This window comes from Xyrauchen texanus, chromosome 35 (genome assembly GCF_025860055.1).
Source record: "Xyrauchen texanus isolate HMW12.3.18 chromosome 35, RBS_HiC_50CHRs, whole genome shotgun sequence".
NCBI lineage: Eukaryota > Metazoa > Chordata > Actinopteri > Cypriniformes > Catostomidae > Xyrauchen > Xyrauchen texanus.
Genome location: NC_068310.1, coordinates 33499135 through 33643313, shown reverse-complemented (window position 1 = coordinate 33643313; position 144179 = coordinate 33499135). Strand labels below are relative to the sequence as shown.

The 144179-nt window shown below is 39.4% G+C and overlaps 1 protein-coding gene across 1 annotated transcript; it reads left to right on the top strand.

Moving 5' to 3' along the window:
• Positions 1 to 37973: 37973 nt before the first annotated feature.
• Positions 37974 to 112216, top strand: LOC127629254 (teashirt homolog 2-like). Its single transcript, XM_052106402.1, has 2 exons — positions 37974 to 38510; positions 108423 to 112216. The coding sequence occupies exons 1-2, from the start codon at positions 38471 to 38473 to the stop codon at positions 111440 to 111442; spliced, it is 3060 nt and encodes a 1019-aa protein (XP_051962362.1). The 5' UTR covers positions 37974 to 38470; the 3' UTR covers positions 111443 to 112216.
• The last annotated feature ends 31963 nt before the right edge of the window (positions 112217 to 144179 follow it).

Below are 144179 nucleotides of genomic sequence, written 5' to 3'. Positions count from 1 at the left end.
TACTGTATCTAAACCAGAGAGAACGATGGAAAATGAGACTGCGCTATAGACTACTAGATTTATACATTTGTTCAAATCCCTAACCCTTAAGTGTGAGCAATAGTAAGTATGCTTGCCTTAGCAAAGCCCACTAATTACATGTAGTTGTCATCCACACCTGCTCATTGTGTTTCTATGAAAAATTAGCTTTTACCTCATTATATGAAACTATAACATCATTATATACCAGTTAGTTTCCTCAAGGCGTCACAACATCAGAAATGATCTGAGATAGAGCACTTTACCTGCAAAGAAGAGATCTTTTATTGAATAAATAAACCCTAAATTCATCCATCTTCAAGGCTAAATCTAAACTTGACCTTCCTGTGCCCTCAATTCAATAGATCTGAGAAGCCCGGCCCCCTTTTTCATATTCAAATGACTAAATTACAACCACAGGATACGATATAATTGTATTTTGTATCTGTTGACTAAACACAGCTTCCAGAGGGAAAAAAAGAAAAGCTCGCTTCAACTATTTATTGCGCATTGCTTGTGTTCCACTACAGCCCAAAAGGCTTCAAATCATGGGGGAGATTGTTAAGCTTGTGTGGAAATTACGGAAATGCGGAGGGAAATGGACGAGCAGCACTTCATAACAATTAATCAGGGGCTGCTGATTAATAAAGTTCATTTTTTATTCTCGATGATTCAGGGTATTATCAAAAGGACACCGTCCCTGTCATTTTGATTAACACACCCATTCTCCATTTGCGATGGGATGCGGCGAAGAGAGACGCTCTCTTGTGCCCATAAAATAAATATTGAATGAGAATATTAACTCGTTAACCTTGACAACTATTTGTAATTTTCATAAGGGCTAAACTCGCAAATTCAGCACAAAAATAAATAAAAAATTAAATAAAACCTGCTGTGGGGGTTGAAGAATGGAAGGGGCAATAACAACACACAACAAATTAGAGCGAATGAAGAATGGTACTGCATGAATCCTGTCATTTTTATGGGCTGCAGTGATTAATTTGTTTGTTCAAATTCTCAATTAAGCCGAGGGTAGGAGAATTAGAAAGCCGAGGAGATGCAGTGTGCCGTTGTATCGCCTTTGCCTGCAGCATCAGGGGAGAATCAGTGCTTGCACCTGCGGTATCATACAGGATCTGGATCACACTACTCATAGACGGCCCCCAAAGTTAAACAGTGAGATTTATAGTTTTCAATATCAATTCCCAGACTGTTTCAATATGTTTAGTCACAGCCCCTAATACTAACTATTACATTTCAGCAGGTTTCTCATCCCGCACCTTTTGTGCTACGGACATGAATCATACCTCAAATCATGCGGCTTGTTGAGGAGAGGAGTGCTTCTACTTTTCTAAGTGTTCTGAATTATGGTTTTCGCCTGGTGGACTTTCTTGGTGGACGAGAGCCATATCTAGGGACCCGAATATCATAGAGACTTCAGGGTGGGCTCTTTTTTTGGCCAATAAGCAACTACTTAGTAACTAGTGCTGGGTGGTGTGGCTACAAAACAAATATATCTTGATATTTTTCCGTCTGTTGATGATTAATATTTTAATATTTATGTATTTGCTCTGAAATAGTTTTTTTTTAGTTAGTGGAACCAGAATTCACATCATTCTATACTCTATACTACCAGATTCTTTATAACTTTGAATATATATATATATATATATATATATATATATATATATATATATATATATATATAACTGAAATATCACATTGACAATAGTAATCAGACCCTTAACTCAGTACTTAGTTGAAGCACCTTTGGCAGCGATTGCTGCCTCAAGTCTTTTGGGGTATGATGCGACAAGTTTTGCACACCTGGATTTGGGGATTTTCTGCCATTCATCTCTGCAGATCCTCTCAAGCTCTGGCAGGTTGGATGGGGACTGTCGGTCGACCATTTTCAGGTCGCTCCAGAGATGTTCGATTGGGTTCAAATCCGAGCTCTGGCTGGGCAACTCAAAGACATTCACATATTTGTCCCTAAGCCATACTTGCATTATCTTGGCTGTGTGCTTTGTGTCACTGTCCTATTGGAAGTTGAACCTTCAGCCCATTCTGGGGTCCCAAGTGCTCTGGACCAGGTTCTCATTAAGGATATCTTTGGGATATTTTGCTGCGTTCAGCTTTCCTTCAACCCTGACCAGTCCCCAAGTCCCTGCTGCTGAAAAACACCCTGTGGCATGGAGGAGGGCGGGGCCGTGATGACGCATGCCCTGCCCCTAATCAGGCTAATCAAGCCGACGAAAGGGATGAAGTCCGCCGGAGGCGACACTTCGGGAGAGAGCTACAGGCAGCTGCCCTGTATATGTTTATGTTTGTGTTTGTTTCTTTAATTAAATATTACTTGATGCTTGGTCCGGTTCTCGCCTCCTCCTTTCCCTTTTACCCCATTACACACCCACACAGAATAATGCTACCACCACCACGCTTTACCTTTGGGATGGTATTGCACAGGTGATGAGTGGTGCCTGGTTTCTTCTCGACATGACACTTCGAATTGAGGCCAAACAGTTTAATCTTCAGTTCATCAGATCAGAGAATCTTGTTTCTCACAGTCTGAGAGTCCTTAAAGTGCTTTTTTAGTGTCTTGCACTGAGGAGAGGCTTCCGTCTGGCCACTCTGCCATACTGTCCAGATCGGTGGAGTGTTACAGTGCTAGTTGTTCTTCTGCAAGTTTTTCACATCTCCACACATGATCTCTGGAGCTCAACCCAGAGTGACCATCAGGTTCTTGGTCACCTCTCTTACCAAGGCCCTTCACTCACGATTGCTCAGTTTGGCCAGGTGGCAAGCTCTAGGAAGAGTCCTGGTTGTTCCAAACTTCTTCCATTTAAGAATTATGGAGGACACTGTGCTCTTGGGAACCTGCAATGTAGCTGATTTTTTATTTATTTTTGCCTTCACCAAATCTGTGCCTCTACAAGATCCTGTCTCTGAGCTCTGCAGGCAGTTCCTTTGTCCTCATGGTTTGGTTTTTGCTCTGATATGCATTTTCAGCTGTGGGACCATATATACACAGTTGTGTGCCTTTCCAAATCATGCCCAGTCAATTGAATTTGCCACAGGTGGACTACAATCAAAGTGTAGAATTACCTCAAAGATGATCCAGAGAAATGAGATGCACCTGAGCTAAATTTGAAGTGTCATAGCAAAGGCTCTGAATACTAATGTCAATGTGATATTCCATTTTTTTCTTTTTAATACATTTGCAAAGTTATCAAAAATCTGGTTTTTGCTTTGTCATTATAGGGTATGGAGTGTAGATTGATTTGAAAAAATATATAATTTAAAGCACTTTAGCATAAGGCATTACAGCGTTATTGCATTGCATGTAAACACCTATGTGCAAACAAATTGTGTGGTTGCCTATTCATGGTTTGATGTTAAAAGTGGAGAATTACACAATTATTTAAAATATCATGTAAATGCTTTGTCTTGTTTTTTTAAAGCTGTATTGGTGTGCATGTAAATGTGCTCAATATCAGTTCCCAGATTGTTAGTCATAGTTTTCCTTTGTAGTGTAATTATATGGACACCAGAACTGTGTTTTGAAACATGACCATGTACCATCTAAACGGCGCAAATCATGTGTGTCCTCTTAGCTTAGCAGTCACACAGAGGATGATGTATGGGGCTCTCTGCTCATTCTCTCATTCGGGGCCCCCTGCTTTTATTGTGTGCCGGAGTGACAGATGTTTCTCAAATGACCATGTCCCTCATGCGCTTTGCACCTTACAAAACCCCATCTTATATGACATGAATGGAATCGCTCCCTTACTGCACACCACTATTATAGACTCCTGAAATTCTGAAAGGCATTTGTCAAAGACTCAGAGAGCATGTCTGTGGATGACCGATACTGCCAGTTCAGGACAATAATTATTGTACTTTCTGTAGAAGTATAGAAAGTGTGTTTTGCCATTCACTCTGAAATAAACATGCCAGTCCAGTTACACCAAAATGTGATCTTTAATTTATCTTAAAATACCTGTAAGCTGTGTATTTCCAGAAAGACTACTAAAATAATTGGTGTTAGCCTGTGTAAAACTCACCACCATTATGTTGGATATGGTATGACAAGTTCTCCAGTATTAAGTTGTTATGAAGTAGTTTTTAAGGCATTGGTAACATGTGTTGGGTGGTTACTATGCGGTTGTTAAGGGTTACCTTCACTTCAAGTCAATGTTGTTGTGTTTTTTACGGCTGTTACATTGTCTACCAGGTTTGTTTAGATCTTTAACCCTAAGTATTAGCGATAACAGTTGTGTTGCTTTACTTAGCAAGCACTACTAATCTATTCTGATATCTGTAATTAAATATAATGAAGGTGGTAAGGAATGGAAATTACAAACTTGCCCTTTAAAGAATTAGATAATTTCTCCAGTAAACCTCTGGTGCATTTAACAGATGTGTCACTTTATTTAATGGTTTCCACTGGTGTCCCGTGAACAAGGTGTCCTTTACAATCTCAGGACAACATTGACTGGGGCCTGTGCTTGTGTAGTGTAAATGCTTATTAGTCAAACAATCCCCATCGGAATAATGCCTCCATCAGCCTGTGGTGAAGGATAACCATAACGGTGACAGTCCAGAGCTTGGGTCCTTCTGGAGATCAGATACGAGGAAGAATGCACTTTGTGAGTCTGTGATGCTGTGTTGACATCCAAGTAGATGGAAAACAAGTATTATTTTAATAATAACAACAGAAGTATTGCTCATACTTCTGTTGAGTGATTTGAACAAACCCCTAATATCAAGTATTCAACTATGGTGCATAACTTGTTTCATAGGTGTGTTGTAACTTTAAGAGAGTGGTTTTGTGATTATTGCCTGCCAGATGACAGAACATGTGAAAAATCCAATATTGATTGAGAGGCCACAGCCATTTCTTGGGACCAGAATATTTTTGAAACATTTGGGTGGGCACTGTTATTTGGGCCTGTAAGCAACCACCATGAAACCACCCAGAACATCCAAGCATCCATACTACAATGCCCTAGCAACCAAACAGAATACCCTCGCAACCACCCAGAATAACCTAGCAATGACCCAGAACACCCTAGCAACAATGAGGCAAAGCCCTTGCAACCAACCAGAACAACATAGCAACCAGCCAGCAGTGCCTTAGCACCCATCCAGAACACCCTAGCAATCAGACAGCATGCCCTAAGGAAACACCTAGTAATGCCCTAGCAACCATCTAGAACACCTTAGCTGCCACCTAGTATACCCTAGCAACCAGCAAGAATGCCATAGAAACCACACAGCAATGCCCAAGCAAACACCCGTAACACCCTAGCAACCACCCAGAATACCCTATCAACTGTCCAGAAATGCCCTGGCAACCACCCACCAATGCCCTAGCAACCACCCAGAAATTCCCATGCAATCATTCAGAACACCATATCAACTACCCAGTAATTCCCTAGCAACCACATTGAACACCCTAGCAAATACAGAGAACACCCTAGCAACCACTCAGAATATCATAGCATCTTTCCAGCAATGCCCTAACAAACAAACAAACAGCAATTCCCAAGCAACCATCCAGAACACCCTGGCAACCACCCATCAATATCCTAGCAACCACCCATAATAACCTAGCAGCACCACAGCACTGCTCTAAAACCCAACAAGAACATACTAGCAACAACCCAGCAAAGCCTTAGCACCCATCTAGAACACCCTAGAAACCAGCCAGAACATCCTAGCAACCACCCAGCAATGCCCTAGCAACCACCCAGAACACCCTACCAACCACCCAAGATATCTTAGCAACCACCCAATAATGCCCTAGAAACCACCCAGAACACTCTAGCAACCACCCATCAATAGCCCAGAAATCACCCAGCAATTCCCTAGCAACCAACCAGAACAACCTAGCAACCACCCAGACAGGGCTGGTGTAACGAACTCTGATCCTCAAGTTCACCCCGCCCCCTCTAGCTCTCACGCTCGCTCCCAATCACCAGAGTATTAGTTTCACCCGCACTCGCTCCCATCACTAGATTATTAGTTTCACCTGCACTGTTCGTTTTCCCCTATATATACGCTGCCCTTTCTCTCCACACTTGTTGGTTATTGTTTAGTTTACCCCTTCGCTTTGCCAGCTCTAGTGTTCCCCTAGCTTCCCCTGTCTTTTCAACTTGCTTGTTACGTCCATATATATATATATTCTGATTCCCCGGCTTCGACCTTACGCTCCCCTTGACTACTCTTCTGTGGATTTGCCCCTTTGACATACCCTGATTCCCCGGCTTCGACCTTACGCTCCCCTTGACTACTCTTCTCTGGATTAGCCCTTTTGTACTTTTTCCATCTCTGCAAATAAAAGCAGTTTTATTCGACATTGTGACTGTCTCTTCTTGTGCAGGTTACAGCTGGACTGGTAATCTGGCATACTGGGCATTTTCCCGGTGGGCCCACGAACTTTGGGGCTGATCAAGAGCAGACTGGCCATTGGGAGAACCGAGCTGGCCGGTCGGTCGGCCGCAATAAGATAAAATGAGCCACTGCGTTATGCAGAATGGACCACAAAACGGCGCCGTGATATGCAGAAAAGGAACGCTCAAAAACTTTTGGGCCAGTTGTTATGTAAAATCCCGGGCCGATTTCTCATCCCAGTCCAGCCATGCATGCAGGGTACCCTAGTAACCACCTGACAATGCCCTAGAAACCACCCAGAACACCCTAGCAACCACAAAGCAAAGTTCTTGCAAGCAACCAGAATGCCCTAGCATCTTTTGAAACACAAATTAAGAATACGTGTTTGTTCTGATTGTGAACATGAATATATGTCGTTTTAGAATTCAACATCTAAATGAAGGGCTGTTATTGATGCTCCTGTATCCACTCTTGGCACAATGTGTATTGCACAATAACACACAACAGGCATGTCCTGAAATTAGAGACTAATTTAAAGCAAGGAAGTTGCCCTCTCATACCAATTTCTTGAGCAGAATTCCAGCTTATTTTCCGAGGCCCATTCTGTTGTCTGGATATGACTGATGGATGGTTAATGATAAAAACATTTCCATACCTGGCCTTCGTGGCCTCATTGTTCACACGAAACTGTAACATCCTGCCCTGTCTAGTACAATCACACAGTGTGCAGCTGAAGAGCTCACTGTATCTGGCAGCTGCACGCTGTGACATGTGGAAATATGGGCCACAAACTGTCAGCCAACCTTGTGGCAATCTTGTGGTTAATCGTACCATATGCGCCACTGCGCATCCCATTGTGCGTTATATTTAAGATGAATATAAAGGACTAGTTTTCATTTATCTTATGTTATGTAAATTTCAGGTTGATGTCATTAGGATACATAGGCCTTTATATGCAAAGTATAACTTTATTTATATATAATGTACAGGTGAAACTCGAAAAATTAGAATATCGTGCAAAAGTTCATTCATTTCAGTAATTCAACTTAAAAGGTGAAACTAATATATTATATAGACTCATTACAAGCAAAGTAAGATATTTCAAGCCTTTATTTGATATAATTTTGATGATTATGGCTTACAGCTTATGAAAACCCCAAATTCAGAATCTCAGAAAATTAGAATATTACATGAAATCAATAAAAAAAGGATTTTAAATACAGAAATGTCAGCCCTCTGAAAAGTATAATCATGCATATGTACTCAGTACTTGGCTTGGGCCCCTTTTGCATTAATTACTGCCTCAATGCGGCGTGGCATGGATGCTATCAGCCTGTGGCACTGCTGAGGTGTTATGGAAGACCAAGATGCTTCAATAGCGGCCTTCAGCTCTTCTGCATTGTTTGGTCTCATGTCTCTCATCTTTCTCTTGGCAATGCCCCATAGATTCTCTATGGGGTTCAGGTCAAGCGAGTTTGCTGGCCAATCAAGCACAGTAATACCATGGTCATTGAACCAGGTTTTGGTACTTTTGGCAGTGTGGGCAGGTGCCAAGTCCTGCTGGAAAATGAAGTCAGCATCTCCATAAAGCTTGTCTGCTGAAGGAAGCATGAAGTGCTCTAAAATGTCCCGGTAGACGGCTGCGTTGACTCTGGACTTAATAAAGCACAGTGGACCAACACCAGCCGATGACATGGCTCCCCAAACCAACACAGACTGTGGAAACTTCACACTGGACTTCAAGCATCTTGGATTGTGTGCCTCTCCATTCTTCCTCCAGACTCTGGGACCTTGGTTTCCAAATGAGATGCAAAATTTGCTCTCATCAGAAAAGAGGACTTTGGACCACTGAGCAACAGACCAGTTCTTTTTTCTTTAGCCCAGGTAAGGCGTTTGACATTTGAAGCCCATGTCCAGGACCCGTCTGTGTGTGGTGGCTCTTGATGCAGTAACTCCAGCCTCAGTCCACTCCTTGTGAAGCTCCCCACACATTTGAATGGCCTTTTCCTGACAATCCTCTCCAGGCTACGGTCATCCCTGCTGCTTGTGCACCTTTTTCTTCCACACTTTTCCCTTCCACTTAACTTTCTATTAATGTGCTTTGATACAGCACTTTGAGAACATCCAACTTCTTTTGCAATTACCTTTTGAGGCTTTCCCTCCTTGTGGAGGGTGTCAATGATGGTTTTCTGCACAACTGTCAGGTCAGCAGTCTTCCCCATGATTGTGAATTCAACTGAACCAGACTGAGAGACCATTTAAAGGCTCAGGAACCCTTTGCAGGTGTTTAGCTGATTAGAGTGTGACACTTTGAGCCTACAATACTGAACCTTTTCACAATATTCTAATTTTCTGAGATTCTGAATTTGGGGTTTTCATAAGCTGTAAGCCATAATCATCAAAATTATATCAAATAAAGGCTTGAAATATCTTACTTTGCTTGTAATGAGTCTATATAATATATTAGTTTCACCTTTTAAGTTGAATTACTGAAATTAATGAACTTTTGCCCGATATTCTAATTTTTCGAGTTTCACCTGTACATGTATATTACATTTGGACGGACACTGAAACATAGAACGATGTTATTATGCCTCTATTTTTTATGCTAAACGATTTTTACGTGGCTCGTTGAACATATCACAGCAGTTTCCTGGTGAAATGAACACACACACAGAAAATGAGTTTAGGTTTATGGTTTAGGGTAAAGAGAGAATTAAAGGGATAGTACACAGAAAACTTAAAATTCTCTCATCATTTCCTCACCCTCATGCCATCCCAGATGTGTATTTCTTTCTTATGCTGAACACAAACAAAGATTTTTTTAGAAGAATATTTCAGCTCTGTAGGTCCATATAATGGAAGTGTGTGGTGACCAAAACTTTGAAGCTCCAAAAAGCACATAAAGGCAGCATAAATGTAATCAATACAACTCCAGTAGTTAAATCCATATCTTTAGAAGCAATATGATAAGTGTGGATGAGAAACAGATCAATATTTAAGTCATTGTTTTGACTATATATCTCCACCTTTGACCAGCAGGTGGTGATATGCAAGAAGAATGTGAAAAAAATACAATAAAATGTGAGTAAATTATGAGAGAATTTTCATTTTTGTGTAAACTATTCCTTTAAATACGTAAAAAGCACATTACGTAAAATGTTTATATTTCCTGAACTTTTGATAACGTACATATATATCCATAAGTAAATAATGATGCACTAGGCTAATCAATTAGCATGTCTCTGGCTGCCTCAAAATATGAATTGATATGTTTTCATACAATCCTACTATTCAGAAACGGGGTCAAAATATAACTGGCAAAGGCTGTTAAAAGGCGAGGACGATCTTAACGCTGCTCTTTGAGCCAACGCCAGCAGCCTTGAGTTTCCTGTTTCCTGGGAAAGGGTTAACTGCTGGGCTGCTTAATTGCATCTGACATGTGTTGGATTGTGACAGATGATGAAGACAGGGACGAAGAGGGCGTAATCTGTCCCTCGGAGCGGTGTCTTCTCCTTCTGATAAAAAGCGCCTCCCTCATGAAGGCCTGGAGGTAGTAATGAACAGCTCGTCTCTCCGGCGAGCACTCGTGCCTCACAGAGATCCTGCCCAAATCAGAGAGACTCAAAAGTATTTAGCAGACCCCTAAACCAGAGGAGATCACAAACTGATTCAGGATTGGAAAGACAGATTGAAAATGACAGCAAACAACTTGACATTGGATGAATAAAACCCTCAAACAATGCAGTTCAGTCTCTTGTAGCCAGACCTTTGAGTAAACAGCATAAGGTCTGGTCCAAATTCTAACCTAGTCATGGCCATGAAACGCCCTCTTTGACAGGAAGAGACCACCGGACAGACAGGCATTATGTTTGTACATGTAGTTTAGGGTCAGCTTTATCTGGAAAGAATACAACTGGGATAAAAACTATTTGTCACTGCAAACGATTGCACAATTTTTTTTTTTTTAAATAAAATGGAAACATAGCTAAAATTAGATTTTAGGGAGTTTCTTCCATTTTGCATGATCTTTGATTGATTTATTTTTTTATTCAAATGAGCAGATTTCAAATTTTCAGTTTTTGTTATATGAAAATCTTATTAAAACTAACTTAGAAACTTTTAACCAGGCCTCCAGCAATTATGTTGGTACTTTTGAAATGCTTTTAATGTACAGATATGACTGTTTTAGCCATTTCCCAGACCCAGACATTTAATAGTAAACTATATAAAATCCATGATAAAAATACAAATTATTACAACTGATAATCAAACTGATACTATGAACAAATAGTCCACTCAGTTTGTTTTAAGATTCATGCATTTCAATTTCATAACAAAATACCATACAATTAAATTGATATTTATCTTAAAAATAATAATAATAACAATAAAATATTTTACGTGGTATTAATTCAAAGTCAGTTAAACATTACACCATTCAATTTGATGGGATTCTGTTATGAAACAAAAATAGGGTAATATATTATTTTTTGAGTATGAATAAACAAACAATTTCAATATATATTATGTAAATAATTATACTTTTTTTGCCCCAATAATGTTTTTCAAAAGTGGGTGTATTGTTTTCATGTCAACAAATGTGCCAGCGAAGAGCATGCTTAAAAATGAGTGGTTTTAATAAAAAAAAACAAAAAAAACATCAAGAGTATTTTTATTGACTTTCATTTCCACTGTAATTTTGTGAAATTATGCAAAAAGTGTGAAAATATTAGTTAATTGTGTGTATTTAGAATACATAAAATTTTTAACTATGAAATTAGCCTCAGTTTCAAAAACGTAAAAAATAAAACAAAATTTGAGATGTGCTGGAAATGACAACTGTTGTAAGAATTGTCATGTCTTTCAAAAAAAATGACCAAAATATCATAAATCCCCTGTTATAAATGTACATCCACTGCTGCACATTGTTAGCTCAGTAGACAAAATAACGAGAGAAAAGCGAGACTTTATTTAGACTGTATTAGACCACAGTGCTAAAAGAAACATCTTACAATTTCTGCCTGTCCAAAATTAACAGGTCTATGTCACAGAACTCAGAAGACAAAGGGGAACGTAAAGTTGTGTTATGGTTATTGCAATTATTTGCAACTAAGTACATTAAACAAACTCTGAATATCTCTATAAAACTGATACAACTACAATTTGATGCTAACAAACTTCAGCAATTCACTTTGAGTTCAATAAGGTTAAACTACAGTATGCATGATTATGGCATTTTAATATCTGTCCGCAACTTGATCAGAACAGACTTGTGATCCATTATTATGTTGCAACCCTCAAAGTGAGAATCACTCGTCTAGCCTATCATAATTCTGATAAATGATAAGATATCCGTTCCCTTTAAAACAAAGCCTTTGTGTTTATTTAGAAGGGAGAAAACCTACCAAAGAATAAAAAAAGATTTACATTAAGTACTTTATTATTTTATACTGGAAAGAAATGTCATGCATGAGTGAAATCAGTTTAAAACAATAGGAACAGTCTTACCAAGGTCTTGATGAAGAGCACAACTGTATATTTGTCTTGAGGAACTGATTTACAGTCCTGTTGATAAAGATCAAACTTCCTGGAATCTTTTCAGATGTTTTGAGAAGCTTATGAGACAGCTGTCAAAGAGATTTGAAAATGGCTGATTTAGCAATGGCTGATCTGTAGACAGTATTAGTCTAGAAATAGCACAATGTGTCTTTGAACGCAGTTTGTACACTGTCTCTCCATTGTCACAGCGATGAGTTATGAAACTCAGCTGCTTAAGGAAACAGCCAGGTGGAAAAAACAAAACCATGGTAGAAACCCTCTAGAGGGGCATTTGTGTGTGTGTGTGTGATACATATTTGCTCTAGCATTCCTTTCGTTGTTCGCTGGAATATTACAGTTCAAATGCAATGGCCGCTTGCATCAGTTCCAGTCAATGAATCGTTACACTTCTGCTTTTTTTATATCTGTGCAATAAAAACATCTGTACATATCACAGAAGTTTTGAGTAACACAGTTCAGATTTCAGGAAGCTTGTTTTTCCCTGCTTAGACTAGATGGAATCAAATCCACACTCCTATTGCATTTATAGGCCACAATAATGTCAAGACCACCCCAAAATGAAAAGATTGTCATAATTTACGAACCCTCAAATTGTTCCAAGCCCGTATTACTTTCTTTCCTCAGTGGAACACAATTGCAGATGTTAGGCAGAATGTCCGAGCTATTCTTTTCCATACACTGTAAGTGGAAGGTAATTTGAACTGAAAGCTCCAAGAAGGATTCAAAATCACTATAAAACGAATCAATAAATCACATGCTGAAAACATCTATATATTAGCATTTAATGAGTTGTGTTTTTTCAGGCCTGGAATAGTCATGGAAATGTATATAGTTTATTCAGTTATGCACAGCTGTGAAATATTTAATAGGCTTAATATTGCTTTTGAGTAGAGTAACTATGAATTGTTCAAACAGGTTCACAAACTGTTCTGGGCCTTGTTTCCCAAAGCATCATAAGCTTTAGTAGATTGTAGAATCCATCTTACGATTCATCTTATTTTGCAGCCTGTTTCTATAATGCATCATAACTTAAGTAGTACTTGAAAATGCTTGTCGATTAATAAGTGGTCTGGAGTACTTTTACAGCACTAAGAGCATCGTATAAGCACACAGACACAGCACACTACAGATGTTAACAGTCCTGCTCGCCCCGCTCTGAACGGGATTCGAACCGACGTTTCCGGCGTGCGCTAACAAGGAGGCTAAAGGCTACAGCCTCTTGTGTCAGTCGCTAGTGCACCTCTTGAGGTCAGGAGAGTGAGGTTTACACACTGAACAGCTATCTACCAGCTGGAATCCGTTACACTAACCCCCCTAAACCACACTCCCATCCGGGTCACGGCACCATTGTAACCGGTCCTATTCACCCCGCTCCGAACGGGACTCGAATCGACGTCTCCGGCGTGGGAAGCGGGTGCACTAACAAGGAGGCTAAAGGCTACAGCCTCTAGCGTCAGTCGCTAGTGCACGTCTTGAGGTCAGGAGAGTGAGGTTTACAAACTGCACAGCTATCTACCAGCTGGCTCCCATTACACAGGATAAACGCAGAATTATACCTGATACAATTAAATACCTATAACCGCAGCGAGTCAAACTAGGTTTTTAAGGTGAATATTAGATGGGAGTGAAACCTAACCTAAGAATTTGACCTAAAAACGTAACCAATAGTGTCCTAAAACCAAATGAGAGGTGAACAAAACAGACATCCTTACCCTAACCCAACACCTAAACCTAACCGATAGTGTCCAAAAGCAAAATGTGAAATGAAAAGCACATTTTCTGAAGCAACCACGTCATTTCGTGTCGCTTTCTTGCATGTTTGGCTGGGCTCGAACCGCCAACTTCCAAGATCAAAGTCCAACACTAAATTAGGTATGCTACCGCCAGAGCTACATTGTCAAAATAAGGGTGTAAATGTAGATGGGTCTGTAATACAAGTATTAGAATGTATAATTTTTCAAATGATGCTTTAGTAAAAGTGTTTTGATATCATAACATAGAGGTTTGTGAAAAAAAAAAAGTGCTAAAAATATGTGTTTGTTAAGTCATAATCAGCCTTTTTGTGAAAGTGAATAAAGCGCACAGTTATTGAAACGTAGAACATGGCACGTAAAAGTCAGTTTGCGAAAATCTCGTTCTATGAGACTAGGTTGACACTATATGACTTCAGAAGACTTCAAATATAGTGCATGAGTAGAATGGGCCATTTTTATCATAATTTTATGATGCTTTTGTGGAGCTTGGCATAATAAATCACCATCCACTTTGCTTGAATGGACAAAAGCAGCTCGGACATTCGACCTAGCATCGACCTTACTTAGTGTTCAATGGAAGAAATGAAAGACTATAAGGTTGGAACGCCATGAGGGTGAGTAAATAATGAAAGTTTTGAGGGTAAACTATTATTTTAAAAAGTCATTGACTTTGATTTATGGGCCAGAAAGTGACTTCAAGGTGCTAGCGTCATATATTTGCGTGATTTAGGTGGATTTATTTGTATTTGGCTACACCCTCATGGATCCACATCAGGACAAATCGATAGCAAATGCAACTGATGGACCCATCAAATAATCCATTTTACGTAAAACTGTTATAAAACTGTGTTTGCTACTCAGAATCACCCTGCGTTTGACTTAAATAGCCTACCATTTTTTTGGCCAAGTTAATAAAAGGAGCTATGTCCCATCGCCGCATATTTATGGGGAACATTTGCAGGGTACAGAGAGAGAGAATCAATTTCCCGCTCTCCCATGATAATTTATGGCTTTTCTGAGGGTGCTTTAGCCGGGAAAATGACACGTCAGGTCTATCATATTTGGAGCAGCAGTAAACCTGCCAAAGTGTAATCTCTTCAAGGCTTCTGACCCTCCAAGCAACCCGAGTCTGCCATCATTAATAAATGAGCCCTGGAATCCCTCCAAAATGTCAATATTATTATGACAGATTTTAATATTATTATGTCTGTCTTTAATATCACTTAATCTTACAGTATCTGTATTGAGCCATCCTGGCTGTCCAGTTCTAACTGGCTTTGGGACATCATGATTTTACAAAATATGGCTTTAGACAGAGTCAGACATTGGGGGTGATGAAGGCCTAGATTGAATTGGCAGATTTCTTGTAGCATTTTGGGGGGAAATCTGTGGAATTCTGCAGAATGAATCTAGGATTCACACGTTTTTATAATTTTTGACCAGTGAATTTCCATCATCAACATTTTTGAGTCTGACTTGGTTGCTTGAAAATACATTTTTAAAATGACTCATATTCAGACTGATTTGCAAATGAATATAGTACGTATACAGTATATATATATATATATTTTTTTTTTTTTTTTTTTTTTTTACACAAAAATCATAATGGCTTGCAAGAAAATTTTACTCTACATAAAAGTAATATTTAGCTTCTGAAATATTTTATTGCAGAGCTAGAAAACCTTTTTTCACCTAGAAATGTCCATAATTTTTTAAAAGTTACATTTCTTTTAATATGGCACAAATTTGTAAAAACGCCTGCTCAAGGCACGAGATGCTCAAAAAGCAGTACTCAAGGCCGTTTTTCTAGCACGTCAACAGTGCAGATGGATGCAAAAATGTGTTGAACGGCCCCTTATCCTACAGAAATCCATGTGGGTGTGGCTATGTCTTATACGTAAACATAAAAAAAGTAGTTAGTGAGCTGAAATCAAGGTAGAGATACGACAGTGTCTGACATCTTTGTGGTCTGGATCCATCAGAATCTAATACTTCCACTGCCTTAAAGTCTGACCTTGAGTTGTATCAAATCCAGTCTCCCCCAGCAACGTGAAATGTGTCCGTCCAGATGGTTTTCTGCAGCATCATCTTGCTAATTGCTTGTGATGCCATCAAAGGGATGTAGTCGACCTGACAACCCGGCAGATGAATCGAGAAACGAGCATGACGGAGACATGATGGACCACAAGGACAAGTTAAGCTCAATCGACAGCATTTGTTGCATAATTTTGATTACCACAGAAGATGTATATCAACTTGTCCCTCCTTTTCTTAAAATTTTTTTTTTTTAAATTGCTGTTACAGTAAGGCACAATGGAAGTGAATGAGGCCAATCCTTAAACATTCAAATACTCACTAGTTCAAAAATATAGCCACAAGACATAAAAAAAATACACATGTTAGCATGATTGTAGTGTGATAAAATTGCTTAATAACCTTTTCTGTGCAAAGTTATAGCCATGATGAAGACATACTGTAATGCCATTGCAATTAAAAGCCTAAAATGACAGTAAAAAAGACAATTTAACCAACTTAACATTTCAAATGAAAAACATGTATCAAAGTGTCAACAGAAGAATTCATGTAAGTGCATTTTCTACATTTAAACTCTCCAAAAAAATCATCCCCCATTCACTTCCATTGTACGTGTCTCACTGTAACCTCCAATTTAGCTTTTTTTAAAGAAATGGTTCGCTATTGAAGTTTAACTGGCTATAGTTCACTTCAGAGTTCCAAACTCGGAAATGTGAAAATGGGTCCACTAAGACATCATCATCACCATCTTCATCATTGCAATAATTTCACAATCATCTTCTTCATCATGTTTCTAAAGCAACCACAACTCCCTGTTAGGAACTTAGACTGCAGATACAGCCATATGTCTGTGTAATCTAGTATCTAGAGTCATTTAAGGTTAAAAGCCACAAAATGTCACTCTCAGAACGTTAGCAGAGCTTCCTGCGAGGGTTGAGGCGTGAAGAGACTCCCCGTCTGGTCTCTGCATCTGAATTCAGTGCAAGATCCAACACATGACACGAACAGCGTCGCCGAGCCGCGAGTGGCATGTGCTAAAGCGCATTATGTTTATTGCCGGAATAAAGGTCACATTGTTGCGTGTTATAAACGTGAAGGGACAGCTCTGGCAGTCGTGCGGTGTCAAGTTTGAGTTGCAATGAAGGAAAATCCCAGCAGATCTCTCAGGACATGCAGAACTTGTCTCATTTCTGCTGATTAGTACATGCTTCATCATCAGACGCGCATGTCTCTTTATCAGATAATACAGCGTGATGGGCTCTGAGTGAAATGTGAAACCAATGAACAGGAATGCTTGTTTATAATGGAAGTTATGAAAGGATAGTTCACTTATGTCATCATTTACTCACCTTCATGTTGTTCCAAACCCATATGACTTTCTGTCGTCTTTGAAACACAAAAGGAGATGTTGAGCAGAGTGTTAGCTAACAATCTAATCCATTCCTAATGGATAAAATCAAGTCTCAACATATTTTCTCGTATCCTGATTCAAATGGAAATATGTCACAATGCGTTTCAAACACAGTTTCAAGTAGACTTTCAAAAATTCTGCTTGTGTTTGTGGCCTATTGTCCTGTTCATTGTTAGAAATTTCTTGTACTGTCCTGTACTTTTTGCACATGTTTGCACGTGCACTTTATATAGGTATATACTTATATAGATATTTTTTTTTGTTGTGTAGTCTCATGTGGTCCTGTGTTTGTCCTATGTTGTATTTATGTAGCACCATGGTCCTGGAGGAACGTTGTCTCGTTTCGCTGTGTACTGTACTAACTGTATATGGTTGAAACGACAATCAAAACCACTTGACTTGACTTGACTTGACTTGGAAGCTTATCGACAATAACAAAGTAAAGATTGTAGATTTCTTGTCTTTTGCTGTGTTTTATAAAAAGACACTTCGATGAACGTCTCGGCCAATATAACTTCTAAAATATAGTTTCTACTGTCTAGACCTGACATAAAATATCCATTCTGGAAAGGCCTCAAATCATCTAAAAAAAACAAAAAACAGATTGGAGCCAAGTCTAATATACCGTACACTGGTATGAATTACAAAGAACAGCGACTTTGAATGTAAGCTTCTGAATTCAATGAATCATTAATGTGGGTTTACAGTATTTGACCACAGCCAATTTAAAGTGCCTCAACAAATTCAGTGACGGAAATGTGCTTTCTATAATGTGAAAAAGGAAGATAGTTATCTTGCTTTGTCAGTCTTTATGTAGGGTGGCCAGACATCCTGTATTTAAGTACTTTTTCTAGTGTCCAGACTTGTCTGGACATGTATTGTCCCGTATTTCCCCTCTCCTAAAATGCCTCTATCGCCTATGTGGCTTTCTCAGCCACGTGAATATTCTAATCAATGGTAGCCAAGAGTACCGCTTGTAAAACCAATGAAATCACACCGTGTTATTTGAAGTACATGATTGGATTAAACTATCCAGTCACCATCCCCTATTAATGGATGTCCAGTTAGTGAACTGATTGAAGAGTGAAAGCAACGTGAAATGTGTCCGTCCAGATGGTTTTGTGCAGCATCATCTTGTGTAGCTCGTTTTTTCCATTGCCCATGGAGGCCGCACCAACATCAAGCAGCATGTTCATACAAAAAAGCATGTGGATGCTGCTAAAAGCCGGTCAAGTGTGCCACACCAAGACTTTTTGCGTATCATTCTGTTGTGAACGGCCATAGTTTTCAGTCAGTGACTGCACTGTTCAAGAAACTGTGTGAGCCGAAATTTTCTTCTGCCTGCACCAAATCTGAAGTTGTCATAGGCAACGCACTCACATTTGTGCAGCTGGACTATCAGACATTACTGCAGCATGGCAACACACATTTCCTCTCTCTTGGTCCAGCTCTTGAAAGAATACTACACATTTTCAATGGTCTGCGTTCATACTTTCTTTCTCAAGAAAAATGGCCAATGTTTCTAACAGACATTTTCAGCACTCCTTGCACTAAACTTTAGATTGGCTTCTCACTCAAGCAAACAGCCACTTTTAACCATGCACTGGAGATTGTAGAGCAAGACCACATATCAGCCACAGAAGTGGCTTTGCACATTCATGACCTGAGAAAAGTCTTGCAGGCCAGGCTGGAAGAATCATTCATACCCTCTTACATTAAAAGGCAGTTGGATGCCCTGGTTGAAGCTGGTGACATGTGAGAGCGGATGATTTCTCTGTGCAGTGAGAAACTTTTATTCAGCATCAGTGGATTACCTCCAAAATTGGAGCCACTCATTGGAGAACACAGAAAAACTTGAGTGGGCCCTACTGAGAGACATCCCAGAGTGGAAAGACATTCAGAGCAGCTTCGAAAATTCTACTCCAGAATCCCGCTCTCAGTTTGATTGACGAAACTACACTCTTTGATGACTGGGCTTGCATGATAAACATTGTTCCTCGTTGCATCGCTGAGTGGATCATTGGACACTGGATAAATCTCAACTCAGTGTAACAGTCATGAAGGCAATGCTTTTCGTACGTCTTAATTTTGGACTGGACTGCTCTGCAGTCTACAAACGCACACTGAGAAACATTCCTGCCAGCGAAAAGTACAAAGTGACAACAGTTACAGATGTGGATGCACCCTCTACTTCGCATTGATCTGCGCCTAGGTAAGGATACGTCAATTTCATTTTGCTGGGTGAGGGCTGTCCTGTTTTCCACAAGCAGGAATCTGGTCAACCTATCTTTGTGCAGAGCCAGTTGTTACACATCTCAATAATGCAGTTTTTGTAATTATGAACAATTATGACCATCTCACCCATGCAATTGTGCAATGCACCAAAATTACATTTAAATATCTCAGGATCACATATTGAATGGAAACTTATTTGACATATTTGGAGCATACTTAAAGTTCACCATTCACCAAAGGATTATTTTTATTATTATTATTATTACAAAAATTATTGTTCAGTTACTCTGTGGAAACCAATGTAGTGCGTACTCCAGGTAGGGAAGGAGGTATTGCCCCAAGTGAAGGAGTTCAAGTACCTCGGGGTCTTGTTCACGAGTGAGGGGACAATGGAGCGGGAGGTTGGCCGGAGAATCGGGGCAGCGGGGGCGGTATTGCACTCGCTCTATCGCACCATTGTCACGAAAAGAGAGCTGAGCCGGAAGGCAAAGCTCTCGATCTACCGGTCAATTTTGTTCCTACCCTCACCTATGGTCATGAAGGCTGGGTCATGACCGAAAGAACTAGGTCACCGAGTACAAGCGGCTGAAATGGGCTTCCTCAGAAGGGTGGCGGGCTTCTCCCTTAGAGATAGGGTGAGGAGCTCAGTCATCCGTGAGGAGCTCGGAGTAGAGCCGCTGCTCCTTTGCGTCGAAAGGAGTCAGTTGAGGTGGTTTGGGCATCTGGTAAGGATGCCCCATGGCCGCCTCCCTAGGGAGGTGTTTCAGGCACGTCCAGCTGGGAGGAGGCCTTGGGGAAGACCCAGGATTAGGTGGAGAGATTACATCTCCACACTGGCCTGGGAACGCCTCGGGGTCCCCCAGTCAGAGCTGGTTAATGTGGCTCGGGATAGGGAAGTTTGGGGCCCTCTGCTGGAGCAGCTGCCCCCGTGACCCAACTTCGGATAAGCGGTTGAAGATGGATGGATGGATGGATGGATACTCTGTGTTCTCTAAAACCACTTCTGTTCAAATTTAACTCTTGCACTGATTACATAAATTGAAAACAGTTCATTTAAGCACATATAATAAATCGGTGTGTTTTTGTACATGTGGAGAGGTGAGGACTTATCTGAGAACGCATGTTGTAAAGGCAAAACTGTGTGTTTCAAAACAGTAACACCTGTATTGCTTATACTGGTTAAGCATTGGAATAAGATTTTGTGCAATACGCATAACCAAATGCTGGAATAATGAGCCATCTGCATGTGTGGTCCCCTCCTCGGAGATGCCAAGAACAGCACCATCTGTGATATAGCTACCAGCTGTTTTCTTTCTTATTACATGTTTATTAAAAGCCAGAGTTGTCCTCTTAAAAAAAGAGGAAAAGAGACTCCGAATATGGGTGGCAATCTACTCCATCGCCTTTCAAAGGAAGTGGCTTAAAGACTGTTTCCAACCCCGGTCGAATTAACATGTGTAATCATTACATAAACAACAGACTATGAAACTAAAACACTTGAAAAACATTTTTTATTTATCTTATTTGGAGATTAAATGTCTATAAAACAGATACAATCAGAATGAGTAAAAATGAATCGAGTGTTTTGACATATCACCACAAAAACTATTAGTTTACCCCCAAATAAAATTTCTATCATCCTTTATATGTTGTTCCAAAGCAAAAGGAGAGCAAAATGTTCGGTCTCGGTCTCCATTCACTTTCATTATATGAAAACAGATGCAATGAAAATGAATGGTGATTGAGGCTAATATTCTGTAGAATCACCTTTTGTGTTAAAGTTAAGTTCAATCAACAATATTTGCGGCATGATGTTGACTACAACAAAAATAATTCCGACTTGCCCCTTATGAAAATAAAAAAATCTCAGTTACATTAAGGAATTGAATGGGGTCAGTCCATAAACATTAAAATACACATTTTTTCAAAAGTATTTGTACCAAATGTAAATATTATATGTGTTAACATGATTTTAAAATGCTTATCTTATCTGTGTAAAGTTTGATTTAATATAGGTTTGTGGCTATACTTTGAAACAGCGTGTATTGAATGTTTTTGGTCTGGCCCCATTCACTTCCATTGTAAGTGCCTTACAGTAGTTGTGAGTTTTGCTTTTGTAAGAGGCGAACTTTACACACACTAGGTTGATAAGTTATTTTATCCCACTAAAATAAAGGTAACATATACTGTATAATGTTTACATCATACTTATAACAGTGTGCTTTTTAAAGTTTATGGACTGGCCCTTTTCACTTTCATAGTAAAGGTCTTACTGTTCCTGCAAATTTAGCCTATTTTAACTAAACAATGGTCAAACTTAACACAGAAAGGACTAGTAACAAATTTTTGTCAAACTAAAATTGTGCTAACCCATATACTGTAACGTGTATTTCTATCGGGAAGACACGCAGGCTTGAGTGAGGTTTAAGATGACATTTATTTGATGAATGTAAAACAGAAAAGTAATGTCTCTCTTTGGCGTAGGCCCCGTCTGGCAGTCCGAGGGAGTTGTACTCGGAACCATCATATCCTGCCGGAGATAGGAGGCAGGGGCGAGGAGCCTACCCCCATGCGGGATGGGGCTCAACTGGTGATGGTGGGGTGGTGGAGGTTGCCGTGTTAGCACACTGAAACAGCAATGTGATAGATTGTGAGCAGACTTATAAAGCATTGGCTTACATGCGATTGGCTAGGAATTACCCAGCTAATGATGTGATGATGTACAGCTGCTAGTCTTCCCGATAGAACTACGCTGCGCTTCCATGTCTTGTGAATATACTTTTGAAAAGTATGTATTTTAGCGTTTATGAACTGGCCCCATTCACTTCCATTGTAGTATAACCATGATTTTTTCAGCTTTCTTTCTTTCTTTCTTTCTTTCTTTCTTTCTTTCTTTCTTTCTTATAAACTAGGGGCAAATCTAAATAATTTTTGTTGTAATCAACATTATGCCACAAATACTGTGAATTGAGCTTAACTTGTATTGAACCCTTAACATTCCTTTACCATAAGTGGATCTGTAAGAAGCTTTGCTTTCAGCCAAATTGCAAAACTGTAATCGGCATGCAATCGACTGATCACAAACTGACCCTCTTTGCTCAGCAAGAGTTCTGAAGGCTTTCTGTCAGATCAGAACCCTCCTGATCCGGTTTGGCAGCACTGCAGACCACCCTCTGTAGCTGTCAACAAATTTCAAAAGCTCCGACTCAGAAGTGGCAGTGACACATTCAAGCTTTTGATGGACACAGAGGAACAGTTCTGGAAACATCCATCAGCATTCACATCCACACACGGAAGCTGACAGGTCAAGTTTGGACAGACACTGACAATCCTGGGTTGGACATGCTGTCGCCCTGGACTATGGCTGTGCCAGGGAGGAAATGACAGGGCTTGGGCCTTACCTTACTTCAAGGACCAAAAGTCAAATGTGTTTGTGTGTGTGTGTGTGTCCACATTCAAATGAATACACAAACAAGTATCTATCATTCTTAGATGATGAGCAGTCAAACGTGGCAAATCTTGGTGGCCCATTATGACAGGAGCAAAGACCCTTATCTGAATGTCTTCTGTTTTCAATCCAACACACTGGGCTTGACTGACATCAGACACTTGGTGTTGCTCGGCCCCGATCATATTTGATTTGTCAAAACATTGCAAGACATCTCAATGTCTTTATGAGGGGACAATCTGTATTGATGCCATTGTGTTGAAAGAGGCCAGAGAGTTTGTTGTAGAATAAAGGTTATGTAATTTTCTGATGTTAAAGAGGTCATGAAATGCTTGTATATATATATATATATATATATATATATATATATCATTTTCTTATCTTCCATGAAGTCCACTGATAATGTCAGTTAAGTTTTTTTGCACCAAAACTGTCATAGTTTAACAATAAATTACAATTTCCCACCCTGTTTCTGGCCCTCTGACTGAAAAGCTCAGTTTTGGCTTCAGTCTCCTTTAAACTTCAATGTAAACGCCCACTGTTCTGATTGGCCAACATCATGCAGCCCATCAAATTCAACCGTATTTGAAACTCCATCGGAAGACAATAAACAAGCTCTCCACAAGATTCTAAGCCTACATTTCAGGATTTACACATAACGCACATCCAACATATTGCATCTGAATATGTTGTTTGGTGTTCAAGAATGGCTGGTCAAACTAGGCCTATCTCTCTCCTTCTCTGTTTACGATGCTGAACTGAACGCCAATGGGTGGGGCCAAGGGTGCGATGACACATGTTGTGAGGTGTGTAAACACTGAGCAATGTCTCGTGACGTCACGAACACACCTTTTAAAAATGAGACATTTCAGTAGGATGGGAGCTACTGTATAAATGCTCTTTTAAGACTGTGGTGGAAGTTTTTGAGTTCTGAATGGTACAGTTACCTCTTACTTTGCAGAGTCAACTATAAGTAAGCCATTTGTAGTTTGATTTGACCTAATATAGACTAGCAGGATTATCTGTTAGCTTACATTCACCAATGCAAGATTTACTGAGAAAACTGTGCAAATATGTTGGATGCACAGTGCAAATCAGATTAATACCTGCCTTTCGTATTAATTTGCTCTCGCAGTTTCTGTTTCTGAATTTACTTTTAGGCTTGGTACATCACTTTGCGGGTGCAATTTGATTCATTTGGATGGACACCGCCCTATATTTTGCAGATTTAGAGGCAGGCCTCTAAATTGCACAATCATTTCGGGGGAATCTTCTGGGGAAAATTGCGAAGACATACTATTTTGCTCATGAGAAAGATGCAATACTAAGAAGATACTTTAGTAGATCAGCTGTGACCTTTTTTTACATCTGCTATAAAGTTTACACATGTTTTTATACATGCAAGCCTTTAGTAAATCAGGGCCTTAGTGTGCTGTGTCTTTTTAGTCTCTAGTTTGAGAAATAGATGCCTCACATGTCCTCCGCTGACAGCTTCATTGAATTCTACCCGCTCAACATCAGTTTCATGTACAACAGTAAAGAGAAGACTCAGGGGTGCAGGTCTTATGGGAAGAATTACAAAGAAAAAGACACTTTTGAATCAGAAAAGAAAAGGTCAGAGTGGGCAAAGAAACACAGACATTAAACAACAGATAATTGGAAAAGAGTGTTACGGATCTTAACCCCATTGAGCTTTTGTGGGATCAGCTAGACTGTAAGGTGCGTGAGAAGTGCCCGACAAGACAGCACATGGCAAGTTCTACAGGAAGTGTGGGGTGAAATGTCACCTGAGAATCAGAAAAAACTGAAAGCTAGAATAACAAGGATTTGCAAAACTGTCATTGCTGCACATGGAGGATTCTTTTGGTGAGAACTCTTTGAAGTAGTTTAAAAAATTCTGATTTTTGTTTTTCAAATTGTAATAATAATTGTTCATGTTATGAATGTCCTGACTGTACACTGCGATCCATTGAATGCCACATCGTTGAATAAAAGAACCGATTTCTTTCGATAAGAGCAAAATCTGTACATTATTCCAAACTTTTGGCCGCCAGTGTATGTGCTTGTGAGTGAGTGGCATTTACGCAGACTACAGGGTGAATGCAGCAGGGGTTGTGTTGGTAAACAGGCCCCCATCCTAACGCCCGCACAGTATGTGTGCTTGTACGAATGCCGTCGCATGTGTCAGTCCTCCCGTTGAGCTATGTTGCTTAAGCGCCATACTTTGAAATCAAGCAGGGGCACAGATTCTCAATATTTATACCATGATCAATGGAAACATGGGTAAATGCTTAACGTTGCAATCCCCCGATGTTCAAGCCAAATCTACGCCCTTGAAATCAAGCATGAATAATTCATTCATCTCACAAGGCTGCTTTAACGATACATTACATGACAGGAAATAGGTCAAGTGTTAGCGTTGGAAACATCACCAGCATGGATCCTTATTAGGTTTATGTTGTGTCATAGAAGCAACTTTGACACTGCCCCCAACCAGCAACAGCTGTTAAATGTTAAATTATTATTATTATCATCATTATTATCTTTCCTAACTTAAGATACTATGATGAAATGGTGCTTGGTGGAAACCACCAAATCAAAATCTGTCTGTATTATTAGAAAGCACAAAATGTTCTCTATAGTGTTTAGAGCTTAGTAAGTTAGGAAAAACTCTTTTTGTTTTGTTCCTTTTTTATAGGGTGTGTATTTACATGTACAACAAAACCAAATAAAAATCAAAAAGTAACTCGGTATTAAAAGCTGTTTTAAGGGTTTATATGCAAATAACTAAACTGAAAATGCAAAAAAAAAAAAAAAAAAAAAGAAAAGTAAATTAAATTAAATTATATAACAATCAGGTTCTTTTTTTTTCGTTCTTGACATTGAAACGGTTACTGTCAAGATTCACTGTTGTCTGCCCTGTGTTTCTCCCTTGTCATCTGTCCCGGACTACACTTCCCATAATTCCCTGCCCTCATCACTGCCAGCTTTATTGTTCTCACCAGTGTTTCATTTAATCATTATCCTTTGTGTATTTAAGCCCTGTTGTTTGTTCATTCGTGGTCAGTTGTTCTGTAATGAGGCAGACGAGGAGTGGGATCTAAATGCAGTTTTAATGGAAAAACAAAAGATGAATAGGGTAACTCGGTGAAACAAAACACAGGGAAGAAATAAAACATCTACGATGGGAAACCAAAATATAAACAAGAGAAAACATCCACGAAGGGCACGGGCAGGAACACATTCAAGAACATACATTACATTTAACAACTGACCACGAATGAACAAACAACAGGGCTTAAATACACAAAGGATAATGATTAAATGAAACATAGGTGAGAACAATGAAGAGGGCAGGGTTTTATGGGAAGTGTAGTCCGGGACAGATGACAAGGGAGAAACACAGGGCAGACAACAGTGAATCGTGACAGTTAAAAAGTCAGACAGCACATTCAATAACCCAAATCGAAAAAAGTGTAACAGACAAAAAAATCAATGTGGTGCAATATCTATTTTTTTTTTTTTTTGGAATAGTTCACTCAAAGATACTGTCATTATTTACTAACCCACATGTAATTCTAAACATAATAAAATGTTGCTAGATTTTCAGTGGAATAAAAAAAGGGAGATTTTTGATAATCGATCATTTTTCATATTTTCATTTTAACTGAATGTACAGAAACTGAATGTAAGAGAATGAGATTAGAGGGGAAGATTTTCTGTGAATAATGACTTAAATTTCAGAAAGAAAAAAAAAGCTATCGTATGGATTCACAAGATTAGGTTTAGGCTTCAGGTTAAGGGTAGGAAGGTTGGTTTCGTTGATTTGAATCTTTAGAGTATTCACTTTAAAAACCTTTTCTATCGGGAAGACACGCAGGCTTGAGTGAGGTTTAAGATGCCATTTATTTGATGCATGTAAAACAGAAATGTAATGTCTCTCTTTGGCGTAGGCCCCGTCTGGAAGTCCGAGGGAGTTGTACTCGGAACCATCATATCCTGCCGGAGATAGGAGGCAGGGGCGAGGAGCCTACCCCCGTGCAGGGACGGGACTCAACTGGTGGTGGTGGGGAGGTGGAGGTTGCAGTGTTAGCACACTGAAACAGCAATGTGACTTATAAAGCAATGGCTTACATGTGATTGGCTAGGAATTACCCAGCTAATGATGTGATGATGTACAACTGCTAGTCTTTCCGCTAGAACTACACTTTTAATCTAACTCGCTTTTAGCGCCACACAGTGGACATTTCACCTCATATCTGCCACAATACTGGTCATTTAAGGAACCGTGTAACACAATTTTACAAACTTTTCCACAGTCATCTAATTCTCATCAGACTGAAGCGCTGTGCTAAGATTGTTTACACAATTGAACATATCATTGTTCTTAAGAATGAAGCCCCCATCATTCTGTTTAGCTGGTTTTCTCTTCATCTGAAGGCAGGAAAAACTTTGAATCTATCCTCTGCTGCTGGAAATGTGATTGTTCACCCTCAGCATTCAGCTAATTCAACATCCTGTGAAAACACACATCTTTGCATACACAAATGATATGTTTGCATATGCACAGGAAAAGGTCACTGTTCTCGGCTATGCGGCGTTGACAAGTGGAGGCCTATTAGTTTATCACAAAGAGCAGTTACAGGCTCCGTTTGTGGTATTTTACCTGTCCTACATTTCATAAAATATTTTTCCATTGTCCTTCCTTGCTATGTGACTTGAGATCTTCATTAAAGGGGTAGTTCACCCAAAATGAAAATTCACTCCTCAATTACTCACCCTCATGCCATCCCAGATGTGTATGACTTTTTCTTTTGTTGAACACAAATGAAGATTTTTAGAAGAATATTTCAGCTCTGTAGATCCTTAGAATGCAAGTGAATAGTGGTCAGAACTTGTAAGCTCTAAAAAGCACATAAAGGCAGCATAAAAGTAATCCATGTGTTCTGAAGGGACATGATAGGTGTGGATGTCCTTTTTTACTATACTGAACATCTCCACCTTTGACCAGCCCCGACAGTTAGGTGGTGACATGCGCGAAAAATGTGAATCAACAAAAAGCAAAAGAAGAAGAATATGGAAGTGAAAGTGAAAGTGGAGATATATAGTGCTTTATGTGCTTTTTGGAGCTTTAAAGTTCTGGCCACCATTCACTCACATTGTATGGACCTACAGAGCTGATTTGTGTTCTGCAGAAAAAAGAAAGCCATACACATCTGAGAAAAGAACCATTCATTCACGAATCGGATATCGCTTCTTTTTAAGCTTGGGCGAATTTCAAGATTTTCAGTGAACATCTGCTTAAACTTCTGTTCTCATACAAAAAGGCAATAGTATGGCTTCAGAAGACTTAAAATATAGCACAAAAAGTGTGTGGGCCTTTTATGGAGCGTGTGTGTGTGTGTTATTTTGGAGCTTAACAGTTTTACTCTTCACTTTCATTATATGGAAAAGAGTGACTAGAATATAGAATTTAATTCAGGTTTGGAACTATAAGGGTGAATAAATATGACAGAATTTACGTTTATGGATGAACTATTTCATTAAAACGGCACAATTCATCAAAACATAGAGAAATGCAGAACATGACACAATCAATTTCCATCATATGTGTGATAGCAGGTGTTAATTACTGTGTGAACATATTGATTACCTTAAATAAATATCACGCAAAACATTCTTTTCTTGAAAGACTTGTCTTGCAAGGTTTAAACCAACACGGCAGCCTATTTAATTTCACTTGTGGTTTTTTGCCTCGTCTTTTAATTGGGTTATATGCATTGGATTTTCAAATTAAGCATCTGCTGTTAACAGTATGCATATGTTGTTGTTCTACTTTGAAAATTACAGCTCTCAAGACTTCAATCACCGCCTGTCCATATCACATGAAATTTGGGCTTTGAATCAGAAGCAGGTTCAGATTCCCCAGGCTTTGAGTCTTTCATCATGGGGAGTGCGTTTTAATTAGCTCGCCTCAGCTCTCCGCAGAACTGACGATTTGCACAAGGGTTGTGGAACAAAACACCAAAAACCCCTACCATGCAAATTAACACTGGGTTGCTTTCATTGACAACAGTCGCAAATATTTTGCCATGTCAGGCAGCTCTAAAACTGCAGTATTTCACAAGTTTACAAAGTGTTATTATGAAAAGCTCATATCCTAATTTGACCATACATGTCTACAGTGTCAACACTTCTAGATATTAGTGTCAAGATCTCAAATTTCTTTATTTGCATGAAGATTATGAGCTGTTACTCTTTCAATCTACTCTCAATTAAACATAGTCAGCTGTTTATGTACAGTATATTTAAGTAAATGAAGTAAATGTGATTTGTATTTACCTGTACAGCACTCACAGTCACTATTCTAGGGTGTTGCTATGATTGTTTAGTGGGCAAAAATGTATCTATGACATTCTTGTCCCTATGTTTCAGCCTACTTTGGTGTCAGTATACAAGATTTTTATTTTTCTTCATGTTTTTTCATTTGCCAGGCAAACCGTTATGGCATGATTTACGGTATCATTCATGTCTGTAAAACAAACAGGGCAGGAAGAGTGATGCACAGAAACTGAATACTTAGGAGTTAGGAGGTTATTAAAATCCCTAACCCATTGAGCAATACTTACTGTATGTACAACAGAGATGACATGTTTTAAATCAAACATAAAAGGGTACTAAAAGTGATGAACAGTTAGATTACTATAACACACCTGTGGACTGTAATCTAAATGTAATACCAACCAACTGACATAACAAAATACCCCTATATTACTGCTTATAAAAACATGGGATTTCTAAAGCTGAAGCTTTTTTTTTTTTAAATAGTTTCTCCTATCCCAGCTTGATGTCTATAGGCAACTATAAGTAATCAATTTGAATACTGATTTCCCCAAAAAGTGTATACTCTGTGACGCTAGTGGCAAATTAGGGACCATTCAAACAGGAAGCATTCAGTGTTAATCTTATAGTGGCGAAAATAAATGTTGACAAATGTTTTTTTGATTTTGTTAACGATAACAAAGACAAGATGAAAAAGAAGCATAAAGACCATTATTAAACAATTTTAAATCGAACATAATGTCGATGTCAATACGATATGAAAAAAAATCTTGCAAGATATTAAAAATGCACTAACTATGTTTTTTTAAAGACAATTATTTAAAGAAACGTCTTGAAAGAATTGATTCAAGTCATCCACTCATAGTATGTTAGGGATTTCCCAGCTTGAAACTGAAACAGGCTGAACTGAATTGGTCTTAAATATCTATGTCAATATATACAATATATATATATATATATATATATATATATATATATATATATATATATATACAGTATATATACGTACAGTATATATACACACACACACACACTCACTGACCACTTTATTAGGTATACCTGTACACCTACTGATTCATATGCTTATCTAATCAGCCAATCGTATGGCAGCAGTGCAGTGAATAAAATCATTCAGATACAGGTCAGGAGCTACAGTTAATGTTCATATCAACCATCGTAATGGGGAAAAATTTGATCTCAGTGATTTCGACCATGGCATGATTGTTAGAGCCAGACAGGCTGGTTTGAGTATTTCTGTAATTGCTGATCTTCTGGGATTTACACACAAAACAGTCTCTCTAGAATTTACTCAGAATGGTGCCATTCGCTTGTTTTTAATTATTTTTGTCATAAACCGGTGAGATTCGATACACCCTACGGTTTGGATGGTGCGGCAGGAAAAATTCAACGGCAACTGTCCAACATGTCTGCAATGTTGACGAAGGTTGTTGCCGACTTGGAGGATCTTGCTGTAATATGTCGACCGATTACGGCGATTGAAACAAAATTGGTTATGTCGGGGCCGTCAAGAATTGTTACAACATTTTCTTGTCCAAAGACTTTGAGAATTCGACAAGAGTGAAATGTGATCGATTCAAATAATGTAATAAACTCCCACATCAACCGAAGATCGCATTTGCACTGATGTTTCCGGCAAAATTGATAATAGATACTTAGGATGGCCGCAAAGTATTTACATGCCCAAAGCAAGCATTGTCTTTCATAGAGACAATGGGGTGGTGAGTAAGCCATTTGGTGATTTTCATGTTGCCCCTAAGTGAGCTTGTCTCTCTTGACCATCTGAGGAAGCTGGGCGCCTTTCTTGTTTCTTTTTGTGCTGGTTCCGGCAGGAGTTTGTTTTGTGGAAAAACACTTCTTCTGGACAGTTGTGGATGAATCTGCTCTTTGTGCTTATACCTCCTATTTGCTGGAGTTTGTATTGTGGAGTATTTTTTGCAGGACATTGGAAGAATTAGGTCATCTGCTGCACTCATGAACAGCTGACTCACTGAACATTCGTTTGACTGTCCGCTAGCGGCTATAGTTTGTTTTGTGGAGGGATACACCTTCGATACAATTTTGTGAATTAATCTATAAATTCTTTGTGTTTTTTTCTGCCAATTGGATGGAGTTTATTTTGTAGATTATTTTCTGTTATGTAATTCTATCTCTCAAAAGTGCTAGAACTTGACTCACCTGACTTGAGCAATCTGACAGAAAAGTTGTTGAGAGGGCTCTCATAGGCATACATGGACTGTTTGAGTTTAGAGGGATGGACGCTGGTAAATCTTCTTTTTTGCTGGGAATTTTGGGGTTTGATTATTACACTAATGTTGGAATGTGGTCTTTATAATATTTTTTTTTTTTATACAACATCTATTTTTTTCTAATATGTCAAAATGTCAAATGTTAATATGAGTGGATTGTCTCTCTCCACATAAAATGTTAATGGGTTGGGGCACCACATAAAAAGATGGAAGGTTATTTATTTTCTTAAACGTAAGAAATATGATATAGTGTTTCTTCAAGAAATGCATCTTTCCCTGCAGGAAGCTGAAGAATTTGGGAAGATATTGGGTAGACATGTTTACTTTAGTGCTGGGTCAAGTAAGAGCAGTGGTGTCATTACATTGATAAATCAGCATTTACAATTCAAATGTCTCAAACAGATTAAAGATAAATTAAGAAGTCATTATTGTTTTAGCATAAATTCAGGGGCAAAGGTTGATTTTGGCTAATATTTACACACCTAATGCTGATGATCAGGGCTTTTTATAGATCTTAAAGGGATGTTGCAAGCTGCTGGCACCCCTCATGATATAATATTGGGAGGAGACTTAAATCTATTGATGGACTCAATCCTTGATCATAGTGAAGTGTGTGTAAAAATCTTGGTCTTACAGATATTTGAAGACTTTTGAATCCATCTGGTAGGGACTATACATTTTTTCATCAGTCCATAAGATTTATTTTAGAATAGATTTTTTTTAAAATATCTAAGTCCCTCATTTCATCTGTTGTGGATTGCTCAATTGGAAACATCTTATTCTCAGATCATGCCTTGGTGAATTTAGAGGTGTTGCCATATACGGAGAAAAATAAATCAAATAGTTTCTTTAATGTATCCCTTTTGCAAAATCCTGAATTCCAACAAATGTTAAAGGCTGAAATCAATGTTTATATGGGGACCAACTGGTCCTCAGTATCCTATGTGGGCGTGGCTTGGGAGGCATTTAAGGTGGTTCTTAGGGGCCGGATCATACAGGATGCCTCATTCAACAAAAAATCCAAAGCACGAGAACTTGTGGAGTTAGAAGGGAATATTAAATGTGCCAAAGCAAAGATGAAGCACCAAATGTTGTCTGATGGCCTCAGAGAATTGACCCGATTGAAATACAGATATAATTCTATTTTGTCACAGAAGGTGGAGTTTTGGCTATTCAGGGCAAGACTTTGAGTTGGGGGATAAAGCAGGGAAGCTTTTGGATAGATATTTAAAGACGAGAGAGTTTTCTTCTACCATTCCCTCAGTGAAAACTGCTAGTGGTTAAACATTTACCTCGGTCATTGATATTAATAATGCGTTTCAAGAATTCTCTCTTGATCTTTATAGTTCCACATCTTCGTCTACTGATGAAGATATTAGAAACTCTGTTGAACCATTAGAACTTCCTAAACTGACGACTGAGCAAAACAATTCTCTTGATGAAGGTAATTAAGGCTTTACCTACAGGCAAAGCTCAGGGGCCAGACGGCTTTGCCGCTGAATTTTTTAGATCTTATGCTACAGAACTGGCTCCACTTTTGTTAGAAGATTATATGGAATCATTAAAGAAAGGAAAGCTTCTGCCAATCATGACACAAGCCTGGATCAGTCTGATACTTAAAAAGGACAAAGAGCCAAGCGAGCGTAAGAGTTACTGTCCAATTTCCCTCATTCAGCTAGACTTTGAAATTTTGTCCAAAATTCTGTCTAATAGATTAAGTAAAGTTATAACATATTTTATACATATAGATCAGATGGGGCTTATTCTGGGTCGAAGCTCTTCTGATACCATTAGGTGTTTCATCAATATCATGTGGTCAGTGGCAAATGATCAGACTCAGGTCGCTGCCATCTCACTTGACGCCAAAAAGGTAGAATGGGATTATCTTTTTAAGATTTCGGAAATATACGTTTGTAAATACTTTTATTGAATGGTTTAAGTTACTTTATAGTCACCCAGTTGCGGCGGTATAAACAAATGGATTAATTTCAGATGATTTTACTCAGGGTAGTAGCACCCGACAGGGTTGCCCTCTTCCCCATTATTGTTCTATCTTGCTCTGGAACCATTAGCAGCTGTGATAAGAAAGGAGGATGATTATCCAGGGGTGATGGCGACAGGGGTGGCGCATTAGCTTTTGCATTATGCAGATGATATTTTGTTATTCGTCTCCGACCCCACTAGATCTATGCCTTGCCCACACAGGATTATTAATTCCTTCTCTAAATTCTCAGGATACAGAGTCAATTGGTCTAAATCCAAAGCTTTGGCTCTGACAGTGTACTGCCCGGTAGTGGCTTTTCAACCAGGCAACTTCCAGTGGCCCAAAAAGGGCATTAAGTATATGGGCATTTTATTCCCAGCAAATTTGTCTGATTTAGTTACGAGTTCATTTTGAGGAGCGGGACGAGTAGGATCGATTACAGTGGTGCCATGACTGGGAAGGGAGTGAGGTTTAGGGGGTTGAGTGTAATGGGAGCCAGCTATTAGGTAGCTGTGCAGTATGTAAACCTCACTCCCTTGGCCTCAAGAGGCGCATTAGCAACTGATGCTAGAGGCTATAGCCTTTAGCCTCCTCGTTAGCACACCCGCCTCCCATGCCAGAGACGCCGGTTCAAATCCTGCTTGGAGCGGGTAAAGCAGGACTGGTTACAGTGGTGCTGTGACCCGGATGGGAGTGAGGATTAGGGGTGAGTATAATAGTAGCCAGCTGGTAGGTAGCTGTGCAGTGTGTAAACCTCACTCCTCTGGCCTCGAAAGACGCACAAACGACTGACGCTAGAGGCTTTAGCCTCCTCGTTTGCACACCCGTCTCCCAAGCCGGAGACACCGGTTTGAATCCAGTTTGGAGCGGGTCAATTTTGGGTGAACTGTCCCTTTAATAATACAGCACAGATGGATGAAAGAGCATGGTCTGTGTGAACGCACCCTTGCACACTTTGTTTTAAACTCACAATCACATAGTGAAAGACGCATACAATTATAAAGGGAGTCAAAATAGTTGTCAATCCATAGGCAAAGTTTTTAGGTGCCAGTGGTATGGAACTTATAGGTAGACATAAAGTGACAGGCACCTCTGTATGTGTGTGTATACAGTATTTGTATTTAACACAGGGTGTTAAAAGCTGTCAGTCAGGTGTGGTCAAAGTGGAAGCTCAACACTGATTGATCGCCTGATTTCATGTCAAGTTCACAGGGGGTCTCTGCCATCATCGTGTGGTTACTGGCATCTGCACATCAGCTCAGAGAGAGGGAGAAACATGGGGTGAGAGAACAGGAATATCAAGTAACGTCAGCATATAACAGATTAACAAAGGCAGCATCATCTCTCTGTATGACAGCGGGATCATTTATCACACAGGGATGATGGGAGGGGGCGTGTGCGCTGAGGTCATCTGTAGTCTGTGAGTAATGGCCACTCATTTGTTTATCAGTGACCTCAATAATCAGAGATGGTGAGAGGTTGGGACACAAAAGGTGAGACACTGGAGAGCTTTTGAGACAGGCAAACTGTGGCTTTCTTTTCACCTTGTGAGATTACAGTTACACTGTAATGAAGCTGCTCTGAACAATGTGTGGTTACTCTGATTGTGTGCCTGCCGTTCATTGTTACTGTTACTATGACGTCATAAATATTTTCAATTCAATGGTTTAAGTCCATTCACACTGTACAAAGTAAAAGGAGATATTCCTTATATATATATTTTTCCCACTGATATGACCCTCAAAAATTTGTTTTAGTTATATTGAGTAATATTATTGACTTTAATGAAACCATTTAATTTTATGTAACCAGACTGTAATGTTTAAGTGTGTTTTTGTTCATGTTTTGTTTTCATGTCTTTTACTTGGAAATTAGTTTACCTCCTGTGTCTGGTCATGTGTCTAAGTTATGTAGTTTCCTATGGTTTCAATGGTTCATGATTATTAGTCTTGTTATCTTGTTTATCAGTTCAGATCTCTCATTGGTCCCTATGTTATTAGTTCAGACTTGTCATTGGAGGTTATGTTATCTTGTTAACCCTAGTCTATGTATTTAAGCCCTTATGTTTCCCTTTGTCCTTTGTTGAGTATTGTGATTGTTTCATCTGAAAATGTTGTCCTTAATTCTTGTTCTTTGTTTGTTCTTTTATAGTCACACCAAGTCATAGTTAAGTCAAGTCTAGGTTCTTGTTTTGTATCTTTGGTTTTGTTGGCACTGTACAATAAACTGCACTTGGGTTCTCTCTACATCATCGTCTTCGCTTGCTCCTGTCTGCCTGCCCCAACGTTACAGAATACTCGAGCTACAAAATGAACCCAGCAGTTAAACTTTTGTGGTAACGCCAGGGGAATCATTCCATCAAGGAATATGTGGAGGAGTTCTGTGACCTCAGCTATCAAGTGGACTTTAATGGTATTGCCCTCAAAGACATTTTTCGTGCAGGCTTAAATGAGCTAGTCTGCTCCAGGATGCCTGGAGGTAGAGTCAATTGGACTCTTTCAAATGTATATTGACTTTGCCCTGTTAATGAATGGTTCGGCCTTTACTGTTGGAGTAGTGGATGAGGAACTCGGCACTCCTACACTGGCTGCCACGCCTGCCCCGGTCAACGAGCCAAAGGCCATGCCTGCCACAGACAACTAGCCAACCGCCATGACTGCCATGGTCCATGAGCCAATGCCCACAGTCAACGAGCTAGTTCCTGAAGCCTCATCCATCCCAGAGCCAGCTTTCATTGCCAGCTCCAGCCCTAGAGGAATTTTCTAGGGGGGCCACTATGACTCCAGTGGTGTCTCTGAGCTCACAACCATGGAGGCCGCTCCTGTCCCTGCCGGTGCTCACGACCACGGAGGCCGCTCCCCTGTCCCTGCCGGTGCTCACGGCCACGGAGGTCGTTCCCCTGTCCCTGCCGGTGCTCACGGCCACGGAGGTCATTTCCCCTGTCACTGCCACTGCTCACGACCATGGAGGCCGCTCCCCTGTCCCTGCCGGTGCTCACGGCCACGGAGGTCATTTCCCCTGTCACTGCCACTGCTCACGACCATGGAGGCCGCTCCCCTGTCCCTGCCGGTGCTCACGATCACAGAGGCTGTTCCCCTGTCACTACCTGTGTCCATGATCACAGATCGTTCCCCTGTCCCTTCCTGTACTCGCAGCCACAAAGACTGTTCCCCCTTCCACGGCGTTACTCCCTGAGACTTCCATGTTCCAGATACAGTATGTAATGTTTAAATGTCTTTTTTTTTTTTTTTCTCCTCAAGGTTTTCATGTCTTATTTTGACATTAATTTACTGTGTCTGGTCATGTGTTTTAGTCATGTGGTTTCCTTTTTACCTCATGTTTTATGTGTCTTGTTCTTATTGGTTCTTGGTTTATTAGTCTTGTCTTTTCATTGGTTCATGTTTATTAGTCTTGTTATCCTGTTTATCAGTTCTGTCACTGGTCCCTATGTTATTAGTTCAGTATGTTATCTTGTTAACCCTAATCTTTGTATTGAAGCCCTCATGTTTGTCTCTGTCTTTTTGAGTATTGTGATTTGTTTAATCCGGTAACGTTGTCCTTTAATTCTTGTTCTTTTTTTGTTATCTTATGGTCACATCATGTCAAGTCAGTAAAGTCTAGTTTCTTGTTTTGTATCTGTTATTTCATTGGCACTGTATAATAAACTGCACTTTTGTTCCCTCTACATCATCTTTGCTTACCTCTGCAATCCCAAACATTACACGCATGAAGCACATCTTTAGATTACCTGATAAATTTAACCGTGCAGTTGCTTCTGTTGAGATGCTCGCAAATGTTTGTTGGTATTATTATTTATAATGTAAAATATATATAACATGGTCACAGTACTGTGAAGTGTTACCAAAAACAATAAAAATATGCAATTATAAGATGTAAAATAAGTGTATATTTTTCTTCTCTAGAACACAAGCTTTTAGAAGAATAACAGTGCAAGTCAACAGGGTCTAAAACTTTGAAGCTAAAAAAGCACAAAGGTCTAAGTAATCCATAACTTAAAGTAATTAGTAATGTGATTCGTTTTTTGGATCAAATAATAAGAATGCTGATTACGATTATGATAAATAATTAGTCATTTGTAGTGGATTGCTTTTTTAAAGTGCCTTACCCAACACTGATAATTACACATATAGAAAATAATAATGCATCATTTCTAGCACAGCAACTAAACTTGCATACTCCGCAAGTTGTACATTGTAATGCCTGGTTTTCTGCCTTTATAAAAGCATGCATGGAAATATAGAACTGTACAGTAGGCTATATGCAACAGAGCTATTTACAGTGACCAATTTACATATATTACAAGTCATATGGCAAAAGCTATATACATATATGTATTATTTTACATCTTTTGAAACTACAGCCAAAGGCAGCTGAGCGACAGTATAAACGATTGGACTTGTGGGCTGTCTCATGTTTTTTCCCGGCCTCTGTCTCTTTAATAAACTCGTGGTTATCTAGTGTAACAAATGTCTCGCTGCCATCATCAAGTCCAGGCGAGGAGGGAGGAGGAGGAGTTTTTAATGTTCAGTTTGTTCTGTGGATCGATGTTTGCTGCTGGCATCGCCGTATGTGCGCGCGCGATATACACTATTTCATACACACGCCTTCTTTTCCTGTCCTTTTCGCACTACGTCTCATACGAGACCGGGAGTCTAAGATTGACGGCATTCGTCCCTTCTGGCTTTGGGAACAAAAAGAACACAAGATAAGAGACGGAAAGGAAAAAGCAAATTAAAACAATCCGCCATAGATCTATCTCTCTAGGAAGGAGAGGTGTATATATATATATATATATATACATATACATATATATCTATATGTATATATATTAGAGAGACACCTGATTTTGTCCTGGACAGCGTTTCTGATATTCTGGATTGTACGGAAGAGAAGTGCGTTAGAGAGTCGCGATTGCGCGTATATGGACTCTATCAGAGCGCTTATACTGAATTTCACCTGGGCTCAAATTCACTGTACGTGAACTAAAGAGAGTTGAACATGCCAAGGAGGAAACAGCAGGCACCCAAGCGGGCTACGGGTAAGGATTCAACCTGACTCCTATCATTTCACATTTATCCCGACATGATATGTGGGGTTCATTCGTTTTTAATGACACGAAGGATGCATTTGTATTTGAATGAATCTCTTGAATCGCATTAATCATAAAAAGAAAATGAAACCGCTGTTGTCTTAGAAAGATTATGTTTATTGACAGAGACTACTGGAAGTGAATTAGCGGTTACGTTTACTACTCGCTCCTCTTAGCATGACAGTGTGTAGCGATGATGTAAATGAATCTTAAAATTTTTCTAAGTCTGTTTCAATTATATATGTGTCGGCTTGAATTGTGTTTGGATCTAAAAGTTTATAAAAGTTCGAAACTTTCACCAGATTTATTTATTATAATTTTTTTTTTAAGAACGTCGCGTGACGCGTTTCAGCAAACGATTCGAATGAGCCGAGTTGAGCGATGCCGGAATGAAATACCGCTTTTGGATCCATTCCGAACATCGCTTGAACTTTCTATGAACCCCGTAATATCTCACACAGACATACGGACACACGCATACAGCGCAAAAATGGAGTGTAGAACGCGCGCACACTCGCGCGTGCGCTCAAGAGCCCGAAATACGCGCGAATAACCCCTGTTTGCGTCTTCACGTGAAAACTTTAGTTTTGCTCTCTTTTAACTTCTGAATTGTTACAATATATGCTATTGCTTCACAGTATGTGTCTCAACAATTTAGTGAGACTTTACTCAGATAGCGTTTTTGGGCAATATTCTGAATAAATGATGTTGTCGTGGCAAGACTAATCCCATTTTCATCTTTTGTTTAGCAGAAACGACAAATGTAATGTAGGATTTGTATTTTTATTACTTGATACAGTAGTTGTATGCTAATGTTGTCAGAACCCTGCTTAGGTAGATTGTCTCAAAACCTTCTAAGCTCCCTACCTATGCAGCAGGGCTGTAGCTAGTTTGGTGAAAGGTGCAACAATTCTAGGGGCCCAAAGTTCCAGGGGGGCCCATGACAAATTCTAAATTGTATTATTATAGTAGGTAAGGGGTCCAGAATGACTTGCAACGACCCTGCTAGGCAGCATTTGATGTGTTCAAAACGTGCCTATGATGCTAAAATATGCTGTCTAGGTAGGGAGCTCACTAGGATTTTCAGACACATTCGATATTCTCATGCACTGCAATGCAACTGGCAGTATACCAGAAGGGTTTGCAACACTCACTGTAACATTTTCTTTTTTTTTCCTTTGCCCCCTCAGGCTTTGATTTGGCATATGATAGATCACATGTCATGTTGTATTTATTGATAGATTCATTTCTAATAGATGCATTTATTACCGGTTCTTTGTTAGCCTTCTAATGACCTCAGGGGGTGTTCGGATTATTAAATGGTTTTACAACACTAATGGTTTATCAAAGTAAAGTCTGTCATCCCCCCACAATATTTGGGGTGATTTCCAAGGTGACTACACTGTAAAAAGTGAAACTCTATAGACATTTCTACCTGATCTGCCCAATTTATAATAAAACATTATTTTTAGAGAAGTGGGCGATAATTAAACATTGGATGGTATCAAACGTAGCAATTGAAAGTGCATGCGGTGGTTTGGTTTTGTTGTGTACGTTGACACCAGATGCTTTCGAGTCTTTATGAGGTAAAAGGATGATCACTCTTTATGATAGCAGTAGACAAACCCCACAGATGGTTGCATGGTCTTCCAGCAATGGTGGATCTTAAAACCCCCTGAAGATGGTAAGTCCCTTCTTCCCCTTTTCTACTTTCTCTGTCACTTTCCCTCACAAGCTTTTCGCTCCCCCTAAAAGCACCGTTGCCTGTAACAAAGGCGGGCACAATTATTGGGTGAACTTTTGCGTAGATTCCTAAGCGATCCCTTTACACGCTCTGGGCCCGCTCGCCTGTAATCTGGTAAATGTGTCAGCCCTATGGAGAAATAAGCCTTCCAGAAGAGTTTCTTCATTGTTGAGGTAATTGTCTCCTCTTTGACAGGCACATTCATCAGTGGCTTAATGGTCAATCAAAAGTTGGCAGGCAGAGTGTTTTCATTCTTTCCTATCCACTACATTAGGAATACTTAATCAAAATGTCTCCCGGTAATGGCTGTGAAGAGTTCATGTCTGACTGATCCGTTGTCTGCGCAGATAGAAAATTAACAGCTCGGCGCAGGAGAGATGTGGGCCCGCAGATAAACAAATTGTGCATTAATATTTCATCTGCGAGACCTGGGATGTACTATCAGCGGCGGAATATTCCAGGCCCGTGTTGTCATTTCTCTTCCTGGCCCCCCTGACCCACCCCAACCCCCCACCTATATTCTTGAAGGCTTTTTGCAGCTGTAACTCATTTCCCTTGATGACTTTACTGTGGTTACAGAGAGTGACGACAAATTGATTACCTGGCAGAGCAAGAGTGGAGCGGGGAGAGAGACGCAACTGACAGTCATGTTATAATAATATGTTTAATGATGTGTGGAGGGGTGAACAAGGAGAGGGAGAGGTATTAAAATAAGACCAGAGAAGATGCAAGGAATGAGATTTTTTTATTGATTTATTTTTTACACGCAGCCCCTCCCCCCCTTCTTATTTCAATTTTTCGTTCAATCTTTTAAGATGTAGAGGTTTCTGGGAATGAAATGGCTTTCATTTCATAATGTGGCAGCGCTATTCGCAGCTCTCCTTCTTCACTGCGGAACGCAGCAAAAGAGCAAAGACGCATCCTTGCAGAATCACACAATTAATATTGGTCGTGTGACTTCAGTTTGCAGTCACTAGAAGGTCAGACGTATTGCATTTACTGTATCTGAAAAGTCAACGTAAAATATTATATGATTTGAACGTTGTGAAATGAACTTGTTTTGATACTTTTGGCCCTAAAAAGAAACGTTAAAGCATATAAATAAAATAAATAAAAACTAATTCTCTCGTCAGAATGAAGAGAAGAGAACGATGGGACTGATTCGCGATTATTTGCACTAGGTCTGAGTGAAATGTATATGTGATTATTTTGCTAGCGATATAAAAGCGATATAAAATCGCTACTATTTTAATGCACATTGTATTTGGTCAATACATTTCTTAGAGACCTCCCTTGTCTCACGACTCAAAAGTATTAGAACGCTTTGAAAATAATAGAATCTCTGATTTAAATGTCAGTAAAAACGTGGTTTGAATTGCAACGTTTGATTCAGTTGCTCTTATTCAGTGACTAGTTCGCATCCGTTCTCCATATGGCATTTCTCGTGAAATATTAGTGACATTATTAGTGAAATAAGTAGAAAATTAATAAATAATGTACATGTAGGTAAAAATATATATACACTTTGCTACAATGTAAAGTAGTGAGTGTACAGCTTGTATAACAGTGTAAATTTGCTGCCTCCTCAAAATAACTCAACACACAGCCATTAATGTCTAAACCGCTGGCAACAAAAGTGAGTACACCCCTAAGAGAAAATGTCCAAATTGTGTTGAGTTATTTTGAGGGGACAGCAAATTTACACTGTTATACAAGCTGTACACTCACTACTTTACATTGTAGCAAAGTGTCATTTCTTCAGTGTTGTCACATGAAAAGATATAATCAATGCCTTGCCTTGCCTTGCCTTATATATATATACAGCATACTGTAAATGATGATAAAATATGATTTATCCTTGTGTTCATTTAGTGAAAAAGAGTATAGAAACAGACCCAATGTTGAAGAATGGCAACATTTTATTAGTATTTTAAATGTATATTAAAGACTGTAAAAAAACTACACATAACAGTAGCATAATACTTTGAACTGTATCAAAACAAAGGTTTTTGTGTGACAAAATTAGCATATTTGGTGCGGCTGTGGCTAAGGTGGTAGAACGGGTTGTCCTCTAATCGCAGGGTTGGCAGTTCGATTCCTGGCCCATATGACTCCACATGGTGAAGGGTCCTTGGGCAAGACACTGAACCCCAAGTTGCTCCCAATGGCAGGTTAGTGCCTTGCATGGCAGCTCTACTGTCATTGGTGTCTGAATGTGTGTGTGTGTGTGAATGGGTGAATGAGTCACAGTGTAAAGCGCTTTGACCCAATTATAATATATGTATTATAATAAGTGGCTTCCTAAAAATAATATAATGGAAGATAAAAACATATATCAATATCAAGAAATACTGTATATTTAAAAACAATCTAGCTAGTCCTAGTCCATATAATTTTAACATATAGATGTTTTTTGCGTACCATGCAGTAAGTCCTATGATCTTTGTCACTGGCTTATGTTTCTAAACAGGTTTTGAATGGCTCGTACTTCAAACCTCCCAATTTGTTTTTAACAAGATAAATTGGAAAACAGACAAAGGCATTAAGTGTTGCAGTGCCAATAAGTGAGTGACAGGAGCTTCTGGGAATTGGCTAACACATAGTCCTCTTAAAGTGGTCTGTTCTGGAAATATCTGAGGATCAAGGCAGATGTTGTTTGTCTAGGTAGAGACAATCCAGCACAGATATTCACACAAACAACCAGAATTTAAAGGGATAGTTCACCCAAAAATGAAAGTTCTTAGGCTGTGTTCAGACTGCAGGTAAATCAGATTTTTCTCAAATCAGATCTTTTCAGGCAGACTGTCCGCTCTATTAATTGCAAGATTTGCGCGTTCAGACATAACCAACATATCTGCATGAGTTACTTTGAAAATAACAGAATCCCTTATTTAAATGTCGATGTATTTAATGAATGGGTTGCTTTGGTAACGACGTATGCCTACCCACGTGACGATGCTTTCTAAACAGATGCGAGAAAAATGGAGGTGCATCAACTCGTCAAATAAGAGCCCCGTCCAGTCGCGGTGCAGAACTCCTCCGTCACACAAGAAAAACTCAGCGATGGAGGAGACTGGTAAATACTGTGATGCTCCGCGCTGCAGTCACCGATTCTTAGCGTTATCGTTGTGTGCCGTGTTGAGAGTGATCGCAAAAGACCAATTGAAATCTTCACATTTCTGCCATTTAACCCTCTAAACATTCACTTCCATTGTAAGTGCCTTACTGTAGAAAAAGGAGAGACAAGTCTAAATTATTTTTCATGGTAATCAACATTGTGCCACAATGAGGTAGACAAAAGAAATATTCAGTGCAAAGGAAATAACGCCCAATAGCGTCCGTTCCTTTATCTGTGCTTGAAATTGATACAAAATTACACAATGAAGATCTTATTATTACATTAATACATTTTTATGAATCAGCATTAGAGTTTTGTTCTTGCTTTTGATTGCCCACAATTTAAACAGGGAACATGTTTGTTTAATGATTTTATTATTACCAAGAATGCTAAAAAGGAGTGTTCAGGCCACACCGTCAATACATAGCCGTCTTTCCCATATTTAAAAGTATGATCAAAATGCAGCGATTCCTTTTTGTCTTGTACAGTGCTAATACCCCAGTCTTTGTTTACATGACTGTAACAGTTAAACCACAGCAACGTTTATCCTGTCTCAGTGGCGGTGATGTCATGATATATCCGCCAACAAGCCCCGACAGTGGCAGGTGGATCTGGCAGTATCACTTTGTGAGGCTTTACTCTGGGAGTCAGACTGAGTGGTTATTTGGCTAGGTGAGAGAGAAGAAGCCTCCCGTGCCCTGGAGCGAAGAGGAAAAAAAAGTCTGCGTCCTGATTGGACCGAGCACCGCTTTGCCTCGTACCCCCGCTCTCACAGCCGCACCGTTCACCTTGCCTTCCCTCCGAGACCTGCGCCAGTTTCCAGGCAAATGACACAATTTGATACGCCAGTGGGACAATCAGGCAGGTTAATGTTTTTATGCGCTCGTCGCCGCAGAAAAGCTATTTCTGTGTCTTTTTTTCTTCATTAAACACAATAGTCGTGAGGTTATGAAGAGACTTTATTGCATTCAGGCCCAAACTCATTACTCCTGCCAGACAGCCGAGTATAAAATACATTTTCAAAATGGCATTTTGTAGCCGGTCTCGGCCGATAGCAGGTCTGGGAGATTGAGGGCAAGAAGAGGGAGTTGATCTGTGTCAATTTCTCGAGTGAAAGTCAGACTGGCGGGGAAAGGCCTAACAACAACACAAAACGCCTTTTGTGCACATGGTATTTGATTACCGGCAGGAATTTTGATGGTGTTGCAGTGCACAAGTGTACAGTTAAAATGATCACTTTGGATGCCAATTGCACCTGCCGAATGGATAGGGATAATCTTTTAAACATCTTCTGAAACTAGTTCTTACTCTTTCACAGAGGACAAAGAGTGTGAATGGACTCTCACCACGGCAGGCCATATGGTTCCAAAGTTGTTCAAAACAATCAGTGTGGACTCATGTTACCATGTCCAGATGGATTTCAGACGGGGTGCTGTGTCAGGGCGAGAACTGTGACTTGGGATCGGGTTTTAGATCTCTCTGTCATATTTACCCCTTTCCTCTGTGATAGGATCATGTTGATATGAACACAAAAGCCTTATTCTGTTTTGAAGGTGTTGAGATCACAACAGAATTAGACTGACACGATGTACCTAGTACTTACTACACAAGATACCCATGTTTTCTTGTTGTTAAAGGTTTTATTTATTTATGATATAGCGAGAGACCGATATACTGGCCAGACATTGATCGATATTTGGCCATGTTGAGAATTGAGATTATAAACCTTGTTGTTAATTTGGAATAAATGCATGTAAAACTGCATTCTAAAATGGATAGATTTATTACATTTGCATAAATATGTGTAAAATGTTCATTATAAAATAGATTATATATATATATATATATATATATATATATATATATATATATATATATATATATATATATATATATAAATAATAATGATTCATTATTAATATTTATTTTAATCTTGTTTTTTATATATATATTAATATATTTGTTTTATAAAAATTCTGAATATTTAAATAATGTTGATTTTAAAACCATTTTTTTATACCTCTCCTTGAGTAGTTTATAGTTATAATATACAGTATTTCACACATGAACACAGTCAACACATGTGTAGTACATTGTTGATATGTGTTTGAAGCCTGTTTTCTAATTATAGAATTATATTCTTAAACTATTTTATTGATAGACCAATATATCGGCAAAGCTGATTATTTATAAATTAGAAATATGTGTTAAATGCTCATTATAAAAGACAATGCTTTGATATACACACCTTTGACCACATAAGTTGCTAAGTTTATGTCAACCTACAGTACGATTTATGAGCTATTTTACTTGATGGAGTTGTTTATGTTTATATTGTTACTGCTATATATGTAGTAAATAAAAAAGGATCCAAACATTATTATAACTAATATGCATTTTAAAAGTTTTATTTATAATATTAATATATTTTGTTTTCATTAATTTTTTTAACCATTTAATGTTTGTATAATTTAATGCAAAACTGATAATTATTATTTATATACATATTCTCATTTGTATCAGGTACTGAAAAAATCGTGTTTGTTAATTTCTAATAAATATATTTAAAATTAAAATGAATATTTTCCATATTTATTAATTCAAAAATTGTGTATTCATTTAAAAATAATTGATTAAAACAAATAATAATTAATCAAAATGTTCTTAGTAAAATATGTAATTTTTATAAATTATGTAAAATAATGTAATTATTTTTAATGTAATTGTTTTTAAAATGTTCTCTTAATTTCAGAACTGATATTTATTGCTTTTATGCACATTGCCATCAGTATTGGCTGCTGAAAAACATGTGTTTGTTCACTTCTAATAAATACCTTTAATATTTGTTTTTGATTTTTATTCATTTAAAAGCAAATTAAATAGTAATGAATTCAAATATGATTAGTAATTATTAGTTATAATTAATATTAGTAATAATATGTGTTTTAATAATTTCATTTTAATATTAATATATATTTTTTTAATGACCATTTACCATTTTTACTGTTTAATGCAGAACTGATATTTATTTGATAACGTATATTTTTTTTTTAAATGTTGATGATTTAAAGTAAAACTGGCTCTCACAATCTCTCCTTGAATAAAAAGTTGTAGGTATTTCTACAAATAAACATGCTCAGCACATGTGTAGTACCTTGTTGATACAGTATGTGTATGAAGCGTGACTAACCATGTTTGATTGCATTATTTTGCAGCTTGTGAGACTTGTCTGTAACTCGACCTCTTGTTGCTTGTGTTCCTATGTGAAACACATCTTCTCCCCGGTCTCCTTATGGTCAATGTAAAAACAGCAGAAAACAGTGTAGCTTAAAAAGACAGAAAACTTAATTAATCAAAAAATTGTCCACAGTGTGCCTGATTTGCATCCAATCAAGTGCTTAATGAGTATCAATTAAGATGTATTATGCAAATTAACCCTGGCCTGCTACAGTCTATGGGGCAGGAGCTATGACAATATTTTGCTAATGGCGCAATCTGTAACAATTAGAAAACTTTAGCTAGTTCACATTACGTGTCGGGCCAGAGGGTCTTCAGGTAAATATGCTGTGCTTATCATGTATCACTTAACAACCAACCTAGATTTATAATTTAGTTTTTATATTTTCATTCATAACTGTCTTGCAAAATTACCCCTAATTTCATGATGTATTTACCAGTTAGTGCAATCTTAGCTTTACAGGCACTCGAATTATTAGTAATATTATTAAACCTCCGCCTATAGCGGCCTGGGTAGCTCAGTGAGTATTGACGCTGACTACCACCCCTTTAGTCGTGAGTTCGAATCAGGGTGTGCTGAGTGACTCCAGCCAGGTCTCCTAAGCAACCAAATTGGCCCAGTTACTAGGGAAGGTAGAGTCACATGGGGTAACCTCATCATGGTTGTGCGTTAATTGTGGAGAGTAGCATGAGCCTCCACATGCTGTGAGTCTATGCTGTGTCATGCACCTGTTATTGCGCGGATTGACTGTCTCAGAATTGGCGGCAACTGAGGCTTGTCCTCCATCACCCGGATTGAGGTGAGTAACCTTGCCACCACGAGGGCCTAGTAAGTAGTGGGAATTGGGCATTTACAAAAACAGCCTTTACTTTGAGGGGTTTTTAATGAAAACATCTGTGAAAATCACATTGATTAATGCATGCAATAAATGCACAGCTACTATACTTGTTTAAAATCTTAAAGAAGGCTGTATCCTTCTCACTACCTCACTGGCAGGTGTCCAAAAACAGCACCAAGACATAAACCCTAGGCCTTTCTTTGTGTATCTTCATTTAACATGGCTGTTGATGGCTTTCCGACAGCTTTATAGCTGACAAGTTTCATGGCACGTCATGCCGTGCAATTACACGGAAACTAATTTGATGAATCAACTCGATATTCCCGAGTCCTGGCTGGCCTTTAAGTCCATTTTCTACCTAGAGGTCAGAGCTCGAAGAGTTTCGCCCGAGCTGTCAGCATGCTAATTACTGTTTGCATGAATCAAGAAGTTCTTGTAGACAAAGATCAGGAGGGCACGATTATTATACAATAAGCAAACAAGATTGTTAGTCATACAGTACTTATGTTGGAAGACCATTTTAGAGTGAATCATTTACATATTTGTGCTCTTTAGTAAACATAAGAGAGAAAAAGTTTTAACTGAATTTCTCAAAGCAGACAGAGTTTTTATTCTCTATATACATACAGTATATTTATATATTTCTCTCTGTGTAGTTGCAGAAGAATCTAATTTTGTGCGTCGGCAATCCAAAGGCTTGCTAACTGTAGCCAGTTACTTAAACTGCTGTTGACTACTACTATTACTATCATTTGATCCAGAAAAAATGCAGAATCTTAAATTGTGGAGTGGAGGGGGGCGGGGCCGGGTCGGAATATCACGCGCCCGGTCCCCAATCGGCCTGATGAGGCGCGCAAGGGATAAAGGCGACCGGTGACGATGGTTCGAGAGAGAGAGAATTACGGGCATGTCCGTCTTGTGTGTGTTTGTTTATGCTTTTGGTTTAAGTTTTCATTAAAATTATGATTTATGTTGACAAGCCGGTTCTCGCCTCCTCCTTGCCCATCCTTTAACTGTGTTACATAAATATTTCTCGAAATCTCCAAATCTGTGAAACAAACCTCTTTTACCTTTCATGTAGCTTTAAATACAACTGTACTGCAATGGAGCCATCTAATAAATGCAAATGAATATTTACTTTTAACAATAACTTTTCACAACAGAACTCTCCCAATATATTTTAACGCTCTGATTGGAATCGCAAAGACACTGTGCGTGCGGTAAGTCTGCCATAATAAAATGTCTTGTTTGTGTCCTTGCAGAAATTCAGTGTAGACGCCCGCACGAGCCGCGGCGCTCTTCTGAAACTAACAGCTTAATTGAAACACATTAAACAGCACTGACAGCTTGGGTGTCCTTGCAGGATATAGAATAATTCAGTTGTACTTACAACTTGATTAACAGTACCGGATGAACATATTAATGGTTAGAGGTATTGTGGACGATACAGGATTTCTCAATTTGTTTTATCCTTTTTATTAAATATAACATAAATATTCAATATTTTGCCCAGGTCTACTTTGTACATATTTTTGCAGTTAAATTGCATGATTCTTCATATATAACTTGGAAAATTCCTGTTAGAACAACATAAACAGCATTGGAAAGCATAAATGAAATTGTGCATTTGCAAGCATACCAAGCAAATTCAGCTTCATTTACAGAAAAGACATGTCATCTATACTCTTTCATTAAAGGGATAGTTCACCCACAAATTTAAATTCTCTCATTATTTACTCACCCTCTTGCCATCCCATATTTGTATGACTTTCTTTCTTCTGCAGAACACAAACAAAGATTTTTAGACGAATATTTCAGCTCTGTTGGTCCATTTAGTGCAAGTGAATTGTGGCCAGAACTTTGAAGCTCCAAAAAGCAATTATATTGTTTCAGAAGACATGGATTTAACCACTTGGGTCATGTGATTGACTTGTATGCTACCTTTATGTGCTTTTTGGAGCTTCAAAGATCTGGCCACTATTCACTTGCACTAAATGGACCAACAGAGCAAAAAACTCTCGTGAATGTGCATAGGAGGGCTGTATGAAAGTAGATTTATAGTTACAAAAATGCCTTAAATCTTGATCTGTTTCTCAGAGTCACCTATCATATCACTTGTGAAGACATGGATTTAACCACTTGAGTTGTATGGATTACTTTTATTCTGCCTTTATGTGCTTTTTGGAGATGAGATATTCTTCTAAAAATCTTTGTTTGCACATCTGGGCAAATAAAATTCAAATTACATCATGAGTAAATGATGAGAGAATTAAAATTTTACATAATGTACAGATCTGTATACTGGCCTTGCCAGTTAGATTACACATTATTCAAGATTCAATGCTTGACATCAGCCTTACAAAATAGACATTCAGCATTGTCTTTGTTAGAAATGAACAGCAATAAGAATTTGCTAAGAACTGATGGCCCTTATAATGAGTGTATGACTAATATTGCAATTTAGAAAAAGAAAATAAATGTGAGCCAACCATTGAAATTATGCAGCATTGCACTCGGCAGTGAAGACGAACTCTCTCCCCTAAAGATCCTAGCAAATGTAATTTCTCCTATTAATTGCTGTGCCCTCTTGAAGCATTTTCCAACTTTGCAAACGCCTCAATCATTTTAGGGAGGCTGTGAATGGTGGAAATGAGTGTGATGGAGCCCCTTTTATCTTGTCTTTTACATGTCAAATAGAAAGTTGAACTTCATGTGAAAGAATTTTGCTGAGGCCCACAATTTGTTCCACATCCACATATATGTTAATCGACATAACTAACATTAACGTTTCTAGCAGAATTCTCATATCTTTTTTAGATTTAAAGTGATAGTTCACCCAAAAATGAAAATGATCTCATGATTTACTCACCCTCCTGGCATTCCAGATGTGCATGACTTTCTGTCTTCTGCAGAACACAAATGAAGATTTTTAGAAGGATAGTTCAGCTCTGTAGGTCCATACAATGAAAGTGAATGGGTGCCAACATTTTTAATCTCCAAATCCACATAAAGGGAGCTTAAAAGTAACCTATATGACTTCAGTAGTTAAATCCATGTGTCAGACATGATATGATAGGTGTGGGTGAGAAACAGATCAATATTAAAGTCATTTTTTAGCATAAATTCTCCCTGCCCAGTAGGGGCTAATATGCAAGAAGAATGTGAATCACCAAAAACAGGAGAAAGTGAAATTGAAAGAATAAAGATTTAAAGATTGTTCTGTTTCTCACTCATACCTATCATATCACTTCAGAAGATATGGATTTAATGACCAGAGTTGTCTGAAGTACCTTTATGCTCCCTTTATGTGGGTTTTGGAGCTTCAAAATGTTGGCACCCATTCACTTGCATTTTCTGGACCTTCTGAGCTGAGATATTTGTATATTTTTCTTCAAATGTGTTCTGCTGAAGAAATGAAGTCATGCACATTAGGAATGCCTAATGTCAGAATTTTCATTTTTGACTGAATTCTTCCTTTAAACGTCTTTGAATGCATTTCTAATGAAAAGATTCCACTCGTAGTCTAACACACTACGCCAAATTCACCATATTAGAGTACAAATCTACTTCGGCATGACTGAATTATACAAACAGCTAATATTAAGATTCAGAATTCTCCCATAAAACTTAACATGGCACCCGTCAACAAACCTTGACCGTATACCAAATCATAAACCCCACGCATCTGCTTGAATTTGTCAATGTGGGCATTCCTGCAACATTTTTGCTGTCACGTCACACCCCTTACCGTTTTGTAAATCTGAAAAAGGGGATTTCCTCAAAGAAGGGATTTATAGCTTCATGCCGGCTTCACATGATTGATAGCGTACAGTGGAGCCTTTCTACAGGAAGACGCATGCCTTACGGTGGACCAACTGCATCTGTCTGAAACACAACATGATGCCAGGCCTTTCTGAACGCATTTGAGTCAAAGGTTACAGTAACATTCATTTGGTTGTGGACTGGAGTTAAAGGGATAGTTTACCCCAAAATAACAATTCTGTCATTTACTCACCCTCATGTGACCCAAATGACTTTCTTTCTTCAGTGGAACACCAAAGGAGCAGTTTTCAAGAATGTCCGAGTTGCTTGCTTTCATAAAGTGGAAGTTGATGGGGACCAGGGGCAGTCAAGCTCCAAAAAGTACAATTAAATCATAATGAAAGTAGTGCATATGACTTATACACAGTATTGCTAGTCTACTGAAGACATTTGATAGCTTTCTGTCAGGGACAGACTGAAAAGTTGTTATTCTTCTTGCTTGAATACTGTGGTCACCATTGACTTTCATTGTATGGAAAAGTCATGCAGGTTTATAATGAAATGAGGGTTAATAAATTATTTTTGGGTGTACTATCCATTTCAGTCACTTGCTGGATGTGCAAGTGACTGGAGGTCGTGTATGTTGGTCAAATTTGGGAGATTTGAACTTTAAGGCTTATGATTCACTGAGATTTGACTCACATCTGAATTATATGTTTTTGTTTTGTTTATATAAGAAAATCAGTATAAATACGATAGAGTTTCAGGCCGTCTGGTGCTTGGATGCATTCCAGAGCTTTGCAGATTCACAATTCTGAAATACAAAAACTAGATATAGGTAAAGAGCCACATGTGTTTCTTATTGTTAATAAGACTATATTTTTGGACTCTTAAACATTAACATTTAACATTATGGTTTTTATGTAAATAAATAAATAAAGGTACATTTCGAGTTTCAACATTATTTATATTTCAGACCTTTGTTTTGTTGGAAAAGAAACAAATAGCTTCATACCATGAGACCCTCATTTGGTTTTTGACCTTTGAAAATGTGTAAAATGTAACAATTTACAGATGGAGCCACATTCAAAGCTCCATTTCTCTGGGGTTTAACCATATTGAGCCTTAAAACGGTCTCATCCCAGATATTCTGCAGAACACAAATTAAGATTTTTAGAAGAATATCTCAGCTGTGTAGGTCCATACAATGCAAGTGAATGGGTGCCAAAATGTTGGAGCTTCACAATCCAAATAAAGGGAGCGTATAAGTATTCCATATGACACCAGTAGTTAAATCCATGACTTCTAAAGTAATATGATAGGTGTGGGTGAGAAACAGATTCATATTTAAGTCATTTTTTATCATAAATTCTCCTCCATGACCAGTAGGAGGCGATATGCATGAAAACTGTGAATCACCAAAAACAGAAGGATAAGTGAAGGAAAAAGACTAAAATATTAGACTTTTCCCCACACACACCTATCATATCACTTCAGAAGATATAGATTTAACCACCAGAGCCGTATGGAGTACTTTTATGTTGCCCTTATGTGGATTATGGAGCTTCAAGATTTTGGCACCCATTCACTGTATGGATCTACAGAGCTTCATTTGTGTTCTGCAGAAGAAAGTCATACACATCTTTGATGGCATGAGGGTGAGAAAATGATGAGATTATTTTCATTTTTGAGTGAAATAACCCTTTCAATATCAAAATACAAAAAGGAAAGTTTGTTCTGAACCAGAATTTAAACAGATATTAAGATATCTGGCACACTTCTGGAGGTATATGGACTGTATAGTACAACAAGGGGTGCTGAACAGATTTTAATAACAGACCAATTTTCAGTACCTCTGTGTAAATATAAAATAATGACATGCACTGCCACCTTTCTAAGGTAATTGTTTTGACCTGTGGTTTTGCTCCAAAGCCACAGGCGAAAATGGTAATTTGACCCACCTTTAAAAATAATAGATTACTCAGTAAATATTGATCCCTTTCCCAAATATCAGCTGGGAAAGTTTCTGAATTTTGGTTGATTTTTTTATGGAAAACACAAAACCAAAATTGGCCCCATTTGCTTTTTAGAGAAATGATCCTGGTCATATTCTAAAGAAGTTTTTTTTTTATTTCCTTTAATTGAAAAAGTAATCACTTTCTCTAACTTTGAAGCAACTTTTTGCTGCTCATATACTGTATACAAGGCTTTGTGGGCGGGGGAAATTAATTTTAACAAATAATATCATAGCCTACTTTGCACTATCCAATAAAATCCCAAAGTCCCTTCCTACATTATATTCCCCAGAGCCTCTGAATCATTCCTGCAATCCACTCATCCCCTTCTCCGGTTAATTTTTCACCTCACTGTTCCCAGAGTTCCCTCACAGGGGGCACACATCTGTCTGTCTGCCGTTCTGTCGGCTCGCTTGAATTTCCCCTCCAAGGCGCACTGTTTAAAGATGTGCAGCTGCCTCACTGTGAGCCAAGAACGGCCACCATGGAGGACTGTAGTTAGTCCGTCACTAGCTGGGTTTGCTTGAGTGGAGCCATGTGCGCCTGAGCCTGGGAGGCTGCGGTCCTTGCTGGGATAAGCGCTTTAATACCTGCCATTACGCTGCCAGAGGGAGTCATTAGGAACCAACGGATCTTGTTGCAGATCACAGTTAAATGAATGTCGGCCCTCATTTTGCACCGGACGAGTCCCATCAGGGTGCCAATGAGACCCAATGACCCTCAAGAGCAGTCTGTGCCTGCGAACCGCCTCCTGTCTGAAAACTCTCCTACCATGCTGAAAAACAGCCTAAACCAGCAATGACTGGTTTCCCCATTAGTCTGGTTTGCTGGTTTTAGAGGGTAAATGAGCACCTGTCAGCTGGTCAGGCTGGGAGACCATCTTTAACCAGACTAGAAAACCAGTTTTTTTTTTTTTTTAGCAGGGTACTGCAATTGTTACTGCGAGCATGTAATTTGTTAGCTGTGATTTATGATTTGGTAATTTTTTTGTCGTGCATTTTCAAAATTTATAGCCATGTCTGAATGGGAAGCTCAATAATCTTCTGCTAAAATTGCTCCCATTTGTCATGATAGAGAAACTCTAAGTTCTTTTTAATATTTTCTCTTTTTTAAGCTCATTGTCAGTTATATCCAAAATTCTTGGGGCCTTTTTCATGAAACATGAGCAGAATGAATTTCTGTGTGAATTGTTCATAAATCCAATTGTTGCATTGAATTGTATGCAGCGTTTTAACTAAGCATTGTTTTCACAGAAATGTGTTGTTCATGTTTCCTACATTTACACTTGTTCTGAAGAAAATGTGAGTGGTGCTTGCCAATGCAAAACTCAGATGGTTGCCAGGGTGTACTCTGGGTTTTTTAGAGAGCTGCTATGAAGTAACTAGTGTGTTGTTAGTGTGTTTTAGGTTGTTACTTACAGGCCCTAATCAAAATTGCCCATCTTGATGTCTATACGATATTCTGATCTCTAGATATGACTCAGGTCTCTCCTTTAATTTGAGTGTATGGGATTTTTTCACCTGTTTCACTGTTTTATCCAAAGTCATGTAGATAAAGAAAAGAACAACCCCCACTCCTCACTAAGCATGATCCGAGATTTTTTAACACTTACGTTTTATAAGTTCAACATCTATGGTTTGTTCAGATCCCTTCCTCTTAAGTATTATGATCCACTGCTCTACTGTAGCTCAGAGCCCACCCGTGATTTTATTAGATTTTATTTCACATTTTAATGTCAGTGGAAATGTACTGTTTTGTGTTCGCATCGGCACAGCGCACCCATAAGCTGGCATGCAGGAGGGAATCATAGAGATGTGTTCTATTTAAAAGAGGGGCTTCCTGGTGATTGTACAGATACACAAAACCATGTGCCAGCCTGCAAACAGATGGCATAAGCGTGATGGCGCCTTCGTGGTCTACTTACACTACATTTATTTCCTTTTTTATGCTTGATGCTGGTGTAACAAGAGTAGAGATGTGATAGAGATGTGATAAATTCAGTTTATGAAGGATTTTATTACATTGCTTGCTTTAGGAATCGATTATGGTTCATATTTAGAACCGGATACATTTTTTGAAAGATACTAGACCAGATTAATTTTTATGCTGTTTGGTTCCATTAACAGTTCTTGAATGTCTGCATTTTTCCGCCAATGTGGACAGAAAATAAAACAATATTACAGTGTTTTCTGCACCCCTGCCGAATATACAGTCCCACAAGCAAAATAAATAGTTTTAACGTTGTGGGCTTGCAGTGTGAATTGAATGTAATGAGAGTGAAAGAATGGGTGGCTTGAAATAATACAAAATAATAAATATACATTTTCTCTATTGAAACGTCAAGAATCAGTCTCAAAATGAATAATCAATTGAATAGGTCAATCAACCATGAACACATACGTTATCTATTCAAATTGGTCAGTAAGACTCACGAATCAGCCACAGACATATATGTTTTCTATTTGAATTGGTCAATATGACTCACAAATCAGCCATGAACACATTCAGTAAGTTATCTATTTGAATTAGTCTAGAAGACTCATGAATCAGCCACTAACACATAAGTTATCTATTTGAATTGGTCAATATGACTCATGAATCAGCCACTAACACGTAAGTTATCTATTTGAATCGTTTAATAAGACTCATGAATCAGCCAAGAACACATATAGTAAATTATCTGTTTGAATCGTTTAATAAGACTCATGAATCAGTGACGAACACATATAGTAAGTTATCTATTTGAATCGTTTAATAAGACTCATGAATCAGCCAAGAACACATATAGTAAGTTATCTATTTGAATCGTTTAATAAGACTCATGAATCAGTGACGAACACATTCGTTTTCTATTGGTATTGGTCAGTACGACTCATGAGTCAGCCAAGAACTCATATAGTAAGTTATCTATTTGAATCGTTTAAAAAGACTCATGAATCAGTGATGAACACATACGTTTTCTATTGGTATTGGTCAATACGACACATGAGTCAGCCAAGAACTAATATAGTAAGTTATCTATTTGAATCGGTTAATAAGACTCATGAATCAGCCACGAACACATACATTAAGTTATCTATTTGAATCGTTTAATAAGACTCATGAATCAGCCAAGAACACATATAGTAAATTATCTATTTGAATCGTTTAATAAGACTCATGAATCAGTGACGAACACATACGTTTTCTATTGGTATTGGTCAATATGACTCATGAGTCAGCCAAGAACTCATATAGTAAGTTATCTATTTGAATCGTTTAATAAGACTCATGAATCAGTGACGAACACATACTTTTCTATTGGTATTGGTCAATACGACTCATGAGTCAGCCAAGAATTCATATAGTAAGTTATCTATTTGAATCGGTTAATAAGACTCATGAATCAGCCACGAACACATATAGTAAGTTATCTATTTGAATCGTTTAATAAGACTCATGAATCAGTGACGAACACATACGTTTTCTATTGGTATTGGTCAATACGACTCATGAGTCAGCCAAGAACTCATATAGTAAGTTATCTATTTGAATCGTTTAATAAGACTCATGAATCAGTGATGAACACATACGTTTTCTATTGGTATTGGTCAATACGACTCATGAGTCAGCCAAGAACTCATATAGTAAGTTATCTATTTGAATCGGTTAATAAGACTCATGAATCAGCCACGAACACATACATTAAGTTATCTATTTGAATCGTTTAATAAGACTCATGAATCAGCCAAGAACACATATAGTAAATTATGTATTTGAATCGTTTAATAAGACTCATGAATCAGTGACGAACACATACGTTTTCTATTGGTATTGGTCAATATGACTCATGAGTCAGCCAAGAACACATATAGTAAGTTATCTATTTGAATCGTTTAATAAGACTCATGAATCAGTGATGAACACATACGTTTTCTATTGGTATTGGTCAATATGACTCATGAGTCAGCCAAGAACTCATATAGTAAGTTATCTATTTGAATCGTTTAATAAGACTCATGAATCAGTGATGAACACATACGTTTTCTATTGGTATTGGTCAATATGACTCATGAGTCAGCCAAGAACTCATACATTAATTTATCTATTTGAATCGATTAATAAGACTCATGAATCAGCCACGTACACATACGTTATAAATTTGAATCTGCCAATATGACTTATGAATCAGTCACAAACACATAAGTTGACGTTTTGAATCCATCAAGAAGACTCACAAATCAGCCACGAAAACACAACTCATCTATTTGAACAGTTCAAAAAGACTCAACATCAGTCACAAACTCATACGAGTTATTGGTTTGAATCAGTCAAAAAGACTTAAAGTAGTTAAATGTGGTAAGTTATATGCATTCAGTACTAAGTTTTGTCGTAATAAATGGTACATTAATGATTCTTTGTTACTAATAAATGATGCTTTAAAAAGACACATTAAAACATGCAAGCAAAATTTTGTTTAGTATATTTGCAAGTACTGTGTATAGTTAGGACCAATTATTCTTCAAGCAATAAAAGAATCATTAATGGAATCGTTTAGGATTCCACTAAAGCATTTAGAATGCCTTACGATTCCCATCCCTAATATTGCAGATGTTCAGATGCACAAAAAACATGAGAAACATCAATATTTGTTATAATGCTGCAGTTAGCTGTACCGAATTAGCTTGTGATTTTATTCAATTATAAATCTTGCCTTTGTGCCCTGTATGGGTTTGATTCACTGCAGATTGTTCTCAGAGTGCTTGTGTTACGTTTGACCTGGCACTGGCCCCCATGGCCCTGATTTGCAGGGGCCCATGGGAGCTTCCTGAAGGCCTGATTCGGTTCTCATTGCGTCCTGTCTGCTTTACTTGAGCTGATCAATCACAGAGACAAATGTGTCTGTCACCACACACGTGGCCACTGCCGCACCTGCTCGATACACCCACGCTGAACACTGGCATCTTAGTGGCCCTTGATAGATGTTCCTTACATGAAAATGTGTTTGTGCACATCCCTGTATCTTGTGTTTGTTTGTTCGAGGGGTCATTTTGCCAAATGTCCCTTTAAGGGTCTGTATTAGGGTTCATTTAAATGTTTTTATGAGCTATTTGTTAATTGAATAGTCAGTCATATATGTGTTAGGAATGGCAGAATGTTCTTTTTTGGGGATGAAATATTACTTAAATGTCATAATTAAGAGCTTTGTTTTGTAGTGATGTACTGTACATTTTCTACATGTGTATGGTTGTGTGTGTGTGTTCTAGCTTCACTGGTAGTGTGTGGCAGTGGCCCAGGCTTGAGGTAGCACACGGTGTCCAGAACCCTCCATCAGGGACCTCATCAGCCTCTGAATTTCCTTCCCCTCTCGCCTCGGGCCATCCATATTCATTTCCTGGACTGATTTAGGCCCAATGAAGAAAGAAAGCTGGCTTCTTTTTATTCCCCCCGCCTGTCCTCATGCCTGGCCCCCTACGTGACAACAAACAGTAATTGCGTTGGATTAGGATGATAGTATCCAAGACCTGGGTCAAATACCTGTTTGTGAGATCCCCACGCTAGTGCTCGCACGATTCTATGTTTACGTGCTCTGCTGCCTTTCAAGCATTCAGAAATGACACATGCAGTTTTTGCATGTGAAACGAAATAAAAATATAAAGGTCGGTCTGTTTAGTCACACAAAAAACAGTATCTTATTATGCGAAGCACAAGTTCTAATGACAGCAAAATTTTGACTGTAAGACTGTAAGAAACTTTTGAATAAAAAGAACAAGCCAAAATTTCTGAACGAAAACAAAATGTGGGTATTCATTGGCACAAAAAAGGTATCATATTACAAAAAGCGCAAGTGCAAACAACAGCTTACATTGGCGTAGCTAGTTAGCGTGATCAAAATTGAACACACATATTGTTTAAAAACTATTGCGCCATTTATTGAAGAATTATCATGCTAGCCTTCGTTCATTTGACCGATTCAATTCAATTTTTTATCTTTCAGATAATTCAGATATGACACATGCTGTTTTTGCCTTTATAACTAAATAAAAATGTATCGTTTACATAAAGCACAAGTAAGTACAGATGACAGCAAAATGGTGATTGTAAAATATAAAAATTGACCAAACAAAATTGTTTCAAACTGAACAAACGAATGTTACTGTGAAACAAAAATAAAATAAAATAATAATAATAATAGTTGCTCCGTTTATGGAAAAAAAAATAAACAGTACAAACAATAGCAAAATGTTTGCAAAATATCACTTGTGAATGGAGAATGAAAGCGAACATTTTAAATGTACGCTTAAATACATAAACAGAATAAATACATAAATAATATGTTTGTTGACACAAAAAATGTATAATTTTACAGAAAATTAAAGTGCCAGCGACAGCTAAAAATAGCTAGTTAATGTTATCAAAATGTAAAAGATTTGTTAAAAAAAATATCATACTGTTGATTAAAGCATTTAACATAATTTTCTAAACAATTGTTTATGTAAAAGTAGAAATAAATAAATACAAAATTTACTCTATTTAGTGCCGCAAAAAATACTTTGTACCATTTTATGAAAAGCACAAGAGCAATCAAAAGCAAATTGTTGACTGTAAAATGTGTAAAATATCATACTTTTTAACAAAAATACAAATTCCGAAAATCACAAGTGCAAACTACAGCTAAATGTTCGCGTAACTAGTTAGCGTTATCAAAATTATACACACTTTTTTTTACAAAATACGACACTGTTGATTGTAACATATTCAAACAAAACTTTCTAAACTATTTTTGCTTTGAAACTAAATCTAAATCTGTTTCTTGACGCAAGAAAAAACAACTACTTTGTTGGCTACCTTAGCACGAAATGCACAAACGTTGTCATTGCTACTGTAGGTAACATCACGAAAATCAAACATACTTTTTGTTTTTTACACGTTATCATACTGTCAATCAAAGAATATAAATGTACATTTCTAACTGAACCTTCTGATATCATATCACTTGATTCTTTTAAAAAGAAGCCACGTTAGCTATGTTTTTTTTTTGTTTTGTTTTTTTTTGCCAGGGTTTTTTTGTCTTTGATGTGTGCTTTTCTGAGTGTCTGTCATCTTAAACAAAGAGGTGATGCGCCGAGCCATTGTTGGATAGGATGATATCGTTACATTAGCCGCACACACCAGAATCAAACCCCATGATTACACTGGTGGGTGTAGCTTTTTGTTCTTCCGGGGGGAGGGGGGGGGAGAGGAAATTGACGGTAATAAAAAAGAAGTCAGATGACTTAACTCTGTAATTACCAGCCTGCTTTCATGATCGCATATTCTATTTAAGAGCTCAATCTCCCAATGGCTGCTACTTACCAGTTGAGATTAATCCTACCATTAAACCTTTAGCATTTGGAGAATGCAAACTTTCGTGAAAAGATTGTCTGTACAAAGTCTAGATGTACATTAGTCTCTTGCTCTCTAAATCTTTCATCTATGTTCGACATCAAACGACACACACTCGCACACACGCAGATAAAGTCACCTAATCATGAGTGATTGGAATGTTCGTCCGCCTACAGGCATATTGAAGAGACACAGACTGCGGTTTGCAAACATCCCACATTGATCATTATTCATGAAAGACAGTCATAGAAAGGTTCTGCCTTATTTCTCTGAAAATATGCTTGGTATTGCTGAATATAGAGACAGGCCGCATAAAGGATTTCAGTTAGACTTGAGCACATGACTCTAAATGCTGCATAACATGTGTGTGTTTATGTGGGTGGATGGGTTTTATGCATGCATGACTGTTTGTTTGTTTGTTTGTTTGTTTGTTTGTTTGTATTTTGTTTGTTTGCTTGCTTGTTCCTTGACAAAATTATAGCAGTTACATTTGAGCACGTTTGAACGTATGTTAAATGGATATTTATTTTTATAGCCATTTGAGGCTGTATGTATAGAAGTGTGTTTGTTATTAGGGCTGGCTATATTTTGAATATTCACAAGGTAGCTGAGATGATGAAATTAAGTTACATTGTGAACATCATGTTGATTTTATTGTGCATTAATTTATTTATTCAGTTTACGAATGCAGGCGATAACAAATTAAGCTTCAAATTATAATAAATCTTAAATATTGAGGTGATTTTAACATGCTTTTATTTATTTAGTCTTCTAAAGACAGTGTTACTAGATTAGTTGCGTTCCTTTATTGTGTTGCGACTCGCGAGTATGTGAGCGCCAAGACAGAAATGGTTTAATAGGGGGCCTGGGTAACTCAGTGGTAAAGTTGCTGACTACCACCCCGGGAGTTCGCTAGTTCGAATCCCAGGGTGTGCTGAGTGACTCCAGCTGGGTCTCCTAAGCAACCTTATTAGCCCTGTTGCTAGGGAGGGTAGAGTGGTAACCTCCTCGTAATTGCTATAATGTGGACCGCTCTCGGTGGGGCCTGGGTAGATGTTGTGAAGCCTCCACATGTGCTATGTCACCGCGGTAATGTGCTCAGCAAGTGATAAGATATGTGGATTGACGGTCTCAGATGCGGAGGCAGCTGAGATTTGTCCTCCGCCACCCAGATTGGGTCATTACACCACCACGAGGACTTAGAGCACATTGGGAATTCCAAATTGGGCGAAAAAGAAAATATGGTTTAATAGCGTATCTGATTTAAATGGACAAAATGGCATCAGTTTGATTAAACTTTGTGATTCAGTTCAAACTGTCTATTTCAGTGAATCAGTTCAAAACTCTGATTCAAATATTAATTGGCTATATCACTCAGAAATGTCCACAAAAGTCTTTGCGTGCCATTTGTTATGTTTTAAATGTTTTAGTAAAAATTTGTATAACATTTTTAATCTAATTCATTTCAGGACACGCAGAGTAATTAATCGAAAGTAATTGCAGGTAATCGCATACACCATAGTTTGCTGAGAAAGACCCCCAAATAACGATAATAAAAATAAAATGCATAATAATTCAAATATTTATCAATATAATATGTTGGGCCTATAATATAGTATATATAAAATCTAAAATTCTGTTAGAAAGAAATTGCATTATCATAGCAGATGAATAAAGCATTGATTAGACAATACAATAAGTGGATTAAGATCTCAATATATTATTTTTTGTGTAATTTTCTAAAATATTATTAACTGCACTAAATTAAATGGTAAATGGTAAATGGTCTGCAGTTATATAGAGCTTTTTTTAAACTTAGAGGTTGCCAAAGCACTTTACACTGTGTCCCAATCACCCATTCACACACACACTCATACACCAATGGCGGCAGAGCTGCCATGCAAGGCGCTAACCTGCCATTGGCAGCAACTTGGGGTTCAGTGTCTTGGAAAAAAGCATTGTAAGCTACAATTTTACAAAAAGGACAAGTACATATGAAAGCGGTGTTCTTGTAGCTAACGTTTCCAAAATGTAACTAAATTCCATTTCAGACAGAGCGAGCACTGTATATATTTCTTGATATGTATTGAAAATTGTCAAGAAGCTGAAATATATAAAAAAAAAAATTACCATGTAGCCCAGCTCTACATAGCAGGGGTGTGTTTATGTGGGTGGATGTGTGTTATGTGTGTTTGACAGTTTGTTTGTTTGCTTGTCCATAGCCTGAAGTTAATGCTTGACGGTTGTCTTTGAATAGGAATATGAATGTCTTCTATATGCATATTTATTTTTATAGCCGTCTGAGCCAGCATGTTTACATTCTATAATGATTAAGTCCGTAATGAAGTGCATTTGAATTCAATCCGTGCTCGTGCTTCTTTGTAGGCTACTGTATCCCACACACCGCCCTGTACGTTAGCACTCTGAGCCCCTGGCACTCTACGAAATTTCGGCCCTTGAGTAATTGACCCGTTTTGATAAACGCCCCTGAATGACACCAGCATAATTCACCCTAAAAGTTTGCACTGTCACCGGGATGAGCTAACTGTCTGCCGCAAATATATGGGTGCAATTTTCGAAATAGGTTTATAGCAATCCTTGGGAGAGGAGGGCGAGATAGTGATATTACTGACTTTATTACTCTAGCCGAACATCATTCGACACCTTGCTCTCTTTGTACGTCTGTTTCTCTCTCTCTCTCTCCTCTCTCTCTCTCTGTCACATACAGCTAGGCCTTTGTAGTGTCTGGGAACACGCATTCTGGTCGTACAGCTTGATTAATGGCATTACTAGTCATGTAAGGTGTGGCGAATTAATGGCTTTTGTGTTATTTATTTTTTGTGTTGTTTTGGGGTTTTGTAATGTCTATTTGGTATTTTGGATGGAAAACCTGATGTTTCTTCTGTTTTCGTAAATGGTCATGAGAGTCTAGCCTTTTGTTAAAGGACTTTTCTGGGTTCGATACAAGTTATGCTTAATTGATTGCATTTGTAACAGTGTTAAATACCACAAAAAACATTTTCAACTCGTCCATCCTGTCCTTTGAAAAAAGCAAAAATCAAGGTTACCATGAGGCACTTACAATGGAATTGAATGAGGCCAATTTTTGAGGATGTAAAGGCAGAAATATGATGCTTATAAGTTTAAAAAGGCAGTTACACAAATTCTATTGTAAAAGCTTGTGCATTATTTAGGCTTTAAAGTAGTTTATATCTTTGGTTACTGGGATTACAGGGTTTTCAGGGTTACGTTGTCATGGCAATTAAGTTGTATTGTTTATGTCTCATGGCTATACATTTGAAACTGTGAGTCTTTTTAACATTTATGGATTGGCCCCATTCACTTACATTGTAAGTGCTTCACTGTAAGCCAGATTTGTGCTTTAAAAAATAAAAAAAACACGAATCAGTTTGACCAATATCTTTAACCGATATTTACACTTTACCACCTAATTGGTTATTGGTTCTTTAATACCAGGGTTACTGATCAAGTTTGACACAAAAGGCCTAAAGTGGGGCTTTGGACAGGTGAATATAGCAATCAAAAGTAGTTAAATTATTTCTTTGTAGTCTGTGCATATTATTAATTTTGTAAAGCAGGCTGTTCACCTTTAGAAGTTTAGTGATAAATGATTAAGTTGTTATTGAGCCTAAAAGCAGAAATAAATCAAGAATTAAAAATACGTTGTGCATATCGGTTATCAGACTCTTAAACACACACACACACACACACACACACACACACACACATGTTGTGTTTCCATGTTTTATGGGGACTTTCCATAGACATAATGGTTTTTATATTGTACAAACTTTATATTCTATCCCCTAAACCTAACCGTACCCCTAAACCTAACCCTCACAGAAAACATTCTGCATTTTTACATTTTCAAAAAACATAATTTAGTATGATTTATAAGCTGTTTTCCTCATGGGGACCGACAAAATGTCCCCACAAGGTCAAACATTTCGGGTTTTACTATCCTTATGGGGACATTTGGTCCCCACAAAGTGATAAATACACGCTCACACACACACACAAACACACACAAAACAGTATCGGAATGGACATTAAAAAACAATATGAAATTATAAATTATAAAAAACAAAATTCTCTATTTTTCAAAATGTTTTGCACATCCCTAATAATAAGCACAATTTCTTTTTTGTTTTTTGACTTTCATATGCTGCATTTGGTGCATGTGATGATCAAATTTGGCATTATTTACTCACCCTCATGTCATCCCAAACTCATATGACATATTTTTCTTCAGTGGAATGGTAGTCTTATTCACTTTCATTGACCATTTAATTGATCTCATTTACCATTCACTTTATTAATCTTTATTCCATACAAAGAAAGTGAATGGTGGCCGATCTGCTGAATATCTCCTTTTGTGTCAAAAGCGTTTGGAAAAAAATGATGTTGAGAAAATGATAACAGATTTTTCTTTTTTTATTTGTTTTTGGTGATTTATCCTTTTAACCCCTGCACAAAAACGAAAGGGCTGCCTATATGGTGGTGATATACAGGGTCTCTATAATGCATCCCTAAATAGATGCTGACAAAAGAATCACTGTTGCAATGCCATCCAGCCCCAATCCCACAAAAACTTGGGCCACTCCCTTCTTGGCTCCCAGTGAATACTCCCCTTTAGTGCCGTGATCTGCGTTGACTGAAAAAGTTCCTTATTCTGCACGGCTGAAGGGTTGCGGCTTGGGAATGGGAATGGGCGCTGTTGACTGGCAGCAATCAATCATAAAGCAGGAAAGGGCTAATGAAGAAGACCATAGTTTATTACAAGACATGTGGGGAAGATATTACTGCAGCACTGGTTTTGCAGCACAGAGGTTCTACCTGTAAATTAGAGGTGTTTACTCAACACTCATGACCCATTTATAAAGTCACATTTACTGGGTGCCATTGAAAAAGAACTTAACTGGATAAGCAGGGTTTGAGGTGACATCAGTGCAAGCAAAATGCATTTTAGGCTGAACGATTAGCTTTGCAATGTTTGGCTGAATTACAGCTGGTTGTTTAATTGATTTACTTTTCTGGCTGGACACGTGTTATGGTGATACCAGTGTTTGGGAAGCTACTTTGAAGCTACTCATAATTTAAGGTAGTTAAACTTCAGTTGAGGGACACTTTTAAAAATGTAGTTAGCTACGCTACAAGCTACAAACATACAGAAGGTATCTGTATTTGAATATTTGTAAGTATATCATTTTTCTATTATAATATTTGATTATAAACAATGAGCATCTTATTCTTAATTATGGCTGAAACATACTTCATTCAAGTACGCTCTTACCCAGATGTGAGCACTTGACCACCGCATTGCTAGCGCATTGCTTAACGTGCTTTCTTACGTAACCATGCCGTTTACAAACCTCAGTGTACTAATGCCAACACAACGTACATTAGAGAAACACGACAACAGTGAAAATGTTAGTTTCGTTCTTGGAGTTGACTGCTTTTACTTAATTACTCTACAAAGGCGATGTTGAGCTCATGATAAGCCCTTTCATACCATGTAAACAACATAGCTTTTTTGGTTGTCTGTGCAGGTAAAACAAAGCTCAAATTCTTTAAAATTGGCGGGCGGCAACACCTCCTAAAAGTGGTCGAGAAATGACCTTACTAGATGCTAAATAATATTTTGAGTTAAAAAAAATTGACTCATTGAATAACTGGGTTGGGTTAGATGATTCAGATACATAATTCAGCGTGGGAGCAGGATGCTGACGTTTAACACTGAGCGCTTCTTGATAAATAAAGGTGAGATTCCTCAGATGAGAGGGGCACACAGAGATTTTGGAAGACAAATGAGCAGCGAGAGAGTGAAAAATGCAAAGCAGATGTTTTTTTAGCCATTTTTTTTAATGGCAGTGAAACATTACTGATGCCATTACTGAGCTCTTTTATAGCTTCTTTTAATCCTTCCTCCCGCCCGAGGAAAGGAACCCCTTGTGGTGCAAAGCAGCCTCTTTGCTTTAGAGCGACAATTTGAAGCCATTTCCAATTCATTTCCTAATCTGCCATGAGGCTTTGCGGGGCTTCCTTTGCAATTATTATTTTTTTAGAGAGCAAAATGGCAGAAAATTGTAAAGTAGCACTATTTTCAGGTAAATTTATTGTAATCCTCTGGATGCATATTTTTCTTAGTCATTGCTTGAAATGACGTAAATATGACTCTCACAGTAATTTCTCTTTTTTATTTACAAAATTATAAACATGGACACACAGGCTCCTACAGTCCCTTAGTAAGGCCGGACAGTATGGCTACAGAAATGTCAGCGTTTTGATGAGATACAATTTTTAATCAGAGGAACCATCATTTCAACCAAAAAGCTATTGTTGCCTATTACATTCAAAATGTTAAATGCAATAACATACAAATAAAAAAGTAAAATACAGTAAAAAATCTTGGCCTAGCTGAAAATAATCAAAGCTGTTTTTCAAAATGGAAAAAAAAGGCTAATTAATTTTTTGCTGTTTTTCAAATTGAAAAAAGGAAAATTTATTTTTAATAATTTTTATTTATTTTCATGCACCAACATAACAACAAGTAAAACATTTTAACTAATGAGAAATTACACGTGTAGAATTCTATGTACACATTTCTTCGAATCAGAGTTCGATTGAATGAAATGATACTTTGAAACTTTGACAGTTTGTACTGATTTACAAAATTTAACTAATTAGCTCGTTACATTGTTTTTGTCACCTTATATTAATGACAAATAAAAAGCACACAAATCATTGTGATAATTATCATGTTGCATAATTTTATATTGCAAGCCTGATCATTGTGAATATATTATAAATATTCTATGTACTGTATCACCAAAATCTATCACTTAGTACAGCAGAGTAAGCAACAAGGACTTTTCTTCTGCAGTAGTTATGTACCATCCATCTTTCTGCAGTTTTGGGCCAATTTTGTAGAAGGGTCAGTGAACCACGATAAGTACATGGAACACTAGCACCACTCAGATAGGTGCATCTGTCTAGAAACAGTTCCCGTATCGCAAAGGAAATGCATTTGAATATAAGAGCCAGAGTGGTGGCCCATATCACTATTAAATCTTGATTATAAAATATGTGGCCAGGTTTTTCAGGAGTTGCAGATCAGCATGATGTGTAGTCAACAGTGAGTTGGGTCTACTGCCTGCATTAGACTCGTCCTATAAAGCTCACAGGAGCACTTTCAAGGTGGGCTGGGGCCGAAAATGAGAAGTAGATGGACTGGAAGGCTCCATCCCTGCGTCCAACTTACAGTATATCACAATGATGGCAGCCGCATGGATGTGTGTGCAAATGCGCTGCTCATAAATATCTCCATCCCATCCCCCCATAGGGGCCACTCTGATGGTGAAGGCGAAAGGATGTCGCTGTCGGAGTGATTGAATGCTCTTCGTCCTGGCTCTCCGCTCAGCCACGCTCACTGGCCGGTGTGGGAGGCCTACCACTGAGCACTGGCCTGGGGAGTTCTGATAATAGTGCACCAATGCACTCACAAACACATGCTCTGTTAGTTTGCTCAATACACTGTCAAGTTTCATCTCCCTTGACTATGCTTTAAAAACCTTTTAGACGGTACTTTGTTGTTTGGCATTTTAGGGATAGGTAGCATCTTGAATATTCATGCTGTATTTGCAACAGTTGTGAGTTATGACTATCGGAATTATTTTTGGCCATTAAGTTTCCATCAGACTGTCAATAAATTGGTTTTGCCTTCCTTGCTTGTTTTAGAGTTTTATTTCTGAGAATCAGTTTACATTGTTGAAATGATTTGTTTGCATCATCACACGGAAATATTTCAATAAAAATATATGTAGGTCAATGTTGCTTTTACTTTATTGGTGCATATAAATGAAATATCTTTCCTCCTTGTGTTCATGTAGTCGAACACATGCCTTGATCATTTTACCCAAGATTTTTACTGTCTTTTACTTCTTGCATTAAACATTTTGAATGCACTTTGCACCAATGGTTTAGTTGAAATGTTGAAAGTTCCTTTGATTGAACCCCCTAATCTAATTACAAAAAAATGTATTACTGTAATCTAATCATTTTTTTACTTCAAAAGCAGTGTAACTCATTACATTTCAAATTCTTGTCATCAGATTACAGTTTCTGACTTTCAATTAAATTAATTACTTTAAAATACTTTACTTGGGTTACCTACTGTATTTCTCAGATTCAATTGTACATGTTGAGTACATTTAAAACTAAAATCATGTTAATGTGCACATCTGTTTGAGAGGAAAATACATTATTTTGAATTTGTTGAGCTGAAAAACAAGCTTTTTTGTAAAAAAAAAAAAAAAACCATTTTTAAAAAGTAACTTAAAAGTAATTAGTAATGTGATACATTTTTGAATAAGTAATCAGTAAAGACAGTAATGTGATTAAAATTTTATAGTAGTAATAAGAAATGTTTTCTTTTCATATTTTTTTAGTAACTTATTCAACACTAATCGAGATACATATATGGTTGTCATCATAATTCTGGAGTTTTTTTTTTTTTTTTTTTTGCTATATCACCCAGCATGTATGTATAATTTGGCATTATGCACCACAAGCTTTTTGATGCTTAGTAGACCAAACAAAAAGTTACTTTAAAGTTATATTTTAAATGATAGATATCTGAAAATGTGTGTACTGTATTTGTGGTAATTAATAAGTAGGGGTTCAAATCATGTCATCTTGTTTTAGATATGGGTTCTCTCTCTCTAACATACACACTGTCTCTATCCTTTCACATACACAGACATTGCAGATAATAACACTAGTAATTAGCCCCAGTTGCTTTGTTATAATTGGGGGCAAGGGGGTTATTCATTCACAGAGTTTTTCCCCCTGTAATTGCATACTTAAACATCACTCAAGCTTTCAAATGCATTTCCTTTACCATTTTGTTTTTTCACAAGTCACAAGTTCCAACATCTGTTCGCAGGTCGAAGTTGCTTTTGAAAACTGCTGTCTTTTTACCTTTTTGAGTCCACTGTTGTCTCGTCGCTCTTATGACCGAGCCTTGACACTGTCCAGGCCCGCCCTAGTTGGCAAAGGATGGAGCGATAGAGAAAGGGAGAGTTTATTTCCTCTGTGCTGTTTGGCAACATCAGAATGACGGGTGTCATTTATCACAGGGACTGAAAGAGGCTGTGGGAAAAGGGATTTGAATTCTTTCGGAAGTGTGTAGATTCTCCTTAGTGGAGGATCATTAAATGGAAGGGGGGATATGAGTGACTTTTTTCTGTGCTTACAAACTGGCTGCATCAATCCCTCACTGTCTTAAATTGAGGATTTAAAGCACTCTGGTGGTTTCGTGAGGTGCAGGAATTTTAGTTGTGATGGGTAGAAATGCTTTTCACTTGATTAGTATCTCTGAGCTATGCACAAGATTAGAAACAAGTCTGAAAATCATTTTTAATCTCACCTGCACAAATTAGAATCGACAGCACTTTGTTAGTGTGCCTTTATTTGTTGTTCACTATTCTTATTGCTCATACTTGCAAACCCCTAACCGTAAGTATTACACTTGTGTGGATACCTCAAATTGTACTGGAGAGGTGTGTTGTTACTTTAAGCAATTGGACTTATGTTTTTCCCTTTGATTGATGGTAAAACAGACTTGAATCCATACATAAAAAGAGTAAACCTAGCCATATATAGGGACCAGAATAGCATAGAGACTTTGGCCAGTAAGCAACACCATAGCAGTGCCTTAGCAACCATTCAGAACACCCTAGTAACCACAGAATATACAAACAACTACTTAAACACCATAGAACCACATAGCAATATTCCAGAAGTCACCCACAACACCCTAGCAGCACCCTAGAAACCACCCAGAACACCATAGCAACCAGATAGGAACATGCACACTTAACATTTTAGCAACCACTTGAAAACAATCACTTAGAACAACATAGTAACTACATAGCAACATCTTCAAACACCTTAGCAACAACATAGCAACGCCCTGGAAACCACTCAAAACTCACTAGCAGTGCCCTAGCTAGGGATGCCATGATTAAACGGTTTCACTACAAACCGTGATTAAAAATGTCACAGTTAATTTAACCACAAGCATTTAGTTAAACCTGTGAAATGCCTTATTTAGATGATGCATAGTCCACAGGTTTATTTTTAAGGTGCAACTGCATTGGAACATGTAAACAACCCCTCAGAACACCTTAGTAATCGCATAGCAACGCTCTGGCAATTGCCCATAACACCCTAGCAGCAACCTAGTATCCATCCAGAACACTCAGTAACCACATAGCAATGCCCTGAAAACCAACCACAACACACTAGCAGTGCTCTAGCAACCACCCAAAACACCCAGCAACCACATTGCAGTGCCCTGGATACCACCCTCAACACACTAGCAATGCCCTAGCAACCACCCAAAACACCCTAGCAACCACAAGGAAACATACAAACAACCACTTTGAACACCTTATCAACCACATAGCAATGCCCTAGCAGTGCCCTAGCAACCATCCAGAACACCCAGCAACCACATAGCAACATGCAATCAACCATAAAGAACACTCACAACACACTAGCATCGAAGTGGCAAATTTTACATGGGGAAGCACCTCTGAAAAAATACAAAAATCTATTTGAAGTATTTTAAGACGTAATTTGTGTAAATGCAATAATTTATACAAATACAGTCATGTGTATACTGTATTACTTTTTACTGTACACACCAAATTTCCATCAATGGAACAGAAGTGTAGTCTTTTAATGAGATACAGCATCGAACATCAAAATAAACTGTCAAAAAAACTCTCGAGTTTGATGTTTCATACATGTTGATTGCACAAAACGATACTTCAAAGACAAGGTTGTGAAAGCACACAGTGTTTGTTTGTCTTTACCCACATGAGACAAAATGCAACCTGCACCTCCCATTGTGGTGTACAAGTGTAAACCCAAGAGTCCCGTGATCGCACAAACAAATCACACCCAGCGGGGGTCTGGTTACCCTTGTCAGGCTTTCTTTCCCACCACCTCATTCATGTTTTGTGTTTGGGGAAGGAAAGATCTGGCTTATCCACGTGTTTTTGCTGAAATTATTGGGATTCGGGGTACGGGATCTCTCTCTCTCTGCATGTGGCTCCTAATTGTGAATGGTATCCTGTCATGTTTAGGGTGGCCTGCATAAAATAAGAGGTATCTCAGTGGTAAATGGACTGTTAGATTGTCTTCAATTTAATCGAGGACTGGCAAGTGAAGCATGTTAAAAAACAGACTTGAATATTGTTGTCATACTTGAAATCTTTACATTATAATCACCTCTGAATAAGATGAGGGTTCATCCAACATCAAGACCTTCAGCAAAGATATGCTAAAGCTGAAAAACGTGAATACATGCTGGACGAAACCGATCTACAATCACATTATCTACTGTAGGTCTTTCAGCAAAAATACGACTGGTGTAAATTCAGTCGTACTAGAGCGTTTACATTGTTTTACTTTTAAAAGTGCGTTTAAACAGACTGATTAGGACTTTAAAAAGATCATGGCAATATGCCACAAAAATGGCAAAGTAGCGTTTTGTCATGCGAGTATCATGTCAGAGCGCAACTAACCCACTATAAGTCTCCAATCTGTATCTGTTCAGATTTGGTGTGTACGTTGACATTGTTTTACCAACTCATCCAAATGTGTAATTGCAATTATAGTCCCTTGACGACTCCCTAAAGGGTATGTGATTGCAATTAGATAGAGAAAATGTTAATTAATTAAGCTACTCAAAGAGAAGTGCAGGATTGGTTTAACTGTGGACGTATGACCAGAGGACACCTTGGAGAATTCACTCTACTGCTTAGATATAGAGATCTCCTGTGTTCTCAGATCAATATTCACACATGTGTACTGTATATATACACATACTGTATATCATGGTAACGGTATGATATATTTACACCTATATTTAGTTACAAGATACATATATTTTTGTAACACTAGGTGCTGTTGTTGGGTAAAATGTTACCAATGAATGTGGTTTTATTTGAATACAATGACAAAACGTACTTCATTGTAATGCTCTTTAGCATAATGAAGATCAAAGGGCCTAAAACTGGGTTCTCTGGACACATCAGTTCATTGGGTTATTAGGCTGGATCTCAGCAGAAACAGTCATCTAGATTGAGACCATTGTATGTGATTGATGACCTAACCTTTAGTTGCTGAGCTGGTATGTTTGTTCCTGTGTAATTGTCTTCCAGATGGCTAGGCTAAGTGTTTGTTAACACATTTATGGTGGCATTGTTCAGATTGATGGCTTGGATGCTTGCTTCTCAAAAGATGTTGTACACCAGGCCGTCGTCAGAACAGGACTGTTTTTTGTCTGAGCTTTGGTGTATTTTGCATTTTATTTCTTTTTTATTTCTTTTTTTGCTCATGATTGTCTCACAGGAACAGTTTATTCCTCTTTATGCTCCAGGTTTGCATTCTTCCTTCAAAATCCCACAATGCCTTGCACTATGATACCACAACTGTTTTGATAATCGATTACTCAGTTAATTATTCCTATTAATCAGATTACATAGGAAAACTTTTAAAGTTTTTGTCCTTTTCTTATACAAAGGCACTTTTTGGCAATGTGCAAGCTTTTTCCTTCCTTGCATTTGACTTTTTGAGCCCTTTAATAATGTGGATGTACACATTTTTCAGTGTTTCTTGCGGATGTCTCTGCTGTTTTTGATTATTAATCTGATTAAAAATGCATATTTTATTTCCCTTATTGAACAATAAATAAATATATGCAAACAAAGTCCAAATTGATGACTATAAAACAAATATAAATGAATGAATGCATGCTACACATTGGGTGACAACATTTTTTAAATATAAATGTAAATTGATCAAATTAGTAAATACAATTATTTTCACGGTTTGTAAGCAACAGGACAGTTTAAATCACAAAATTCGAAATGATACTAAAGAAAACCAAAGAGTAAGGCCATGTCCACACTAATTGCCTTGACTTGATCTGTTTTTGTTTAGTCTGTTTTCAGTTATCTAACGTCATTGTTAGGAACTCTCTGACTCGAGTCCAAGTCACGAGTCCAATTTTAACGGACTCGGATGCATTTTTTACTCGGACTTGACTCGGACTCGAGGCTTTGGGACTCGGGAGTCCAGCCGAGTCCATGATATTTGTGACGCAATGAAATAGATAAATAAAACAGAAATGAATGAACACATCTCTGTGTGCATGCAGCTGTATTAGCCCCTGAATTTGTAGACGTAGCCAGAGTTTTTTCACTGTGTTTAAGCAAACACTCGCACACAAACATACACACATGCACAGTCACACTCATCAGTCAACCAATATGTTTGAATGTTACTATAGAGACTGCTGTACAACATCAACTACCGAGGTGGTTGGCTCGACGAAAACATAAAGACGGGATGTATCCAATGTAATAGAAACTAAACAATGCAGTTTTACACGACACGGAACCCGACAACTGGTAAAATTGCGTGTGCTGTTTGTGCAGCCAAGACGGTGCTCGCATTGTGGATTCATCGTGGTTAAAAACTTAAAATCAAGAACATATTTGAGTCAAGTCACCCACATCATGTCTCTCACAGTTTACTAAAAACAGCATATCGAAATAAAAATACATAAAAATAGTATTGATATCGGATATTAAGTCTTTTTAGGCATAATGTATATACACATGTAGGCTTCTGTAGACTCTTGTGGTCCACGCAGTGTTTCAGCTTGAACTGGTCCATAATAGTTTGATGAATTAACTGTGTAACTTGTTCAATAGTCTGGGAAAAAAAAAGTGTTATTGCTAAAGCAGTCAGCTGTAACATTTGAACAGGCTCCCATCCACCAGAGGGAGCCCTCACCTGAATATTGAACTCTGTCACTTTCTGTTCCTGCCACATCAGTTCCTGTTTGGTCATTCACCATGTCTATAAGCCATGTGCTCACAGTGTTTTTCTTCATGCCTATGTGTAGACCTCCTGATATGATCTTTCCTTACGTTTTCTGGACTTACGTTTTTGGATTACTGTTTTGGATTTGTTTGCCCGTGGACCGTTTTATATGTGTTTTGACTAAAGCCTGTGACCCCCGACTATGATTGATGTTTATGACTTGGAGTAATTGAATAAAGACCTACCTCATCCTTACAACAGCAACTCTAAATAGATCAACTCAGATAAACAGCACCTTTTTATTATTGAGTGACTATTTTCAAATCATTTACGAGCTGCTTAATATACATTCTTTTACAGCATTTGTCCACCATTCGCAACATTCATCCATGCACAATAAATATATTAGGATATTTTGGGCAGTGAAATGTTTTGTTAATAATTTAATTCTAGACTAAAATAAATGTATTGTTCGATGACAGAATTTGTGTAAGAAGCTAAACTTCATGTTATGAGATGAATTTAGTTGGTTATGACGTTTTTATTTTATTGTAAACCACCAGGTAACTTATGCACGTCTGTTAAATTTATGACTCAAAATTATTATTCTTTGTGTTTTGTGGTTAAAGAATAGCTCAATTAAATTTTCTTTGGTTGGTATTTAAAGATTTCAGACTGATTGCGGACCAATGCAGCTGCAGCTCAAGCAAATGTAAATTATTATTTTGTATTTTTTTTCTTCTGCAGTAGCTGCTGCGACATGCACACGGAACTACCCTGCTTTGTGCGGTTTCCCGCAAATGAACAACACTGTAAAAGGTTTTCGTATTTTTTACGGTAAAAGACTGTAAAAATTATACAGTAAAATACGTTAATTGGTTAACGGGTAGTTACCTTAAAATATACGGTAAAATATATTTATTTTTAGATATTTAAAAAGACTAAACATTTTTTACGGTAAAAATTTTGACCAAAATGTTTTATTTAATGTTAAAAGTAGGATTTTCTGTATAATTAACAGTACACATTTATATTATGTTTAACAAGAGAGTACATGTCAAGTTTATTATTTAATATTGTACACGACGGTAATGCACCGTAAAATATACTGGCATCAAAATTATATCCCGTAAAGTCTGAAATGTGGTTACCGTATGGTGAATTTCTGGCAACCACAGCTGCCAGTTTTTTACCGTAAATTTTACAGGATTTTTTTAGAGTGTAGAAAATCATGTCCATGACGACATGACCCTAATATTATTAGTTCAGTGTTTTTGGATGTAGCATTTGCAATCAAATTGTGAGACGTAACTTCTCGGCTAGTGCTAATTACTACTGTGTTAACTCATTTGTATGTACTGTATTTCCCCAAATCAGTCGGCAGGTAGAGAACAAAAGATTCAGAAAGAAATCTCAGTTTAGACTATTATTCTTTAGATAGGGATCATTTTAATAAAACTCAATTAAATTGAATTGACACATTGAAATGAAGTAAAAATAAAAAATTTGAATCGGCTTTTTATGGACTCAGTCTTTAGTCCGACTCGGCCCCTTTTGGACTCGATTGTTTAAAACTCGGACTTGATTCGGACTCGACTAAGGTGGACTCGAACCCAACACTGTATGTAGTACTAGAGAACGTTTTCGAAAGTCTCCAATTTAATTGGAGAAAAACGTAATTCTAGCATGGACGAGAGATGTAAACATAATGAAATTAATGTAAAAAAAAAAAGAAATGGCCTGGAGGTATCCTAATAACACGTCCAAACCAATACGTTTTCATTTGAATGTGTAATGATTTCAGTTTCCTAACGTCATAGTTTTTTCAAAGTATGCAATACTAGAGAGCGTTTTCGTAAGTCTCCATTTTCGGTGGAGGAAAACGCAGTTTAATAGTTTAAGAAATGTGTTTTGTGGGATTCTCTCAGTAACCCTGAGAGATGGGGTAGTAAATGGATATAGGTGATAGTGCTAGTCATCAATCATGTTTCCTCAAGAGGAGGTGCAGCTAAAACTGGACTAAAGTGCTATCTGTCAGCTATACAGACGGTGCAGTGCAGAACGGGCCCGTATCACTGTGCCATCAGCTCACAGCAGCACAAACTGCCATGTAAACACAGGCAGGTGCTAGCCTTACCCGCAACCCACGTACCCTTACAGAAGGTCATATAGTAGCACTCGGTTTATAGCTCAGATGATGTAGCGTCAGGTACAAGCTGTGATATGCTTAAAGTATCACTCAGGTTTGTAAGGGGCTGATAAATGGAAATATGCTAAATTCAATCCTGGGGCTTGATATGGATATTTGTTGAAAGAAGTCCACCAAGCCACAAAATTCCAGCTTCAGCCACATTGGTAGTAAATGCGGCCAACCCATAAACCTTAAAATACTCGCCATTTCAAAAGTATAGCCTCAGGACGTGAACAATATGCGTGGTGATATGATTTTAGTGTGATAAAAATAATAAAAATAAAATTAAAAACTTATTAAAAACTCATGTTGCTGTATAGCCTGTATGGCTTTCTTCTGTAGAACACAAAAGAAGATGTTTGGCAGAATGTTAGCCTCAATCCCCAATCATTTGTATTGTATGGGGAAAATAAAGACGCCTAACATTTTATTTTGGGGTAAATTATCCCTTAAAGCTCTTTTTGTCTGCATAGAAATTCAATCCTGAGACTTGATGTGACAAAACGCATCTTTAATGGCAAATAAACTACTTCTGTATATACAGTATATTCCCATGGAACTTGGAATTTTCAAATGATGATTTCTAGGCCTGGAAGTCATGGAAATTTCTATAGTGAATATTTTTTGTCTAGTTTTCCTTTGCTGAAAAATACTTAACCAGCAGATATTGCTTGAAAGTTGATTTGTGAGGGAATCATTCAGAACTGTTCACAAATCAGTCTAAATGACTCATTAGCAAATTTGTATCAATCTAAATAGTTTAAAAGGAAAATTAGCATCCAGCAATCACAAATGACTGGAAAGGTGATGGAAAAGTCGTGGAATTTCGGAACCCGTTTTTGAGAACACCATTGTGGCGGTAACAATAAACATCCTAATGCTTAACTATAGCATAGTATACAATAGAAAAGAGGCAAAATAAAGAATTAAAAGCGATACAATCAGACTGTGGAGGGCAGGACAGTCGATTTACAAACTTCAGAGGAAAGTATATGCTGCCATTATCTTTATTTTACTGTTGAATAAATCAACCATACATCCCCTGATGTCAGGCAGCAGCTGTCGATAGCTCTCAAGATGGATAGGCATTCTGCATGCCTATTGATTCAGCACAGGCCACAGATATAAGTATAATTTGTCATTTCTGGAATGATATGAAGTCCTAGTTACAACCCAGATATGGGGATATGGTCGTGCCTGGTGGGGGGAGGCAGAGGAGCAGGTTGTCGGAGTCATTTGATGAATGCTTCTACAGCTTTTTGGTTTTGTCTGGGAACAAAGGGGGCCATTTAAGCTGCTATTTGCTTTCACTGCTTTCCAAGAACAACAAGACAGCAAGTCCAGAGCCCCCCCTCACCACCGCAATGAACAGGGTGGTCTGACCAGACATACGGAGAGAGGGTGGGATCCGTCTGTAGCAAGTTCGTGGGAAGCCGTTAGGGTATGTGCACAATAAAATACTAGCTCGATTAGTAACGCTGACTATAGATTTTTACATATTTAGTTTTTAATATAGATTTAGCAGTGTCGCTCTAATTAGCGCACTGAGAGCGTCCTATGCTTTAAGGCCCCAGCACATAATGTGCTTCTTCGTTTTTCGCTTAGAGCCAAAAAGAAGTTTGAAACAGCTGAGCAATGACATATCGTTTGCAAACATTTAGACACCGGCCACACTGCTGTGGGAGGCGTATTCAAAACTACTCAAGATTATTTAAAGGTATACTGCACTGTATGCAGTATAAAAGTGTAATTTGTCATGTTTACCTTTTGCATTCATGGTTCTAATGCTCTAACACACTATACGTGGCCATAATATGCACCTATTACACTCTGTTATTGTAATTTACTCTGATACAACTGCAAATATTAGGGTATAAAAGAGTGTTAATGGGCATAATACAGACAAAATGATGATGATAGGCATAACCAGATGCGATGCGATACCGCAGTATTCATACACTAAAATGATTATAAATGACATGTATGATGGAACAGTCAGTTTATTGAACTTACATCATTTTGTCACTGAAGCTGCGTATGGGCATACACTTTCTACGCTAAATCTCAACAGGATAGTACATGATCAAACACATTCACAGGGCAAAGTTACTTTATGAATCGCATAACAATTCAGTCCATTACCTTTTTTAATGTTCACGCACTCAGTTGTTATTTCAGTCGATCTCCATGTTACAGGAAAGAGGAGAAAAGGTCAAAATGAGCCGCCAGTGTGTGTGTGCGTCTATAGAGCTCAGTGTGAAGAGAACGAGACATCAAATACAACATTCTGTTGGTCTGTGGCATCCTCGGCGAATATAAAAGTAGTCTTGAACCAGCTAGTGCCACCCCGGCTTTAATATACTGATATAAGTAGAGTCGCATATCACAGGATCACGTAGTGTTGCGTCAGGTTTGGAGATGTTGTGACAGTGGGAATTAGTTTTCTTTCACGGTTTCTTTTAATCAGGATGTGGTATTTGCAATAAGATCATCATAGTAACCAAAGGTAAAAGTAAAACATGATAACATGGACAGTAACCATAAAACAAATGCCATTTTTCGTAAGAAAAACACTTCTATCGGGAAGACACGCAGGCTTGAGTGAAGTTTAAGATGCCATTTATTTGATGAATGTAAAGCAGAAATGTAATGTCTCACTCTTTGGCGTAGGCCCCGTCCGGCGGTCCGAGGGAGTTGTACCCGGAACCATCATGTCCTGCGGAGATAGGAGGCAGGGGCGAGGAGCCTACCCCCGTGCGGGACAGGGCTCAACTGGTGGTGGTGGGGTGGTGGAGGTTGCCGTGTTAGCACACTGAAACATGAATGTGATAGATCGTGAGCAGACTTATAAAGCAATGGCTTACATGCGATTGGCTAGAAGTTACCCATCTAATGATGTGATGATGTACAGCTGCTAGTCTTCCTGCTAGAACTACGCTGCGCTTCCATATCCCGAAATTCAATTGTATGTAAGTTCATGGAAAATATTCTTTAATATCTGTGATGTGTGGATTGAAAGCCTTAGCTACAATTTCTATTTGTTCATGGTACAGATTTCTCTTTTATTCCTTTTCAATGCTGTTTAGTTGGGGCCATTTAATACAATTTTAAACTAGTTTAATTATTGACACATTATGGGCTTTCATAAAGGTTTCAAAGAAATAATCAATGCCAAATCCACGACCCAGCCCACGCTTCTTGCAGCACTGGTGATGATGATGATCGGCGTGGCTGAGCACTCGAGACCGGTCCACTTGTAAATGCACATCTCTGTGCTGATCTGTCCATTGAGCCTTGAGTCGCGCTGACTGATCTGGGTAGAACTGTTTCCTTTTGCGTTTTGAATGTTTGCCGTTTGATATTTATCATATGCAACAAATAACAACAGCACAAAATCAGAGTCGACCAACTTTGTAGTCACACCAATACGACCTCTTGCAAAGTTTAATCGCACTGTTTGGAAAAAATGGTCACAAAATGTGACCATTTAGTTGCAGTCTGGTGCCCTGAACAGAGTGAATGGGAACTTGAGAGTATTGAGTAGATTTGACATTTGTTGACTACTTAAACAAATTGCATGATGTATTCTTGGTGAATGCTAACAATCATACAAATCTTGGTAAATTTGCACCAGCTTGCTAATAATTCTGCACATCAGTGTATTCATGTTGACTGATCTTAACTGACTGAACGGAAATTAGTTGACGGCCTCAAAGTAGGTGGAGCTCAAGGTCACACCCATCGATGATGTGGACCAATGGCCATAAGGTGTTTAGCAGCCGGTGTGAATTTTTCCTGGAAGTTTGCCCTTGCAAGCTCAAAAACACCTTCATTTCGGCCATATTTTGTTCTGAATGACATCACACCCGTTCGAGCTTCGATTTCATATGAAGTGTGCAGGGGCCTTTAATTGAACGTTTGCAAGGTGAAATCCTCTCCTAAAAGTTTCATCTTTCCCATTTGAAACACAGGCAGTACAGCTATACCCATTGAGGCCCCATTCACATTAATCCATTTTTTGTTATAAAAAAATCCGTTTTCAGTTTCCAAACGTCATCATTTTCCAAAGTATGCAGTAATGGAGAGCATTTTCAAAACGCTCCATTTTCGGTGGAGAAAAATGCTGTTCCAGTATGGACGAGATACGTAAAAGTGGCGAAATCAATGTGTTTTAAAACGAAAGCGTATTAGTCTGGACGTGGCCTTACTGGACGTGGTCATTGTGTTACATCTCAAACAACATTTTTAGCTTACCGCCACGAACGTTGCATTTAGATGATATGTCAAGTTAAAAATAGTCATATTTTTTAAACGTTTTTCAAAGCCTTTTTTGTACTGTTTTTGAACACCAGAACGCATTTTGAACCCCCCTGAGAAACATGTCTGTCTTAAAGGTATAGTTCACCCAAAGATGAAAATTCTATAAATCACTTGTCTTCATGTTTTTCCAAACCCAAATGACTTTCATTCTTCTGAGGAACACAAAAGGAGATGTTCAGCAGATCGGCATGGGAGATCAGATGCGAGTTTGATAAAGTTAGGGGTTATATTCAAGTTATTCCTAGATCAATTTAACATGCACATCATTCAGAGAACGCTGTTAGTCTGTTACTGACGTCGCAGCAATTTTACATTTCAGAATCGTTGCGTACACATCAATTAATATTCATCTGTTGCTAGTGGACTTAGTCGTTGAGAGTTCTCTGACACACAAATAAAAGTAATGTTTGCCAGTCAAACACACAGAGCAGCTCGGCAGAATCCACCAGTGACTTTGCTTTGATTATGTTGTGCATTTGGGAGGCCAGCCAACAGAGGAGCGGACTTCATTACTGTATGGATCATCTTTTAAGACCATTTAAGATCACAGGGCCCAGAGTCGAATAAATACTCCAAGACGAAGAGACTCTCGAGTTTATTGAGCTTCTTGGTTCATTTAGATCACAGTGTATATAATAGGGTAAATGTGACATATTTTCTTAAATGGAATGTTCACCTAAAAATGAAAGCGAGAGTCTCAGACACTGTTCACTTTAATTGCATCTTTTTTCTTTAGAATTAAATTAAATGATGATTGAGGCTAAAATTCTACCTATGGCAAAACATTTTTGGGATGTCATTTGGGTTTGGAACAACTGGAAATGATGACAGAATTGTCATTTTTGGGTGAACTATCTCTTTAAAGAAGCTTTGTAAATATGTCCCGTTTCTTGGGACGTTCGCTTGGAACGCTTTCTTGCAAAACAGAATGAAACTGATTGCAGGGATTTCGAGATGCAGTTTAAAAGCTGCATTACCTTTAACTTGCCTTTTTTACTTGTTTTAATAAAAACGCTCATGGTGTGAAACAATTACAAAATTGTGAGACGCAATGGCCAAAGGACAATCCAAAATATTTGGAATATAACATTAATAGTATTAGAAATGTTTTAGTTTTTTTTGGTCAGTGAATTTACAAATGTAGTAATGTGTGTAACGGCAGCGGTTTTATAAAAAAAAAAACTAAAGCTAAAAAGAACTCACTAGTGATATGTTGAAGGTTAAACTTTTAGTGGTACTTTGACAAACATATATCCAGAGGTGGGAAACACACTACATTTACTCCATTACTTTTACTTGAGTAACTTTTTGGAAAAAAAACACTTTTGGAATAGGTGTAAAAGTGGGAACATTTTACTCTCACTCAAGTACATTTCTAATGATTTTTTTAAAACTTTTACTTCATTACAATGGGCGGCGTTCTTGTTGTTACTTTACTGGGTTTAATTTGAATTAATGCGGAATTTATTGAGAGATTCACACGGAAGTTCACACAGCTGCACGTGCTGTCACAGACTGTCACTCAAGTCGAGTCCATCACTGCTGCAGCTTCATTTTAAAATACTTGTTATTCTTATTACATAATATATTAATACAATAAATATTCATTCTATTTGTCATTTTTTATATATAGGTTAATATAAAGAGTAAACACATTTTATCAAATGTACATTATTGTATTTATTTGTTATACTTTAGTATCTTTAAACTCCAATACACGCTGGATAGCGTTTCTGTTATCATAACCTACATGTTATAACTGAATATTTAAATCACCACAGAATTATCACTTCCACTGTGTGCAGTCATTTAATTAGTAATGTATTACTAATTACTAATGTTATTTAATTCAACATTAAATAAAACATTGCCGGAGTGAAGGAAGCAGTGAACTTCCAGCTCGTTCGTCTTCCCTGTGGTGGATTATGGGCAATTAACCTTCATCGAGTGTACAAATGTATACTTGAAATTAGAGTGCTTTGTGGGTAAGAATGAGTGAGCAAAAGTAGGGAACGAGTGGCTAACTCAGAATTCAGACACTCCTACAGAATGGTGTACACCCGAATTAGTGCACTGTATAGTGGATAGGGGGCAGTTTCAGAAACAGCGAATGTTCCGGGACCGGGGTTGGTGCCCTATGCAGGCTGCGTACTCTTTATTTAGAGAACGGTAGTCCTGTTGTATAGAACTAGCGATCTAAATTCTTTTGACACTGAAAAATGTAACTACACTGAAATAAGAATCCACACAGGACTTTAAAAGCTATGAAATAGCGAAAGTAGGCATTAATAAAAACCTGATCTTGCTTTGGTTTATATTTCAGCATTTTATATAATGTCCCTGTGGGACATTTTCACTGTAATATTAACTAGAAAGTTTTCCAAACCTCTCTTATTGACAAATTCTCTTGACAAAGAGCTCTTAAAGGGATAGTTCACCCAAAATTTTTAATTAATAATTTACTCACCCTCATGCTATCACAGATGTATATAACTTTCTTTCATCTGGTGAACACAAATGAAGAGTTTTAGAAGTATTTCTCTGCTCTTTTGGTCCATACAATGCAAGTGAATGGGTGCCAACATTTTAAAGCTAAAAACATAAATAATAATAAGTCAGCATATAAGAAATCCATAAGACTCAAATTAAATCAATATCTTCAGAAGTGATGTGATATGAGAATGCATGGAAACAGAGAAACAGATCACTTTCACATTCTTCTTCTTGTGTTTTTATTGATTCACATTCTTCTGCAAATCACCCCCTGTGGGCAGGGAGAACAATGTCTAGCAAAAAAATTACAAATATTGATCTGTTTCTTACCCACACCTATAATATCACTTCTGAAGATATGGACTGAACTACTGGAGTCTTATGGATTACTTTTATCCTGCCTTTATGTGCTTTTTGGAGTATCAAATTATTGGCACCAATTCACTTGCATATTATGGACCTACAGAGTTGAGATATTCTTCTAAAAATCTTAGTTAGTGTTCTGCAGAAGAAAGGAAGTCATATAGTGATACCTCAGCCATAATTTAATATTCTGTCATCATTTCCCAACCCTCATGTTGTTTCAAATCCATGTGACCTTCTGTATTCTGTGGAACACATAATATGTTAGACAGAATGTTAGAGACTGACAGTCTCGATCACCATTCACTTGGTATGGATAAGGAGAAAAAAAAAACATTCACTATAAGTAAATGGTGGCACATTCTGTCTAATATCTCCTTATTGTGTTTCTTAATCTTACTCAAGTAATTATTTATGTTAGTACTTTTACTTCTACTTGAGTTATTATTTTAATTGTACTTTTACTCGAGGACAGTTTTTGGCTTCTCTACCCACCTCTTCGTATATCTCTTATTTAAAGTTCTCGAAAAGTTCTCACAAAATAGTGCTTGATGAGTGACTGATTAGAGTTTGAGAGCACCTGGAATTGAGAGCACGCATGTTGGAAAGTGAAATTAAAAAATGCGGTTGTCACAGTGACACTGCAGTCACTGGAGTTATTGGAAAATAACTAAGCATTTGCAAATTTACACTTTCAGACATGCTGTAATTTAGATTAATATACCAGTTTGTTTAAATAAAATGTGTATGATTTAAGTGTATAAATATTAAGGTGCCCATTTTCAGGAGTCATTGGCACACTAGAGAATAGCATTGGCATTTTAGGAGAATGGCATACTACCCAAAACTACTCTTATTACTTTTAGCAGAAATAGTATGAGTATTATGGTAGTATGCAGTTCCGAACTATAGGATGCTCCCTTGCTCCCTATTTAGTGAATGACTTAACCTCCAGTGTTCTGTCTGTCTGCACTGGTCTCAGAACAGTTCTAAATGCTTTTGGGTGACCCCACTGATTCTCAAAGTGATAATGCTCAGTAAATATAAGATATCTAAGGAAGAATAGTGCTTAAGTACACATTAGTGTATATTTTGTTTAGCAGCATGGCATTTCGGATAAATCGGCTGTGCAAGCGCTCATTTGTTGGAGTGGCAGTGAGGGGGTGATTTCGTTCGTGCAGTAATTAAAAAACGACTGTCCCTGAATCTAGGAACCGATTGATTGACTAGTGAGGCACCCCTACTCACTAGTTGACCTCACTAATCGACTAGTCTGCAATTCTGACCAATTCCTAGCATGCAAGTCTTCATATGTTGGGCTCTTTTGTGACACATCTATGAATCTTTTTTAAATCAAGTACACATTTTTTGGTATATATTCTTGATGGAATCAAATTCAAGTTATGTCACTGAAGGGTGCCAACATCAGACAGATATAAAAGATGTGGCACTAAACCTGGAAACCCTCAAACAGAAGAATGACATGTAATTACTTCAGGTGTCTATCAATCTGTGTTTGAAAATGTCAGCATGGGATCCGACATGATAGATTTACAACTTCAAAATCCAGGGGAAAATAATTACCAGATTGAATACCAATGCATTTCCAGATTTAAAAAAAAAGAAAAAAAAGAGAACAAGCGAGTGAGTACGCAGTTGGTGTAGCATTTCTTCATTTTTTTCCAACCTCTTGTTAAGCCCCATTTGTGTGTGTGCCACAGCATTGCACCACAGGAGCACAATTGTTGCCTCAATTTCTTCTAAAATGCCAAAATGTCAACGTCCAACTGGAGGGAGATTTTGTGTCTCTTAGTACGCACTCATACACACACTTGCACAAATTCCCACAGTGCCGTGGTGTAAGGTTACATGACTTTCACTAAGTGGCCAAGTCAGAAGTAGGTCTGACCTCTGACACAAGACCCACATCCATTTCTTTTGAAGCATTGACAGCTGAGGAAAGTGACAAAGAAATTATATATTAATTGTAAAATAAGCATCTGAGATCTCAAAGCTTCATTGTTCTCACGACTGTATCACTGATCTTCAAAGCCTAGTTAGGCGTTAAGAGTCCCATCCTGTGAAGATGAGTCAAGAGTAAGCCACATTAAAATCTTTTATGAATCAGTCATCCAGGGGAGGTATAGTAATTTAGTCTTTCTTTCTTGGTACACAGAAGGAACGATTTAAAATCTTAAAATCTTTACAACGTCTTTCCACCATATAATAAAAGTGAATATTGATTCTGGCCTGTCAAGCTCCAAAAAGGACAAATGGCACCATAAAACCATGTTAAAAGTCAATGTGACTTATGCACTATTTTCCAAGTGTCCTGAAGCCATACGATCACTTTAACTTTAGATTGTTTTTCACTCTCAAATGAAATTAAATAATTGATCAACTCACGAACACAGCATCCTAATCAAATATGGAAATATGGAATGGCTTTTTAGCCTTTGTTTTAGAATAATGGAGAGTTGAAAGAAAGTAGAGGGAAAAGGGACTCGAACCTGTGTCCCTTTGAGCGAACAGTCTTGCACTCAAGGAGCTCAAGTTAGTCATTTATGTGACCTAGTTTGAAAGAAACAACTCACTTTTATTATTCTGATTTCCTCCTGAAAAATGTAGTTTATTCAGAAGCGTCGCTACTTCTCGCTATTACTCCACTGGCCTTGTGTGCTAACATTCCTCCTTGTTCCCCTCTTGGTGATGGTTCCATATCCATCTCCATTTTCTGAGCTATGTATAAATGCACAACACTGTTCTCGCTTGGATCCCCTCGAAGAAGTAGTGCATGAATTGATCCCATTCTCCCTCTCTAATGCCTCTTTTCTCGAACGGAACAAACAGGCAACGCGTGGATGCCGCCCAAGACAGATGTTCAGCATTACTTTCACCTCGTTGCTTCATTGTATGTATTTTGGAGGAGCCCAGCTGAAGTGGAATGCTGCTTCTTCAGTTCGCTTGCCACCTTCTCTTCAGGGTCCATCTCTTCTTTACTACTTTATCTTTCTATACCTTCCTTTTCTACTCCAGACATTCATTACTTCATAAGAGGGATGTGCAAGACTAGTTTCAGGCATCCCACCGACTTGTTGAGCTTTAATGGGTCTTAAAGGGATAGTTCACCTACAATGAATATTCTGTCATCATTTACCAACCCTCATCATCATTCAAAACCTATATGACTTACTTTCTTCCAATGAATACACAAGGATATGTTAGGTAGAATCTCTTTTTTGGGTTGCATGAAAACAAGAACGCCAATTTAAAGTGTAATGCTTATAGTGGGACGCTCAGAAAACAGCATAAGATGTGACGCAATGGCAAAAAGACGTCCATTCTGAATGTGTAAGGCTGTAGCAGCGGTTCTTTAAAGGCAATTAATTTGAAGATCCAACTTATCCAAGAGGGTTTTACTCTAAAGCACCATGACTAAAACAATCTTGATTATCTAGTTGACCTCTCTAATTGTCTAGTTGTCTGTTGGAAGACTAGTCGATTATCATGACACAAACCTACTTCATATTAGAAAAGAGTAGCCTTGGAACTACTCTTTGCCCTCCAAAGCTTAAATTTATGCATTTGGCAGACGTTTTTATCCAAAGCGACTTACAGTGCACTTATTACAGGGACAATCCCCCCGGAGCAACCTGGAGTTAAGTGCCTTGCTCAAGGACACAATGGTGGTTGCCGTGGGGATCAAACCAGCAACCTTATGATTAACAGTTATGTGGTTTAGCCCACTACGCCACCACCACTCCCCAAATCTTGAACCTATTGTTCTTTGTGTCATCTATCTCAACAATTATACAGCTCGGAAACATCCATATTTAAGTCCAACACAGATGTAAATAGCGTTTTTACTGGTTTTACAACAGCACCAACTCATGCTGTGCCAGGATATTTGAATTTCGAGACATAGCACTGGTCAGGCACCTGTACTTGCGGTGCTTGAATGTAGAAAACACTTGTACTTCTAGTTCACTCTGCATTAAGAGGAAAGCAGGTGTGTATTTGTGTGTGTTTCGTGAAGTGGAAAGCCATTGAGCAATGAGGCCCCTCGCTGAGTGCAGAGGAGGGGGAGTGACATTATCTTCTCGCCAAGCGTCTATCTAATCTGGCCACTGCGAGCCATGGGCGGAAATGGGTGCAAGACCGGGGACGAAGCCTTGCTGCATCTTTAATTACCACTGATATCACCGCGGACGAGCGAGAGACACGCAGAGAGAGAGAGAGAGAGCAAGAATCCGTGTTCACTTTTTAATTAAGGCTCGGTAGTGTAACTCGTCAATGTACATTATTGGAAGAATGAACGTCAATGCCATTGCTTTTTCGCCCCCTCCTTTATCTCTGTCAATGATTCAAAGACATGATTTATGGTCGTTCGCCGTCTTTCAGGATCATCCATCAAAGCGCCGGGCTCCGCCGCCGCCCGCCCGTTGTAAATCATTCTGAAAGCCTGTCACTCATTTCCATTAACCGTTCCTCTGTCGCTTTGGTCCCCACCTCCCTCGCCTCCTCTCTCAGTATCTCACCCAGTCTTCCTCCCCCTGCCGGTGTGCAACCTTCAGTCACACAGGGGTATGTGTTCCTTCTCGCCGCCCTCCTTTTTCCATAAATAAACCATTTTCAGGCTTGCTGTGGAGAATGGGGCCATGCCATTCCGTTCTGCTGAGCAGAAGCTCCCCTCCTACTTCATTACTGGTTAAGACCCCTCAGTAGCCCAGAATCAAAGGGGCTGAAGTGTGGATGTGATCATTATGTAGACTGATAAGTAATTCACTTAGAAACTTAACACCAACAGTGCAGAAAGCAGGTCAGTCGGATAAAGAAGTGTAGAACTTTTGAAATAAGGATCCAGTTTGAAAATTGGAAGATTTGACACTCATATCTTTACCCATTTTAGGACGTACGGGACAGGTATCTTTGTGCCAATCTTGGCATTATAGTAAGATTTAACATCAATCTGATATTTAAAGAGGTAGTTGGCATGGTTTTTAAAAATACAGCAAACATAGCGGTTATAGTGAAGCATTACAATGGAAATGGATGGGGACAATCTGTAAATGTTACAATGCTCACTGTTTCAAAAGTATAGCCACATGACATAAACAATATGCATGTTAATATAATTTTAGTGTGATAAAATCGCTTACCTTTTTTGTGTAAAATTGCCATGAAAATTTAATGCCGAAAACCTTTAAAAGATTGTAAAAACGTTGATTTAAACAATTTTACAGCTCAAATAAATCACAAGATTCAATATAATTAATGTAAGTGCTATTATAAAATTATAAGCTTCACATTTCTGCCATTAAAAAAATTGGCCCCATTCACTTCCATTGTAAGTGCCTCACTGCAACCTATATTTTTGCATTTTGTTTTTTAAGATGCGTCAAAATAGTTTTTTTTTTACTATAATTTATTAAATTTTTATAATCAACATTATGCGACAAATGTAGTTGATTGAGCTTAACTTGTTGAACCTGGAATATTCCTTTAAAATGGTGCAAAACACAAATAAATGGTAAGCACACATATTTCATATACATATTATTGTCTAAAATCTTAATATATTCATCTGTAAAAATGACATATGATCAATTATTTCAATTATTTACTTTTTATATTACAAATATTCATATCATATGAATATTAGTAAAGTTCATATCCATATTTATCTATTTATTTATTTTCAAATACCCTAATGTATCTACTTGTATCAGTTGCTCTGTGTAAGAACAGGAGTACGAAAGGTTAATCTGATAAATCAGTAAATCACTTTTTGTTTGGAATATTTTACTCAGTGTCTGCATTCTTCCTTTAATAGCCATGAAGAATTAATACAGTGGAACAAATCATTTGTTTTTCTGCCACTGATACATGATAGAAGCGAATTAGTCATTCAAAAGCTCATTTATCCACCACGTCAAGATGAAACTTTTAAGGATGTGACTTATGCTGTTTCACTGGTGAGTCAAATTTCATAAAGCAGGAATAGAGTTAGAATCTGTACTTTCAAACCATCCACAATCTGTTTTGCTTTCTCTGTTGCCTTCCAACCAAATTGTCTGTGCGGTTTGAAATCCCGCTGCCCTTAAACAGCAACTTTACTCCTTTGACAGCACATACAGCAACACTCTTTTATGAAATGGAAAGAAAAGTTGACTCAAAAGAGGACTGTCAATCTTTCTCAGTAGTTGACACTTCTCTGTGGGGAGCTTTTGGTCTTTCAATTGAGTAGCTTCCTTTTTCATTCTAATCAACAACTCGATATCAACGCGACAAAATATCCACCAACAGTAGAAAAGCGGCGGGGGGAACTTTTTAGAGACTGTCTTTGCCAACACATCTCACAATTCAGGCAGCCATTGTCTGCGGCGCGGGCTGTCGCTAAGTGACAACGCTCTCCCGACGCATCCTGAAGTTAGTGCTTTTCAGCGAATGGCGGTCACTAATCATCGCGTCGAGGACGTTTGACAACAGCTCCTGACAAATTTGCTATTAAAATGAATGGTAACCGTGAACAGAGGGTCTGTTTTGGAAACGTTTTGCTTTCGCTCTCCCTCCCTTTGTTGTGTTCTCCCAGAGTGTTGCAGGTTTTGGCGGGAGACTTGTCTTCTTTCACTTTAGTTGTGGCACCAAACAGCCTTTGGTCCCGCGAGAAGCTGACAGCAAGACGCTTCTGTTGCAAATATACTAGGAAGTGTCATTGAAGGGAAAAACTGGCTATCTACTGTTAATGAACTTGAAATATAAAAAATGCTTCTTTGCTGAAAACCGCACACAACTGCTTGTATAAGGCAAAGTGGCAACTGGAGCAGGACCAGAATCTGATGAAAGATCCATAGAATATCAACTGGGTGGATGGGGGAGAGCCGGTACACGAAAATGCGAATACTTCACCCAAAAATGTCAGACCAAACCTGTATGATTTTCTTTATTCCATGGAACACAAAAGGTAATTTTTTTTTACCTTTTTAAAGAAAATCCAGGCTGCTTTCTTATATATAAAGTGAAAGTTAAAGAGACAAAATTAAAAATACAAATTAAATAAAATATTGTAACGGGATCAATGGAAAGGAGAAGGCGTGAACCGGCTTTTCAATATAAATAATAGTTTAATGAGAAATTTAAAAGACAACATAAACACATGACGGACATGTCTGCTAACGATCTCTCTCTCCCGCACGACACCCTGCAGTCGACCTTTATCCCTCGGATCACGAGGGATAAAGGTCGTAGGATCACGACCCGGCCCGCCCTCCGCCCTGCCACATTCCTCCCTCGTTCGACGTACATCCCCCCCCTCTTTTCCCTCTTTCCCTGGGGGAGGGCGTGCTTTACATCTAGTCTGCCGGCAGGTCATCCCCATCTACCTGGACGAGGGAGGGGACAAGGGGAGGGAAACAGAAATGATTAAAATGGGGGGTACTTCCTGTAACAGTGTAGTACCCCCCAAAAACTATAAAATTTAAAAGCGGGAAAAGGCCAACGCTGAGCGACAGTGAGAGAGAGAGAGAGAGGAGAGAGAGATGAAAAAAAAAAACTCTTACTCACCAGTTCTCCGATACGCCGCAGCTTGTTCCTCGGCCACTCCTCCACCCTCTATTGGACAACAGCCGCGCCTCTCCGGGCGGATCCGAGGCAGTCCTCCAGCCCCTGGCGGACGGAACACACTGCCGCCTTCTCGGGGAACAGAAGGGGTCTCCCCCGCCCCTGGCAGCGGTTCTCTCGCTCCAGGCGGTCGCCAGTGAGCCCCTCCCCGCTCGCGGTCGGCGGTCTTAAACCCCGCCGCGTTTCAGCGGCCGGTAGGCGCCCCTGGCAGCGGCCCTGACCACTCCAGGCGGTCGGCTAGGAGCCCCTTCTCCCCTCGCGGTCGGCGGCCATCGTCCTCGTTCAGGCGGCTGGGCTCCTCGTCCCCCCGCAGATGGCCGCAGCTGCTCCGTTGGGGTGGACGGTAGTGGCGAGAACTCTACTATGGCGTATCCCTCCTCCTTCCCGGGCTTCGGCACCAGTGTAACGGGATCAATGGAAAGGAGAAGGCAAGAACCGGCTTTTCAATATAAATAATAGTTTAATGAGAAACTTAAAAGACAACAAACACATGACGGACATGTCCGCTAACGATCTCTCTCTCCCGCACGACACCCTGCAGTCGACCTTTATACCTCGGAGGCTTGATTAGCCTAATACGGGACCGGGTGCGTAGGATCACGACCCGGCCCCACCCTCCGCCCTGCCACAAATATATTTTCTTTTGGGTTTTTTCACAATTATTTTGGGTTCCCTTTCAATAGCTTTATCAATCCCTTATCAACTCCTCCTTTCCATTGGACCCCTTTACACGGTTTAACCGGGCCGAAAATAGCGATAGTTATGCTGCATGCAGGTTCAGAAAATATTACGTAAATACGGTGCTGTTTTATAATAATATGTATTACTATAATAGTAATAGTATTATTATTATTATTATTATTATTATTATTATTGCTGTTGTTAATATTATACAAAAATATATTTCCATAATCATTATTATTACTTACTTATTATTAATTTTTTTTTAAATGAGAAGTGATGAAATGTGGGCTGAGACCCTATCACAAAGTGGACAAAAACAGATATACAGTGAACAGATACAATGTGAAGATTTAGCAGTATTAGGTTTCAGTAATGCTATAAAGATAAAAGTGGCAAAGATATTCTTCAAAAAATCACCATTTCTGTTCCATAAGATAAAGAAAGGCATGAGGGTGCATAACCAATAACAGCATTTTCATATTTATGTGTACTATTTCATTAATTGAAAACAGTCCCCTTTTTTTCTAATTTAAAGTTTGATATCTGTTCAAATTTACCCTTGAAGAGTAGAAGTGTCTGTCATTGAAATCTCTTGGCATGGTATGAAGCCTGCGACAGTGTTGAAGCGTATTGAACCCTGCTGTATCCTAATTTTAGTATCAGCTGATTAACAGCAGTCTATAGATCCTCTCACCCTGTGTCAAAAGAGGAGGGCTTGTTTCCCCTTTAATGGTGAGCGGTTACAAAAAGAGGTTGCAATTATCACTTCCTTGCGTATTTGCATGTTCTCCAACTATAATACTCGAAAGTCAATTAAAACCTCAGAATCCCATTAAAATGTGAAAACCTTAAAGGGAAAGTTCGCCCAAAAGGGAAACTTCTGTCAATATGTATTCACTCATGTCATTCCAACCCATTCTGTGGAACCAAAAAAGAGATATTAGGCAGAATGTTAGCCTTAGCCAAAAGATGCTATGAAAGTGAATGGTAACTTAGGCTAACATTCTGGCTAACATCACGTTTTGTGTTCCATGAAAGAAAGAAAAAAATATTATGGGTTTGCAACAACATGAGGGTGAGCAAATGACAGGATGTCATTTTTGGGGTGAAGGATTCCTTTAAATAGACGCAAAAAATGGAGTGATAAAGAGCAAGTGTGTGTTCTCTAATCCACTACCCCAATTCTTTGCCTTTGTAATCATCCTTACATTGAGTCCTCTTTATATATGTCAGACAAGGTGACTGAGACAAAGGCCACAGAAGGGCTTTGTTCATTTGAAGTGCAGAGGACATCAGAAAGTGTCCCATCTGTTTCCAACAGTGTGTCCCCTCTACTTTCATTTAGGACAGTGCCAATCAGTATCTTCATGCGGAACTCTCAACAGCTGTTTTAAAGGAAGAACAGTGCATGCCCTGCCGTCCCAGGCTTGTACATCTCATTGTGTCTTGTGACATTTGTTAGTGTCACTACTTTGTTCTACATTCCTGGAATTTTTGAATATCTTGCTAAGATTATGCATGTATTACGCTTTATTGTTCATTTTTTTTTCTCTTTGTACAGTAATTAAAATCTATATAAATCAAAAGAGTCTGAGCCATGACGTAGGTTTCCCAGCCTGAACAAGCCTCTCTTCAGGTGGTCTAACTGTTTTCCCAGCCTGACAAAGCCATACTTTGGGTGGTCTAACTGATTCCTTAGGTTGACCAAGCCAGTCTTCAGGTGTTCTAACTAGTTTCCCAGGCGGAACATGCTGGAATTTAGGTGGTCTCACTGGTTTCCCAGCTTGTCCAAGCCAAACTTCAGTTTGTCTAGTTTGTCTCCCAGCCTGGCCATGCCGGTCTTTAGGCTGTCTTACTAGATTCCCTGGCTGAACAAGCTGGATATAGGTGGTCTCACTGGTTTCCCCAGCTTGTCCAAGCCAAACTTCAGTTTGTCTAGCTTGTCTCCCAGCCTGGCCATGTTGGTCTTTAGGTTGTCTAACTGGTTTCCCAGCATAACCAATCCATTCTTTGGGAGGTCTTAACTGGTGTCTCAGCTTGACCAAGCCAGCCTTCAGGTGGTATAACTGGTTATCTAGCCTGACCAAGCCAGTCTTTAGGTGGTCTAACTAGTTTCCCTGGCTGAAACAACTGGACTTTAGGTGGTCTCACTGGTTTCCCAGCTTTTCCAAGCCAAACTTCAGTTTGTCTAGCTTGTCTCCCAGCCTGGCCATGCTGGTCTTTAGGCTGTCTAACTAGTTTTCCTGGCTGAACAAGCTGGATTTAGGTGGTCTCACTGGTTTCCCAGCTTGTCCAAGCCAAACTTCAGTTTGTCTAGCTTGTCTCCCAGCCTGGCCATGCCGGTCTTTAGGCTTTCTAACTAGTTTCCCAGCATAACCAAGCCATTCTTTGGGTGGTCTAACTGATTTACCAGCCTGTCCAAGCCAGTCTTCAGTTTATCTAGCTTGTCTCCCAACCTGAGCAAGCTGGTCTTTAAAGTGGTGTAACTGCTCTCCCAGCTTAGCTACGCTGGCCGTACAGGGGGTCTAGCTGGTTTCTCAGTCTGACATGGCTGGTCCTTGGGTGGCCTAGCCATGCCAGTCTTCAGGTTGTCTTACTGATTTCCCAGCCTGACTAAGCTGATCTTGGTGTGGTCAAACTAGTTTTGCAGCCTGACCAAGACAGTCTTCAGGTGGACCTATTGTGGCGTCACCCACGTCATATCATTGAATGTTTCAGGTGCTTCTATTTTTTGATAGCCACCCAAAGCAGAACAAATATTACTGTGATTTATTTTGATTAATGTGACCCCAGATCAAGCACAGTTGCTGAAGGCCATGTGATCTTGATTAGCTGAGTTGATGTAAATGGAAGAAGGTTTTTTAATAGTTAATTAAAGGCATTTTGCTGCCTTTCTGATAGTTCATCAAAAAATAGAAGTTATATAAGTCATAATTTCAGCACTCATTCTCATGTTGTTGCAAATCCGTATTACTTTCTTTCTTCTGTGGAACACAAAAGGACACATTTTAAAGAATGTACATGTTGCTAAAGCACATAACTGTTAATCAGAAGGTCGCTGGTTTGATCCCCACAGCCACCACCATTGTGTCCTTGAGCAAGGCACTTAACTCCAGGTTGCTCCGGGGGGATTGTCCCTGTAATAAGTGCACTGTAAGTCGCTTTGGATAAAAGCGTCTGCCAAATGCATACATGTAAATGTACATTCATTAAAAGTATATAGAGATGAAGGACTAGCTCCGGACAGGACAAAAAAGCTCGATAAAAGTACCATAAATGTCCATTGACTATCTAAGCTGTACAGTAGCTTTTTGTGAGGAATAGACCAAAATTATAACAATTTCGGCATTGATCTTTGTCTGTTTGATGGAATGAAGTCTCAAAGGAGCACTTTGTTTACCATCTTAAAGATCACAAATGTCTGTCAGTTTGAAGACAACAAATGTTTGTGACGCAAATGGCACAAGATCAGTTTATAAGAGCTAAGCCCTTAGTGATCTTTAAGTGTTTTTTTACATTCCATTTTATTATTTTTAGGTGATCATTTTTATCATCTACATCCATTATTTAAAGAAGCTTCCATTCTATAACAATGTTCACTTGGTTTTCAACACAGTTCATAGTAATATGCCCTCTTGAGCTTTCAAAGAGCTTTTAAGAGGTTTTTTTTATGTACGACACAGTAAATATGTAAAGCAAAATGCTCCGAGAGCTTTGAAAAGATTTCACAATTGTGCATGTCACTGCAACTTTCCTGTGTCCGGCCTGAATTGTAGAACTCTTATTTTATTATATTATACCATTAAATATTTAATGCACGGGTATATAAAAGCAAGGCATTTATCTGCATGAATAGCTCCTGTTTAGTCAAGGAAGTAATGTGCTTTAAGTAACATCTCTATCATGCATACAAAAATGTACTAATCTGTTCAGCTCCTGGTTTCTCAGGTGACTGTGACTCAAAAAATCTCATAAGCTGGATAAAATGCAATTCAATTTAATTCTGTCTGTCTGTCTGTCTGTCTGTCTGTCTATCTGTCTATCTATCTGTCTGTCTGTCTGTCTGTCTGTCTGTCTGTCTGTCCATCCATCCCTCCATCCGTCCATCCTTTATCTGATTATATAATTTTGTATTATTTGAAGTATAAAAATGTATCTTAATTTTCAGAGGACGAACTGTCAGTGACTGACATGTTTTTGTACTTAAATACTTACAGCTGGCATTTCACACCTCTGGTCAGTGTTATATTTGGATTTTGGATCATTTTGACAGTGCTCTTTCTGTGCCCTTGGCTCAACACCGCATGGGAATATATTTAATTGGGCCTGTTAAGTATTAATTGATGTCACGTCAACAGAACAGTGTATTGATGACTTGCAATACTTTGAACTCATTTACTAAATAGCCAAACATCTGACTTTGCTATGCTAATTACAGCAATCTCTAATCATATTAAAGATGCATATTTAAAGGGATAGTTCACCTCATAAGTTGTAAAAGAATATAAATAAATAAATTAAAGGATAGGTTTTCAATGTGTCTTTCATAATTAGTTTAAATTGCAAACTGCAGTATTGTATGGTGGTAAAAGTTACAGCACATTGCTTTTGCGCCTACCATATTTCCTGTGCAACTCTGCAGATGTGTTGGGAGCGGCAGGTGCTGCTAAATGAGATGTCTTGCTGCTTTATGCGATTTATCAAAGTCTCTGTGCGCCGTGGCTCGGCACGCCACAAGTCTCTTGAACTCTATTTAGGGCACAGTTAGGTAAACCCACAGTGATCTTGGCTGTCATAACCTATGACAAAAATCCAATAGCCAAACCAGTGTGTCCAACAAAGCCTTGACTGTGCAGTGCTGACTGAAGTAGAGATTTTGGCGCTCGCGTGACCTGCTTCGTTAGAGTGTGTGAGTGCGGGCGTTTTTATATGGGACACGAAAAATCTTGCCTCTCCCCCACTCTGCCTCTCTCTTTTTTTAACACGTGGCATAAATCCGGGAGATGAAAATGTCACAGAGCAGGTTCATTTTATAAAGAGGTTTTGATTGCCATGCGCATGTAATTGATTGTTCCAAGGACAGGGGGAAATCTAGAAATGTCATAACAGCCTCTGCTTAGGTCTCTCCTGCTGCGAGACAATCAATGAGAAGTAAAAAGAGCTATCGATCCGCACCACGGCAAAAACTGTAGCCTGAGACGACAAGGAGATCAGTGGCGAAAGTGGCATAGACTGCCAGACCTGTCAACGCCTCAGAATTACGGGGTCTCCTGCAATGCTATATTGCATATTCGCAAAAGGCTGGAGATTTTGCAGCTGTCTCCTGCCCCCTCCTCCAAAATCCATAAATGATAGAAATGTTACTGCTATAGGGGAAAATGTTTGATGAAGTACTGATAGAAATATTAGCATTAGCTCTTAAAAGCCACATGGAAAGAGCTGGCACTTGGCTGAAAAATCAAGTGGCAAATAGAGCTGTGACGAAATTAGCATAATCTGCCTCAGAATTACAGGGTAGCCTGTACGCTTGTTTTAACATTGGCATATTGGGAAAAGGCTGGAAATATTCAAGCTGTCCCCACCACCGCTGATAGAAATATTATCATTAGCTCTTGAAGTGCACACGGGAAAGCCAGTGTTAGGCTAAAAGTTGCACAGGAAATTTAGTGGCGAAAGAGGCATAGATCGGCAGACCTGTCATTAACGCTTAATAGGGTCGCATGCGACGCAAACGATAACTTTTGAGTATTCGCAAAAGGGCTGAAGATACAGTCTCCTGCCCCCTCCCCCTGAAATGGTACTGCTTTGGGTGTTAATATTTGATGAAGTGCTGATTACCACTAGCTATTTCTATTTGTGCTAAAATTAGCATTAGCTCTTGAAGGCCATTTGGGAAAATCTGATGCTAGCCTAATGTGACACTCCTGTTCTGTGACTCGAACCGGTGTCTCCAGCATGGGAGGCGGGTGCGCTAGCAAGGAGGCTAAAAGCGACAGCCTCTAGCGTCAGTGGCTAGTGCACCTCTTGAGGTTAGGAGAGTGAAGTTTATACACATTGCACAGCTATCTATCAGCTGGCTCCCATTACACTCACCCCCTAAACCTAACTTCCATCCGGGTCACGGCACCATTGTGATGCTCCTGTTCTACCCACTCCATACTCGAACTGGCATCTCCGGCATGGGAGTCGGATGCGCTAACAAGGAGGCTAAAGGCTACAGCCTCTAGCGTCAGTCACTAGTGCACCTCTTGAGGTCAGGAGAGTGAGATTTATACACATTGCACAGCTATCTATCAGTAAATTTCTCATGGTTGTCTTTTGCTATTGCTATCTAGTGGCATATTCATGTTCAGCGAATGCGGGTTTTAAAGGTTAAACATTTTAGAATGTACCCTGTATCGAAAACAATACCTAAAATTTGTTTGAAGTCATTTCTATCTAATTTTAGTTAGTTTTGAATGTATTTAAGTTTATTTTCAGTTTATTACAACTATCATTTTAATTTAGTTAGGGATAAATATTTGATTAAGTTAAATGTAAAAAAATATTAGCATTAGCTCTTGAAGGGCATGCGGGAAAGTCAGCGCTGGACTAGAAATAATGTACAGTATTTGCGCTGAAAATTCAGTGGCAATAGTGGCAAATGACAGGCATACCTGTCAATAACACATCAGAGTTACAGGCTCTCCTGCGGTGCTAGCATTATCTTTTGAGTATTAGCAAAGAACTGAAGATGTAACCACAGTCTCCACATTTACATAATTGAAATATGGTGTGGTGTGGAGGGGGGGCGGGGCCGGGTCGGAATATCGCGCGCCCGGTACCCAATCGGCCTGATGAGGCGCGCGAGGGATAAAGGCGGCCGGTGACGATTGTTCAAGAGAGAGAGAATTACGGGCATGTCCGCCTGTGTGTTTGTCCACCCAGGGGAGCGTCGCTGCCATCTGCCGGGTGACGGAGTAGCCCGACCGCCCGGATGCGGGGTACGGCCGTCGTCCGCGGGGCAAGTGGGGACTGGATACCCCGACCGCCTGGAGCGAGGAGCCGCTGCCGGGGCGGAGGAGTGCCCTGCCGTCCCCAGAGACGCGGAGGGGTCGAGGAAGACCGCCGTCCGCGAGGGGAGGAGGGAAGAAACTCTCCGACCGCCCGGAGCGGTAGAGCCGCTGCCAGGGGCGGAGGAATGTCCCCATTTGCCGCCAGAAAAGAGGAGGCACGTTCCACCCGCTGGGGGTCGACGGTTTCACTCCGGTTCGCCCGGGGTTGTAGCGGCTGTCATCCGCCTGAGTGTGGAGGAGTGTTCGAGGACCACGCGACGGTATGTCAGAGAACCGGTGAGTGAGCTTTTTCTCTCTCTCCTCTCTCTCTCCCTTTCGCACCGTGTTGGCCTTTTCCTCGCCTATTTTGTTGTTGTTTGTCCCTTCTGTCTCCTCCCAGGGCGAGGAAGGCGGGGATGACCACGCGAGATACACCCCGCCCCAGGGATGGGGGGGTGTAAGTCATGCCGGTGGCACCCCGGCCTGAGATAACGCCGGGAGGAATGTGGAGCGGAGGGGGGCGGGGCCTGGTCTGAATATCGCACGCCCGGTCCCCAATCGGCCTGATGAGGCGTGCGAGGGATAAAGGCGGCCGGTGACGATTGTTTGTTTATGTTGTGTTTTAAGTTTCTTATTAAATTATTATTTATGTTGACAAGCCGGTCCTCGCCTCCTCCTTGCCCATCCTTTAACTGTTTTACATATGGTTAACAACATCAAATTTCTCATGTTCATCTTATGTTATTGCTATCTAGTGACATTTTTGTTTAGTGAAGGTGTTTAATTTGTTTTTTCAGATGAAAGTTTTTTTATTATTATTATTTACTGTAGGCTAAGTGTACAAAAAAAGAATTATTGAGTTTTTGTTAAAAATAATAGCACAGCTGCGTCTGAGCTAATCGTTTCAAGAAGTGCTGATATAAATATTAGCATTAGCTCTTGAAGGGCATGCGGGAAAGCGAGCGCTTGGCTAAAAACAATTCAGTGGCACGGAAAATTAGCGAGGGACAGGAAAAGTTCTTTCACAAGGACCGCCTGAATGTTATGTTAGTTCATAGTCACTCTGAACTAATGAAAATCACACCCCTGACTGAATGCTGACTGACAGATTTACCCCCAACAGTAGCTCCCACATCTCAAAGGGGATGATTAGCCAACTGCAGTGGCACGCTAAAAGGACACGTCCACCGAGAAAACTCATATGCCTCATAAGCCACATTTTTAACTGATATTATTATTTTTAGCCCTGTATTAGTAGATAGACTTTGTTTCAAGAGCAATTTGTGCATATTTAAAAGCAAGCAACTCTTTGGAAACTATGGAGTAGCGGTTAGCGCACATGATCTAGCCCAGATTTTTTCAACTGGTTTTGCTTCAGGAGTCATATTTTACACTGTACATGAAGTGGCGACCCAATATAGTACCAATATTGTTTATCATAAAAAAGCAAACAAAGATATTGTTCAAATCAAACTTTGAAATGTATTTATATTACAGTTTTTAAGGATAAGTGCATGTAATGCAAACTTTCAATGTTAGCATTTGTCTAATTTGGCTAGCATCTACCCATTAAGCCTATTTATTTTGCTCTTTCAACAATGCACAATTATGACCCACCAGTTGAGAACCACTGCTCTAGAAAAGGTAAAGCTGTGATGCTTTCATGGGTGATGCACTTTTGAGTCTGACCTGCGATTTGTCCTGAAAGAGAGAGACAAGCTAAAGTATATTAAGGTATAGTTTAAATGAAAAGACATTGTATAAGTTAGGATGTTTTAAAGGCTGTTTCCATCAAAAGTTGAACAGATATACATATATATATATAGAACTGGATTGCTCATGACATCATATCAGTGAAGCCACTGTGCCACCATATTGCTGTTCCCAAACATTCCAATGTCCCTATTGACCTAATAGGAAATCATCTACATTTACATTTATGCATTTGGCAGACGCTTTTATCCAAAGCGACTTACAGAGCTCTTATTACAGGGACAATCCCCCGGAGCAACCTGGAGTTAAGTGCCTTGCTCAGGGACACAATGGTGGTGGCAGTGGGGATCGAACCAGCGACCTTCTGATTTACAGTTATGTGCTTTAGCCTACTACGCCACCAACACTCCATCTAAATTCAGCTACTAAACATTAGTCATTCAATCTCCGATTTTATATCTGAAATCTGCTTGTACATCCCTACAACGCAAACGTCCTACACATGTAATTATTTATTCATTTAAAGTTGTGAATTTTTCCTGTTTTTTGAAAGCCAGAGCGAGTTGTGTATCTATATTAAACAGTATCCACCACTAACAAACTTCATCAGCGAACTGATCAGCTGAATGTAAACCAGTTCAATGTAACTTAGGTAAGATACAGACATTTTCAGACTTATTTATTGTGATAATCGAAGTGTTTGTTCAGATTTACTTGTTTTATGTTTTTATCAAAAATTGCCTTTTTCTCAGGGTCACTTGAATAAGAGCGTGCGCTCTCGCTCCCTCTGACACGCGCAGCGGCACTGAGATTGAGGGAGACACGCAAAGCTGGTTACGCAAAGCTGGTTTTAATTGATACAGGTTCGACTGGAGGACAATGAATTAAACTGACTACAGAGAGCACTTCAATATGAAAACAAGCAAATCCAGGGCTTTTAATGTGATTTAGAAATCCCGGTCTGACTTTTTTAAAGTCCCTTTGGGAGGTAAGGACATATTGTCACCCTAAACAAGCAGATATGACAGCTTTTCCTGCTTACATTACAACTTGTGGACAGTTTTGCCACTTCCTTTGGTGATCATTGTGCTGCACTGATAGACTGAACGCCGGGGCAGGTGAATGCTCTGACATCGCGATCCGTGTAAATCTTTTCCCTCGTAACGAATATCCATAATGAGCTAATTAAACATGATTGTCACTAGAGGGCGAAATGCAACTGTCGTATCCAGAGGTTGAAATGGGGGTGTTTTCGCCTGTCAGTCATTGATGTTATATGAGAGTTTGGGCATTCCAAGATGGCCGCTCGAACACTTCCGGTGGCTTCACCTCCTGCAGGCAGTTTGACGTTGCGTCAGCGATCCAGTTTTATTTATATATCAGTGATAGATGCTCATTTTGATGTGCTCTATTAAATTACTAATCTATTAAGTGTATTACATTTTACATGCTTTTTTGTACCTCTCAACTTTTCCCCATCTTTTTTTTTTTCAAAATCGTGCTCTTTCAACTCTCTTCCTTAAAAGATCATAAAAAGTAGCACATAACTTAATTTTAGGTGCATGAAATTAGCTCATTACAGTTACAGTTCATCATAATATCTCACACCATTGTACAAAAATCTGAAAATACACCACTATCTCTTTTACAATTAAAAAGGCTTTTGTTTCGAGCGTTTGATCACATTTACAGTAACAAGAACCAACTTTTAATAAAAAATGATAATAATATCGCTACTGTATATATGAATCAGACGTGAAAGGCACATTTAATGCGTGCATTTCTCTGCACAGTTCCACAGCCATTTGGCTTGAAATCAAGCAGCTCTTTGAAATCCAGCTGTCTGTATATAATGCCAGGAGTCTTTCCCAATGGACTAATGTTATAAACACTTAGAAGCTGATTTATGATGGACACCTTTGGTTTTTTGACCTTTGAATATCCCTGTCTGAATATATAAATTTGTCCTGACACAGATTGGAGGGTTTACAGAAGTTTATGACATGCTAAATCTCAGCACAGGCGTGCCAGAGCCTTATTTTGTAAGCCTAGTTGGACCAACAGCCGTTTTCATTGCTGTGATATAGCACAGAGTGCCCAACAACCGTGTGTGTGCCCACAGCAATTGAGGCTGTTAACTGTTCCTATGTGGTTTGAAAGGTTATGAATATTCGGGGTTCAATAAAAGTTTTGGTGGCATAATGTTGATTACCAAAAAAATTACAAAAATAAAATAATAAATAATAATAATAAAGACAACTTTTTTGTGCAAAGTTATAGCTGATTTTACAATTTTGTTGCCATGACGACATAACACTGTAAACCCTAAAAACCTAAAACGACCATAAAACAACTAATTCAACTTAACAGCTCAAAAAATGACAGTTCATTACTTTGTATTCTTGTATAGGTAAATATAAATGAAAATGAGTCATTATCTGTATTTATTATTATAGTGAAATAGATTATGGATTAACTTGGCAACAATAGCTGTTTGGTTGAAATAATGGTTCCTTACGATTGGAAAAAACACTCTTTTAAGCCATCTCAGAGCTAATAAATACTGAGATCCAATATTGCCAAACAGCTGACTATAACACCCAACCCTACCATATGCACAATTACAAAAAGCATTCATGTATGCACGGCTTAGACCAAATCAAATGAATGTATATTGAATATTACTGAAATTAATACAAACGGCCCGCGTCAACGTTAAGTCATGCTGTGGTTGTTCTCTTGGCCAAACATCAATAACAAAAGTGTGTTGGGAGGGGTGGAGGGGGTATTGACTGTAGTTGCCATGCTCATGTATAATAACTGTAAGTAGAATATACACTGAAGAAAGGACTGGTGATTTCCATGTCTAGGGGAGTGGTGTCCTTGTGTTTGATCTTGCACTCCGAAATCCTGCCACTTGGCAGGGATCACCAAGCTGGCTAACACAAGCCCCCTGTTACAAATGGGTAAGGAAGGGGGAATGTAACCATTCATGAAGGGATTTTGGAGAGATGTGGGCCTGGAAGGTGAACATGTGCCTGTGCTTTTGGTTGTATTAATGTCTATTAATATCTATATCAGATGCTTGGAGCAGATTACTGGTAAATAAAATTGACAGTGCTCTATGTAATACTTCCTTGTAGTGAAATGATTCATATATTTTCATTTAAGGAATTATGAATCCTAAAATCAGAGAAATTCAAGTTTGACGTATTACCTCATAACAAACATATAATGATGTTTTGCGCTTTTATTTTACGTCTCGTGGCATGAGATCAGAATTTTTAAGATGCTATATATCAAGATAAACGTAGTCTGGGTGATATATTGAATATTCACAATACAATCGCAATTGATTTTACTGACAATATAAACTTAAGCAATATCGCAATATGTTTTAAGGCACTTTTTATTTGGCCACTACACTTCCTAATATCATGTCATTAGACTAATTTTACAGTCCTGCACAATTAATCAAAATAACATCTAAATCATGGTATTGTCAAATTTGATATAAAACCACAAAAGTATGTTATTTAATTAAATGAACAATGTGTATGGAGAAATGCCACCCGGATATTTAAAATAAAATAAGTGGCACTGTCAATTTATTACATTCGATAGTGAAATTAATTATATATACACACTAGCGGCCAAAAGTTTGGAATAATGTACAGATTTTGCTGTTTCAGAAGGAAATTGATAATTTAATTCACCAAAGTGGCATTCAACTGAACACAAAGTATAATCAGGACATTACTGATGTAAAAACAGCACCATCACTATGTGAAAAAAGTCATTTTTGATCAAATCTAGACAGGCCTCATTTCCAGCAGCCATCACAACACCTTATCCTTGAGTAATCATGCTAAATTGCTAATTTGGTACTAGAAAAGAACTTGCCATTATATCAAACACAGATGAAAGCTATTTGGTTCATTAAATGAAGCTTAACACTGTTGTTGTCTTTGTTTTTGAGTTGCCACAGTATGCAATAGACTGGCATGTCTTAAGGTCAATATTAGGTCATAAATGGCAAAAAAAACAAAGAAACAGCTAGAAACTCTACTCTAGGCGATACAATGCTTGAAATTGCCAAAAAACTGAATATTTGATACAACAGAGAAAGGGCAGAGAAAGAGATGTGGAAGGCCAGATGTACAACTAAACAAGAGGATAAGTACATCAGAGTCTCTAGTTTGAGAAATAGACGCCTCACATGTCCTCCGCTGACAGCTTCATTGAATTCTACCCGCTCAACACCAGTTTCATGTACAACAGTAAAGAGAAGACTCAAGGGTGCAGGTCTTATGGGAAGAATTGCAAAGAAAAAGACACTTTTGAAACAGAAAAACACAAATAAAAGGTTAGATTGGGCAAAGAAACAGACATTGGACAACAGATAATTGGAAAAGAGTGTTATGGATCTTAACCCCATTGAGCTTTTGTGGGATCAGCTAGACTGTAAGGTGCGTGAGAAGTGCCCGACAAGACACTGAAGGATTTTTTGATGAGAACTCTTTGAAGTAGTTTAATACTTCTAAATTGTAATAGTAATTTTTCACATTATTAATGTCCTGACTATACATTGTGATCAGATGAATGCCACTTTGGTGAATAAAAGTACCAATTTCTTTCCATGAGACCAAATTCTGTACATTATTCCAAACATTTGGTTGCCATTCTATATTTTTTAAATAAATTATTTCACTATAAGTAATAAATTGACAGTGCTACTTATTTTATTATATATACAGTATATATATATATATATATATATATATGTGTGTGTGTAGTAAAAAAAAACGTAACTATTTCAAAATGCTAAATGTATTGCTGTGGACTGTTGGCCAGTGAAAGGGTTATATTCATTTATATGTAAATAAAACCTATATTAACCTATATTAACTTTTGTACTCGCCTGCCACTAAAATTTGAAGTCTTTTAATTATCTTCATTTCTCATCAAATATTGATATTTGTAATTATTTGCTATTAATTTAATCGCATGTGATTCAATATACTTTTTTAATACGGCATAAATTGAGATACATACTGTATTTGATTTGTTTACCAAAGAATTCTAAATTGACAAATTGTCCAAAAGCTGATTTTATACACAGCAGTAGTGTCAATATACTGTAAAAGTATTTTGTTTAGATTTCCTTGAAAGGTAAGAGCGGTGTTGCAAGACTTAGTGGATCCAACAGAATGTCAGAGTAATAAAACGCACATAAAAACATTTTAATTGCTTTGAGAGAGACACTTCTGAGTCTTGTCCTAAATTTTATTAAGTTAAAGGGTATTAGTTTCACTAAAATGCAGTGTGGTTGTCTAATGCATTTCTCATTTAGCCGTCTGTCTTTCATCCGCAGTACAAATAGCACTCGATTGATTCCTCCAGGTGTATGGTGTCATGGTAACTTTGCTTGTTTAGACTGCAAATACTCATGGAACATCATCAACATCTATCGTAAAAATCTTGTGAACAGAGATATGCATAAACATGCCATTCACTGAAATATTGCATTGCACCCGACTTAATTTCTTTATTACAAAACCAGGATTGTGTAACAGAGTACAGGAAGAAAAGTTCTAGGATGTTTCAAGGTTAATTTCAGTCTCAATATATTACACTGCGGATAGTTCCCCTAAAATTTAAGATTCTGTTTTTGGATGAATACTTTACAACTTAATGAATATATGCTGAATTTAGTTTATTGTTCTTACCCACATGGGCGAATGGGTGTATTTTCTTGTTTTAAACATAAAGCTCACAAAGTTTTCATTCACGTAATACATAAACTATAACCTTAATTCACCAAAAAAACATGTGTCTTATGCAATTTAGCTTTTGAAGTAAACGATTCTCTTTTTTTTAAGGATATTTAGATATTTTTACTGGGAAACAAGACAAAAATACTAATTAAGACTATTAATCTTTATAATTTTTTTAGTCTCATTTTTGTTCTTTACACAAACCTTGATCCCTCACAACATGTAAATAATCTAAAGCTAAGCAAAGACTACATGGCTGTCTGTCATAATGCCACTTCACTGGCTGAGTGATCACAAACATTCAAAAACCACAGAGTAGGCATCTCACTACTTTTATGTCAAAACTATATATACACATTTCAATACATAAAACATGATTCTTTCCTCTGACACTGCTCATGTTTGAGCTTCTTCCAGGATGCAATCAACCATCGTTGTCAGTCATTTGAAAAATCTTCATTGTGAAAGATTCAATTTCATGGCAAGTCGGGGAGCTTTTGTATGGGCACGGTGGTCCCCTTGATCGAGGAACCCCATTCTCCGCATATCTGTGGAGAGGCTAAGAGACAGAGATTCACCTTCCTGCTTACTCTTGAGGCACCTCTGAAATATTGATAAAAAGTCTTATTTTCAGAATCCAAATGCAAAGGACATAGCGAGGGCTACATAGTGCAGCACTTTTAGCCTTCAAGTTCGCAAGTTCCCCTCATTGAGCATCACTAGCTGAAAAAGAAATATTAACCACATGAAAGGAAAGTGGCCCGGGCTGTTAGGTCCTATGTATATTTAACTGAGCACATCTGTCCGTAACAACTCTTGAAATTCAAAGTGCCATCCAAATAGGTGGTTATAAAATATAGATAAACTTAGATTTTTCCTAACAGCAATGATTTATATAATTGTCTGACTTTAAGTGAATCATTTATTAAGGTTAAAGAAGTGATGAAAGATTTAGCAAGTGATCCTTAAACTTGACAATAGGGCTTAATTTGTTAGCAACAAATATTAATGAATCAAAAGGAAGTCAGGTTGCATTTAACTGAACTAAATTAATGCTGCAATATCTAAATCTAGTGAGGATGTTTTCGCCTCCTTTTGAGTGAGGATGATTGACAGTAAATGAGAAATTTTTAGACATTGTGTACTCACAAACTGATACATCTGAATCTTAAAATATCTTAAGATGAACCTTACCATCTTTAGTTTTGTATAATTCAGATGGCATGAAAAGCTTTTAAATATATTAAACTATATAGGTCTTGTCATGTGCAGGTAATGGCTAATCTCAAGCTTTACAACTGGACTTCTGTGATAACACTTATCACAACCTAGATAAAATGTAACACCTTTTATTACTCTGCACCAATACAGTGGTTTTAAACAAATGAAACTTTGGAAAACTAAGCCAGTGGTTTGTTATAAATCACAGATATGTATAAATTGCCCACTGTTACCAAGAGAAGATTACAGTCACACAAGCTTCTGTGAGGAACAACTACACAATGGTTTAAAATAATAAATGAAATTAATTCCATTCTTGTGTTTGCCTGTTTCTTTCTGACTCTCACATAAAGTATCAAGTGATGTTCAAGTATGATTGAAGTTTATCAATTATAAAAATGTACAAATTATAACTCCTCTATCTTTCTGTTCTGTGTTTCAGCATATGAGCCAGATGAGGATGTCGGTGACCAAGATTCGATTCAGGAGGATGGTGAAAATGAATTGCAAACAGAGGAGGATAACTCTGAGATGCCCAGTCCTAAGGACAAAGAAGACAAAGAGACAGACAACAAAAGCAGCTACAGCTTCCAGAACTCTCCAGTCAGTGTCCTCTCCAACCAGGAGGTCGAGTTGGAGTCCCGCCTGAGTGATGGCAGTGACAGACTATCTGACTTTAAAACCTTGCCACCAGGAAGTCAGAAGGACACCGAGAGCCATGGCTTGAAACTGAAGGATGACATGCATAGTAGCCTGGAGAAAATGCGGGCTGCCTATTCCAACTTCCTTTCAGACTCCTACTGGTCAAAAATTGGACTAGATTTGAAGGTTGGCAACATTGGCAGCAAAGCAAACTGTGACAGCACTAATGGGAGCACCAAGAGTGAGTTTGACTGGCACCAGGACGCACTCTCAAAAACCCTGCAGCAAACATTGTCCCCAAAACCTGTGTCAAAACCTAATCTATTCAGCTCTGTCCACCTGTACAGACAAAGCAGCAAAGCGTGCGGTGCGGTCTTTACTGGAGCCAGTCGGTTCCGTTGTAAAGATTGCAGTGCAGCTTATGACACGCTGGTGGAGTTGACAGTGCACATGAACAAGAGTGGCCACTACCAGGATGACAACCACAATAGGCAAAGCATTGCCTCCACTTCTACATCCAAGAACCGCAAGAGGCACCTTCATGATATGGAAGGCAAGGAAGATGCACAAAAAGTTCTAAAGTGCATGTTCTGTGGCCACTCTTTTGATTCACTACAAGACCTAAGCGTACACATGATCAAAACAAAGCATTACCAGAAAGTGCCTTTAAAAGAACCGATCCCGGTAATCACTCCAAAATTAGTCCCACCAGCAAAGAAACGTGCATTTGAAGCCACAAGGCCTTGTTCACCTGATTCCACCACAGGGGCATCAGGTTACAGTGAGGCACAAAGGTCATCTAGCCTAGCGAATGCTCCCAACAACCGTTATGGCTATCAGAATGGTGCTAGTTACACATGGCAGTTTGAGACATGCAAGTCTCAGATTCTGAAGTGCATGGAGTGTGGAAGCTCGCATGATACACTTCAACAGCTTACAACTCACATGATGGTCACTGGACATTTCATTAAGGTTACAAATTCAGCTTCCAAAAAAGGCAAGCAACTAGCCCTCGACCCTTTAGCAATTGAGAAAATGCAGACGCAAGCTGAACCCACAATGAATAAACTTGAAGGAGACAAGGTTTCACCAAAGAGCACAGCATCTGGTGACTCTGAGAGGGCTACTCCGCAGGAAATGTCACTGGACAAAGCTGAAAAAAATGGAGACAAGGATGGCAAGCAAGAGGATGAGGATCAGAAGTCCACTGATGCTAATTTTAAACATCCATATTTACGAGAAGAGGACCTTGAGCAAGGCTCCAGTGGGGGGGGTGACATTCTGAAGTCTTTAGCAAATACAGTGGCTTCGGCAATCAATAAAGCTCAAACAGGGACCCCCAGTTGGAGCGCTTACCCCAGCATTCATGCAGCATACCAGCTTTCAGGTGTGATCAAGACCGCCTCGTTTTCCAATTCTCCTCCCATCCAACTCAAGCAGAGTCTCAATCATAAGCACAGACCCATCGCTCCTAAGGGGAAGTTCTATCAGGGACTTCGAGGACTTGAAAGTTTCCACAATTCGGACATCAAAAAGGAGAGGAGTGGTGCATCTGAAGGCAAAGAGAGCCAGAGCAGTAGGTTTGATCTGGTGGAGAATGATGACAGTGATTGTCAGGATGATTCCTCTTCCTCTTCAAAGCTGGATGCGGACTGTGTAAGTGAAGAGAATGACACAATCAAAGAGAAGTTGAGCCCAGCTTTCTCTGACAGAGGGATCCCATCGCCTAGCCCCCCTGCCAGTAACGGGCACAGCAGTTCCTCAGAACTTGTCAGCTACTCCCAGGAAGTTCTTAGCATAAACCCTCTAAGCGCATTACAGTCTGTCTTGAACAATCATTTAGGTAAAGCAAACAAGCCGAGGCCAGAAAGCATTCTCTCCCATCGAACACAATCCATATTTTCTGAACTCAGTAGAGGTTTAGAGAAACCAATATCAGCACTCTCAACTGCTGCCGCTGCCATGAGGGCTAGCAATAGCTTCATGTACACAAATGATGACCAGCCTATAGACTTGACAAAATATAAACACAACAAACCAAACACATCCCTTTCATTGCAGTCCTCCACTCCAATGCTCCAGAAATATGCACTCTCTGACATTGCTGATATGGTGAAGGTTCTTCCAAAAGCCACAACCCCGAAGCCACCGATGCCAGCAAGAGTGCCTGCCATGAAGTTGGAGACTGATGTGCGATGTTTCGAAGATGTCTCCAATGAGATGTACTCAGTCCACAAGCGTAAGGGCCGACAGTCTAACTGGAACCCCCAGCATCTGCTTATTCTTCAAGCGCAGTTTGCCTCCAGCCTTTTTCAGACGTCTGAGGGCAAGTATCTTCTCTCTGATCTTGGTCCTCAGGAGAGGATGCACATCTCGAAGTTCACTGGGCTTTCAATGACCACCATCAGCCACTGGCTGGCCAACGTAAAGTACCAACTTAGGAAAACAGGAGGGACCAAATTTTTAAAGAACATGGATACCGGCCATCCGGTATTCTACTGCAATGACTGTGCGTCGCAATTCAGAACACCCTCTTCGTTTATATCCCACCTTGAGAACCATCTTGGTTTCAAGATCAAGGACATGAACAAACTGCCCATAGAACACCCATCAAAAGTAACAGAGCCCGAACTTTCAAAGGCCCTCAATGTCCGACCAATGAATTCGCAAATCACTGAAGATGAACCTGACTCCAAGTTCAAATGCAAGCTTTGCAGTCGGACATTTGCCAGCAATCACGCAGTCAAACTTCACTTGAGTAAAACTCACAGCAAATCCCCTGAGAATCATTCACAGTTTGTTGAAATGGACAAAGAGTAGCTTTGGCGATTTGTACTACTTGTAGTTATCTTGTTGGAAAATAACTGTAATTCTTCTGCTTTTATAAATCAAGGGTCAAATTGTCTCTTTTTTTACCCTCGTAATGTTTCAAGTAGCATTATGCAGAATGCTTAAACTTCATTTTCAGAATCATCATTTCATCATACTGAAAACTAAATGGACACACTGACCAGGTTAGAATTAAGTTTACTGTTAGAAAATAAATACTCATTAAAAGATTAAGAATACATTGATGTATTTCTTTGCACCCTGTTTAAATGCACCACCAGTAATGAATTGTATTACTGCTTGAGACATAAATGCTGATGTTTGCATGCAATATAGCTCTGGCTATGACTACTATTTATTTGTATGATATGGCAAGTTTTAACTATATTACTTTTAACAACAAATTGATCAATACATTTTAACTGTAATTTGCAAGTCTGATAATGCACTTGTAGAAACACACAGGCGCTCAAACAGGTAGCCGGACACACATTAAAAACATTTACTGAAATGTACAGTATATTTGCTCTGTAAAATGTTTGTGTCGCAACGATAGAACAGAGAAGCACTTTAATAAAGGTTTAATCACATGTTTAGGCGCAGATTCAGTGTGTGGGCTTACAGATTCGGACAGGTTTGACACAAGGATGTCTCACATTAATGTATATTTAGCATTGCAGAAAAAGTGTCTCATCAGTGGGAAAAAACAAAGTGAGACAAAAGAACACTGCACCTTTTATACCAATACAAATAAAGCATTAACATTTTCTAACTGTCTACAAGTCTTCACTTCAAATCTATTTTTACAATAGAATGAAACAAAAAAAATTAATTGCATTAATAATTTAAAATATTCTGTTTGTACATTCTTTCTTTAGTCTCTCAGAAATGATTTTGGTTACTTTTACCATGTAGAGGAGACTGGGGCAAACGTCAATTTCTTTGAAGGCTCAAACCTTTAAAAAATAAGCTATTGAACATTTCATCCCTTATTGCCCAGGAAAAACAACACACATTGACCCATTTAACCCAAGAGTGTGGCATGTTGTCACACTATATGGGGAAAGTTGTTACATTGAAACCTACCATTAATCAGTCTATTAAAGGCTATTTGGTTTTGAAACACAAAACAATTCATGAACCAGCAAAAATGTAACAGAAAATCTGAAATATCACATAAAGAAAAATCAGACTATTGTTTCCCCCAACTAGTACTGTAATTATTATTATTATTATTATTGTAGGCTATTTCACACCATGTGACAACTTTCCCCAAACTGACATTTATGAAGAAAACGCTAGTCCTAACAACAAAGTTCAACTTTCTCAATAAACCCTACTGTAGTGCAGTTCAATGGAAAGGAGGCGAGAACCGGCTTGGCAATATAAATAATAGTTTAATGAAAAACTGAACCAAAAACACACAAACATAAACACACAGAGCAGCTGCCTGTAATTCTCTCTCTCGAACCGTTGTCACCGGCCGCCTTTATCCCTCGCGCGCCCCCATCAGGCTGATTGGGGAACGGGCGTGCGTGGTTCCAGCCCAGCCCCGCCCTCCATCACTCTACACTCCTCCCAGCGTTGCCTCAGGCCGGGCACTCCCCTGGGTGGACGGCAGTGTCGATGACTCCGTGATGGGCATCCCTCCTCCTTCCCGGGTTTCGGCACCAATGTAAGAGGATTAAGGGAAAGGAGGAGGCGAGAACCAGCTTGGCAATATAAATAATAGTTTAATGAAAAACTGAACTATAAACACACAAACATAAACACACAGAGCAGCTGCCTGTAAATCTCTCTCTCTCGAACCGTCGTCACCGGCTGCATTTATCCCTTGCGTGCCCCCATCAGGCTGATTGGGAACCGGGCGTGCATTGTTCCAGCCCGGCCCCGCCCTCCACCGCTCTACACCTACCTTGCTTGTCAGATCTAACTCACCATTTCCTTTACCATTGTGATTTTGTGTTTGCTTGTTTTAGTACAAATATGATGGATTGAAAGATACAATACACAGAATTATTTAAATTTAGCAGGATTTTGAAGATGGTGTTTGAAACCAACATACCTGTGCAAAACCACTGCTTGAAAAAACGTGTGTATAACTGGACTTTTTAATTGAAACCTTACGGTTAGTGAGAAATAGCCCTTGTCACAACCCTCCTAAATGACAACTAGCCCCAGTAGTGATGACTGATGATAATACCCAGACATTGAGTATTGCATATGATGCACTCGTTCATAACATGTTCCTGCCGGTTCTTTTGTTCCAAAACTATCAATAAATAATTACCCTCTGAACTTGCAACATTTTATGCAATTTCCTTTTTTCTCCAGCAATCAAGCCACCAATTACTCCTCCCCATCGTATCTGTTTTATAACAGGAAACTGACATTTGATTGTAAATGGGAGAAAGTGAACTGGCGATTCGAGCGTGCCCTCCATTGTTGGAAATGAGCAGGCAACCATGATTGCTCATCAGATGACCCCTAATGCAGTTTAAGTATTCCGCAATAATTTCTCCTCCTTGCATTTATAATTACAGCCATGGAGCTCACACCTCACTGCACAGATTAAAGCCATAAATTATTTAGTGCCTTGCCTCACCGATGGATCCCTGATTCCCTCCATCGAGCCATAATGCTTGGAATACCAACTTCCCTTAAATGGAAGCCAGAGGATGATTTAAGACGGGCTGAACAATATGACAAAATGAACGTGATATTCTGGTCATTTGTGTTTCTTAATTAAAATTGAGAGTGCACCTCTAAAGTATCTTTTCAATTGGAAGTGCGCCACAGCCGCGGTAACTCACCATCAAGTCATTTAGCCTTTGCGGTTAATGGCAAAATTTGAAATGACCCCGTCAATGGACGGGCACGTGTGCTGGAGGAACATTTGAAATGGTTTTTGGTGTAAGCGTGGCTCAATGTCATAGATTCACATAAGGGGCCCTGGATTCTATCGTCATTGTAATCAGAGGGAGGAAATTAGCTGTTTCTAATATTAATTCAGAACAATAATTCAAAGTCATTCGAGATTTATTGCCACATTAAAGGTGAGCTCAAATCGGATACACAATCAGGGGTTTAAACAACCCAGCAATTAATTAACTGTGTCTCTTTTGTTTATACAGCATGGCAAAGAAAAAATAATAATAAAATAAAACTGCATGCTAAAGAAAAAAAAAACAATAAGCAGAGAGTAAATGAACAAGCGATTATGTTGATAATTATGTTACTGTCCTGATAAATATTCCTGGGCAATTTACAGAAAATGCTGTTTGAAGGCCTGAGATGTGTCTTATGATGTGAATCAGTATATAGTGAACAAGAATTTGGGCAATAGCTATGGCCTCAATGCACAAAGCATACAACACCATATACAGTAGCTGGTGTTCTAACACACCATGTTCAATTTCCTTTGTTTTTTTTTTGTTTGTTTTTGTTCAGAATGAGAATTTTTGTCTTCTGCCTAAAACAAGATTAAATTATTTGAGCAGCAAAATATGGAATAGTTCACCCAAAAATGAAAATTCTCTCATCATTTACTCACCCTCATGCCATCCCAGATGTGTATGACTTTCTTTCTTGTACAGAACACAAATTAAGATTTTTAGGGGGATATTTCAGCTCTGTAGGTCCATTTAATGCAAGCGAATGGGTGCCAAAATTCCTAAATATATATATATATAATATAAAGGCATCATAAAAGTAATCCATGCAACTCCAGTGGTTTAATCCATATCTTCAGAAGTGATATGTTAGGTGTGGGTGAGAACAGATCAATGTTTTAGTCTTACCTGTCAACACTCTCGATTTTACCGGGGTTTTCCACCCCTCCTCCCGCTGTACAGATTTACAATTTCTCCCAATAAACTCATGATTTTCCACATCCACATTTTGCTCATGAGAATGTATGAGACCTCCAGATGGGGTTGCCACCTGTCCCGTAAATACAGCATCAACTCAATACGGGACGCGATCTGTCCCGTTAGCTGGTCAGATGGCGTCACGGTGAAATCATTACAGACTGTAATTTAACATTGAGATAAGTTGGACATTTTTCATACGGTGGGATAGGGACCGTCTGAAAAGTCCACACATTGTGCTGAAACTGGATTTTTGTTTATTGGTTTAACATAAATGTTAAATAAAATGTACACTATTAAACTTTATTATTAATAATCATTAATAACTCAAAAAAATCATTTATTGCTAGAACTGTACATGTTTGTAGTAAGGAACCATCTGAATACATTTCTTGGTATTATTCATCTGCATTGTAGTATTGCTGACCAGTACCGCCACTCCTTACATGCATATTCTGCAGTCTGATACTGGGGCACCATTTTAACCTAGGGGGGCACCAGAATCTCCACCGGCTGCTGTTTCTCTCATATACGAACCACAGTAGGGGGGCGGTGAATCGAATGTGAATCATCAAAAACACAAAAAGTTGAGTGTGGAATTGACCCGTTTCTCACTTATCATATCACTTCTGAAGACATAAATTTAACCACTGCAGACTTATGGATTACTTTTTGTGATTTATGGAGCTTCAAACATTTGGCACCCATTCACTTCCATTGACTTCAAGAGCTGAGAAATTATTTTTTAAATCTTCATTTGAGTTCAGCAGATGAAGAAAGTCATGCACATCTGGGATGGCATGAGGGTGAGTAAATAATGAGATACTTTTCATTTTTTTGGTGAACTGTTCCTTTAAGATTGTTTTCAGAGACTATATCTTTAAAGGCATAATTCACTCAAAAATTTATTCTGTAATTCTGTCATCATTTACTCATGTTGTTCCAAAGCTGTATGAATATTTTTCCTCCATATAGCACAAAAGAAGGTGTTAGGCATAATGATTGCCGCAGTCACCATTCACTTTCATTCAAGATTTCCATGGCCATGTAATACCAGGAAAAATCAGGGCATTTTTAAATTGTGTTTTCAAAGGCCTGGAAAAGTCATTGAATTTAAGAAAATCATAAGTCATCGACAATGTACATTTTCCTGCTTCTCTGTTCTAAAATGTTTCATGAGCTAGATTTTATGTAAAATTTTCCTTGATTCCGAGTCTGATTAGTGAGTGAATCATTCTTTTGATTCAGTTCTGATTTATTTGGAATGGTTCACAAATTGCTCTGTATGATTCATTAGCAAATCAGTGTTTTTTGTTTTGAATTACGAGGGAACAAATGTTGCACTAGAACAATTTTGACAAAGGAGAGCCCTAGAAATTGCTCACTCTCTGTGCAATATACTTGCTACTGAGCTAGGAATTGGATTGAGACACAATCCTGATTATTGCCATCTGCATCACTGAATACTTTTGTACCCCTGCAGTCTTTGTCATTTTAAAGTCTTAGTAATTTAGGAGGAAGGTAAATATAAAAATAAAAAAAACATCTACATAGACAGAGCTTCCCCCTGAATGGCTAATCCAGCAAATGTGCTTGTACCATCTTTCTTCGCCCATTTGGATCAGCTTGACAGGCAGCCACTTGAGAAGTGTCAGTCGGCTGCCTAATTAAGTCACAGCACTGGAAAAGGCCTGTGTGCATCCAGACACTGATTTTAAGATGCACTGAAATAAAGCATTTTAAGCGCACTAACTGGACTGAAAATAAACTCAAATTTGTGGGAAAAAAATGTCAGAAAGCGGTTAAGTGTCACATGTCAAATGAACAGTAAAATAATGGGGGACCCTGGAGTGAAATGTTTGGTAAATGACTCGTGTTGGAATATTTCCATAGTTTTAGGAGACAAAAGGTTCAAAATTGGTCAAATCGTTTAACCTGGGACGTCAATTATTTTCAACTAGATCGCAAATCTTTATCTGGGTCTAACAAATTTTGTTTACTCAAATATGGTATGGTATGGAGCAATGATTCTCAACTGGTTTTGCTTCAGGACTGACATTTTACACTTGACATGAAGTGGCAACCCAACAGAGTACTACATTTTTTATTGCACAAAACTTCACAAAACATCCTTAAATTTAACACTGAAATGTATTAACATTACAATAAACTGCTTGGGCACAATAATATATGAAATAATTAACAAGACATACTTAATTGAGGCTTAATTGAAAATGGACCATTTTGGTTTCTAAATGTCTTTTCTGAAATTTCAATGGTTTCATGCTTTCAGTAGCCAATAATTCACTGCACAAAACATATTGTGATCAGCACAATCCATGTTTGTTCTCAATGCAAGTGCACCCCTATTTAATGTAGTCTGGGTCGTATCTTCTTCAGCTTTACATAGTTTGTTCATGGTTTTCTAGGATGAGGGCAACCTGTCCATGTTGGCATCTGTCTAATTTGCCCATAATTTCTTCAAATTGACAGATGAATTTGCACCAAAATAGAGTATAATTGTACTCATAGTCTTTGACGTCATCAACAAATGAAATTATATGGGAAGCAGTTTCCCCCTTTTATACGTAACTATGCACAAATATATGGTCAGCTGCAGTTTATTATATGCAATTACCATTGGATCATTTTGCGTCAACTCAACCAGAGGTCCAACTTTTTTTTTACTAGTGAAAGATAAACATAAATGTTAATGAGAGCCTAAATCTGAAATGATATGGATCAATGAGCTAATATACATGCAAATTTTCATGGTGATTATGCTTGATAAGCCGACAACACGTACGGTCATATAAACGCATTAAACGACTTTCCTTTATGGATTTTTGCCCATTACACCGAATTCGTGTTGCATGCAAGCACCTTATCCGGCATTCTTACCAGCTTATCCAATGTACGCATGCCTCTTCGAAAGCAGAGAATAATTTTGATTATTTCAAAACATGATTTTCTAGCTTAAATAATTGGTTTATTGGGAGATATCAGCGTATTTGTGTGCATATAAACAGGCTCAAAACAGGCTGATTTACTCTCAATGTGGCTCCATCTGTAAATAGTTGAATTTTACCCATATTCAATGGTCGAAAAACAAATGTTGGCCATTTGGGAAACCACTTGGTATGAAGCAAGCTTTTCTTGTCCAATAAAACAAAAAAAGTATTATATTGTTGACACTAGAAATGTACCTTTATTTATTCACATAAAATCAATAAAATCTAATTTTCTAAAATCCCAAAATATTTATAAACAATAAGCGACACATGTGACTTTACAGTGAGTGTAATGACTACTGTATATCTAGTTTCTGGATTTCAGAAATTTACATTTGCAAAGCTCTGGAATGTATGAAGCACCAAAGATACTGGAACTAAATCTTATTGATTTTCTTATAATTTTTTTTCGTTCTATCCAAAAACTGTCTGGATGTCAGAGACCGTAAATAAACTAGATTCCAAACTTGGTGGGATGGTCCCAAATACCCCCACTACTATAATTTTTTGTCTTTCTTCAAAAAAAGTATGAACAGTGCATTTCTGGAATTTGATTGATTTGACATGGGAATTACTCCATTGATCTTTCCCTGCGGTCCGCAACCCTATCAGAACGGATTTGCAACCTATTTTTGGGTTGCGACCCACCAGTTAAAAACCACTCCGTCAATCACAAAACTCTAGCTCTAGCTTATTTATCAGCATCCATGGTTCCAAAAAGAACCATTAATATTCATGGAACCATCCCATTGCACAAACGTGGAAAAAGGTTCTTTAGACTAGAAAAGATTCTTCAAAATGGTTCTTTTAGGTTCTCTGGGGAACCCAAAAAATGTCTATAGATTCGTCACAAAACGCCTTTTTGGAACCTTAATTTTTGAGTGTATGAGGGGCTATTCACACAGTTTGTCTGTGCTGTTTTTAGATTATTGGCAGTGGAGGGGTAATCAATGGCACGCCAGCAACCGAGAGAGAGGAGTAGACTACTTTATTTAGATGAAATTATGCACCTGCATTCCAATCTACATCTTGACGTAATCCTTCCTCATGATCACACAAAATGTTTTCATGAGCTAAATGGTAGACTAAACAAAAAAGTTCAAATGTGATGAGACCGTTGTGCAATATCCTGCGATTTCTGCAGCATCTTGCACAGGAAGGTCACCTTTTCTAAATGCCGTGTAATGTTAAAAAGAACTTACATTTTTTAAAATGCTACTCAAGGCATCTCGCTTCTATTATTTGCACCGTGTCTAGACTTTTCATCACAAACAACGCATTTGGCTGAACAGCCCCTAAATCCGTTTGGAGATGAGCGTTCGTATTGTAACTGTCTCTCTAACGTTACAGGGTTTTAAAGAGTCGTATAAGGGCATTCAGACTGAATAAGGACAGGCTTTGGGAGCACATATGGGCTGTGTTTTGAACCTTGGGTCATTGAATCCCAGCTTTGTTTACAGGATGAGGAGGAAGCTGAACCTGATTGAGTCACAGCTAATTCATATCTCCGTGAGTGACAGTTAACCCGAGGGCTACCAGTCTGACAGCAGGACCCATTACTGTCTCACAGACCAACACACTCCTGGCTCGCATTCTCACAGCTGCAGTTGGCACACGCTTTCACTCATGCACATATCAGCTCGCATATACACATGCCAATAGACAAGCCTGTCAAAATAGATTGAGATGTAGCAACAACAGTAACCCGAAGGCTTTTTAGATTCCATGTAATGGAAACACAGGTAATTCATAACCAATAGATGCAAACTTACATTTATAAAACACTGACATGCTGTTTTCATATAGCACACTCAAAATCACTTCTAAAACGTTTGATATAAAGCTGTTGAAATACGGTTTAAGGTGTTTAAAGACAGTATAAGAGGTGAACATAGTACATCAGAATAAGAATGAGCTTTATTGCCAAGTATGCTTGCACATACAAGGAATTTGTCTTGGTGACAGAAGCTTCCAGTGCACAAGCAATACAACAACAAAGACAGAGATAATAATAAAAAAAAATTATAAAAATAAAAAGTGAATAGAATATCAAAGTATATAAAGAAATACACAATAAGACAAATATACACACACACACACACACACACACACACACACACACAAATCTGTTATATAGAGATAGTGCAAGGGAATGTATGGCAGAAGAGGTAGGATATGTTGGATAAATATAAATAGACTAAGCTCTGTATTGCACGTAATTATTACTCAATGGTGCAGTTTTAACTATTCATGAGATGGATAGCCTGATTGAAAAAACTGTTCTTGTTCCTGACGGTTCTGGTGTTCAGTGCTCTGTAGCAACATCCAGAAGGCAACAGTTCAAAAAGGTAGTGGGGTGGGTGAGTGGGGCCCAGAGCGATTTTTCCAGCCCTTTTCCTCACTCTGGAAGTGTACAGTTCTTGAAGGGAGGGCAGGGGGCAACCAATAATACTCAGCAGTCCGAACTGTCCTTTGTAGTCTTCTGATCAATTCAGCAATTTAATAGCTAAACCAAATCAGACAGTAATAGACGTGCAGAGGACAGACTCAGTGACTGCTGAGTAGAACGGTATCAGCAGTGCCTGTGGCAGGTTGAACTTCTTCAGCAGGTGAAGGAAGTACAACCTCTGCTGGGCCTTTTTCACAATGGAGTCAATGTGGGTCTCCCACTTCAGGTCCTGTGAGATGGTAGTGCCCAGGAACCTGAATGACTCCACTGCTGCCACAGTGCTGTTTAGAATTGTGAGCAATGTTGGGGTGTTCCTCCTGAAGTCCACTATCATCTCCACTGTTTTGTACATGTTCAGCTCCAGGTAGTTTTGAGTGCACCAGACAGCCAGCTGTTCAACCTCCCTTCTGTATGCAGACTCATCGTCATCCTGGATGAGGTCAATGACAGTAGTGTCATCTGCAAACTTCAGGAGCTTGACAGAGGGGTCCTTGGCGGTGCAGTCATTTGTGTACAGGGAGAAGAGTAGTGGGTGCTGATCAGCCAGTGTTGATCATAAAGGTGCTGGAAGTGAATTTCCACAGTCTCACTAGCTGCTGCCTGTCCGTCAGAAAGCTGATGATCCACTGACAGATAGACATGGGAACAGAGAGATGGTGTAATTTAGTCCGGAGAATAGCTGGGATGATGGTATTGAAAGCTGGACTGAAGTCCACAAAAAGTATCCTTGCATATGTCCCATTTTTCTTTTGGTTTTGGAGTAAAATATTACTTTTTTATTTCTTGATAGGTTTCGTGAAAAGTATTTACAATAGTCCTTTCACAAGAATGTGCATTTGTATTAGCTGGAACAACGTGACATTTAAAAAAAAAAATTGTACTCAGCTAAAAATGCTACATTTATAATTCTATTTTTGTAATTTATTTGCCAATTTTAACAAAGGTGACAGGACATCCCTGTTCAAACAGGACAGTCCCTTTTTCAGGAGGTGTGCCCTGGTGTCCCGACAATTCACTAAAATGTGTAAATATGTCCTGATTTCAATCGTTATCAGCTCAGTGTCCTTCCAGCTACTGTCTCTTGCAGAGTTTGCAAAGTTCACAAGCTGCAGCTTCCTGTTTTCCTCCCAGTGAAAGCAACTTGATCAAATAAATGACATCTTTTGAGCACTTAGCATGGAAATTTCACCATGTCCTGATTGGAGACTTAAAAATGTGGGGCTGAATTCATGAAAATCATCTTAAGAAACAAATAAAGAAAGTTCTAAAGATAGAAGTTGGTAAAAAGGTATCTAGTTATAAATGTTGAAGTTTTAGGTGAAAAAAAAGAAGTCTTACAATCTTGCGGGATTATAAAATATAATCAATGTTTTTTCTTAAGTAAGAAAATTGTTAAAACAAGATTAAATATTATGTATTGTTTTTAAATAAATCTAAAAATTTAGTGAGGTTTATTATACACCTTTAGAAATGTTTATGTATGTTTACTGGAAAACAAGACACATTTACTGTATAAAGTTAGAAAAGTATGTTTTTGCATTGTCAAATTAAAATGGAATAAAATTTGTGATTTCAAGCTCCCCATCTTTCAAACTCACTCGAAGTAGTGACACTAGGGGTCACTCTTGAGAGCCTGAGGCACCTCTGATCTTTGATAAAAGGCCAATGAAAATTGCAGAGAGGTATTTGCATGCCCCGCCCCCAGACTTAAGTGTATAAAGTAGGGCGACATGCATACCACTCATTCAGATATTCTCATCTGAGCCAAACGGTCGATGGTTAAAGCTGAGTCAAACGATTGCCATCCCTATGGATTGGATCCTTATGGCACATTACAGCGGCTTTCTCCCCTCTCTGCATGGGTGCACTGCAGAGATTGCCCCTGGGCGCTTCAGCAGATCAATTAGAGTATATTCTAAAAGAGTGTTTTCCTTTCGTAAAAGAGTATATTCTAAAAGAGCGGCACACATTGGAATGTCTTTTTCAAGACGTGTCTTTCTAAAGATGCCCTTCTGATTGTGTGTTATTCCTGGTTGCGGTCGAGATCTCACGCCTTCCGACAGCCACGATCGCTGTCTTTCTGGGCGATACCCATGCCGAGATATCTTTTGTGGATGCGTCAACCCCAGCGGCTCCCTGCCTCGGTCCTTCTACCAACGGGTATGAGGCCAGCGCAGCCAGCACTGGGGACAATTTGGGGACCAAAATGAGACCACCACCGCCGGGTAAATTCCTGCAGACCTCCCATTCCCTGGCACGCTCGTTTGCTCCGGTTAGGCACCCGGTTGTGTGTGCCGGCTCGTCCCATGGCGAGTTTGACCTCTTATTCAGTGTCCATGAAGGTGATGAGCTCTCGAGCACAGCACTGGAGAGCGGGCTAGTCCTATCTGATGCGGAAACCTCCGCTGGGCTTCCCCCCTTAGGTGTGGTCATCCAGTCACAGGCAGACGCTGAGATGACAGACATGCTTTCCCGGGCCACGAGTGTCGGGCTAGAGTGGAACCCACCGCACTCCCTTGAACCCTCGCGGCTCGACGATTGGTATCTGGGCTTGTGGTACCAAAGACAGCCACGCCCCGCCCCATACCGCCCCAGTGGCTCAGCTGACGAGTTTGTGGGAGGCACCTTTCACTGCCCGGCCGTGAGCTCTCAGCTCCCCTGCTCTCACTACCCTCGATGGTGGAACGTCCAGGGGTTTCTCAGTGATGCCCCCAGTGGATAAGGCGCTCGTGGTGCACCTATGCTCGCGCCTGAAGCTCCCGTCCAAGGCCTGTAGGTTGTGTCGTCCCTAACGGCCAGAGCCTACAGTGCCGCCAGACAAGCCACCTCCCCCCTGCATGCCATGGCTCTCCTGCAAGTACACCAAGCCAAGGCACTGCCTCAATCTTGGACTTTCCGAGCTTTACACAGACTCGCGTTCAAGATGCTGACGCTAAGGAGCAAGTGTCAGGCATCAAAATTGGTTTGCAGTATTAGACCTGAAGGATGCATACTTTCACACCTCGATTCTACCTCATCACAGACCCTTCCTGCGGTTTGCATTTGAGGGTCGGGCGTACCAGTACAAAGTCCCCCATTTCGGCCTGTTCTTGTCTCCTCGCATCTTCCCATTGGGTAGATGGGAATCCTTCCATTACCCGCTCTGGTACGCCCTGACCGAGGCTCCCCTCAGTATATACATGTTGGCACACAGCTGGCCGCCTGGACTACGCAAATATGCGTTCCCCCCGGTGAGCCTGCTTGCACAGACCCTATACAAGGTCAGGGAGGACGAGGAGCAAGTCATCCTATTGGCTCCCTATTGGCCCACCCGGACTTGGTTCTCAGACCTCACGCTCCTTGCGTCAGCCCCTTACTGGCAAATTCCCCTGAGAAAGGACCTTCTTTCTCAGGGATGGGGCACCATCTGGCACCCACGACCAGACCTATGGAACCTCCATGTCTGGCCCCTGGACAGGACGTGGAAGACCTCAGTGGCCTACCACCTGCCATGGTAGATACCATCACTCAGGCTAGGGCCTCCTTTACGAGACGCCTCTTCCCGACATGAAGACCCCCAGAGATGCGCAGTCGGCTCAGTGTATTCCTTTCTGCAGGTGAGGTTGGAGGGACAGCTGTCCCCCTCCACCTTGAACTCCACCGTCCACCTTGAACGTGTCCCATACGTAGCTGCCATAGCTGCACACAAGGACATGGTGGACGGAAAGTCCTTAGGGAAGCACAACATGATTATCAGGTTCTTGAGAGGTGCCAGGAGGTTGAATCCCTCCAGGCCATGCCTCGTTCCCTCATGGGACCTCTCCGTATTCCTGCAAGGCCTGCAAGGGGCCCCATTCAAGCTCTTAAGAGTCAGTAGAGCCTAAGGCACTCTCCTTGAAAACTGCCCTCCTGATGGTGCTCACCTCTATCAAGAGGGTAGGGGCCTCTTGATTAACGTGCCTGGAGTTCGGTCCGGGCTACTCTCACGTGATCCTGAGACCCCGAACGGGCTATGTGCCCAAGGTTCCCACGACCCCGTTCAGGGACCAAGTGGTGAACCAGCAAGAGCTGCCCCAGGAGGAGGCAGACCCAGCCTTGGCGTTGCTGTGTCCAGTGTGTGCTTTACGCATCTATTTGGATCGAATGCAGAGCTTTAGGATTTCTGAACAGCTCTTTGTCTGCTTTGGTGGACAGCGGAAAGGAAGCGCTGTCTCCAAACAGAGGATCACCCACTGGAACATCAACGCCATAGCTGTTGCCTACCAGGCTCAAAATATGCCGCCCCCTGCAGGGCTTCGAGTCCATTCCACAAGGAATGTGGTGGCCTCCTGGGCTCTGACCAGTGGCGCCTCTCTAGCTGATATTTGCAGAGCAGTGGGCTGGGCTCTACAATCTCTGAGATTCTACAATCTCTGGGTTGAACCGGTCTCGTCCCGTGTCTTAGCAGGAACCAACAGGTAAGTCCGGGTCGACCAGCCAGTTTATCACTTGCGTCTACCATCTTTCACCTCCCTTGAGCTGAAGATGTGTGTCGTTGATTCCCAGTAGTGTTCACAAATGTGTTCCCTGGTTGATTTCCTCCTAGCCCTGCAGCAGATGAGTTTGCAGAGAAACTCACTGCCAGCCCGCTACTTGTGCTAACTAAGCCCCGTACTGGTACAGGTGATCCGCAAGCGCTGGTTCCCCATAGGCAACCCCTTATGATGTATATTCTACTGAAAAACGGTTCCCTGTTGGCAAACTCTGTCTTCCCTGTCTCCATGCTAGTAGAGCCTTCTCCCCACTGATCTATATATATAACTGGATTGCTCATAGAATTCTAAACTGCCAGCAGTAGGTTTAGCTACCGGAAGTGCTCTGGCGACCATCTTACTATTCCCTACCGACAGAGGGCATCGCGTCATGTGCAGCGTTTAACCGCGAAACATCACTCACATAAGGATGCGGCTAAAGTGCCCACAGGTTGTAATTTATGGCTATGTACATATTAAGCACACGTTAGTCGTTATCCCCATGTAGAGTGGACATAACGATCATAATCTTTAATAATCAACAGTAAAAATACAACACCAAAGTGTATTAATACCCCTTTTTAAAGCAAAGTTATCCATCTGCAGATTGTTACAGGATGCAATGTTTCTCTGCCTTCATAGTTTAAATCTGTTGATGCTCATTGTTCATAATGTTGACAAATTATACAACTGCATAATTTGCCAACATTATTAACCATTTTTGACTAGATTATATAGTAAATGTGAACTAATTTAGGGGGGCATGCACATCAACAAATTTTAAGTTGTTAATAAAAACGACTAGCTTTGTGTTGATATTGTAACTAGACAGTACCTCTTCAGAATAAATCCAGAAGAATCAAATATAAAAACGTAGTATACACACAAGTTCATATACAGTATGTGTGTGTGTGTGTATATATATATATATATATATATATACACACACACACACACACACACACACACACACATACATAAATTAATTTACCTTTACTTAATGGAATTATCCATTTGCATTCATTTCTGGAATATGTACATACCAGCTTGTGAGAATTTAATTATTTCAACAATCCCCTGATCTTTTAAATCATAATTAGAAATAAGTTTATTGACATATGCACACAAGGAAATCATACATATTTATTTGTTCAATAACAAAAGCTTCCAAGTACACACAAAAATTGACTTAAACTGAACAATACAATAAAAATGTGCAGATATGTGGGAACAAATCTGCTAATGGATTTAACAACAATCAAAAGAATGGTAGCAAGACATGCCATCAGAGCTAGTGGCAACAGTTCTCCACCGGATAGCACAGTGACACTGGAGGCAGCATCTTCTGATATGCTGGCATTTCAGGCAGTGACGTTCAGGCTGAAACAGAAGACACAGAGAAAAACATCACTGTATGTAGGGCTGGGATAAACGATTATTTTTTAAACGATTAATCTAGCGATTTATTTTTTCGATGCATCGATTAATCTAATGATTCATTTTTTCAGACCGATTCGATTTCGATTCGATTAATCGGCTTGTGACAACACCGGTAATACCGGTTTCATCGGGGGTGGGGGTGTATAAAATGTAAAAAAAAAAACATTTGCCGGGAGTTTGATTGACTGGCGATCTGATCAATCAATCATAATACGCCATTTTTGTCCGACAAAGTAGTCAGGAGAGAGAAGATTAACGTCGGTGGATTTGAATTTGAATAATGGATTGTAGGCTACTGTACTGACATCTTTCCGCGGTTAAAACAACAGTTCTTCTGATGTAGGCTACATTCATGTTTAGCCTATTTGATGCTATAAATTAACCAAGGAAAAGATGATCGGTTCACGAGCAGCTTTAACTGAGGCAATCTGTCACGACACATTAAAGAGCCACAAAATAGTTGGCCTATTTATGGTTTAATTTTCTTTGAATGACCAAATTTGAAAGTTGAGACTTTATTAAATGTTACCTGCTTGGTCCTGTCTGTCAGCGTGTTGTCAGTGTCCTCTATGTATTTTTCACGACATTCATAGCTATAAGCGAATTATTAATAGCTATAAGCGAAAACTTTAGGTGTCGACAACGTATTATAGGCTACTCCAACATCGAGTGCAAAGTGGGGTGTTGAAAAAAAACTTACGGTGCTCTGTCATCTGCAGCTGCAACCGGGTGGCGCCTCTTAAGGTGCTGGTGCATTGCCGTGGTGCTAGAATGGAAGGCCATCTCCATTTTGCAAAGACAACATATCACGGAATTGTTTCCTTTTAAATGAAAGAATTCCCATACTTTAGAGGAACGAGTGCATGCCGCCTTGCACTTCTGATAGTCTGAGGAGCCACTCGTGTTGCTACTACGCTCCGGCGCCGCCATCTTTGTTTTGGGTCCGACGAATCGACGCGCATATTTTGCATCGACGTATTTTTTGCGTCGCCGTCATTGCATTGTCCCAGCCCTAACTGTATGTCTTCCCAGCTTGTCCATGTTCAAAGAGGCTGTGGTAGGGCACATAGCAGGCTTTGCAGTTAAAACAACTATGAAGATGATTCTGTGCACTACCTGTTTATCAGCACTCAGTGTCGAGAGCTCTTCCCAAGATGAACACACTGATCGACATGAAGTCCTGAGGTGGATTTATAAGACCGTCAGACAGCGTCCTGAAAGTCTGCAAGACAGCTGAGAGATTTCTTCAACAGCACACACTCACAAGGCCCATCTCTGTCCCCACAAATGTTCTGGATCTCCATGGTGGTTCTGCATTCAAGGAACTTGAGGCAAACATGTTCAACCTAGAACCATACAACAATCACATCTTCATTCTCAGTGCATTGCAGAAAGCTGCACAAACATCAGCCTCCACTTCATTGCCAAGGAAACGTGCTGCATCACACTCCAAACGGCTTAAGAAAACTCTGGACAAGCTTGTACTGCAAAATAGAAGAAAAAAGAAAAGTTTGATATAAAGATCAGGAGCCGGTTGCACCAGCTATACAAAAGTTTAAACTTAGCCTAGTTGTGGCGTAAATGGGCACGAAGTCACAATTTACGCTCTACTAAATATTTGAGCACTGCACCATTAAACTTCAGTACGACGTAACCCTAAGTATAAACTAAATATTTACAGAAGACTCAGAGCAGGTGTAACTGATGGAATAAAAAAGAAGACTGATATTTTATGACATCAATAAGCTCATGTTTTGCATGTTTGGCATCAATCAAATAATTGTGATTATGACAATTACTTGCCTGTTTTAGGTGTTTCATAAATATGATGAATAATTACCATACAAACTAACTAATTCATTTATATAAATTTTTACAAGCTTGAGTCATATAATAAAATAAGGGTATGATTTCCATTTCAGGCTTCAAAATCATATGAATGACAGTCAAATATAAAAGTATAAAATGTTAAATAATTAAAATAATAATTATCAAAATATGTTTCTCAAGAGAGCTGCTCTTGTGACGTCCGTAGTGACGGTTACGTAAGCAAACAAGGTTTGTACATCAACCGTAACAAAATCAAATTGAAGTTCATGGATTTTTAATACTTCTGTGTACAAATATGAACGCTGCTTAATAGATCAATGCAGGTAAACGTCATATTATGCGACTACACATCACTTTACGGAGAGTTTACGAATTACTAGTTAAGACTTTAAGAACAGGTGGAGCAACCAAATTAAGCACCGACTTAGTTGCAAACTAGTAGTTACGAAGCCTTGAACTTTATACCCCAACTTCAGACCTTAAGCACAGCTATTTACTCAACCTCAAGTCCTTCCAAACCTGTATGACTTTTTCTGTGAAACACAACAGATGACATTTAAAAAAATGTTTTTGTCCATATAATGAATGCCATTGCTGACCAAAACAAGCTATTTTGCTCACCATTTACTTTCCTTATATGGAATACAAAATACATTTTTGGTGGTTCTGCAAAAGAAAGTCACATAGATTTGGAAGGACATGAGGTTGAGTATATGATGACAGAATTTACATATTTGGGTCAACTTTTCTATTAATATTAAATGTTATACATGTTATACTATCTGAAACACAGTAATTTTATGAGACTTATACTGCATGTTGCAAAAGTATCTTCATTGCAAATAAAAACAGATAGTATAATAATTTTTACTCTGTTAAAACGAATCGGTTACTAACGTAACCTCGGTGCTCTCTAGATGAGGGAATGAGTATTGCGTAAGCTAGCTTACGCTACGGGAAAGATTCATCTTTTCTGAGATATTGAAGCCATAAAATTATCCTTAATTTTGTATCCATTGTCAACGCAGTGCGGCAGCTGCAGACCTTGAGCGGGCTTGCTAGCGAGCTCATTGGTTGCTCCCGCTGCCACACATATGTCGTGAATGGAAATCCCGCTGGACCATGCCCACGAGGAGGCCATGCCTCTAGTGGAGTGAGCCTTAATGCCTAGCGGGCATGGTAGGTCTTTTGGCGTCGCAGCGGCAGCAATAGCGTCCACTATCCATCTGGACAGTGTCTGTTTCGGCGGCGAAGACCTTTGGTGCGCCCTCGAGCGAAGCGAAAAGCTGCTCGGAGCTTCTGAAAGATCGCGGGCAGCGCAGTTTACAATCTCAGTGCTCTGACTGGGCAAAGGAGATTGGCGTCGCGTTCGCTATCAGATGCTGGTAGCGCCGACAAGGAAATGATCTGTGCTCTGAAAGGAGTACCGACCACCTTGGGGGCGTAGCCGTGTCTAGGCTTTAAAATGACCTTGGAGTCACTTGGTCCAAACTCAAGACACGCAGCGCTGACAGATAGCGCGTGAAGGTCTCCCACCCGTTTAACTGATGATAGGGCAGTTAGAAAAGCGGTTTTAAGTGAGAGGTGTTTCACATCCACGGATTGAAGCGGTTCGAAAGGGGGCTTTCATAGCTCGAGAACTATAGAAAGGTCCCAGATAGGAACCGATGGGAGCGCGGGGGTTCATCCTTCTAGCTCCCCTGAGGAAGCGGATGACCAGCTCGTTTTTACCCTGTGACTGGCCGTGCAGGGGTTCAGCGAACGCCGCGACGGCCGCCACGCATACTTTGGCGTGGATGGGGATCTGCCCTTATCCAGCAGCTCTTGTAAAAACATGAGCAGCGGCGACACCCCACATGTCCGTGGGTCCAGGTCTCTGTCGGTGCACCATTTTGAAAACACAGACCATTTTGGCGCATAGAGTCTTCTCGTGGAGGGGGCTCTAGTGTGTATGATGGTGTTTATTACTCCTTCTGGCAAAGCGACGGGTAGTCGTTGATCACCCACGCGTGTAGCACCCAGCGCTCTGGGTGGGGATGCCAGATCGTTCCGGGAGCTTGCGAGAGGAGATCTGCTCTCACTGGTATGGGCCACGGCGCTGTCAGTGACAGCTGCGTAAGCTCTGGGAACCATGTTTGATTCTCCCAGCATGGGGCTATGAGGAGCACCGAGTGGCGCGTTTCCCTGATCCTCTGCATTACCTGTGGCAATAGCGAGGCGGGAGGGAAGGCGTAAAGCGGGCGGTTGGGCCAGTCCTGGGCCAGCGCATCCTCGCTTTTCGAGAAAAATACTGGGCAGTGAGAGTTCTCTTCTGACGCAAAGAGGTCTATCTCTGCTCTGCCGAATATGCGCCATAACGTCTGGACTGTTTGAGCGTGCAGGGACCATTCCCCTTGGGGAATATTGTCTCTGGACAGTCTGTCTGGGCCATCGTTCAGGTGGCCTGGCACGTCGCGTCACCCTCAGCGGCGCAGGTGGCGCTGGGACCAACTCAGTATGCGTTTAGTCAGATGGAAGAGGTTCCTGGATCTGACACCGCCCTGACGGTTTAGATAGGATACCACAGACCTGTTGTCCGAGCGGACCAGGGCGTGGTGACCCTGAATGATCGGGAGGAAGCGCCGCGGCGTACTCGACCGCTATCATTTCTAGACAATTTATGTGAAGGAGCTTTTCCTGAACTGACCATAGGCCAAAAACCGGAGAGCCCTCGCGAGACCGCGCCCCAACCCGTGTTGGATGCGTCTGTCGAGATGACTTTTCGGCGAGATACAGCTCCCATCATCACTCCCGCTGATACCACTCGGCCACTGTCCAGGGCTGCAGAGCTGAAATACAGGTCTGAGTCACTCTGATTGGCTGGCGGCCTGTGGCCCAAGCCCGGCGAGACGCTGGTGTTTAGCCAATGCTGAAGCGAGCATCGCAGTAAACCCAGTTGAAGTACTGCTGCGGCTGAGGCCATGTAGCCTATCCCTCTCTGAAACTTCTTCAGAGGTGTGAGGCTGTTCATCTGAAATGACGCTGACTAGTCAGCTGCACACGGCGCAGCTGTGTAGATAAGCGAGCCGTCATTGCCACTGAGTCTAGTTCTATTCCAAGGAAGGAAATTGTCTGACTGGGCTGTAGTGAGCTCTTGGTCCAATTGACTGCAAGGCCCAAACTGTTCAGATGACTGAGGAGAACTGTCCTGTGAGACAGAAGCTCCGTATGTGATTGTGCCAAAATCAGCCAATCGTCCAAATAGTTCAGAATTCGCAAACTCTGACTCCGCGGGGAGTGCGGCGCCGGCGTCCATGCACTTCGTGAAAGTACGAGGTGCTAAGGACAGGCCGAATGGAAGGGCGGTGTATTGATAAACCTGGCCGTCGGCGAATCTCAAGAATGGCCTGTGACGGGATTTATCTGAATCTGAAAGTATGCATCTTTCAGATCGAGAGAAATAAACCAGTCCCCTGGCGCACATCGCGAGGAGTTTGCTGGTTGTAAGCATTTTGAGCGGTCTTTTTGCAAGCGCTTTGTTCAAAACCCTGAGATCTAAAATTGGTCTGAGGCCGCCGTCTTTTTGGGGACAAGAAAATAACGGCTGTAAAACCCCGACTTCGCTCAGGGAGGCGGCACTCTCTATGGCCCTTTTGCACAGAAGGTTTGCTATTTCTGAGCGAAGCATGCACGCTGCTTCCGTGTTCACAGTAGTTTTGAGCCGCTCTGAAGCGAGGAGGGCGGCGATCGAACTGTAGCAAATAGCCCTGTTTTATTGTACTTAACACCCATTCGGATATCCCTGGAATATCCTCCCACGCTTTGAAGCGTAATGTTAGAGGGTGAGTGGCCAAATCGCTCTGATTGCGCACACAGCAGCTGAACAGAATGTGTGGCCGCTTACTGTGCTTATGCTGGACTGCTCGCAGACAGCATGGACAGGCTGTTCTGTGAGTGACTTCCGATTGAGGTGAATGGGGAAAGAGTCACGTCTGTTAAGTGATACGCAAGCATAGTCACGGGCACGGGACTTACATACAGAGAAGTGTTTGCTGGCCGTGTGACAGAGCGGGCAGAGAATGGAGCGCGCGCGTATTCGTGGCGCATTTATTGACTCTAACACTTCGAGTGGTTCAGTAACCGCTTTTGAGTGTGCTCTGATGGGGACACGGAGCGTGTAATGCTTGTGTGTAGAGGTGAACACTGGATTGTGGGCACATTTTCTACACATAAGGCTGGTCGTGTGACAGAGCGGCCAGAGAATGGGCGCAGCACGGATTCGTGGGTGCGTTTATTAACCCTAACACTCGAGCGGTTCAGTAACCGCTTTATGTGAGTGTGCCGTGATAGGGCCACGGGATGTGTAATGCTTGTGTGTAGGGGTGAACACTGGATTGTGGGCACATTTTCTACACATAAGACATGTTTGCTCTCTGGTATGGACACGGGATGTGTAATGCTTGTGTGTAGAGGTGAACACTGGGTTGTGGGCACATTTTCTACACATATGGCATGCTTGCTCTTTACCAGATTTATTTGGGTCGCCGTGAAAGCGGCGTTTGAGCCATGAGCAAGCGGCGTTAACACCGGCCTGTTGGCTGCTGAATCTACCACTGTAGTAGCCTGAAGGAAGGGGACTGACAGGGGGCGAAGCTTTGACGGTGGTCCGGCCGCAGCGGGACTGATCCGTCGTTTTGTCAACAAAGCTAGGAGGACTTCGTTTGTTCAGGTTTCAGCGCAATTCTAGTCCGAGGCCCGCGGGCGGCGGTCTGCGGCGGCTGTCTGAGCGCGATCGAGGGCGGCCGCCCTGTCGACGCTGAGAAGTCTGGCTTTGTTGAGCTGGGGGCTGTGAAGAGGCTCGTGCAGGAGGCTCACGTGGGCGGCCTGCAGAGGAGCTAACGCGACGAGGCAGAAAGAGATTCATGGCTTGTGTGGCTTTTTGGACCTCTGAAAACCGGTCAATGATACCACTCACCGCGGAGCCGAAGAGACCGGATGGAGAGAGCGGTGAGTTGAGGAACGTAGAGCGCTCTGCTTCTCCCATGTCGGCTAGCGTTAGCCACAGATGTCTCTCGGTCACAGTCAGCGCGGCCATGCACTTCCCTATAGCTCGGCGGCAACTGCGCATCCCGGGTGGGCGGGGAGGGTGAAGGCGATGCTCGAGGGATGGGCTCAGGCGAGGCAATCGCTTCTACCACTGTTTCCGGCAGCCTTTGAGAGCGGAGCTTTTTTCTGCGCGGCTGAACGGAAGGCGGCGCGGCGGCTTCGGTCCTGAGCGCTTCGAGTCGAGCCCGCAGGGTCGACATCGGCAACTCCTCGCAGAGATCGCATCCGCCTTCGGCGACGGCGAGCTCTGCATGCCCCAGTCCCAGGCAGAGAGCGCAGAAGATGTGGCGGTCTCCGGTGTTGAGAGGAGCGCGGCATGAGGCGCAAGTGGAGCGAGGCATCTTAAAAAAGACGCTCGTACTCTTTTGTGAAGTTCTTTAAGAACTAGCTTGCTTTTAAAAAAGGATACGTCGCCAGATGGCGTAGCTCGCAGGACGGCTGAAGGTGGCGAAGACGGCCGGCTTCTTCGAGCGCTGTCCACGCTTGCTTGATGCCCCTCGAACGGCGACGCGGCTTCCGGTTCAGTGATGCGAAGAGCTTCGGAAGATTGCATTGTGATGCAGTGTATGCAGACATAAAACATTTTTTTTAATGTGACTGGATAGGTAAAAATTACTCACCAAAACTGACGATTTCCCATTGAGACCCATAGGAATACAGAACGTTAGGGAATACCAAGATGGCGGCGCAGTAGCTTCACTGTTGTGACGTCATGAGCTATCCAGTTATATATATAGATCAGTGCTTTTCCCCCATTGGGCAGGACCAACCATGGGACTTCTCCACATGACATACTTCCGACTAGACTCGGCAAGACGTATGTGACGTATTTTCACTTAATTGTTGAAGGTCGGACACTTCTGGGAATGTTCACTACTGTGCCAAGTTTTCTCCATTTGGAGATAATGGCTCTTACTGTTGTTCTTTGGAGTCCCAGAGCCTTTTAAGTAGCTTTGTATTCCTTTCCAGACTAATGAATTTCAATCACCTTTTTCCTCATCATTTCTGGAATTTCTTTCAACCTTGGCATAGTGAAGTGTTACCTTTTGGCCAACTTCATGCAGCTGAAAAAGTTCTATTTAGGTGTTGATTTGATTGAACAGGGCTGACAGTAATCAGGTCCAGTGTGTCGAGTCCAGCTGAACCCCATTATGAATGCAGTTTCATAGATTTGGGGATTTAGTAACTAAGGGCAAATACTTTTTCACACAGGCCCAGTTGGTATTGGATACATTTTTTGCTTCAATAAATAACATTATCATTTAAAAACTGTATTTTGTGTTTACTCATATTTACTTTATTTTATGTTAGATTTAGTATCTAAGTATTTATGTTATACACTAAAACAGAAGAAATCAGGATGGGGCAAATACTTTTCCACAGCTCTGTATACAGAATTTGTATTTTCTCTTCAAAAGCAAGTTAGAGTCAAAGAATGCCAAAAGCACCATGACTTAATCCACTATTATGGCCTTGATGCAAGCTCTTCATCAGTATGTCTCTTGGTTGTGTCACAGCGACTAGCCTGAGGGGATAGAGCACTGCCTCAAATTGGAGCTGACATCACCGAAATATAATAGCAACAAATCACACATTTTCATTGGGCAATGATCTCCTGGCCAGGCCCTCTACTTGCGTCAGCACAATTACAGCCGCCACGCTGATTCCTGACGACTGTCCGACTGCTCGCTCCAGCTGTTCCTCGCTAGCAAAGCAGAAATGTGCCGAATGTGGCTTATTGCCACAGACAGCGGTCCCACCCCAGTGTGCGCCCTCAACACAACTCTGCCCAGCAGTTGGTGCATTGTTGAACAAAAGTAAGCCAAGCTTACGTTTCAATATCATGTCTAATGTAGGGTGATCAAGGCCGGATTCCCAAAACATTCTTAAGGATAAAATACTTTTTAATGTTTTTTTTTATTTTTTGTATTTTTTTTACTTGAAATAAGACAAAAATACTGAGTTTTTTTTTTTCAAATTTCAATAGAGCACAATCTTGAATGCTAGTAAAACAAGATGCCAGTTAATCATACAACTATTAAATGTTGAGGAAGCCGGTTTGATCAAATTCACTACAGCGGAAATACAATAAAAGTTTCATGTTACACGTTGTTTCATATGGTGCATATTTAGATAGAGGTACTTTAATCTGCACTGATGCTAACGCTGAGCTGTTCAGAGAAACGAGTCTACAATCATTCTTTCGGAAGAGCGACACTCCATCTATCCATGAAAGCGTGACTGTCTCTCCTCCACGCTTCTCTCTATCGCTGACTAGGCAACACTCTATTTTAGCTGGCCTTTTGAAAAGGTGACTGCAAGTGAGTGACGCTTTGCTAAAACCTTTCAAACGTGCTCACATAGGTAAAAAGGAACAGTAGATGCTACTCAATCATTGAGCATGTCTTCCTGGGCCAAGCCAGCATCGAACATAGAAATGAAAGAGAATGAATATTTAAAGACAACCATTACAAGTTGAGCTTGCCACAAGGAAGACAGACAAATGGAAAGGAAGAGTGGAAAAATAGAGACCACCCTGAAAATTACGATGCTGTCTGTTAGTAAGAAGTACACACAGCTTGATGGAGAGCTGTTCTAGATATTGCAGAACGCCAAAGAGCTATTTAAAGTGCGAGAGTTCCTTTACCTGAAACTTTTATAAAGTGCGGCTTCAAATTGTCAGCTCTGTCAGTTTTGTTTTTCAAATGAGCCGTCTGTAGTTCAAATGTTTTGAGAGTTTATAGAAGTGCATCTGAAGTGGCTTTAAAGAGCCATGAAAACAAAGGTTTGTAGTTCAATGTCTGTTTCATTTAAAGATATCTATATGTGTCCATAAGTGTCCAGCTAAAGGTTGACCAAATTACCTTTTAACAAATACTGTATATTTGCATTTGAAATGTACAGTCTTTCTCTTATGGGAAAACGAGCTGAAAATGTTGATGACTCATCCTGCACTCTGGGGTGTTTACAAATTTTTGTCAAAAAAATAAATAAATCTCTTTACAATGAGAATGTCCTTCCCCTGTGACCACATTTTTAAACTCTCAAACACAGGGTTTGGAGTCTTAAATTAAATGGGTTGAATTCAATACATGTTTAGGTCTATTGACAGTGTTTTGCAGATTTGGGGTATATTGTTATGGTGCCAGGTAAGAAAAAAATGTATCTGTTTCTCACCCACACCTATCATATCGCTTCAAAATACATGGATTAAACCACTGAGTCATATGGATTACTTTTATGCTGCCTTATTGTGCTTTTTGAGCTTCAAAGTTCTGGCCACCATTCACCAGCATTGACCTACAGAGCCGAGATATTCTTCTTAAAATCATCATTTGTGTTCTGCAGAAGATAGAAAGTCATACACATCTGGGATGGCATCACCATTCACCATTTTTAGGTGAACTATCCCTTTAAATACATAAGAGAATAGATAGCTTAATCATTTGTCTCAAAGAAAGTTTTCAAACAAATTTCTCAGATAAAAAACAAATTAAATTATATATATATATATATATATATATATATATATATATATATATATATATATATATATATATATATATATATATACAAACCAAATATTCAACATAATACAGTACTTACACCTTTTTACCCTGCAAGAAAATTAAACCAATTTAGGCAAAATATTGTTTAAGAAACAGAGACTCTGAAAAAAAAAAAAATGCACTAGTGGCGGTCCATGAAGGAATTGTCTAAAGGAGGCTGATGTTGGCTTGTAACGCTCTTAATCAAAAGGGGCCGGATAGCTTGCCTAAATGGTTGTAGTCAGGTGTAAGCAAAGACTCACAAGACGTAACTGATATTCCACCGTGGTGATTTATTATCAGATTTATTTATTACATGGGCAGTTTGCAAAACACACAGCTAACCACAACTGCGTTACTGAATAGAAATAAAAGCAGAATAAGAACAACAGAAATATAAAACGGGCTTGCACGCATACATGCGATGTTCACAGCTCGCGCTTCTCATATCGACTGCCCACTCTGAGTGAGGGAGTAACAGAGTACGTTCCATCTTAAAGGCGCAGTACATAATTCTGCTTGATACAGGCTGATCAAATCAATGAAAGTGTGTAGGTTATATTATCTTTATTATTTTATTCATCTTTTTTGCAGATAATTATGCTGCTATACACAGATGAGCTCTTTCTGATACCTTAAAAAGTAGTTTTGATAATTAACGATGCAGTTTAATCTTTCCGATCACCAACCCAACACCTGTCAATATACAGTAGCAAGCAAAAATCATCAATAGACCAAATCAATCATGCAGTGCCATCTAGAGACTGGCAAAAATTTAACTGGGGGTGAGTATTTTATCGGGTAATATTAGTAACATGTAATAACCATGTTTTTGATGGAAGCTGTAAGTTTTAATGCATTACCAACAGTAATATGGGGTTAATAGAGCAATCATGTTGTGTAAGGTTAAGTGAAGGCAAAATGTTTATTTAAGATGGATTTTTCCTAATTAAAATCAGGATAAGAAATAAGCATGGCTCTGGTCTAGTTATGTGAAGGCATGCTTTTAATTATATTTTTAGCACAAAAAGTTATTCAAATATGAATCATACATATTTTTTAATTGTTTCACTTCTTATTTTAAAAATAATAATAAAATATTATTCTGCACTACTCAGGCCAGCATTTTGTTTTCTAGAAATTCAGCTTTTAATGATACTTTTATTATTATTGTTGTTGTAATAGTAATAATTATTATTATTATGTTTCTCGGATGGTTACACCACATGACATTTTTTATTTTAAGCCTGTTTTACTGAGTTGAAACTTAAGTTTGAACTCATTAATTGAAAACATGTGTGCTCACATTTGCCAATTTACCAAAGTCTGCAATCAAAAGGCAAATATTTTGTAATTAACTAATTTTTCATCATATTCATCCAAAACCATATTATCTCAGCTATGCTGACAATTGTGTCATTTGTTTATGCATGAGACAAAGTTGATACCTAAATGAAACATACTGAGAACTCTGTTGAATCTCTTAAAGGGCCCTCTGAAAAACATAATTTTCCTCTGGGAAAATCCAAAAGCATTTTCTCATCCAATAGCACTCAAGCTATCATTGCAGGCTCGTTGATGCCTTTATGCTCTCTTTGAATCTGTGATGCTACAGAGAACAAATACTCATCAGGAAAAGGCAAAGTGAGGCAGATACAGAATGTTTTGTGTATTCAAGCAAGCAATTTTCAATGCACATTTTCCCCATTACAGCACATCAACATCACAGAGCTGCATGATAAAGCAAGCAAGAAGCGTTCACTGATCATTATTTTATAACACGTCTAATGACAGATTGACAGAGGATTTGCAAAAGCATGCTGACATCGAGTTTGCCAAGTTCGGTTTCCACTGCAGTCCGTGTGATGCAGGCATACTTGTGTGTATAATTTGATTTTGCAGTGGATTTATTATACATTTTTATAAAAAGAAACTACACGCCCCTTTGGTGTGTTGAATCTAAGATGTTCTGATGTTTTGAAGCAATCAGACTATAAATAATGGCAATTAGGACATTTAGGAGGCTTAAATGCTGTATATGCGTCAAAACAATTTCATAGACATTCAGAACGTGTGTGATGGTACGAGCAAGCTGCTAGCTTTCATCATATATAAAATCATCATGCAAAAATTTACCTGACCAAAGCACTAGTTTGTGGCCCAAATGTCTTTATATCACCATGAAATCTCTGTCAACCCTGTTGACATATCTACACTTTAAATTTAAACTCTCTTCATTTTCAACACACTTTCTCTCAAATAATTTAAATTCACAACACTGTAGTGCCAGTTTGTGGCTCGGTTACAGTGCTGAACATGGTCAAAGGACTGAAATATACAGATCTACACTTTAAATTAAATATCAAACAGCACATTTAAACTCTCTCCTTTTACAACAAAATTTCTCACATGTTGCTTTAATTCGGGATGCTTTAGGACTTGTTTGTGATCCAAATGTAACTCTGTTACAATAAGAAATCCATGAACCAAGAAATATGATCATATCAGCACCATTTTATCTGCATTACATTGACTACCTGTTATTAATTTTAAAATTCTGTTAATTACTTACAAAGCTTTGAATCGTCTAGCTCCAAAGTACTTAAGTGAACTTCTGTCATGCTATAATCCATTCGGCTCACTACAATCACAAAACTTCAGCCTGTCAACAATACAGAGAATATCAAAAACCACAAAAGGAGGGAGATCATTTTCATATTTGGCTCTTAAACTATGGAATAGTCTCCCAAGCAGTGTTCGGGACTCAGACTCTCTCAGTTTAAGTCTAGACAATAGACCTCTAACAGAAGCCTAAATCGGCTACAATCAAAGGAAAATGCCCACAACACTTACTTAGTTTACTCATTTTAACCAATATTGGCATTACATTCATTCATTTTCTGTTATAGCGTAATTTCATGTACAGCTGCCTTGATACAATGCCTGTTGTGAAAAGCACTATAAAAATAAACTTTACTTGACTTGACAATACTAATCATTAAAATGGGGTTGACATATATACAGATCCACACTTTTAAGTAAGATCTTAGTGAATTAAACTCTTTCTTTTTAACACATGTTCTCTCAGATCATTTTGATTCAGTAGGCTGTAGAGGTAGCGCCCGTCTCGTGTGCACCCTACAGAGTGAATGTGCAAATGAGGAACAGGATTTCTTTAATCATGCTCTTTGCACAGATTGTAGCAGATCAGGGTTCACAGGAAGAAAGGCTGTAATTAAGGTGGACATGTTAGATATTAGATTAACTGTATTAATATGGAAACACTTGAATTGAATAAACATGAAGCTCTGAGATAAAGTGCTTGCCAATTGTTCACACTTACATGACAGCAAAGACTCATGTTTGCTTGTGAGGATGATGATGAAAACGATTTTTATAACTGCATCCATAAGAATCCTTATGATTATAACTGCAACCACATCCATACCATACTATGTCAATGCTTTTTTTCTTTTGATTATTTGAATTACTTTGCTGGAATTTCCAAGTGAAATAGGATATTCAATAAATAATATAGAGAGAGAGAGAGAGAGAGAGAGAGAGAGAGAGAGAGAGAGAGAGAGAGAGAGAGAGAGAGAGAGAGAGAGAGAGAGAGAGAGAGAGAGAGAGAGAGAGAGAGAGAGAGAGAGAGAGAGAGAGAGAGAGAGAGAGTGTGGTGGTGGTGGTGTAGTGGGCTAAAGCACTAAACTGATAAGCAGAAGGTTGTCGGTTCGATCTCCACAGCCACCACCATTGTGTTGAGCAAGGCACTTAACTCTAGGTTGCTCCAGGGGGATTTTCCCTTTAATAAGTGCACTGTAAGTCGCTTTGAATAAAAGCATCTGCCAAATGCATAAATGTAAATATTTATAGGCCAGATTGTTTCAATGCCTAGGTGACATCAGCCGCAAAGGAAAGTCGTTACAGAGCAGTTTTGTTAAAAGATTTTGTTAAAAAAGATTTTAAAGATAAAAAGTATGTAATCGCATAATAAGATATGTGGAGACAATCCTTTGCATCCTTTGAATCTAAAATAAATACAGAAAGCATAAGTTCTTTCAGGAGGACTTGCAGACTTGAGTGAAATTTAAGATGACATTTATTTTATGAATATAAAACAGAAATGTAATGTCTCTCTTTGGAGTAAGCCCAATCTGGCGGTCCGAAGAAGTTGTACTTGGAACCGTCATTTTCTGCCAGAGGTAGTAGGTTGGGGCGAGGAGCCTACCCCCATGCAGGACGGGACTTAACTGGTGGAGGTGGGGTGGTGGAGGTTGCCGTGTTAGCACACTGAAACAGCAATGTGATAGATTGTGAGCAGATTTATAAAGCAAAGGCTTACATGTGATTGGCTAGGAGTTACCTAGCTAATGGTGCGATGATAAATAGCTGCTAGTCTTCCCGCTAGAACTACGCTGCGCTTACATTTACTGTTTAAAAAAACATTTGGGCCTGGGGTGGGTAGTTGACAGTGAAAAAACAGAGGAATCAATAGAGCACCAAGTTATCTATCTCTATATCAGCATTTAAAGAGAAAGATTATATGTCAGGACTGGGTCTGACCAGACGGAGGCATAGATACATCACTGGGAAGAGTCAGTGGTCTTTTGTGTGTAAATCATATGTCACATGGACATTGAGTTCATTCTCAGGCCACAGAATACATTTACAACAGATACAGACCCTTTATTTCTCCTCTTATTGTCTGTTTCCTGTAGGTGTATGTAGATTATTTTACAGCAGTACATATGTCTGTTATTTATTGTGGTCAGATGGACCATTTCATTAACAATGTTGTTCTAAGGAGATCTCATGTAATGGCTTAATTTTAGAGGGAAAACAATGCATATATACAAATCGGTCAGTTCTTCTATTAATACTAAGGGACCAAGAGTAGGCTTCTTCATTCTTACTATAAGCATCTGATCCCTCTTGTGGTTTTCAACCATACATGCAATCTAGAGAGTTTTTTTGCAGTCTATATCGAAATGGGCCACTACCTTCTAGGGCAGCGTCCTTACTATCATTGAAACCCCATAAGTGTTGATTTGAAGCGCTCTACGTGGTCAGTAACTCATACACGACATGCAAATTCCACTCGAGTGAGAGGCAGAAAAACTGACATGCATTATGAATTGTGCTGTGACACATTTTGAAATGTAAAAATGTGTGACATAGCTCACATAGCTAGACACATTCACAATCTGATTTTTTTTTTTTTCATCGCAAGATCACATGAAATCAAAAGTATGTTTTGGGAATTACAGTCAATTCCTATAGTTAGCACGTTGTTAAGCTAACGATGCAATAAACTAATAAGCACCAAAAATACACAAACAAACATTGAGTGAAGTCCTCAATTTATAATAAGTTGTAGCTATTGTGGCGAGTCAGCCATGCATACGTCAGTATCACCCAGGAAAACCACCCCGAATGCGGAAGTGAAGAGACGGCTCAATCATCTACACCTGCTGAGGATTAACGATCCTAATCAGCAAGGATATAAAGAGTGTCTCACATAGAGATAGAGTGGGAAGATCTCCACAACCTCTCTAATGTGTTGTTTGTTCTCTCCACAGAGACAATGATCGCTCCACTCTTCACCAATTCAGCGCTACACCCAGTTCTCCAGATATCTACTCTCCCCACATCTCCGAAGGCATCACCTAACATGACCTTATCAACAGAGACTTTCCACGCCTCACTATTCACCTTAAAACTTGTAAATAAACACCTCCCCTCTGGAGATATTGTGCTTACCTCCTGACTTGTGTCTGGTGTTCGCTCTTTTCGTGACATCTGGTGGAGTATGCTTGCAATTGCATGAGAGAACTCCCAGGTAACATGCATATATTTCCCTTCCCTTTTTTTCTCTCTCTCCACTGTTATTGACTAATTTCTCATAAAGATGAGCTTGCGACCAGACAACAGTCCATTACAGAACAGCTCGTGTGTGCCCAAGAGCAGTAGGCAGCCATCCAGGAACAGACTGTGCGTTAATTCAACTGCGTATAGAAGCCACAGGGCATACTTCAGTCACGGAGCCCAGTCCCATTCTACACACGAAGTTAACATGCATTCGAGGTGATCGCCACCCTGGAAGGATGGGAGACTGGGAAGACTGGGAAGACTGGGCCCGTATTATCTCACCGGATCTCACTGGTGAAGCACAACGAGCCTACTACGTGCTTCCAGATTCCACCATCAATGATTACCCCACCTTACGGAATTCTAGCACAGTGGGGCTATCTCCAGTGTGTGTGGCCAAACTCTTTTGGGAGTGGAACTATGATACTTACGCGACAGTCTGGGTCCAAGTTGCCCACCTGTCCCATCTCGCTCGCTTATGGCTGCTTCACGGAGACCCAAAAAGTGGTAGAAAATTTGAAATTGACAAGCTACTCCACTCGCTTCCTCATCTATTGCGGAAAGTGGACGGTATGTCTAATCTAGCCACATTAAGTGAGTGGCTGAGCTGGTGGATGCCATGTTTGCTGGAGAGCGAGTCACAATGGTTCCCCGGAGGAGTCTGATGAGGCGACGCGCACTGGAGGGCAACCCCGGAGGGGAACACCGTGCATTGTTTGGCGGGCTTCTGGAAGAAGTGATGCCTATGGATCCGAATCCTCCAGCTGAATGAGCTTGGATGACTGGATGTGCTCAACACTGTTCTAAACCCCAAAATGCTCATATACAGGAAGTTAAATTGGATGGGAGGCGAGGACAGGCGGTATTAGACTCTGGCAGCTCCTTCAGTCTTGCCCAGCGTGGCCTGGTGTTGCCAACAAAAACTAGCAAGGGGGTAATTCCGGTAACATGCATCCACAGAGATACCTGGTATGTCACCTCTACCAAAGCTGTTGTTTCTGCAGATCCAGAGTCCTGGACGATAGAACTGGGGCTACTTCCTGACATTCTGGTCCCTCTGCTGATTTGAGACTGGCCAGGGTTTAACTGCCTGCATGCATCTACAGCAACCCCAGTGGCCCGGAGACGAACATGACAC

Excerpts from the sequence above, each read along its gene's own strand:
- LOC127629254 (XM_052106402.1), top strand. The coding sequence starts at position 38,471 with ATGCCAAGGAGGAAACAGCAGGCACCCAAGCGGGCTACGG. Across the intron at positions 38,511-108,422 it reads GGCACCCAAGCGGGCTACGG|CATATGAGCCAGATGAGGAT; the intron begins GTAAGGATTCAA and ends TCTGTGTTTCAG.